General features: G+C 42.8%; 2 protein-coding genes across 4 annotated transcripts; both read right to left on the reverse strand.

Moving 5' to 3' along the window:
* Positions 1-13576: 13576 nt before the first annotated feature.
* Positions 13577-79424, reverse strand: GRHL1 (grainyhead like transcription factor 1). 3 transcript variants are annotated; one of them, XM_056856321.1, is made up of 16 exons: positions 79319-79424; positions 65961-66147; positions 64328-64398; positions 62450-62840; positions 60769-60845; positions 58735-58891; positions 55805-55916; positions 54058-54152; positions 34203-34361; positions 30436-30523; positions 29418-29557; positions 26753-26790; positions 24842-24930; positions 23091-23176; positions 18626-18690; positions 13577-13950 (listed from the first exon to the last, which is right to left on the reverse strand). In XM_056856321.1, the coding sequence occupies exons 1-16, from the start codon at positions 79336-79338 to the stop codon at positions 13836-13838; spliced, it is 1890 nt and encodes a 629-aa protein (XP_056712299.1). In that variant the 5' UTR covers positions 79339-79424; the 3' UTR covers positions 13577-13835. The 3 variants fall into 3 exon arrangements, with proteins under 3 accessions (XP_056712299.1, XP_056712298.1, XP_056712297.1); XM_056856320.1 differs by lacking the exon at positions 79319-79424 and adding an exon at positions 76950-77014 and having other exon boundaries at positions 62450-62834; XM_056856319.1 differs by lacking the exon at positions 79319-79424 and adding an exon at positions 76950-77014.
* A 10711-nt stretch (positions 79425-90135) lies between these two features.
* On the reverse strand, positions 90136-133660 carry TAF1B (TATA-box binding protein associated factor, RNA polymerase I subunit B). Its single transcript, XM_056856159.1, has 15 exons — positions 133643-133660; positions 131886-131984; positions 131171-131258; positions 128013-128110; positions 125102-125200; positions 122892-123021; positions 116020-116173; positions 114056-114155; positions 101205-101352; positions 97355-97532; positions 96669-96715; positions 95043-95133; positions 93258-93328; positions 92294-92510; positions 90136-90355 (listed from the first exon to the last, which is right to left on the reverse strand). The coding sequence occupies exons 1-15, from the start codon at positions 133658-133660 to the stop codon at positions 90136-90138; spliced, it is 1758 nt and encodes a 585-aa protein (XP_056712137.1).
* Between the last annotated feature and the right edge of the window lie 10519 nt (positions 133661-144179).

The raw sequence follows: 144179 nt of genomic DNA on the forward strand, positions 1-144179 counted from the left end.
GAAATTGGAGCTTCTTTTAAAAGAAAGAAGGAAATGTATTAGGCAATGTGAGTGTAAGTGGATCTAAGTAAGACTTTGTGAAGAAAATCTTACTTCAGTCTTTTATGGCCTGGTCTATTCTAGGAACTATCTGAGGTGGCCAGGATCACAAAGCCTTCTGCAGACGGAAATCAGCTTTAGCGTATACCCGCACTGCTGTTCTTTTCTCTGATGAACAAACTAACGACTGGTTTACAAATAACCATCAGCTCATGAAGACCGCTTTAAACCACTCTGTGAAACAGCTGTTTCCATCTGCTATGGAGCTTCTGAACAACCTTTGCCCTTTGATAGGATTGTGAATTAGGCTGCTTGTTGGTAGCAGCAATTTTTCAAAGATTGGGGCAATTTACATAGAAATAAAATGTTTCTTCAAACAGGTTTCTCCCAGTTCGACAGATATCTTGGATTATTGCTTGTTTTTATTTAGGTCACGCTTTCCCCCCTAAGCAGAACTCTTCCTCCTCTCCCCCATTCTAGCCTCACAGCCACCACTTTGGGAGACAGGTGAGGCTGAGAGATTGTGTGCAAGGAGCCAAACCCAGTTGTCCTAGTCCAACACTCTCCTATACCGTGCTAAGCTCATTTTGGGTTTTTAATGTTTTTGTGCATAAGATGCAGGCAGAGCTGAAATGAAACTCTTTTTAAAAACTCTGAATGTAACAGGCTTTCACACTTGCCAGATGCTCAGCATTGCCCTTAGCCTTACTAGAGGGTCATTATAAAAAAATCCCCAGGGCTCAAAGATTTTGTCTGTGTGACAGTGGGCAAGTTGATACCATGGAACACACTTTACTATTCTGCTCTCTTCATGAAAATGCTCATGCTGAAATTATTTCTCCATTGTTGGTAAGATTCCCAGGCAGGGACTCAGCGGATAGGGTCACGAAATTGTTAAGCGGCGAGAACCCTCAGGTTACAACTCAGGTTGCCAAATTTTGTGCTGTCTCTATGAAGCTTCGTAGACTTCTGCTAGAATGATGTTATTGGTACTTATTGCATTTTTCTCTACTCCATCCACTTTTATGTAAAGTGTTCTTAAAATGTATATAAATATGTCTCATTTTTAAAAACTTTTTTTATATTGTTCATGCGAGGTTTATTGTATAGTTTTTACTGGTATGATTGACTGTACCAATAAATATTATTATTATGTAACAGGCTTCCAGTTTTCTCGTTAATATTTCAAATGCAATCTCTGAATGTGAATTTTTTTACCTTACAATGCCAGTGTTTTCAATGTAGCACCTCAGAATGCTTTGAGGAGGTATGAGATGTGAAATCTAAGAAGCTGCGCTGACTAATATTGTCAAACACTGAAGTACAATGCCTAAGTGCTGTTAAATTAGGGTTGCAAACTCCAGATTGGGAAATTCCGAGAGATTTGGGGATACAGCCTAGGAAGGGTGGGGTTTGGAAAGGGACCCAGCAGGGAATAATGCCATACAATCCACCCTCTGAAGCAGCAATTTTCTCCAGGGGAACTGATCTCTGTGGTTTGGAGATCAGTTGTAATTCTGAAAGATTTCCAGTCCACACCTGGAGGTTGGCAGTGTTATAAAATAGCAACTGTGGAAATTAAATATTTGGTGAATATTCAACAAGTAGTCAAACATTCAGAGACTAGATCAGTAGACATCAACATTTACAGAAGAGAGCTTTTGGGAACAAATTCATTTCAGCTCTACTTGCTTCTAAAGGTCATACTAAACTGACTGGAAGCCAACCAAAATCAGAAGCTCCCTTATCTAACCTAGTATCATTTAACATTTGCTTTCATTTGGCCAGGTTCAGGGCCCTTCTGGGTTGAACTCTGTACAAATACACAGTTTTCTAACTCCCAAATGCGTGCATAAATAAAAAATAATTTATTTTAATAAAACATTGAAATAATTATTGTGCTCCCTCCCTTTGCAACACCATAGGCTTTTATTATCCTTTGGCAAGTCCCTGAAAAAAAATGATGCTGGGGATGTAAAGACCCACCTGAAACAATGAGTTACAATTTCCACAGGTGACCAACCAAGATCATCTCACAGTTAAGCCCCTTTCCTCCAGCTGTTCTTCCCCCACTCCAGCTGGAACAGTAATTTTGTTGTTCCTGGCAGAACTATTCAGATGAAACCAGTTCCTCAGGATCACACTAGCTTAGGGTTGCCAGGTCCCCCCTCGCCACCAGCAGGAGGTTTTTGGGGCGGAGCCTGAGGGCAGGGTTTGGAGGAGGGGAGGGACTTCAGCGTGGTCTAGTGGTTAAGAGCAGTGGTTTGGAGCAGTGGACTCTGATCTGGAGAACCGGGTTTGATTCCCCACTCCTCCACATGAGCGGCGGAGGCTAATCTGGTGAACTGGATTTGTTTCCCCACTCCTACACACAAAGCCAGCTGGGTGACCTTGGGCAAGTTACAGCTCTCTCAGCCCCACCTACCTCACAAGGTGTCTGTTGTGGGGAAGGGAAGGTGATTGTAAGCTGGTTTGAGTCTCCCTTAAGTGGTAGAGAAAGTCGGCATATAAAAAACCGACTCTTCTTCTTCTTCAATGCCATAGAATCCAATTACCAAAGCGGCCATTTTCTCCAGGTGAACTGATCTCAAACCGCTGGAGATCAGTTGTAATAGCAGGAGATCTCCAGCTACTACCTGGAAGTTCTAACACAAACAATCACCTATGCTGAGATAGTATAAGCTAGAAATAAACAGCAGCACGGGGGCTCTTAAATTAGTAGTACCATATATTGTGAAAGAAATATATATGACTAATATAATAACAACCAAGACTGAATGTCCAAGGTAGGTATATTACAAGCATACACCAGGTAAGATTCCCAAATCACAAATGTTACAAATTATACATAAATGAAGAAGGTTACTTCACCTGAGAGATTGAAATAAACAATACAGGTTGCTTCACCAAAGAAAAAATGACAATACAGGTTGCTTCACCAAGGGAGAACAATAGTAATATGGGGTTAAAAAACCTTACAACAGATCAATGAATACAAACAAAGTATAACCCAGAAAATTTCAGTTTCTTCAAAGTAACAGCGAAGAAAATCTCTCAGGCAGCACCCGAGAAAGGTCTCTCAAGAAAATAGCCCATGCGAGCATAAACAGCCCCAAGGCCACAGCGGGGTCCTCCTCGTCGCAAACCTCAGCTGCGCCAACAAACCTGATCATCAACTTATCCTCTAGGAATTTTTCTACTGATGAGGAACGCATTCTTAATTTGGGGCTGGGCTTCGTTCCCACACCCCGCTACTCGGCGTTTCAGACTAGAGTAGACCTTTTTAAATTTTTCCGGAACATTAAGTTAAAAGAATTCTTTGGGGAACAAGCCAGTTCCATCAGAAATTTTCGGCCCAAATCATTTTTCACACCCAAGAATCCCAGTCACTTTATTAACACCTTCCAGTCTTTGGTACTTAGGGACATTAACAAACTGGAAAAACGTAAGGCATGGCGCAAAGACAATTCCTCTAATTTTTCTTCTGAAGATTATTCTATTCTCCAGAATCTTTCTAATGATTCTTCCATAGTTATCAGACCGGCAGATAAGGGCGGGGCCATCGTCATCCAGGACGCAGTACGTTATCATTCTGAAAATCTTAGACAGTTACAGGATAGCCGTTTTTATGAAACTATTTCTTCGGACCCTACTCAAAAAATTCTGAATGTAATTAAAACAGTTATTTTTGAAGGGCTTGCTCTAAATTATATTGACAAACCCACTGCTGATTATTTAATGACTCAAAGTTTTAGAGTCCCTATTTTTTATAGTTTACCCAAGGTCCATAAAACACTTATTGACCCTCCAGGCCGTCCTATTATCTCTGCCATCGGCAGCATATTAGAACCGCTTTCTAAGTTTTTAGATTCTTTTTTGCAGCCATTCAGCAAAATGACTCCTTCGTATATTAAAGACACACGTGAATTTATTAACCACATTGAAAACTTGCCCTTATCTCCTGAAGCAGTTTTTGTTTCTCTGGACGTATCTGCCCTTTACACCAACGTACCTTTGGAAGATGCACGTAATATTATCCAGGATAAATTAGATTCCCGCTCCGTTCTTCAGCCTCCCACACATTTTCTGTTATCTTTGGTGGATATTATTTTTGAGAATAATTTTTTTTAGGTATGCAGACCAATTTTATGTCCAAAAACAAGGGGTAGCTATGGGGGCAGCCTTTGCTCCCTCTATAGCTAACCTCTATATGATTTCATTTGAGGAAAAGCATCTGTTTGGCAGTGAATTGTTCCAACATCATATCACTTCTTATCTTAGATATTGATGATTTATTTTTCATTATGGATTCTGTTTCCAGCTTTGAGCTTTTACTTACTTGGATCAATTCATTGGATCCGCATTTAAAATTCACCGGCAATTATAGCACTACTTCTCTTGCTTATCTTGATGTGACGGTCTTTAGGACCGCGCAGAACACAGCAGCTGTCAAGCCTTTTCACAAACCCACGGACTTGGGGGCCGGATTACATTTTCAGTCACATCACCCTCTGCATTTAAAACGCAATCTTCCTTTTAGTCACTTGTTAAGACTAAAAAGAAATTCTACTCTGGAAAATGACTATCACCTAGCTGCGGAACGCCTTATTAATAGATTAAGAACGAGAGGATACGATGATCATATTACCTCCCAAGCCAGAATAAAAGTGGCAAACAAAACCCGACAAGAATTGTTATCCAGTAAGGAACCTCGGGAGCTTACACCTAGAGTGTTTGCCTCTCTGCAGTTCACCCACCTGTCAGGAGAAATTAAGAAAATAATTTTACGACATTGGCACATTCTACAGAGTGTGCCAGGATGCCAGGAAACACCACTGTTAGGTCTCAGGAGAACACAATCTCTGAGAAATTGTCTAGTCCATACGGACTGTCTTTCTAAGAAAGTGAAATCCAAACCGCATGGCCACTTCAAATGTGGCACATGCGCAATGTGTAAATTTTGTTTACCTGTTAAGGAAGTCAGTTCCACCGCTTTCAGATTCAGTTATAAAATTAAACAATTCAGCAATTGTCTATCTCAAAATGTTATTTACGCGGTCAAATGTCCCTGTTCTCTTTTATATATAGGTTCCACATCTAGACAGATAAAAGTGCGCATTGCTGAACACAGAACGCGAATTCGCGCACGCGTGATGGAGGCTCCACTAACGGAGCATTTTCTTAAGAAAGGCCACACAGAGGACGATCTATTATTTTTTGTTTTATGGAAGTATTCTCCCAAACCATACCAGACGGAAGACATCTCCACTGTATTACACAGGCAGGAGATGAAAATGATATTTTTATTTAAAACTTTGGCTCTAGCAGGTCTTAATAATGACTTTGATCTAGGCTGTTTCCTTTAAGTGTTCTGTAAGTTCTTATTTTTTTGCTCCCATACTACATAGGGATGAGGCTTGGAGATAATGTTATTCAGCTGGGATCTAGCTTTCTCCTCCCTTTCTCCTTCCTTAAAATAGTGCTGGGTTTCTAGCAGATTCAAGCACTTCATTGCTAGGGAACCCGCTGGGTCGTTCTCTTCTGTACTCGGGTAAGCTGCTTTCCTGCTACTCTGCCTGCTTGCTTCTTTAATATTGCCAATTGATTTTTGCTTAGATTTTCTATTTATTTATTGTAGAGGCTTATATGCCCATCTCTAGAATGATATTCATATAAAGCCAAACTTCACACCGGTAAGATGGTATTTTATTAACACTTTTGTTAATAAGAAATCTTTTACAGAACGAGACAGCTTGCAATTATTTAATTATATTGTTTACAGAGGCATTGCCCTGAACACAACTGAAGAAGCTGCTCCGAAGCGAAACGTTCACCAATCCGGAGGTGTCGTCTTTTGTTCTTGATGCTGTTTATGCTCGCATGGGCTATTTTCTTGAGAGACCTTTCTCGGGTGCTGCCTGAGAGATTTTCTTCGCTGTTACTTTGAAGAAACTGAAATTTTCTGGGTTATACTTTGTTTGTATTCATTGATCTGTTGTAAGGTTTTTTAACCCCATATTACTATTGTTCTCCCTTGGTGAAGCAACCTGATTGTCATTTTTTCTTTGGTGAAGCAACCTGTATTGTTTATTTCAATCTCTCAGGTGAAGTAACCTTCTTCATTTATGTATAATTTGTAACATTTGTGATTTGGGAATCTTACCTGGTGTATGCTTGTAATATACCTACCTTGGACATTCAGTCTTGGTTGTTATTATATTAGTCATATATATTTCTTTCACAATATATGGTACTACTAATTTAAGAGCCCCCGTGCTGCTGTTTATTTCTAACTACCTGGAAGTTGGCAACCCTACAATCAAGCCTTGTTAGGCTTCATGGGGAGTCTTCAAGGACATCCCAGTGAAGGCCTACAACTCCGCCTTGTGACTTCCAGCCACTTTGCAGGTGTTTCAAGTACAAAGTTCAATCACCAGCGTTAAACCAACAGCTAGCACGCAGCCAGACCATTCATGTTCCTTCCAGTAATCACAGTAGAACGAAGGACTGGGCTGGCAGCCAGCATGGATCAGAGCCTCACTGAAAAAAAGAAACAAGCTAACCAGCAGCCACTGAGATATGAACAAGCAGGAAAGGAAGCAATGCTCAGGCTCACAGTACACAAGTGCGCTTCTCTCAACCTAAGCATTGAAGACAAGCCAAGAATTAAGACTGCTTTTCCATCTGTCTGGAGAAAAGATCACACATGAACACATGAAACTGCCTTCTACTGAATCAGACCCTTGGTCCATCACAGTCAGTATTGTCTGCTCTGACTGGCAGCGGCTCTCCAGGGTCTCAGGCAGGGGTCTTTCACATCACCTACCTGCCTAGTCCCTTTAACTGGAGATGCCAGGGATTGAACCTGGGACCTTCTGCATGCCAAGCAGATGCTCTACCACTGACCCATGGCCCCTCCCCACCTGTACTTTATAGTGCTTCTGTGTAACAGTTAGAGATGCCAGCCTCCAGGTGGGACCTGGGGATGCCCCGGAATTACAGCTCATTTCCAGACTGCAGAGATCAGTTCCCCTGGAGAAAATGGATGCTTTGGAGGGTGGACTCTATGGCATTGTATCTCACTGAGGTCCCTGTGCACCCCAGGCTCCATCCCCTATTCTCCAGGAGTTTCCCAACCTGGATCTGGCGACTCTACCGGTGGCCAGGGGGGAATTTCCTAAGCCAGGAATGACTACCTTAATTTAAACTCTGGTTTGTTTGTTTAAAACAAATTAATGCTGATTTTTAAAAATGCTGTGTAATTTCCCCCCAAAAAAACTTATGCAATAAGCTATCAAGATGCCTGCCAATAGAAATGCATCTAGAAATAAGGCCACTAAGATGGGGCTGGCCTAGTTGGCTATAACTTCCTTCCCCATCTTGCTTTAGCTACCTTTTCTCTCTCCCTATCTTGTTCTGGTTTTTTTCTATCTGGAATGCCTCAGAACCCACTCACTGCACCCTTAACTTTGGCCCCCTCTTAAGATCTTGAGCTAGGGATGCCAGTTCCAATTCCCAGCCTGCTTCGCATCCCCACCGTCACTTAGTGGAGCAGCTGAGAAGAAGACACTAGGAATTTCCTCAATCTCTATGGTATTTACCATAGAGATTAGAACATTCCTGGTACGTTGCTTGACACAGTGAAGGCACTTCTGTATCTTCATACAGAAGTGATAGCACCACGTCTCCCTTCATGCCTCACCTCCAAAAGTACCCCAACAATTCCAGGCATGCTCCTGGTCATCCCAGGAATTGTTTCAAGTGTGCCAGGACAATTTAACAGTAAGAGAGTTGGACAAATGCTCCAGATTGAACATTTCTGTACCCAGGACCCATCTTTAACCCCAAGACTGCAATACAGAACCCACTCAACTGCAACATGTGACATCAGTCAGATGACAAGACGGGGACAGAATTATGACATGACCAGTGTCAAGGCCAAGAGAATGGGCATCAGTTCCAAGAGAGGTGAGGGCGAGAACACAATACTAAGTGTGTATCACAAGTTAGAGCCATGAAGGAAAATACTGTGCTACTGAATATCATTTTGGTGGCCTACTGCTCCATTCAGATTGCATGAAAAGAGGTAGGAAATAGGAGACCTTCTCTCTCTACACATGTACACTAGCAGCAGGTCTTTCCAAACACTGTTCTAGAATCAAGAATTTCCTATTCACACAAGAAAAATGGAACCCTGCATACTATATATTCACTAGCCATGTTCACATTTCAGTAAATGCCAGAACATCCCACATGTATGTGCATATATATTTGTAAGAAAGAGCCAATGTGTGTTCACTGGACACAGAAGAAGAGTTAGTTTTTATATGCCCATTTTCTCTACCTTTTAAGGAGAATCAAACCGATCTACAATCTCCTTCCCTTCCCCAAAACAGACACCTTGTGAGGTAGGTGAGGCTGAGAGAGTTTGAAGAGAACTGTGACTAGCCCAAGGTCACCCAGCTGGCTTCATGTGTAGCGGGGAAACCAACCTGGTTCACCAGATTAGAGTCTGCTGCTCATGTGGAGGAGTGGGGAAGCAAACCCGGTTCTCCAGAGTCCTCTGCTCCTAACCACTACACCATGCTGGCTCTCCAGGGTCTGATACTTGGATAAAGTGGGGTTTAAATAACATGCTGAGTTGTACACGCATTGCATGTAATGTGAAAATTACTTAATGCATCTATAAAGAAAATTCAAGTGTACACTCTAGGCAAATTGTATATGCGTTCACTGTAACGTGGGAATATGGCTACTTCTAAGACAAGTAAGTTCTTGTAAAAGGCCCAAAGAATTAGCCCAGTATTCGTGGGAGGGGCCACTGATCAAAGTCTGGCTTGCCTAAGGTGGCCATCTCATCAGTTCATGGCTACGAAGAGTTTTGCAGCCAAGCCTGATTCATCCACTTACTCAGTAAGCTACATCAGGCTATTGTTAAGAGAAGGGAGGCACCTCTGACGACTGGTTTCTCTTTGCTTTGGAGTTTGCTCATTCAACACAAAGCCCTGTGCACTGCCCCGCAGGTTGGAGGACAGCTTGGGTATTTATTCAGGCAACTGCCCAAGCAGGCTGATGGTAGAGCATCGAGGTCAATCTAGTTGACACCACTCATCTCCTTGTTTTCTCTGGGTGTATTTGTACATGAGCCCAGAGCCTCTGCAGTAGGCATATTTTATACCCAAACAGCACAAGCTGACAGTAGTATGCCAAACATGTCATTAATTGCAACCTATGATTACAGAGTAAGGTTGTATATTCCTTTGGGATTAATGAACTATAACTTGCTCATTCAAATCCATTTCTGCCTTGTGCATTAAAAAAAGAAAGAATTTACGGTAATACAAACAAAAAGCATATAACCGGGGCGCTAACAGAAATTCTACAGCAAGAGAACAAAGAGCATGGTAAATTTGGGGTAGAGATGTGTGTAATTCTGTGAGTACATCCACACGTGAAAACGTGGTACAGGAATATATAATGTAGGATTTTAATGGATAAAAACTGGGTTCAAATCCCTACTTAGTCATGGAATTCATTACGTGCCCTTGGACAAATTGCTGACTAACCTATCTCAGAGAGGTGTTATGAGGATAAAATAGGGAGGGAAAGCCAATATTTGCCACTATGCATTTCTTGGAGAAGAAAGCATTATAAATGTGACAAATAACGTTATGCCAGGCTTAATTAAGTTTGCAAAGCCAGCAACAATACAGAGCTTTTACCAAAAACATTCATAAGATGATGTAGAACAAGGAAAGATGTAAAGATTATGTAAGGATACAGCTATTAAAGGACAGAGCTCAGGAAAGTGAATGCTTGCTGCAGTCTATTTACTTATTTATAGCTGAGAAACGGCCTTCAGATAAGGACAATGTAGTCAAATACTTTCCAGCAGCAACACAATCCATTGAGCCAGATAGCAGCAGCACTTAAAAGACAGCCTTAAAAAACAAAACACTACTTGATTCCACCAAGGAGAGGGCCTTTAAGATCTCCAGTGGAAGCATGCCGAATTTACATTGAAAAGAAAGGGAAAAATGACACATAAGTAGTTCTTCCAAGTGTTCTAAAGCCAACATCTGCAGAAAGTGATTTCCAAACTGTAAGTGACAACGATCTAACAGCATTTCAAGGAACCAAATTTTTAAGAGAGGCATCAGAAGTATACAAACCAGTAGGATGCTTTTCACCTTGATTCAAAGGCTTTGAATGTAGGATGGAAGTGTGTTGACCATAATGAAATCATACCAATTGAATTGAATCATACCAATTGAAGAGCTATTCTTTTGTTATCACCAGCATTCGATAAAGACCTACTTGCAAGAAGCAAATAATTTTGGGGGTGGGGAGATTTGGATGTGGAAATCAATGTTACATTGCAAGACTCTATGCTGTGAAACATTAACCTATTCTGCAAGAATGTGACGTAACAAAAGAGTTCATAAATTTTGTTTTCACTTTGTAAGTGATCTGTTACTCCCTGGCTTCTCCCAATCCTAATAATTGAAATAATGGCTTGGAGCCAAAGAATTTCCACGTGTAAGGGGGGCAATTTTTGGCAACCCTGCTCCCTATTGCAGATTCCCCCCTTCATTCTGTTTCTGGGGTCCCCTGTCCCCCAGAAGCAGCATGGGGGACTATTTCGGAATGGAGTGGGAGGGTGGGGGAGTCATGCCCTGTGGATGAAAGTCCCTTCAGTCCATACAAACCTTTCAGTGGATCTAAGCTAGTAGCATGTCAAGTTCTATTAAGATGTTTCTGAGAATGTGCATGCATGCTCAGGGAACATTTCTTGGGCTTCGCTACCTCTTACTTGTCACATCACTCTACCATAAAAATGTCACCTGTGACAAGCTGGAACGGAAACCCATGGAGGTGGACATATTACATATCCGTGGGCACAGAAGGGAAGTGGTGACTTTCCTTCTCCCAAATGCAAACACCCCCTCCGAATGTATAAAAAAGGCTGGGCAAGGTTAACTGAATGGTTCCAAATGTACATATAAAATTTAATAGCTCTTGGTTTTACAGTAACATTTCAATTACACAGACACAAAAAAAGGTGACCAAAATTAGGTCCATAAAAACATGGCTACAGTTAGAAGTCCAGAATAATCAGTTTAGTTCAGACATTTTTATAAATATTTATTATATATATATAAAATTCATCCTTTACATAGCATCTCATTTCCCCCCTTACCAACTTTCACTGTCCATAGTAAAACTTCAAATTTTCCTACAGAAATAAGTGTACACTTAACTTCTATGTGCATGTATAAAAATTCCCTTGCCTAAGAAACTCTCTCCAACAAAATCTATTCTTGGCAGCCCTAAATGCAGCAGAGCCAAAAACTGTTAGTTTTGGGTAACAAGATTTGCTTTCCACCTTTTAAAACACCATCAAAATTTCTTAGGAAATCTCTTTTGTTGTTGTTGTCAATCCCATCCATACAGCCTATTTTATACATTTCATTCTTCAGAGTTAGGTTGCTACACAATTAGAATAAAAAAAAAGATCAGGCGATCAGTGATTCGAGTGGTTTTTAGCCAGTGTAGTTACATAACGCCAGTTTAGAGGTTTGCGTGAGAAAGCAAGCATTACACAAACATAACATGTAACACTTAGATACATGCATACTGCAGAGGGCTATGTGCTAAACTTTTTCTGTTGCACCACTGTTAGCATCCAGATGTTTGGCTCACAGTCTCATGTGGGAAGGTTCCACGCCTGCATTATAATCACATTTCTGGTTGGAAATGTTCCAGGCAATATGGACAGGGCATATGATAAGCCACCTTCCAACATGCAGAAGATGCTCTCTGCAGAGCCTGTTTTCAGCGGCATCTACATGAAAAACACGTTGATTGGCTGGCAGCCAGAGAAAAGCAGCCTGCATGCCCATGATATTTCCGGGGAAACATACTTAAGTTTTGATTATGTGTACATAAAGGCCTTTTAGCAGTTAATACATTAAAATCCCCATATGGAATAGCAAACCTTTGAAGCTTTCATCACTTCTCTGACACATACATACTTGAGACTGGGAAACAGCAATTTTAACGTTGCATGCATATGTATGGCTAGGTGGGCCAAAAGCCACTCATCAGAGGGATATGTCTGCCTCCAAAACTCAGAACACCATGGGTAGCTATAAACATATAGGAATGTACGAAGCTGCAGTACTCAGCGCCAAACTATTGGTCCATTTGTATTGCCTACTCTGATTCTCAGTGGCTTTCCAGGGTCTCAGGCGGAGAAGAGCTTTCCCCGACCTCTGGTACCCAAGGTTCTTCAGCTAGAGATGCCCGGGAGTTTAAATTTGGATACAGAACATAGTCATGTGGTAACCTGTTGGGATTAAAGGAAGCCCCTGTAATTAAACCTTGAACCCATGATTTCCAGTTTTGGTGCCAACCATGTTACTCCTAATAAGCATCTGGAGTGGCTGAAGTCTACTACATATAGTCTGCAATTTTGGATTTCTCTTCAAATCTGAGTAAGCATACAATTCCACTAGTAACCAAGACCTCATGTTGATCCATATTATGGTTACGACACATGGTTTTATATTGTTCAGCATCAAAGCAGGACTGAAATTATTTCTGTTCATTATTGCTGCAATCAGAAATGAGACAGATTCATAACAGGGAACCAAAGCAGAACCATACACTATTACTAATGTCACAGGAGAGGTCAAGGAATAATGGTGTTTCTATTGAAATGACGACATTGTGGCTCGCCTGCATAACAGCATATCAGAGACAAGCCCACGCCATTGTGAACTTCAGAGGAAAAAGTGAACCCAGCTTCTTCCCTGAGATGCAAGAGCTCAGATCTCAACACCCAGAAGGCTGTAGTATTTCTCAAAAAATTTCACCATATAAGATACCAGGCTTCTTGTCGTTATGCAGTAATGATACATTACTAGTGGTGAACATCAATACTGTACAAGGAGCCAGACCCAGCTCAAGATAATAAGACAGTGGTTACTGCATAAAGTATCTACTTACTTGTTTTGGCAATTATGCCTTACAAGAAATCAGACAGACACCAGATAATTTAGAACTGAGGCAGCTTTTCTCAACATTATATTCCAGGATACATGCAATCCTTTAGGGAGGGCTTAATTGCAAAGATCACTTTATACACACACACACATAGACATACATATGTATCAAGATATACGGTACTTTATATATTATATATATATATATTTATGACTCCTATGTACACATTTACAACCCTTCAAAATATACTGCACATATACAAATAGAGCTTGTCCGATAGGATTCAGTACAGTAACTTAAAAAGGAAGTTCTTCATAAAGCAAGGCAGTTTGGCATTCCTACTATGGGGCTGGAAAATTATTGATAGCTAATATGCCCTGTTCTGCAGTAAACATTGTAAAAATCCATCCCACACCTGCCTGGAAACCTCCCTATAAATATCAGTGGGAATTTGGTAGCTGTACAGCCCTGGCAAAGATCATTTGATGAAACAAACCCATACATTTAAGAGCTAAGAGAATAGGCAGGTGATCTCACCAGACGGTCATTTTATAGTGCTTTGCTAAGATCTGCCATCTTGGAAAAATCAGTTCAGTAACTTTCATTCACTAAGAGGTGCTGCCAGAAGGACTGAAATGTATCAGCCTTGCTTTAACAACAGAAGGTATTCTTCCCTGGAAGAATAATGGCTTTTCCCCTGGAGGCAAATTTAATCCTGAGAACACAGTAATGAGAGGTTTGTGTTCACAATCTTCATATAAAATCCACACAGAAGGCCCCAAATAAGCTTAGATCTCGGTGAGAGTGAGTTTGTAAGATCCATCAGTCTCTTCAATCTGTAACTGGAAGGTATCTTCATTGGAGTAGTGCTTTACAATGTTGTCATCCATATTCACTAGGATGCTAAAACAGTTGAGATAAAAAAGTATTAGAACATAACAATCAAACTTAACAAATACACCAAAGGCAACTCCACAGAGCAAATCAGATTCTATGGGCTTCATCATCTACAAGTCCAACCTAATAAGATATGGCCAACAAATCAAGAGCTGGGTCTCGAGGGAGGGAATTAAAAGAAGCCTGGAGTTTATTTGTTCCCTTGCCAACAGACTAGGGAAAGAGATACAGAGGTCATTTATGCATGGGAGTTTTACCTGAGGTTTGTTGCTTGCTGGACCCACACTTTCCTGTTGGGAAACTGTGCACCAGCAGCCTACAAGCTCAAATCAAGCCCCACCCCTTTCAATACTGCTTACTTGCAGTGTTTACTGTGAGAGAAACCCCCCCCAAACCCAATTGCCACATAAAAAAGCATTTTAAGAACAATAACATAAAAATGGAGCAATCTGAAAGGGGGGGGGAGAAATCCAAGCTTCGGTTTTAAAAAGATTTTCTTCTGCTCAGAACGAGCTTGGAGGAAGCAGGAAGCATTTCAATCCCCACCTCTGGACATGCTGCTTTGTAACTGGCTGTGAGCAAAACTAAGCTTGCATGCTCCACACTTTACCTTATGGCAAGCACTACCACACTTAGGGGACTGGATGGACGGTACACATCTATTCTGAACAGAAGGAGGGGACACGAACAAATTCTAAGTAAATATTCTCATGATGATATCTTGAAGTCCTTGCTTCCTCCAGCTCTCAGCGTGCAAGCCAGGGGTCCTAGTCTTGTTGCACCTATAGGTACGCCTGGGATTTTGAGAATACGCAATCCCATAAGGAAAAGCCTGCCATGGGGGAAGTGGATCTAACCAGAAAATGGCTACCATGGGCTCAATCACAAAATGTCAGGAGGTTCCACAAAGCATAAAAGAAGCCCCAAGCAAAGCATCCTCCTATGATGGAGGCAGCTGTTTCCAAATGGATGTTCCTGCTCCCCTAGTGCCTTTTAGGATCTGGACTAGGAGACCCTGGCGGGCTGGCCTTTGGTCTCTATGTACTGGATGAGCACCATCTGGATTTTAAAAACTTAAATCTGTTGGTTTTAACTTAATTTATACGTTGCTTTGTTTTATATTGTTTTTATTGTTGTGAGCTGCCCTGAGACGGGCTTTGGCCAAGAGAAGGGCGGGATTTATGGTTAAAGATAACAACAACAATAATAGTGATGCTCGCTGGGCTCTTCTGAAACCCCTCGGGACTGGCTATTTGCTTTGGAGAAGAAGCAAGGGGAGGGGAGGGGCTGTGGCTCAGTGGTAGAGCCTCTGCCTGGCATGCAGAAGGTCCCAGGTTCAATCCCCAGCATCTCCAGTTAAAGGGGACTAGGCAAGTAGGTGATGTGAAAGACCTTTGCCTGAGCCGCTGCTAGACGGGGAAGACAATACTGACTTTGATGGACCAAGGGCCTGATTCAGTATAAGGCAGCTTCATGTGTTCATGTGGATTCCAAGAAGCACACTGGCAGGAGATATGGAAGCCATAGGCACCTCCTTGATATCACCACTGTAGGCCCTTATTGGCTTTTACCTCACTCTAGATGCTGAAGTCATGTGCACACTATATCAACACTGGTTTATGGTATCAGAGCCACCCAAAGAACTTTGGGGGTTTTAATTCTATGAGGGACCTAAGGAGGATATCTATCTGAAAAATCTCAGTAACTCCCTCCCACAAAGCAATAATTCCCTACAATTCTATGGAGGAGACCAAGTGAGTAACAGAGGAGCCCAAAAAGGTAATCCTTTTGGACTGGCACTGAGCCACCCTGAGCCCTACATAATAGCACAAGTGTTCGTGCCACAACACTAACTAGTAGGAGCTGATTTAAGCCAGCTTTAGAATTTATAGCGGCAAGTACGCTTTCTTGCTTGCCTTTCCAACCGTGCATTGAAGGAGCCAAACTGTAAAGGAGAGGAAACATTGTGAACCTGACTGCACTGAAGTATACTGACAGCTCAAAAGACTAAACTTTTGCTGCGCTCATTCTTATTTATATATTCTTATTTAATGGGGCGCATTACAAGTGTACGTAAAATCCAGGGGCTAAGTCCTCTACAGCAGTGGTTCTCAACCTTTTTCTGACCGTGGCCCCCTTCCGACCTTGTTTCCTTCCTGTGGCCCCCCTGTCCTACCGGTAGAAAGGTAGCTATTTAAATGTTTTGTTTGTAAATAGCCAAGGAACAAATAAGAAGCATAAACAGCCACACAAAATGCACACATGCAGTTCTTATTGGGAAACTGAAATTTACAAAAAATACCCCACGAAAAGAGAATACAACATGCTAATAAACAACGATGTTCACATACAAGGGAGAACAAAGCCTCTACCACCGTTGCACAAGATTACAGCGATACAAAAATCCACAGTTGCAAAAGATGCATAGAAGCGCAATGAAGAAAGTAATGTGTTAGGTTTTCAGTCCACTGAAGGTACAAATTGTATTTATTTTCTCGGTCACTTCTCTGTTTTCTTCCTTCTCACTTCCCTCTGTGGCCCCCCATTTACGCAATTTTCACCTGTGGCCCCATATGGCCCCAGGTTGAGAACCACTGCTCTACAGCAATGTGTCCACATGAAACTACCTCATACCGAGTCAGAATTTTAGTCTATCAACTGGCTCTCATGCAGCACTCAAGAGTCTTGCTCAAAGGCTGCCTTTCACACCCACCGCCTGATCCTTTCCACTGGCAATGCTGGGGATTGAACTCGGGACCTTCTGTATGCAAACCAGACACTCTGCCACTGAAGCCTTGTCCTTCCCCAAAGGTGTACTATGAAATCAGGCCTTTCATAGACTTTATTTCATGAAAGGGATGCCTCCGGTCTTGTATTCTTGATACAGGTTGAATATCCCTTATCCGGAATTCTTGAGACCAGAAGTGTTCCATATTTCGGATCTTTCTGTATTTTGGAATATTTGCATATACATAATGAGATATCTTGGGGATGGGACCCAAGTCTAAACACTAAATTCATTTATCTTTTATATATGTTTTATATACACTTTTATATATGTTTTATATACACTGCAGCCAAGAAATCAGGAGATTGAGACTGGGAAGGGCAGCCATGAAGGAGCTAGAAAAGATTTTGAAGTGTAAGGATGTGTCACTGGCCACCAAGACTAGATTAATTCATGCCATCGTATTCCCTATTACTATGTATGGGTGTGAAAGCTGGACAGTGAAGAAAGCTGATAGGAAGAAAATAGATTCCTTTGAAATGTGGTGTTGGAGAAGAGTGTTACGGATTCCGTGGACTGCCAAAAAAACAAATCAGTGGGTTATAGATCAAATGAAGCCTGAACTGCCCCGAGAAGCTAAAATGACTAAACTGAGGCTATCGTATTTTGGTCACGTCATGAGACGACAAGAGTCACTGGAAAAGACAGTCATGCTAGGAAAAGTTGAGGGCAGCAGGAAAAGAAGAAGACCCAACAGGAGATGGATTGACTCTATAAAGGAAGCCACAGCCTTCAATTTGCAAGATCTGAGCAAGGCTGTCAAGGATAGGACATTTTGGAGGACTTTCATTCATAGGGTCGCCATGAGTCGGAGGCGACTTGACGGCACTTAACACACACACACATATATATACACTTTAAACACATAGCCTGAATGTAATTTTAAACAATATTTTAAAAATAATTTTGTGTACATTGAACCATTAGAAATCAGCTTTGTGCACTGCTGAGGGCCTGAGAGTAATGCCTGCATATTGGCTCAAAATGTCCGTATTTCAGATCTTTCTGTATTTTGGATATCCGGATAAGGGATACTCAACCTGTATTCCAAAAGAAGCCATGCTGAGGGGGCTTGTTCAGCAAGAGCACACTCACACTTTGCATGCAGGTCCCAGGTTCAATCTCCGGCTTCTGCAGCTAAAGGACCTCAGGCAGCCAGTTCTGGGAAGGCCCTTGCTTAGTCTGAGTCCCTGAAGAGCCGCTGCTAGGCACAGACCAGACAATGCTGCACTAGATATACCAACTGACTCAGTACAAGGCTGCTTCCTATTAAAATATTGTCGAAGGCTTTCACGGTCAGAGTTCATTGGTTCTTGTAGGTTATCCGGGCTGTGTGCCCATGGTATTGGTATTTTCTTTCCTGACGTTTCGCCAGCAACTGTGGCAGGCATCTTCAGAGTAGTAACACTGAAGGACAGTGTTACTACTCTGAAGATGCCTGCCACAGTTGCTGGCGAAACGTCAGGAAAGAAAATTCCAAGACCACGGTTACACAGCCCGGATAACCTTCAAGAACTGCTGCTTCCTATGTTTACCACTTCATTTTCCTCAGCTGCTATGTATTCTGATGGTGCGTTAACTGAGATGCTCCTTTCCTTCCAGTGCAATGAAAGGGGAGAGGAGGGAAACAGGTTGTTCCTGCCTAGATAATTAAGTTGGGGATTTAACTTTCCATGGCCAAAGTCCAGGGTTCTCTTTCTCTTCACCAACTTGGGAAGGATCAACTGAAGTGAGGGAGCTACATTATTGGGACCAGCTCCATTCTCCCTATTTAAAACAGATTTGGTGTGGGGGGAAAGGAAGATTTGTGTATGGGAAAAGGTCAAACCATTTGTAAAATGTCCAGTTTTGTCCACAAAACTGCAGAGTGGGTGATATTTTAGATCTACTTACCCTTTTTTACATTTCTTGAAGACTTTCCCAATTTTATCCAAAGGAATATCATATTTGTCAGAGATCTAAAAAATAAAAATGGAAAATGGCAAAAATGGAAGCATCACCTGAACGAATGAAAAGTTCACGTTAAAAAGAATTATTTATGTTTTCTCTGAAACATATTTGCACAGAGGCCTGCTTATAATTATTCACTTATAAATGTGAATCTGGGTGAATTAGTAACTCACACTCAAAATTAAAACCACCACCACAACATGGATCAAAGTTTAGGTGTTTCTTCCCACACTAAAATCAGCAACTAGTCACATTAAAATGTCTTGGAACTTTTTGATCCAACACCATTTATTTTTATAGTGTTTAAGCCTTCTTTCCTAGATGGTAAATTTTATGCAAGTCATAATTTTCATTTGGCAGCACTTTCGAACATGTGGAGCTTCATGCGAAAGTCATGGTGGCTCTCCACGCACCTCTCCAGTGACAGCTGAAGCCAGTGTGGGTTAATGGTCAACATATTGGACTAGGATCCATCTAGGAGACCTGGGTTCAAATCCCCACTATGAGTTACTTTGGGTCAGTTTCTTTCAGCCTAAGCTACCTTACATAATTTTTGCAGGAATAAAATGTTGATGGAATAAAACAGGGACACTACCCTGAACTCCTTGGAGGAAGGACAAGATAAAAACATGCTGGACAGACTGTGAAAACTTGTCAGCTGTATGTAGCCAGCTTGATAAATGGAGCGAACAGTGGTAGAGCCTCTGCTTGGCATGCAGAAGGTCCCAGGTTCAGTCCCCAGCATCTCCAGTTAAAACAATCAGGCAGTAGGTGATGTGAAAGACCTCTCTTTGCTGGAGACCCTGGAGAGCAGCTGCCAGTCTGAGTAGACAATACTGAACTTGATGGACTAATGGTCTGATTCAGTAGAAGGCAGCTTCATGTGTTCATGTGGAGTTCAGCTTTCCTCTAGGGGAGGGTCTGTGCATCTGCTTGACATGCAGAAGGTCCCAGGTTCAATCCCCGGCATCTCCAGTTAAAGGGACTAGACAGGTAGGTGATATGAAAGACCCCTGCCTGAGACCCTAGAGAGCTGCTGCCAGTCTGAGTAGACAATACTGACTTTGATGGACCAAGGGTCTGGTTCAGTATAAGGCAGCTTCATGTGTTCATGTGTTCATGACTGAAGTCACAGACACTGGTTTTGTTCTTGTTAACACTTCAAAACAAAAGTAAAAAAACACAGTAAATCTGTCCAGGTGACTTAGAAAGGTTGAAGAAGTAAAAAACAGCTGACTGATGGAAAGCACGCCTGAAACCTCTCAGCCCACCCAACTTCCCAAGAATGACAGGTGAACGCATTTGACTACTTTCAGAACGGGAGAAATACATGAGGGTGACCAACCCCAAAGCAGCAACTAAGTCATTCTGATTTTTTTTAAACTGTAGAAAGCGCCATATACAGTGTTTGCTAGCCTTCTGGGTACCATTTGTTTTATTTAAAGTATTTTTTCTACAATTTTCTAATCTTATCAAGTTAGCAAACACTAACGTCCATCAGATGAGAGCAGCCAAAAGGATTCCTTGACTCTAGTACAGAGTAACCAGTAACCATGCAGATGGCCCTTGATTTCAAGTGGAAGAATATATGATACAGCCATCTAAGCAATGTGTATCTACTCCTCCTTTTCCTCATTTAAGCACAAAGCTCACAGCAGGCACAAGTTTGCAGCACATTACAGAGGCAAGACACTGCAAGAAGTCATGAAGGAATTCCTGATCAGGGAACACAATTTGGATCCCAAGTACAGAGTTAGCAAGCTTTGCTATGTATACAAACTTAACACTTCTATTCTTTTTAACTCCATCATCAGAAGAGGGGAAAAGCAGAACACATAACAGCTGAAGTTCTAATGGCTGATTTTGAAGTTTCTCCAACTTCTGCACTATTCCCTCTATGTTAGCAGGCAACTGAACATTCTATTTGTATTCCACATCTATCATCTTACAGAGTTAAAGCAACGAAGACACTATCCAATAAAGCTGTGGACGGAGTCTGGGAAAGAAGAAACTCTGAAAGCAAGTCCCCGATTAGAGAATGGAAGGAGCCCAATTAAGACACAGAACACAACTACATATTTCACAGCAACGCTTCCCGAAATTATTCTTTTTAAGCCCAAGATTTCCTAGAACAGGCTTGACCTTAAAGTAAAATTTGCATATACCTAGTAGCATGAAGATGCTTGTGCAAAATATATCTTCATCCATTTTGCAGCATGGGGGGGAGGAGAAAGAGAAAGACACTTTACCCTTTACCAAAAACATTTCTTTAAATACTGTTTTGATTTCCTTGTTTGGGAGAGAGGCAATTCATGTTAGCACACCACCAATGCATACCTCTTTACAACAGATTTCATGCTAAGGGCACTATTATATTGCAGGAATTTGCACTCAGCCAGAAAACAGGGATCCGTTCAAACTCCAATAGAAAATTAAGGCAGAAAGTGATCTCTGAAGAGAATCTGTCAGGATGATCTCCTATGGGGGGACTGAACGCAAGTGTCTTCTGCAAGCTAGAAAAGTACTCTGGTGTCTGTACACAAAGCCATAAGCCATCTTGTGCCCAACAGCTTTACTAGTCTTTTGACTTGCCCCACTCCTCCCCACCGTGGATTGGCCACTGCTCTTACTCAGAGCCATCCCTTGGACAGACAGAATTGAGGTGGCCACCCTGGCCCTACACTGGGAGGGGGCTTCACGCTTCCCTGAGGAAGGCACTGACCATCTGGACAGCAAAGGACTGTGTAGCCTTGCTGCTCAGGTGACTGACAGGGACTTGGGAAGAGAGGTTTTGCAAGATCCAGAAGTCTTGCACAGGCTGAGGGAGGGGAGCAGCTTGTCCCAAGCCCCACACACCCCTATGGGTTGCCCTGCCTTGCCTTGGGCCTATATAAACTTGCCTTCCTCACTGGAAAGGTATGTAAGTGGCATACACAGAGGACATGCTACAGCAGGGGTGTTAAACATAAGGCCCATGGGCTGGATCTAGCCCCATGAGAGCTCTTATCCAGCCCGAGAGCCAGCTGAGGCAGCCACCCCACTACTCTCAAACTAGACTGGCGAGGCATGGCCCGACCCCGCCTGACCAACTGACATTTGTCATATCCGGCCCTCATAACAATTGAGATTGACACCCCTCTGCTATCGTCAGTAGCTTTTGTCTACTCAATTCATGCATTCTGTCAGTGGGTGGGTATACAAAATTACCCCACCGTTTTAAAAAAATGATAATTTAGAACCTTAGAATCATAGAGTTGGAAGGGACCACCAGGGCCATCAAGTCCAACCCCCTGCACAATGCAGGAAATTCACAACTACCTCTCCCCCCCCACACCCCTAGTGACCAGAAGATGGCCAAGATGCCCTCCCTCTCATCATCTGCCTAAGGTCACAGAATCAGCATTGCTGACAGATGGCCATCTAACCTCTTCTTAAAAGCCTCCAGGGAAGGAGAGCTTACCACCTCCCGAGGAAGCCTGTTCCACTGAGGAACCGCTCTAACTGTTAGAAAATTCTTCCTAATGTCTAGACGGAAACTCTTTTGATTTAATTTCAACCCGTTGGTTCTGGTCTGACCTTCTTGGGCAACAGAAAACAACTCGGCACCCTCCTCTATATGACAGCCCTTCAAGTACTTGAACTTGGTTATCATATCCCCTCTCAGTCTTCTTCTCTTCAGGCTAAACATACCCAGCTCCTTCAACCTTTCCTCATAGGACTTGGTCTCAAGACCCCTCACCATTTTTGTTGCTCTCCTCGTTCCAGCTTGTCTACATCTTTCTTAAATTGTGGTGCCCAAAACTGAACACAGTACTCTAGTTGAGGTCTAACCAGAGCGGAGTAAAGCGATACCATCACTTCGCGTGATCTGGACACTACACTTCTGTTGATGCAGCCCAAGACTGCATTTGTCTTTTTAGTTACCGCATCACACTGCTGACTCATGTTCAGTGTTTGGTCTACTAAGACCCCAAGATCCTTTTCACACACACTACTGCTCAAACAAGTCTCCCCCATCCTATAATTATGCATTTGATTTTTCCTACCTAAATGCAGAACTTTACATTTGTCTTTGTTGAAGTGTATTTTATTAGATCTAGCCCATTTCTCCAGCCTGTCAAGATCATCCTGCATCTTGGCTCTGTCTTCTACTGTATTTGCTACTCCTCCCAATTTAGTATCATCTGCAAATTTGGGAGGGGTAGCAAATACAGTAGAAGACAGAGCCAAGATGCAGGATGATCTTGACAGGCTGGAGAAGTGGGCTAGATCTAATAAAATTCCTTCATCTCTGTTCCTTCATCCAAATCATTTATAAAGATGTTGAACAACACAGGGCCCAGTACAGATCCCTGAGGAACTACACTAGTCACTTCTCTCCAAGTGGATGAGGAACCTTGCAACTTACAGCTTCCATTAGACCTTTCAGAGATGGAATTTTGAGCATGAGGGCATCAAAGACTTCTTCAGATTCCTTCCGGACATACAGCAACACTGAAACAAACAAAGGTGATGGACGGATCAGATTAAACTGATGTGAGACAACAAGGATGCCAATGTTGGAGGCACAACACATTTATCTGAGTCCAGAGTGATCTAGAAACAGCATTTTGAGCCACACTTTCCAGGCTATTGCGAGCATTTGATACTCTACAGGTCTGCCCAGGAGGAACATTATTCAAACAAATGCTAGCCAGGGCATCTCAGAGGATGTGCCTCTTCAGTAATGCTTTTCAAACCTCATGAATTAAGTTACAGGGACCAGGTAACCTGAAGGAGTTCAACATGTGACCGACTTGGCAATTCAGCCTGCATGGATTTGTATTCTCCTACCATACATTTCAGTAAATATTGTTAGTGGTTCTATTCCCAGTTCCTGAAAGTTTGCATATTCAAATAAGCTAAAAAGATATCAAACTCCGTACACATTTCAAGAACCACATTCGCGTGCATGGGGTATAGCACCACACAGGATCAGCTACACTATTTACATAAAACAAGCCAGCACGATAGATTGGCTGGCTGGCCTTGATTTACCCCTCTGAATAACTGGTATCAAAGTTCTGTTTGCTATATGTGATAGCAGTATCAAACCTTTGATTAAGATTATACTACACTACAACAGGCCAGTCAGCAAGGGTAAAATCAGGACAACACTGCCAGAATAAAATATTTCCTGGAAATCGATGCCTCAGAATAAGGGCAGAAGTTGAGATAAGGAGGTACGTTTTATTCATTAAATTCTTATGCTATGTTACCTCCAAAGAGCTCGATATGACTCACATGGTTTCCCTTCCTTCATTTGACCTTTACAACAATCCTGTGAAGTACTTTAGCCTGACAAACAGTGACCTGGCTCCAGGTCACCCTGTTAGCTTTGGGCAGGGATGCAGTCCTAGGTCTCCCTGGCCTGAGTCCTGCACTCTACACTACATTGTGCCAGACGATGTCCTCCATTTTGTGACTCACTGTAATTTTTTTTTAATCAAGTCAACTTATCTTTTTCACTTTGGTTGGAAAACACCACCACCAAGGAAAGTTTGTTTTTCATTGAAGTGAACATTCCTCCCTCTCAAGGATGTTTCCATGTGTTGCATTCTGTGATCTAGATTTAGTGTTCTAGTACACAGTGTGTACAACACCATGAGGTATCCACATACAGAGACTCCAATACTTTCCTGCACAACCATCTTAAACGAAGGCCTGAACCTTTTTTCTCGGTCTGTTTTGCAGGCAAAAGCTGTTGGTTGTGCACGCAGATACCTTTCAAGCAAGATACCGTGAACATGTGTCTTGTAACTTAGGTATTCATTCCGGAGCACAAACATGTAAATACAAAGTGGGCCTCCGTTTGTTTCTAGGCAACCTTGTGTACCCCAGACACTGTAAGCTGAGGGAAAACTTTAGGGAAAACTGAACTAGTTTCTTAAAGTATTAGTTTTCTGTTCCACCGAAGCATACATTTCAAGTCACCGCCTCATCTGAGGATTTCAGACCAAACATGAACTATACGGTAACTAGCCCATTAAGGCTCCAGCACCTGCATAGCTCACTACTTCCTTCCCTTTCTGCAGGCGTTCTTCTAGGAACCATCTAGGTCCATCACCTAGTAAAATCCAAAACAGGACTCTTACTCCCCCTCCTGATGAAAGGCATTACCTCTTTTGGGTTCTTCTATTCTGGTCAGTTTAATTGGGGTGGCAGCAAAATCATCTTCATTGATGTAAGACCCCCTCTTCATGGCAGAGCTGAGAGAAGAAACCAAACAAATCCAACAGTGCTATAGCAACAATTTCAATTCATAGGAAACAGAGAACACAGGACTTTGGCCATTCCAAGCTTGTTTTATTGCAAAGCCAATTGTAAACTTCAAATAAGCCAACAATTAGTTTAGCACACCCCTTGTTAAATTGTGAGGAGCTCCTGCCTAATCCTGTGCACAGTCTGGTCCTTGAATGTATACTGTCAGATAGTTAACTGAAGTATTTTAAGTCTGATACAGGGGCTTGAGTTCTAAATCTTACATCCAAAGCATCCTACTGCATGGCAAAAGCTGTCCTTCACTGCAGAGCATATTCCTCCAGCTCTGAGCCACTTGCATTTTGGCTTCCACAGACAATGGGGGGGAAAACAACCTGATCTGGGTGTATTTGGTACTTATTATCTGAGGAAATTACAATATGTTCTAATAATATCCATGCCAGGACAGGTTAGCAGAAAGTTAGACATTTGCCCATTACAGCTGTGGGAGTCCAGTTTCGCTTTAAAGGTAAAGGTCCCCTGTGCAAGCACCAGGTCATTCCTGACCCATGGGGTGACATCACATCCCGACATTTCCTAGGCAGACTTTGTTTATGGGGTGGTTTGCTAGTGCCTTCCCCAGTCATCTTCCCTTTACCCCCAGCAAGCTGGGTCCTCATTTTACCGACCTCAGAAGGATGGAAGGCTGAGTCAACCTTGATCTGGCTACCTGAACCCGACTTCCGTCTGGATCGAATTCAGGTCGTGAGCAGAGCTTTCGACTGCAGTACTGCAGCTTACCACTCTGCGCCACGGGGCTCGAGTCTGGCCTTGCCACGTTTAAAACCAGCACTCTGTCCACTGCCGTGCTGACCGAAGAGGAAAAGCATTATCATGCCAAATTATGTCTGTGAAGCTTCATCACAGAGGTTTCTGATGCTCCCATGAACACGTGGAATTGTTTTATGCAGACTCAGAGCACTGATCCATCTTGTCCTGTATTGTCTGCTCTGATAGATGGTCGGTGGCTCTTCAGGGTCTCAGGCACAGAAAAGTCTCCTCCAATACCTGCTGCTTGACATATCTTTAACTGGAGATAACAGGGACTGAAGCTGGAGCCTTCTGTCTGCGAAGGAGGTGATCAGTTACTGAGCCAGGGGCTGTCCTTATTGGGCAATGAGTGGCTATCCAAAAAATGTTTTGCATATATTCCTGCTGTATTTTTATTCCAGGTCAAGGGTTTTTCCCCACATTAATTATGTCAGTAGGGTAAGCTAGCAAAAGAAAGGCAGGAGCCAAGGTTGCTCTCGAATCTTCAAACATAAGTGGGATTTTCCTGTAGCTTCCATCCTAAAATACCTACAGACTTGCCTTGGTAAAAAGCCGCTATGGGGGACAGTTTGCTGCTCTCCCTTTAATGCTGATTTAGTTAGAAAATGAATAATTTGCTTCTCCACAGAGAATTTGCTCATCATGGTTCACAAACTGGGCACTTTCACACTCACCGAATAATGCACTTTCAATCCACTTTCAATGCACTTTGCAGCTGGATTTGACTGTGTGAAATGACAAAATCCACTTGCAAACGATTGTTAAAGTGGATTGAAAGTGGATTGAAAGTGCATTATTCAGCAAGTGCGAAAGCGCCCAAAAGTAAAGCAAATCCAATAAAAGCTTAAAATAACCACCACCAAAAATTATTGGGAATGACTTTCTATGGTAAACCATAGTTCATTTTATGCCCAACAGGTCACCATGCAACCAGAATAAAATAGAGGACACCCTTCCAAGGATTGGCACCACAGGAGAAAAGTCAAAAGTGCATCTTACCTTTCACCTTCCAGTTCATCAGATGCAACAGGAAAAACCTAGCAGGGAAGAAAAATTCCAAGTTATTTTTGACCAGTGTTCTTGAGCCAAGTAGCAAGTTGACCAGCAACATAACATCACATTGTTCTCTTTGTATCAGGGCCAAACTACATGCAACACAAAAGCTTCCTAACCAGAACTCAAGATGAATCGTTCAGCCCTTAGATAAAAGTGCCTGCCTGGGGGAGGGAGAGAACTTGAGCGTTAACTCCCAAGCATCATAGCCCCAGTCCCTTTTCCAAAAGATTTCTAGTCAGAAATGCCCCCTCTCTCTATTTTAAGCCCTGATTGGGGAGGGAGGGACAGAGATAGGCACAACACCGGGGGGGGGGGGGCAATATACATACCTGTATTGAGCTCCATTTCCTGACCTCAATTTGAGCTTACAAACAGCTCAGAGAGGGCATTTAAAATAATGGAGGTTGTGGGGTGGGGGGAGACTGAATCCTTCCTTCCCAGGCACCATAGCCCAGATTGATATCCTATTTAAAACCCCATAGTAACAGATCTTTAGAACCAAACAGCACATCTGAACTTCCAGTCACAGAACATCATTTGGCCCTCAGTGAATCCAGCACCTGATGAAAATCTATTTAAAGCTGATTCACAACTGGAAATCATTCACTCTGTCATTTCCTCTCACCTTGCCCTCAGTGGTTCTGTCATTCCACCTCTTTGGCTGAACATTCCACCACCATCATCACCCTGCTGCCTTTATCTTCAAGTCCCATGAAACCCAGTTAAAGCGTCTGACATATACTATTTCTGCTTTCTCTGCCACAACTGAAACTTTCCTCCTTCCAAGTCCTTGCTGTGCGACTCCAGCCTTTCTTTTCTGCCCTTTGCCTCAGGTTTGTCTTTCTTACTTGGACCAACATGGGCCAGGACTGTGTAACATCTCCATTCCCAGCACCACTCTCAGCCCCACCTACCTCACAGGATGTCTGTTGGGGAGAGCCTTAAACACCACAGTCTTCAAAGCTCTGAAAACAGGGGTTCTGTGTGCCATTTTTGGTACAAAAAACAGATACAAGTTCTGTACACCCAAGTCAGCAACTTGCACAAATTAGCCTCAAACTTGGATGTATTGTGGCCCACTTTTACATTTTATTGGTTGATTTCCACCATATTGCCTTTTGTTACAGCCAGCATCTACAAGGCCACGTAGGGAGAGTATGCTGCTTCGACCTTGACAGACCTCAACTGGGCTGCCCCTCTGTCTCCACAGAGCCTTTATAAGCAATCAGCTTCAATACCTGCTACCTGCCCTTGACTGCCAGATTCCAAAGAGAATCCTTATAATTTGGCAGCTGATTGTCTCAATGGTGGCATGGCGTGCCAGCCAGGGACTTTTGACAACTAATTAGATGGCAAATATGCAGGGAAGCGAGATGCCTGCTGTCCACATTAATGAACTCAACCACCAACACCAGCCTATTTAGGAAACTGCCTACTACATGTGGTTCAGCTACAGGTTACATTTTCCATGTGTCCTCCCTGTCAACTTTCAGTCAAACAGTAACTGAAAGTTCCCTGCTGGGAACTCAATTCCCAAACATGCCAGGGTCAGATTTGCATCAGGACCACAGAGTTCAGGGAGAAGGGGCTTAAGCCTCCTTCTCATGGAGGAGGAGGAAGAGGAAGAAGAGTTGGTTTTTATATGCCAACTTTCTCTACCACTTAAGGGAGAATAAAACTGGCTTACAATCACCTTCCCTTCCCCTCCCCACAACAGACACCCTGTGAGGAAGGTGAGGCTGAGAGAGCTGTGACTAGCCCAAGGTCACCCAGCTGGCTTTACGTGTATGAGTGGGGAAACCAACCCGGTTCACCAGATTAGAGTCCGCTGCTTATATGGAGGAGTGGGGAATCAAACCCGGTTCTCTAGATTAGAGTCCACCGCTCCAAACCACTGCTCTTAACCACTACAACATGCTGGCTTTCAGCATGCAGCAGACCCAGGGGGTAATATTTGCCCAGCTGGGGACTACACGGCTTTTGATGGTGTAGACCCAGTGGGGCAAAAAGCACCCCTCCCCCCGGATCCTTTAAATTCAGGAAAAAGACTCTCAGAGGAGACCCCTTCTTTCCGTGAACTGCAGTCCCAATCCAAATCACACCCCCATACACTTGGGGACCGATGTCCAACTAAAAGTCCTTAATTTATATAAAATTAAGCCATTTTAGGTTTGGCCCTCTATAAGGCATTTGGTTTCTCCATTCATTTGGCATCTGGTGGGGTTTTAAAGGCAACTGCTCTTGCCCATAATGATTACCACAACACTGACTAAGGAGGTCATGGTGAACAATTCATATTTTAAAATCAAATAGGAGTCTGCTTGGAGGCCTGCTGAATTAGAACACACCTCTTATACTCCACAGCATGATCAGTAGCATCTTCACCACATCAAAACATTTGAAATGGTGGATTTAGTGCTGGGAAAAGGAGGCTCAACAGCCATCTCCGTCTTTAGGAAAACCGGTCTTCTGAACCCAACCAGCACCAAAATGACTGCATACCTCTGCCTAGAAAGGGCTGTATTAGCAGCTCAGTTACTACGGGTTAAGGAGGAGGAATTTCTTCCCCATTTCCCTCCCCCCAAAATAAGCAAAGAAAATATCGTACATGAGCTCCGCGTTGCAGATTAGAATAGTGAACATCAGGTATGAAAAGAACCGGTTGAGTTTCAAGATCCATAAACGGCTTGAAGACAGTGATATCTGTCCGCTTGTGAGAGGGAAGCATGGGTACTTTAACATCGGGAACTGACAAAGAGAAAAGAAAAAGGAGGCTATGAGCAAAGGCAAATCGTACACACACATACACAAAATTTTCCTTAACACCAGCAATCTGAAGTGTAGCCGGTCTTAAAGACACTGTTTGCAGAATCACTATTGCGCAATATTGCGGAATCACGACATTACAGTGATAATTCACAAATGGATATTCCTGCATGGATGAGAGAGTCCAGGAAGTGAATAACCACCACAGCGGGCAATATCCAGCAATGCATGGGCACAGCCTAAACTGACGAAGTGAGTACAGAAATTCTGGTGCTCTTCTGAATTGCTTCCTCAATGTCCATCATATTAGGAGTTCAAAAGACGGCAGCCCATTGACTTGGTCCTCTGGGATTCCCACTTCTATCTGCATAGCCTTGCACAGAGTTTTACTTCTGGGTCGCACTGGAATATTTTGCACATAGAATTTCATTTTGAAAGCCACCCTGAGGGTCATAAGCATGATGGAAAGGTAATATTGCAACGCACCCAGGAGCGTTCAAGAGTTTCGCCAGCTCATCGTTTCCAGAAATGAATTGAAACACTGCTAATTCAAATGCCTCCGCCACCATCAACACCTTAGGGAAAATAGACATTTGATGGCAGGTGGCATTTGCTCTCCTTGATGCCATTAGATCAAAGCAATCCCCCCATCCCCCCAAGCTGAATTCATTCACCTTACCCTGGGACTAAATAAAGGCATGGTTTTAAAGAGGAAACCCTTTGGAATTATGCCAGCAGTGTTATAGATATTTAAGTCCCTTTTAAAATAAAGGTTGGTTTATGTCACCAATTGCACTTCAAAGTAAGGTTTAGTGGCAACTGTCCTCTAAATTTGACGGTGCTTAATATTTTCTACTTACAGGCGTTCAGCTGAGAGCTGGGGTCAGTGCACTTGCCTTTTCTTTTGCTTTGTTTTCGTTCCTCATCCCTGATCTTCCTCTCTGCCCCCTGTCAAATAAGCAGAGAAAAGAAGGGGTTTTTTTTCTATCATGCCCACTGAGGTCAGTAACCCTGGACCTTGCCAAGTCAATTGATGCAGCAGCTACTCCTGCCAAGGCAACCAGAACTTTTTGCATTGGAAATGAGGCCTACTTGCCATTCAAGTCAACTAAGATAGAGAGATGGGAGCGCTGCCATGCACTACAGTTTACAACTTTTGCCGCCATTTGCTGAAGTAGCACGCAGCAGCATTTCTGGGCCAACAAAATGTGCAGTCTCTAGGGCTTACAATAACACACTTCCAATGTCGAAACAAGGCTTCAGGACTTCGGACAAGATACTGGAAAGATATGCCACAGAGAATACAAATCAGCCATGATTGTACCTGCTTTGATGGGATGTAAGCAAGAAGTTGATGTCTCTCTCACCACTACTAAGGTGGAAGGGATCAAAATGATTGGATAGGATTCAAAGATTTTTTTCCATGGTTGGAAGAACAAAACTGGAGTCCAGAAGCACCTTAAAGAGCAACAACATTTTCCAGAACTTTAAAGTACACTACTGGACTGGAATTTTGTTCTACTGCAGACTAACAGGGCTACCCACCTGAAACTATCTTCATGGATGGAAAGACTCCTTCTGTGAGAGGAAAGACACCTTTGGATCCATCCCAATGCCTTTAGGTAGTTGCATACACAATCAATCGCACAGTTTCAAGAGCCAAAATTCAAAAAGGAATAAAACTGCCTTGTCTTGGAAGGCTTGTGATGGTGGACATGTTCATGGGAGTTCGTGGAGGAGAGGAGTATTTATGGCTACTAGTAAAAATGGATACTAGTCATGATGCATACCTATTCTCTTCAGGATCAGATGAGCATGCCTATTATATTAGGTGCTGTGAAACACAGGCAGGATAATGCTGCTGCAGTTGTCTTGTTTGTGGGATTCCTATAGGTACCTGGTTGGGCCACTATGTGAACAGGCTGCTGGACTTGATGGACCCTGGTCTCATCCAGCATGGCCTTTCTTATGTTCTTATGTTGTATGTTTAAATTTGGTAAGCCATGTCACTTTTAAATGCCCAATTAATTTTTGACAGTTTGCAACCTGGATCTACTTGCTGCCTAGGATATTTGCTGTTGGCTGTGGCTACTGCCCTAAACAAGTACCTTCAGCAGCATAGATACCCAGGCACTTCTCATCCACTTGACCCTCATTTCTTTCATTCCTCCCACAAGCAGGGTGCTCACCCACAGTAATTCCCACATTGCTATTTGAATATGTGAATTGTGCATGTGGAAAGGACACGGCAGGGGAAAGTGTTCTTCTCGTGCTTCAGGGATAAAGTTGGCTGACATGCACACAGCCCACGTAATTTTTTTTTACTTGCCCTTCCAAATTCTTGGCGATAGTGGGACATGAAGCCAATAAGCATGTATAATTTTTGTTTAAATTACCTGGCTATTTTATTTAGACATTTATACCCTGCTTTTCTCCCTAATGGGGACCCAAACAGGATTCCAATATTATTCTCCCTCCTCCATTTTATCCTCATAACAGCCAACCTATGAAGCAGGTTAGGCCAAGAGAGTGACTGGCCCAACGTCAGCCAACGAGCTTCCATGAAAGAGTGGAGATTTGACCTGGGTTCTCTCAGATCCTGGTGTAATACTCTAACCACAGCATCATGCTGTGGCCTTAAAGGAAGACAGCAACACGTTGGCTGCAGAAACCCCAAACAGAAGAGAAGGAAGCCTGCATCTCGCAATCAGATCTGGAGATCTGATTCGTACTATGCTTGAAACAGAAATCATTTGTCCTGGACTGGCTTTCTCTAAAGCAAGCGGCCTTGATTAATACAACTGAGATAACACAGATGACTGTTCTCTAATGTTTTACTAATTGCATTTAGCATGAAGGGATTTTGTTGTTGTTAATTGGGACAGAAGCAGTGAGGCAGAATGACCACTCCAAGCAGATGGTTGGAGCTTCAAGAGTCATGAGGAAAAAAATCGGGCAGACCAGAAGGTTGGCAAAACAGATGTACCCTTTTATCTTCTTGAGAACTAAGCATCATCACTATTTAGGCTCTCTCACACAGGTAAGAAGTATTGGGATTTGATTCACAGCAATGAGAACTTATTTCCCCACGCTATTGATAATCAAACCAGCCAAAACTAACATACAGCAGGACACAGTGCATATTTGCTCAGTCCATGTGTTTGCAACATAAATGATACTACCTTGGAGCCTTTTTGCACAGCATCTTTTCACAAGCATTCTCTTTCCTCAACAGGTCTAGAAATATTGCTTTATCTAAACAAATCTGAACGATCCAAAGAGGGGCAAGTCATTTCAACACTGTCTGGGCTGAACTAATTAACTGAGGGAACCCCAAAGACCTGGGAGAGGAGAGTCTTCCTAAAGATGTAGCTTTGAGTATTTTACCCAAAAAAATTCAAAAAACTTTGGAAGAACTGTTCAGATATATGATTATGGCTGCCAGAGTAACATTGGCAGCAAAATGGAAAGCAGAGAAATGCCCGTGCAGAGAGGACTGGCAGAGCAAACCAGGTGAATATGCGGTAATGGCAAAATTGACAAATTATGTGAATAAAGGACCAATTAAAGATTTGGAATTGGTATTTTAAGGTATTTTTTAAATTTAATTTACTTCATAATCCATTTTAAAACATTGTTTAATACCAATACTGTGTTTATCAAGTATCAAACAAATCTTATGATCCAGGCTAAAAATATTACGATAATTATTATCAAATGGTCATTAAAAGGTAAAGGTCCCCTGTGCATGCACTGGGTCATTCCTGACCCATGGGGTGACGTCACATCCCGACATTTTCTAGGCAGACTGTTTACGGGGTGATTTGCCATTGCCTTCCCCGGTCATCTTCCCTTTACCCCCAGCAAGCTGGGTACTCATTTCACCGACCTCAGAAGGATGGAAGGCTGAGTCAACATTGAGCCGGCTACCTGAAACCAACTTCCGTTGGGATCGAACTCAGGTCGTGAGCAGAGCTTGGGACTGCAGTACTGCAGCTTTACCACTCTGCGCCATGGGGCTCTTAAACGGTCATTATTACTGTATTATGTATTGTTGTTATCTTGTATTATACATTCTGCATTATATTATCATTGTAATATATTATCATTTTTGTTTCTCTTTGGTGTAATTGATTTAATTGTAACTGTGGTCATTTTGTTCTTTTTCATATTCTTTAAAACGTCTCTTGCCTTGAAAATCCTATGGGGTAGCCAGAAGTCAGCTGTGACTTGACAGCTATATATATGCACACACACACACACACACATATACATATATACATGTATGTGTGTGTAAAGTGCCGTCAAGTCACAGCCGACTTATGGCGACCCCTTTTTTGGGTTTTCATGGCAAGAGACATATATATGTCAAGTCACAGCTGACTTCTGGCGACCCTGTAGGATTTTCAAGGCAAGAGACGTTCTGGGGCGGTTTGCCATTGCCTTCCTCCATCACGACCCTGGTATTCCTTGGAGTACTCCCATCCAAATACTTGCCAGGGTCAAGACTGAGTGTATAACTGGCCCCAGGTCACCCACCAAATTTCCATGGCCAAGTGGGGATTCAAACCTGGGTTTCCAAGATCAGAGTCCAACACTTTTAACCACTACACTATGCTAGCCTTACCTTGTCGCAAAAGACTTTGATCTGGCAGTAAGCTCTGTGGACAGGTTTGTTGCTCCTGTTGTTGTAGCTGTAGGTGTCAATTTGAAGATTCAGGGGAAGGCCTTTGACACCCTTCTGAGAAGAGAAGTCTGTACTGAGGCAGTTCACAGCAATGAAGACCTGAAAACAAACCGAAGTCCCCATCAGAAACAGAACTGAATAACATTTTTTTAAATTGTCCTGTTAAGGGAGAAATCATGTATTGCTGCTGTATTCCTTCATAAACCTAATGCGATATTTTACAGTTGGCTGAATTCCACCAGACAGAGACAACTTTGGACCTGTTATTTGCCCACTGCAGACCAAAGGTGTGTCCTCATGGCCCTTTGAGTGCCTAGGGGATTTCATAAAATATGACATATGGGCCCCAATACTGGAAAGGAACACCTCATGTAAGTGTGAAACTCCACACATGTAGCCAATTCACCTACACCTTTCACAATGTTCAAGTGGAACTCCTTAAACTGAATGGACTACTTTCGACACAGAAGTGTACCTCCTTTCTGGGTTCTCTGGCTGTTGCACATATCTACAGCTGGATCATAGCCTATTTGTGGGGTTGCCAACCTCCAGGTACTAGCTGGAGATCTCCTGCTGTTACAACTGATCTCCAGCTGATAAGAGATCAGTTCACCTGGAGTAAATGGCTGCTTTTGCAATTGGACTCCATGGCATCGAAATCCCTCCCCTCCCCAAACCCCACCCTCCTCATACTCTGCCCCAAAATCTCCAGATATTTCCCAACCTGGAGCTGGCAACCCTACCCATTTGTAAGAAACATTCAAATTTATGCAGGTTTCCTATGCTTTCTACTTTTTCAAAACTACATTTTTTAGAAAGTTCGTTGAGATATGATAGGGAAGGGAAAAGAAAGCTCATATGAGCTATAAGTGTAAGCCCTTCAAATATTCACCCCAAAAAGCACCCTCTTAACCTTACCAGTATAAGAACCACCATTTGGAAGTCACCGTTTTCACTCTCTATACATAAAGACAGACACATTCACACACCTAAAGTTGGCCTGGAGAAAAAAATTGTTTTGTCCCTTAATAGAGGCTTAATAGTATGTTATTTACCTCCATGCCAGGAAAAGCTTCTCAGCTGACCACTTCCATATATTAAGCCTCTATTAAACAGAAAGGACTTTTTTTTTCTCCAGGCCTACTGGCAACCTGACACACACCTCTGCTGATACACTTTCTAGGTCAGGGCATTTGTCCAACAAATAGAAAATAGTGATATTAGTTTTCCACATTCCATATACTTTGCATCTCACCTGAACAAAATGCTGCTTTTCTTCAAAGCTGTTAAAACTTTAATATCAGCAGTGGATGAGAGACCCCTAGTGGAATGCAGCAGCTATTACACTTCTAAATACTGCCCCCTTCCCAGGGAGCTAACAAGGCTTTTTTTTTTAAAACATAAAACAGCAAGGAAATTGAGGAATTTTGACAAGAAACAAACAGCTCCAGATTTAAAGAAAGCAGTTCTCTTTCTCAATGGGAAGAGCTGCAAAAATGCAAGGCAAGGTTTTTAACATATGACATACTTCCATTTAAGAATCACTATAATCCCTGACCCAAAATTGGAGATGCCTAGGACTGAACCTGGGGCCTTCTGCCTGCAAATCATGTGCTCTTCCAGTGAGCTACCATGCCTTAAATACCTCTTTGTAGCTTCCCACCATCTGCTAATTAATAGAGAAGTAATAGTTACCTGACCTGGATGGCCCAGGCTAGCCTGATCTTGTCAGATCTCAGAAGCTAAGCAGGGTCAGCCCTGGTTAGTATTTGGATGGGAGACCACCAAGGAATACCAGGGTTGCTGTGCAGGGGAAGGCACTGGCAAAACCACCTCTGTTAGTCTCTTGCCATGAAATCCCCAAAAGTGGTCACCATAAGTCGGCTGCGACTTGAAGGCACTTTACACACACACAATATTTACCTCGGCAATGGCTAAGGGAAGCTTTGGTAACCAGCACTTAAGGTGCCTTGATGGTGTTGTTGTTTTTTTTAATTAATGAGTAAGCAAGATGGCAGTAACATTACTAACAGTGCCATCCTAAGCAGAATCACACTTTTGACTTCCATGCACTTAGAAGGGTGTCACTTGGCTTAGGATGTCACTTGTCAGTCACCCAGTGACATAGATTGACAGTCATTTCAGGACATAGGGGAAAAGGTTCTCCCATGCAGTGCTAAAGTAAGTTATGGGATCTGTGGCCACAAGATGTGGTGATAGAATGGAGTGGAACCTGGATGGCCACTGTGTGAACAGACTGCTGGACTTGATGGACCTTGGTCTGATCCAGCATGGCCTTTCTTATGTTCTTATGAGATTAGGCATCTCCATGGGAAGACAGAGCTATTCAGCCATGATGACTAAATAGAAGCTCCAAATTCAATGGTGCTCATAAAAGAAATGCAATATAATACATCATAAAAACAACAGTATAGGAATCAGCATTATTAATACTAGCCATATTAAAACTAGCCATAAACATAAACCAGGACATAAAAACAGCATAAAATAACATTCAGCAGCCTGAAATATGCATAAACCAGTCCTCAGACTAGAAGTAGACCATAAAAGCAAAAGGATTCTTACACGAGGTTTTATTCTACTGACCTACAGCCCTGGCTCTACTTTTTCTCTATGTTCACTTTTCCTCCTGCAGTTCTGCCTTCCTGCTAGCCAAACTAGATGTTATGGTGGCCCTGTGTTTGACTCGTGGCCGCTGCGTATATCTTAGGGAAGAATTAAACCATTTTTTAAAAGCACAAGGGCTTGATTGTGGGAGAACCAGGCAATCTTTTCATTGTCCCTTCTCCCAAGGGTTGTCAGGTCCCCCCTCTCCTCCGGCAGGAGGTTTTTTGGCCGGGGCCAGGGCGACAATCCCACACGTGCAGCCGCGTGCAATGCAATTACATCACTTCTGGGTTTACCCCGGGAGCGCAGCATTGCGCCAGGACACATTAGCACTCAAACCACAAAAACACTAGTGTTTGGGGGAGGGTTTGAGTGCTAAAGTGTCCCGTCTCGATGCAGCCTTCTGAGGGTGAACCCAGAAGTGACATAATCGCATCATGTGTGGCTGTGCGTGTGATCCTCACTCCAAGCCAGCTGAAGGACTGGCCGGCAATCGCCCACCAGTCCAAGCTACCTGTCAACCGTACCTCTCCCAGTGCCTTTTCAAGTACTGAAAGAGTACCAAAAGGTCTAGAGTGCTCAGCAACAGACTACCGTCTCCTTAATGGGAAAAACCTCTAAGCATCAACAGTGAACAAGCTACGGCTATTAAACACACAACACAAAATTAGACAGACCCCTTGGACTTAGGGTTGCCAAGTCCCTCTTTGCCACCGGTGGAAGGTTTTTGGGGCGGTGCCTGAGGAGGACAGGGTTTGGGGAGGGAGGGACTTTAATGCCAAGGAGTCCAATTGCCAAAGCAGCCATTTTCTCCAGGTGAACTGATCTCTATCGGCTGGAGATCAGTTGTAATAGCAGGAGATCTCCAGCTAGTATCTGGAGGTTGGCACCTCTAATTGGACTTCTATGCATAATAGCAGACGAACTGACATCAAGGCATTGGCTACATTTAACAAAAGCTCAAAGGGGCATTCAAAAGGTCTTTGGATCATGTTATGCTGATTATGCATCTGATTATCTAATTATACATCTTTCTGTGCCAAATATTTACGGCAGCTTAGACTGATATCAGCCAAGGTGTACTGAAAATTGCTTTACACCAATTAAGTCAGTATTTTCTTCATGCTACCAGGAAGATAATACACAAACAGAAGCTAAACTGAGACATATTTCTCTACTCCAATGATTTGAACCCTTTTCCAAAGAAACTTTCAAAGCCCATTTGGCTTGGACCATTCCTTACCAAAATGCAGGACTGGTCTTCAATCTTTCAAAAGATGAGTGACAGAATCTGCTACATCCCCACCCAAAAATTGCCAGAGGAGAGAAAAATGTAACCACAAAAGTTGCTGATCGACTTTGGCCTGTAGAGCAAGATTCCTCTTCTGTGTCCATTCTACTTTTAGAAGGCACTTCCGCATTCTTAAAATCTTTTTTTGTGTGTGTTTATTTTTGAGAAGTATTGTCTGCTTCCCTTTTAAAATGCAAATTTCAAAAGGTGGTGCCAGAATATTTGCACACACTGTAACTTTTACTAAAATCACACACAGCCCTTTCAAGAGTCCCGTCTCTACGGAAAATTCTTCAGCAGTTGCTCTGACATATTGAAAGCAGCTTCCTTCTTCTACTCTGTGAGCAAAGAAAACGTCAGTGCCTCACCCCAAAGGCCCTTAACATGCAGGGCTTTGGACTACATCCTAGACACATAATTTTGACAAGCATACACCAACACATGGGCGTGTAATTTTGACTTTAAGCACTGCAGATCATATTCCTTCTGTGATTCCATGAACACCTTCTTCTAAGCAATCACTGTGTGTGTGTGAAGTGCCATCAAGTCGCAGCCGACTTATGGCGACCCCTTTTTGGGGTTTTCATGGCAAAAGACTAACAGAGGTGGTTTGCCAGTGCCTTCCTCTGCACAGCAACCCTGGACTTCCTTGGTGGTCTCCCATCCAAATACTAACCAGGGCTGACCCTGCTTAGCTTCTGAGATCTGACGAGATCAGGCTAGCCTGGGCCATCCAGGTCAGAAGCAATCACTATACAGCACGTAACTATCTTGAAAGCAAGCCTGTCCTATAGAATTACTGAAGTAAGGGTTTCAAGAATGAATAGTCACTGTCTCATAACTATGATGAAGTTCAAAATGCCCTTACAGGACCTTGCATCAGCCTCCAAATATTTAGCTTTTGCTACTGGATTGACCTCCATAGCAGTAGGAGGTATCTGCTGTATGAGATACAATCCCATTGGCTAAAATCATACGAAAAGTTTAAAGCTTTGATTTCAAAATCATTTTCAAATGTTTTGGCTTTAGAACTGTTCAACATCACAACAATCTACATGAATTTAAGAATCCACAATTAACTTAATATAATGTGTGCGTGTGTGTTAAGTGCCGTCAAGTCGCTTCCGACTCCTGGCGACCCTATGAATCAATGTCCTCCAAAATGTCCTATCTTTGACAGCCTTACTCAGCTCTTGCAAACTGAGGGCTGTGGCTTTCTTTATTGAGTCAGTCCATCTCTTGTTGGGTCTTCCTCTTTTCCTGCTGCCCTCAACTTTTCCTAGCATGACTGTCTTCCAGTGACTCTTGCCGTCTCATAATGTGATCAAAATACGATAGCCTCAGTTTAGTCATTTTAGCTTCTAGGGTCAGTTCAGGCTTGATTTGACTTTAATATAATACTGTATCCCCATTGAAGTCCCCCAAAGCCTCATCCACATACAAACATATAATTATTAACAGAGAAAGCACAACAGAGCAAGAACCCTGATGCCCAAGAGTGAGGTGGAAGTGATTTCCTGCTCCTTATTGCAGCACCTCCTTACGTCTCATAGTTTATCGTCCACCAGTATCCTATGAATCCCCACCACCTATAACAGAAGGGTCACAAATATCTGCTGTGAGAAACATTCGGGGTGGCGAGGGGAGGGAGAACAGTTGCAACCCAACCCCTGGCAATGACTGTTTTTGTCTTTAAAAGTGTTCTCCAACGATTCTTGGTATTGTGCACTTTCAAGTTTACAGATTTCCTATCCAAGTTTTCCCTCAGACCTCCCTTTAGTAATGAATAAGACACTCATGGACTTAGAACGAAGGGACCATCTTGAACTAAGTGGTGATGCCAGAAGGAAATGCGCACCCTCCTTCTGGGGACAGAGCACCCCATCTTTTCCAGTGCTCCCGGATTATCTTGAATTCTTAACCATTCCAACCTTTCGAACACTTTTCTTCTTGGCCAGACATAATGCCTTACCCCTCAACGAATTGACTGGCAGATTTTCGAAAACCCCAGTCGAACAGAGAGTCTACCCATGGGGAAAGGCAAAGACAGAAACACTTATCCATTTTTTATTCAGTTGTTGTGATTTATATTCTTCTATAAGATCTTCTTTGATTACTCCATTGATTTTACACTTTCCCATATGCTCTCACGGCTACCACTTTATCTGCTGTTTGGTAATGTTACTCTATCCGTAGTTTACTACCTAACAGCCACTTGAAGATATGCCGAAAGTTATAATCAAGTTATGCCTAAAGGCTCATTTGCATACAGGCGCTCTTTTTGCACTGGAACTGGTATTGTTCACCTGATTCTGAATGAAGCTGAGGGGAGTTTGCTCACCACCAAGTGCAATTAGACTAACTCAAGATCAGAAAGGGTAGGAGAAAGAGAGCGAACTAGTTTTATGACTTTTCTTCTTACATCAAGCCAATTCTCCCTTGCAAGTCTATCATTATGCCTACTGAAAGGCTAATAGAAAAAGAGGCTCATATCCTTTGTGTAATCCAAAGGAATGAATATAGAAAGGCTCATTTGATGCCCTCAAGGAACGGCAGAAGGAGGAGACAGACTAGTGACTTTCACACAGCAGTTTTCCTCATCTCACATCAGGAAGCAAATTCAATTTAATTAAAAACCGAAGCCAAAACTTCGCCATCAGCTGGATGAAGCTATTTAAGTTTCATAAGTTTACTGTTTTGACACTTCCAAGGTACCCTCATGATTTAAACTGGGTTAAAAGGTCCAACAGCTGAGAGTAGCTCCATCTTTTATGAAGCAAAAATAACCGCTGCATGTGATCAAGTGTAGAAAAATACACACCCATGTACACGTCAAGAAATCCTGATTGGCCAGAGTTCCCACATATATGCCCAGGAATGCATTATGCCTACACTTGATATGGAAACACAGATACACACACTAAAATCATGTTTCTAAAGTAAAATGGGCATTACTCCAAATTTGAATATACTGAATGTTTTCAATCAATTATTTAATGTTGTTCTTTACCATTTGTGCATTTTTTTATCTAACTAATCAACTCATGTTACAAATAACAGAAGGCTTTTAAAATGAGAGCAGTTTAACCTCCTGCCTAAAAATGGAAGTCATCCATATAATTTATCACATACCAAATTAACCTGCTGGCTGCATTGAGACATCAAGATCAAATCCAGTTTAAAAATCATTGTTAACTCTAGTTAGTGTGATATCTGAATGCAGGCTGCGCAACAAACCTGTTTGTTGGTAGGGGTTAAACTGGCATTCCAAACCACCGTTTGCACTTTGCTTGATAACCATGGTTTGCAGTAATGCCTGAAAGCAGATATCCCAGTATGTTGGGTAGCACCACTCCTCTCAGCTTCCTGCATACAGACACACAAATCTAGTACAGAAACTCTTGCCAGTCCAGATGCATTAAGTTATGATGCTTTCTCAGCAGAGTCCTTCCTGCCCTCTGCCTTCTTTCCATGCCTCTCCACCCCTTTTCCCTGCTAGCAGTGACTCACCAAGTTGAGAAAATTCTAAAGGAAGAGGGACAAAAGATTTTGCTCAACCACAATTATTCATTTTCCCAACACACACAACAGAAATTTTTCCAGCTCTACACAAAGCTGTGAACTCGTTCATTTGTGTAGCGCTGGAACGATTTCTGCTCTGTATGTTGGGAAAAACGAATAAAAGTTAGTGGTTAAGTAAAATCTTTTGTCCCTCTACCTTTAAATTTCCCCCAGCTTGGTGAGTAGTGAACCCATGGTGTGAACTCCCATAAAGAGAGCTCACATTTCAACCCCTTCTTAATATCCCAGTGAATAAACAATGTACATGTTTCTTCCCAAGGTTTTATTTTATATTCAGGCTAGGAAATGCAGTGCAATTGCGAGAGGAGATGGAGAGAAAGTAAGTGCTGTAGAGATCTATTTTGCTTAAAGAAAAAGGCATAGGGAATCCAGTGAAGCCACAAGACCAGGAGTGTCAAACATATGGCCCATGGGCTGACTCCAGCCCCTTGAGAGCTTTTATTCACCCCATGAGCCAGTCCCAATCTGGGCAGGTGAGCTCACTGCGGGCTCTCCAGCAGAGGCAGCCCCCCCCCCTCAATCTGGGCTGGCGAGGCATGGCCTGGTCAATTGACATTTATGTTATATCCAGCCCTCATAACAAATAAGTTCGACACCCCTTCACTAGACAGAAAGGGAGAGGGAAGGAAGTTAAGAGAAAGATTAAAGAGCTTGGCTTGCCCTAGGCTCCCTTACCCAATTTCCCACCCATTTATTGCCACTCACCAATAGTGACCAGACTGCATACATCTTGAGGCTCTGCCAAGAAGCCTGGAACAGCACCAGTGATTCTGCTTGGAGATGGCAAAGGAAGCAAGCAGCAAAACAACTTGGATGTACAAACACTCTGAGTTTTGGTCTGTGTGTCTGGAAGACTGAACAGGGCATTCTATGCATATAGAAACGTAGCTGGAAAAATCCTAGCTAACCCTGTGATCAGCTACATTAGTTTTGTTGGTACATAGAGGTTGGTACATACATTTTTTTAAGCCATTGTCTACCAATAGTCCCAGGGTATGGTTTGAACAGAGCAACCTTACTGAAGATAACTAAGTCTGTATCTAGTCAGTGCTTAACTAGGTGACTTCCTCAGAATTCTATGTATTCACAGCCTTAAGTTTCACACAAAAAAGAAAGGTGGGATATAAATGTAAAAATCTGGGGCAAAGTGGTGTAGTCCATTCTATCACTTAATTGTGCTGCTTGTGTAGATTGTTGATTAATTATGACCAAAGCCCTTTGTTATTGGCCAATCGAGGCTTTAGCATCTCACCAAACTCTTCTTTTTAATTTATTTAGAAAATGTATACGCTACCACTGCAGAAACCGGCTTAAGGCAGCTCACAAGTAAAAACAGTAAAAGCCGACAAACATAAAATGATCAGTATATACCAACAAGCTATGAAGTCAGAAGCTAGCAGATGGCCCTCAGGCTAGAGGCAAATAATTAAAAATAGCTTAGAAAAATGGAACTCTTCATTTAAAAGCCTGACTCTTCCATCTTCTTGGAGTCTCATCTCGTAAAGCTCTGTAGAAGCTAGCTAACAAAGTTTAGTCACGTAAAATAGAGCAGGGGTCAATGGGGGAAAGGCGGGGAGGTAAGTTGTGAATTTCCTGTGTAGTGCAAGGGGTTGGACTAGATGACCCTTGAGGTCCCTTCCAGGTCTATGCCTCTAAAATATGATCTTAATTTGAGTCAACATAGTTGCTGCCTATAAGAACACTGCACTGAGTACATAGCCAAGTCAGTAAATTAGCCATATTATTAAGCCATAAACTGGACTATATAAATGGGTGTGGCCACTTCATAATGTTCTTCCACACATGACATGGATGATTACTCCAGGAGTTTTAACAAATTGTGCAAAAGTTGCCTGAACACCAATCCAGTTGAATAGGAACACTATGATATCATATAAGGTTGAGAAATGCTGTATTTGTTGAATCCATGCTACATAATGCTACAGCATGTCTGCCAAGTTATGAAAGACGCAGGATCAGGTGACCGTTCTCTGGGGTGATGCAAACCAGATTACTGGAATGACTAGAAGCAACAGCAACAAAGATGGCGAACTGAATTTCCAGTAAGGAATAAGAAGGAGCATTGAAGAGGGCATCTTAAGTAGACACAATGCTCAGAAGCAGGCAGTGTTTATGGCAACTAAAAACTCTCAGTTTCCACAAACATTTTAATACATTAAAATCCTTTTATGCAAATCAGAGTCAGAGTAAATAATCTATGTGGTTTATCTAAATTGACTGACAGGTTTAATATTCCCGTTTCTGTCAGGGCTGTAAACTATCCCGTAGACTGCTCATTTAAACTTTTAGTTAATTGGTTGAGAACCAGCTGTAATTAGTGATACTGAAAGTTAATCAAATACTTGCTCATTTTTAAGGCTACTTTGCTTTTAGCAAGTTCTTGCAAGGGACAGAAGGAGGAACCATTAAAATGGGCTTTTCTCCTTGCAACAACTAGTATTTTGGCTGTTAAAAATGTCACATCGCCTACGCTGAGGCTCTATCCGTATAGTTTCAGTTGGCTAATGAATGTAAAGAATTTTCTTAGTTAACCAACATTTTGCCTTTTACCAGTTGACAGTTGTAGCATAAACAGTGCCCTTTCCTCTCTCCAGCAACTGGCATTCATAAAAACAGCTAAGTAAAAAAAAAATCCATTTAAAGGAACATTTTTAAATGGAGGCTGGGAAATAAAGAACAGTAAAACTAGAAGAGCCATCAGTAATTCTAGTAAAACTAAAGACAAGGGATTCAAGCTGTTTTTCTACACAGAGAGGGAGAAACAATACAAACAGCACATCCAAACACAAGCTTGGTTTTGGTAAGAGAGCGGCTTTGACAGCATGCATGACCCAAAGAGTGAAATACACTCAGTTTTACCACTTACTGGTATAAGGGCTGCATCCACACATAGTTGGATATTACACTATCGTTCTGCTATAGCAATCCTTCCCAACCAGATGTGAATAGGGTTGCAAGGTCCCTCTTGGCCACCGGCGAGAGGTTTTCGGGGCGGAGCCTGAGGAGGGCGGGGTTTGGGGAGGGGAGGGACTGCAATGCCATAGAATCCAATTGCCAAACCGGCCATTTTCTCCAGGTGAACTGATCTTTATCAGCTACAGATCAGTTGTAATAGCAGGAGATCTCCAGCTACTACGTGGAGGTTGGCAACCCTAGATTTGAATGACCACTACTGAGCAATGATCACGCAATATCCTACAACACGTGGACGCAGCCTACCTTCTAACACAAGGCACAAAGTCATTTGGGTCTCAAAAGCTGTACATTTTATCTTTCCGGAAGCTTTTTCTGCAGTGCTTTCTATAGGTGACGTCACTTGCTTCTCTCGTTTCCATACGCAGATACTTGACATTCCACCTGCCCAAGTCTCAGCGGGAAACTCCCTTTTATGGCACATGTACATAAAACCTTCATTGACTCATCTGTACGGTTCTCAGTTCTAGTCAAACAGGAATCTCCAGACTCCCAAAGGGCGGCAGTGCCTTATTTTAATGAGCTTCACAACTGATGCTTCATCAGGGATTGCATCCTCGATGATAAAGGTGTTGCTACCGAAGATAATTGAAACTCTCATGGTCAAGGGCAAAAGGGAAGACTAAACTAGAAGTCTCTTATTCACCTACTACAATTAACATAATGAGGCGGGGAGGCCTTGTGGTTAAAGTACAAGCAGTAGAGCATTTTCTTTTAAAAAAAAACAAAAAACAAGTTTATGCAAGCCAGGAAAGCCCAAATCAAGAGCAATTTGTTTTGATTTCACTGTAGGGAAGGGTTATATTTCTGATCCTTTGAAATAAGTTGAGCTTTACTTTGGGAATAGGCCTACACTTGTTCACTGAGCTAAAGCTAAACACATGAAGCTATTCAAGACATAGGGCTGGCTGCTCCAGGTTGCAAATACTTGGAGATTTTGGGGGTGGAGCCTGAGGAGGGCAGGGTTTGGGGAAGGGAGGGAGTTCAATAGGTATAACACCATAGAGTACACCTTCCAAAGCAGCCATTGTCTCCAGGTGAACTGTCGCCTGGTGAGCAGTTGTAATCCCAGGTCTCCAGTCACCACCTGGAGGCTGGCAACCCTACCAATACAGAGTCAGACAACTGGTCCACCTAAGGTTACCAACCTCCAGGTGGGGCCTGGAGCTCTCTTGGATTTACAGTAGATCTCCAGACTACACAGATCAATTCCCCGGGAAGAAACAGCAGCTTTGGAGGGCTGACTCCAGGCCAAACTAGACATTCAGGTTTTTAAAGAACCGAGTTCAGGTTCCTTGGATCAACTTGGGTTCCCCAAATGGCTTAAAAAAAATTAAGGAGAGCTTGTTTGGGCTCCGAATGCCTCTGTGGGGAGGAAGAGGTCCTTCCTTTCCCCAAGCTGCTTTCCTATGCTGAAATCACTTGAAGCGGTTATTTCCCAATTTTGGCTGCTCCATGTGGAGTATTATATGCACAAGAAGCAGAAAAAACAGGGAAATATCCCCCCAAGCTGTTTTCCATGCTCAAACAGCTCTGGGGGGAGTTGGCAGGAGCCCTTCTTTCCCCCAAGACAGCATTCGGAACCCAAACAGGCTCTCCTTTATTTTTAAAAAGCCATTTCCCACAGCTGCTGTGTGACTGTGAGAAACCTGAGTTGGGCCCAGATCCCCTGGACCCAACTCTTTAAAAACCCCACAATGTCTATTTTGGCGCTCTATGCCATCACACTGCTGTTGAACTCCCTTCCCCTCCCCAAACCCTGCCCTCTCCAGACACCACACCCAATCTCAAGTAGCTTCCTACCTAAGCCAGAGTTGGAAACCCTATGTCCATTGAGCCTAGGGTTGCCAACATCCAGGTACTAGCTGGAGATCTCATAAGAACATAAGAAAGGCCCTGCTGGATCAAACCAAGGCCCATCAAGTCCAGCAGTCTGTTCACACAGCGGCCAACCAGGTGCCTCTAGGAAGCCACAAACAAGACGACTGCAGCAGCACCATCCTGCCTGTGTTCCACTGCACCCAAAATAATAGGCATTCTCCTCTGATACTAGAGAGAATAGGTATGCAGCATGACCAGTATCCATTCTAACTAATAACCATGAATACCCCTCTCCTCCATGAATATGTCCACTCCCTTCTTAAAGCCCTCCAAGCTGGCAGCCATCACCACATCCTGGGGCAGGGAGTTCCACAATTTAACTATGCGTTGTGTGAAAAAATATTTCCTTTTATCTGTTTTGAATTTCTCGCTCTCCAGCTTTAGCAGATGACCCCGTGTTCTAGTATTATGGGAGAAAAACTTCTCCCTGTCCACTCTCTCCAAACCATGCATAATTTTATAGATCTCTATCATGTCTCCCCTTAGCCGCCTTCTTTCCAAGCTAAACAGCCCTAAGCGTCCTAACCGCTCCCCATAGAACAGTTGCTCTAGTCCCTTAATCATTTTGGTTGCTCTTTTCTGCACCTTCTCAAGCTCTGTAATATCCTTTTTTAGGTGTGGTGACCAGAACTGTACACAGTATTCCAAGTGTGGTCTCACCATAGATTTGTACAAGGGCAAATCTCCTGCTATTACAACTGATCTCCAGCCGATAGAGATCAGTTCCCCTGTAGAAAATGGCTGCTTTGGCAATTGGACTCTATGGCATTGCAGACCCTCCCCTCCCCAAACACTGCCCTCTTCAGGTTTCGCCCCAAAAACCTCCCGCTGGTGGCAAAGAGAGCCCTGGCAACCCTAACTGAGCCCAGCGGCGCTGCTTTCCAAAGACCATGCTCTTCTAAATCCTTCTGCTTGCAATCCTTTAAGCTGAAGTTGCCAACAACTGAACGTGGAAGCTTCCACATACAACACATGCGCCCCAATGCTGACCCCACAGCCCTTTCACTTTCTTCCTCGTTAACACTTGACAGGGTGTTCAAAATAAAAGGTTTCTCATGCACATGCACTGAAGTTTTATAACAACTGGCATCATTGTTCCAAGTGGGAGGGTGGGACAAAGGTGAGAAAAGAAAGGACTGCTAGGCAGCAATTTCATGGACGAAGTGAAATGGGAATCCAGGCTATAGGGATTCAGAGTGGCTTTCATTGAAGCCATGAGCTCCAGAACACTTCAGATCCCAAGAGTGTCTGTGTCTATAATAAGAGATCTGTGTCTTTAAGGAGACAGGGTAACAGGTGCCCATTCTTCCAAATGTTCTACCCTGTGCCATCACCTGACAGGTGAAGAGGAGAGTTCTTACCACTCGGTGGGAGGATACAGAGTCACAGAGGTCACTTGGTCAACTGCACAGGCCCAACGCCAGCATTGTGGTCAGACCAGGATGTGGGAAACCAAGGTTCAAATCCCACTAGGCCGTGGAAGCTCTCTGGGCAACCACAGGCAAACTGCACTCTCAGCCTGAGCTGAGTTGTTGCTGTGGGGATAAAATGGGAGGAGGGGTGAATGATGTTGTAAGCTGCTTTGAGTCCCCATCGGGGAGAAAAGCAAGGTATAAATATAAGCAAAACAGCTTGAGAAACTTGAAACGCCGAGCAACTCTCAACATCCTGGCAGTTTGCCTTCTCATCTTTCAAGCTACGCTAAAAGAGGGAGGGAGGGAGATATTTGCACACTTTGTAAAACAGTTTCTTTACTGTTTTCAAGTGGGACTGTTTAAATGTGCTCTTGGCAAGTAAGAGACAGGCTTGTTATCAGACAATAGAGTGGCTGAGTTTGAAGTTCTATGTAATGTGGTTTTTAAGTCTGAATGTTGATTTTTATGTAAGCTTGCTTTGAGTTTCATAAAGGGGTGCCAGCTCCGGGTTGGGAAATACCTGGAGATTTTGGGGGTTGGGCCTGAGGAAGGCGGGGTTTGGAGAGGGGAGGGACTTCAATGCCATAGAGTTCAATTGCCAAAGCAGCCATTTTCTCCAAGGGAACTGATCTCTGTCACCCGGAGATCAGTTGTAAAAACGGGCGATCTCCAGCCACCTCCTGGAGGTTGGCAACCCTAGTCCCACAGCACAGGAGAAAAGTGCGGTATTTCTCTAGATAAATGTAAAGATAAAATGGAGAGGGGAATGATGCCACTTGGGGTCCCATTGAGGAGAAAGATGGGGTATAAATGAAATAAACAAACAAACCTCTTTCACACCTACATATAATTCTGTCGGCTGAAGCAGCTAACAAACTGATTCTGTCAACAGGTTTGGGAATTTGGGTCAAGCCATCCACAATAGCTCTAGCTTTCAGGCCAACAACTGTTCACCTGTCACCTTTTATACATTCCTAGGGCAATATAGTAGCTGCCATTCCCAACGTTCCTCCGATGTCCTTCCCAAAACAATATAAATCATTCCATCCATGTGGTTTGGCCTCCTTGTATGTTTACATCACCAAGTGATGCTGGTCCTCTTAGGAGAGCCATCATTTGCATGGAAAATCATCACATGAGTGGAAGTATTGATATTAGGGTTGCCAGCTCCAGGTTGGGAAATAGCTGGAGATTTTGGGGATGGAGCCTGAGGAGGGTGGGGATTGAGAAGGGGAAGGAATTCAATGGGGTATAATGCCATAGAGTTCACCTTCCAAATCTGCCATTTTCTCAAGGTGAACTGATCTCTATCACCTGAAGATCAGTTATAATAGTGGGAGATCTCCAGCCTCCACCTGAAGGTTGGCAACCCTACTTGATATATCCTTGGGTGGGATGCATCAGACGATGTGGAGGTAGAAACCCCAAGTATTTGTCAAGGGGAGGGGTCTAAAATTTCCGTGCGTCCTCCTAATTCAGCAAACAGGTCATACACTTACAGTCAGCAACTGCATCCCAGAACTAACTGTCTGCTTTCAAAACCATATTGAGCCATCTCCTTACATAGGGTCTAGAGCTCAGTGTAGGTCTTGAGATTAGCAATGCTCATTGCCTTTGAACAAATTTCCTGTGGCTCTAGGTCAACTGAGGCGTAGCTTTCACTGAGGTGGTAAACCTATATTTAGGCTGTAACACTGCAGACTACAGGTGGAAACCTACATTTTCATATAAGTAATCCCCTCTATATTAAAAAAACTAAAATGCCAAAAGAAAAGTTCTAGTCTAACCTTCTGCCTGAGATTTATTCTCCCACGTGCAGTTTTTTTAAATATGGAGAAGGATTCAGTCATGAAGGCCTCCACCTACAGACCATTTATGCATGGGTAGTTAGCTTTGAGATCACCACTGGACTACTTCGGGGCTTTGCTGGAATTATGCATGATTTTTCTGACCTTCAGAAGTCACTTCGCTGCCACTTCACACTTATCCTGCAGTTTCAGGATGCTGTTTTGCTATGAATGTAAAGTCTGCTTCGATCCCAAATCGAAAGGTGGTCCTGCATAGTTTTGCTTTGGGTTTGTCTCCCCACACCCATTCTCTGATTTTCCACCCTCCCCTCACATGCCTCCCCTGGTCAGTTTCACAGAGAGTGCTTTCAGGCTTCAGTGATCCAATGGAGCCAGGCTGATTTTCCCATCCTCTTGGTCAGTTTCACAGGGAGTGTTTTCAGACCTTGGAGATTGATCCCCCTGATGTGCTTGCCTCTACATCCAGTGGTCCAGGTCAGCAGGGAGAATGACCTTTCCTCCTGGCTCCGCAGCTCCTGCACTGCAAGGATTGTGCAGCCTTCCTCTATTCCCCCCCCCCCACACACACACACATTTCTTCCTGGCTCTGTGGCTCCTGTACTGCAAGGATCGGGCAGCCTTCCACTCCCCGCCCCCCCGCGTTTCCTCCTGGCCCCGACTCATGCGCTGGAAATACTGTGCAGTTATAAAGCAGCAGATCCAGAGCAAACAGACTATGCATAGTCTAATGTGGTATAGCCTAGCCACGTTTACCTTCTCAGTGAGAATTAGACTAGAATGAAGTTTGTAATCCTTTTGAAGCTCAATTATGTGCTATGCTTGCTTATGATGGACGTTCATTAATGCAAACACTTCAGTCAATATTAACAAAATTGGAACTATATTCAGCTGTTTAAGAATGTCTCTTTAAGCACTGGATTTGCAGTTATAGCTTCTTTCCTTTACCCATTCCACGAGGCATTTCACACAAGGCCTTTGTCACAAAATACACACACACACACGTCAAATGAACCATGCAATAAAATTGTTGAAATTGGCTCAGCTTTTATCCGATAAGATCAGAGTACTGGGAAAGAATTGCTGCTCTGTCTACAAGTAATCTGATCAAGAACCACTGTCAAATATATTCCCTCAAAAAAAGGAAGAAAGGGGATTAAACAGGACCCTTACAGTGCAATCCTATGCAGAGTTATTGACCATGTGCGCACTTTGCGTTTGCAGCTCCAATTTCTACGGGGTTTCAGTGCATATTTGCACTTCATCTCTTCCGAAGGATTTCGGAGATGTCTCCAGAGCACAATTTCTCCATGTTAAGAGCATTCGCTTATACGGCAAATTAATAGAAATTAAACGTTTTCCTCACCCGGAGCATGAAGTGCGAACATAAAATCTGTCTTCACTTCCTGCTGCCAGCCCACCATCCACTCCCCCCGCCTAACTGCCCACGCTGGACCAATCGCCGTCCTTGTTTCAAGCACCGAGTGGGCATGCGCAGCAGGCTACCACCTCAGCCAATCACAATGCTCCTTTGAGCTGGTGCGTGAATGCTGCCGCGAGGGGAAAACATACGGATTTTATCTAATACAGCGAAGGAAGGCGACGCGGTGGGAACAGAAATTTTAAGTCGTGTTGGATGCTTGAGTAGTGGACACGTTTAAATTGCGAGGTAAGTTGCTTGTGCATTCACGGGCATTGTTGTCTAAGCCCACTGAAATCAGCAGGTTTAGACTGGAGTAACTCTGCAAAGGATTGCATTTTCAGTATTCCAGAACATTTGCTTACGAGAACGCATTTTAACATCTTTCTCATTGGTGGGTGTTTCCAGACCACAATAAATAAAAAAGATTTTAAAAAATCAGGATCTAAGAAAGAGAAAAGGATGTGTTCTGGGACAATGATGTCCAGAATAAGAAACAAGCCATTAAAAACAGAGGATCTCCAGAAACTGTATTTATCTGAATCCTCTAGAAGTCAGGCCTACAATACTCCCATGCAACTATTTAAAGACGCGTGACAGGCATCTTAAGTCACTTCCTCCTTCCCCGCCATTTTTTAAACTGATTTTCTTAAGAGCATTCCACCATCTTTCAGAAGCCTCTGAATGCCGTGTAGCTACCTGGTCCTTGATCCTAATCACATTTTACCAGTACCACTTCTATTATTTTGTAAAACCTCCAGTGTCTATGCAAAATGTGCAAACTGAACAATCTCGTAAAAAATATTTGTACACTTTCTATTAATGAAGTAATTTTGCACCTGTGCATATTACTTTTTGCGCAGGGTTTCCATGCCACAGATTTCGTTCACTCAGAACAAAGGGCAGCTTTCTTCTTGAATCGGCCACTGCTAGTTGGATGATCTCAAGACAAAGTGCTTGGCTGCTTTGCCCCAAACTGCTCATCTCCTCTGGGACTGATGTTAGCCCAATCCATCTAGGTCAGCATGGACCCTTCACCCTAGGAGTCGGCATTTTGCAATAAGACGGCACATACGAATGCCCAATTTTAAGAGTACCCAAGGCGAGCTAGACTGACTCAAGAAGTCATTTCCAGAATCAACACGATGCATTAGACCCTCAAGTGGCTAATGCTGGTGATGGATACCAGCTTCAAAGTAACGCCATGTCAGGCATCAGATGCTAACGTAGTGCCATTCAGTCTGAAAGGATAAGCACATCATGGACATAGCTGAGACCGGGATATTTATTTAGCAATAAAGGCTTGGAACACTTTCCTCTACCCATCCCTAATCGCCTCCTCCTCTGCCCACAAATCCTTCCTTAAAGAGTCCACTGCCAAATTCAACTGTGAAAGCCTTCCATTTCCTCCCTCCTGAGCTATTGCCTGGATCATCTGTCAGGTACGCTAGCAAAGAAAGTACAACGGCCTTGTCTTTCTCACATCCCCTGAAGCACCGAAAGGAATCATTCAAGCCGAAAGGTGGGGGGGAGGGGGGAGAGAAATAAGGTGAACTCAAAACACACTTCAAGCAGGGGTTCCAAACACCCCTCATAACAACGTTTTCAGCCTTCGTAGTATGAAACGGCAGCTAGACGAAACAGAAGTAATGCTAGGGAGAAAGATGGCTCCGAAATTGTCTTTGTGCTTCAGATAACATTTTTTGGGGGGAAGTCCCAACGATATTAAATCTGTTGCTCGGCCCATTGACCTCGGCATTGCAAACAGACACTCAAAAGGTGACTCAGTGAGTCTAAAAAGCAAGGACACTTTGGTAGAGGAGATGGACCATTTGCAGAAGGTTACAAGTTCTAGCCTGCAAACACACCTCTGTTTAAACTTAGAGGGCTGTAAGCTGGGTGTTTCTATAGGCGCTCAGACTTTGACACAGCTACAACCTGCCAGACAGTCTCCTCAATTGGAATAGTACTACAGGCACCTAGTCACTTGTAGGTTTCTAAATATTCATTTGCTACCACATAGAATCCCATTTCAGGACGTTGGCTGTGTTCTTTTTTCCAGCAAGGTCCTACTGTGATTTCCTACTAGGGTTGCCAGGTCCCTCTTCACCACCGGCAGGAGGTTTTGGGGCAGAGTCTGAGGAGGGTGGGGTCTGGGGACAGGAGGGACTTCAATGCCATAGAGTCCAATTGCCAAAGCGGCCGTTTTCTCCAGGGGAACTGATCTCTATCACCTGGAGATCAGTTGTAATAGCAGGAGATCTCTAGCTAGTACCTGGGGGTTGGCAACCCTATTTCCTACTCCCTACCACACTTGGGTCAAACTCAACAAAGGCAGAAAGAGGGAGTGAAAAGGTCACCCTCTTGCCTCTCTCATCAACCAAGCACTGACAGTACCGACTCAAGGCTGTACCTCCCCTTCTGCCAAGGAGTTTAAGAGAAATGGTTCCCCTCTTTGGAACTGCTCCACCAACGCCTTCAGAAAACACACCAGAGGTCTCAGCTATTCTCATTTACCTAGTGCATTTCAGTCACCTGAAGAACTTCCTGATGTGGAATACACGTGTACAAAACCTTAACAGCCATGACCAACTACAGTCATAGCTTCAGATGTTGAAAAACAATTTTATGCACAAGGCTTTTTTGGCAGCCTCTACAGTGGCTATTTCCGAATTCAAAAGCAAAAACAATCTCATTATATGATCACTGCCACCTTAACTCACTCCATTCTTGCTTCACTTCCCAAAAGAAGCCAGGAAAGAAAAGTTCTGGCACCTACCTTAGCTTCATCGTTGATGTCCCAAGTGAAGGAGATGGCATTGTACGCTATCTCCTCTATGTTACTGATGGTGTTGAAGCTTTCCTTGTAATCAGCTGGCCATAAGATAAGGGAGAGAAAGGGGGGGAAAGCATCATGTTAATCAGTTGATCACCGTAACAGCCGAAGTAAAGAGCCTCTGGTTTTAATCCACAATGAAAGCTGCTAAAGTGTCCTTGTGAGATCTCTTTAATAAAGAACTAAAAACAGTGCATTTACTTTAAAAAAAAATCAAGAAATGAAACAAAAAGCTACAAGCAAGAATGGTGACACAACAACTACTTTTGCCATGCCCTGTGGGGTTTTGTTTGAGAAATGTCACCCAGCATAACAAGGATATATGCCCTCCATAAAAACCCTTCAATGATAAACAAAGATTTGAATGTGTGTTTGCCTTTAAGTGCCAAGCAATTAATCCCCCCTTTTATTCACAGGCGGAAAGGACAGGGAGTGCAACCCAGCCTTCAAACTCTGGAATCCATCCAGTCACAGCATGGCTATGGACAAGTGGCTATCTGCAAAGCTGACTTTCACCTCCCTGCCCCAGCCATGCTTGGCGTATGACTTACGCCAGGGCCTCCCCACACTTCCAGAACCTGTTTCGCAACACCAAAGCTCACCTTTAAGCATCCGAGTACAAAGCAGGAATCGCTTTGCACATGTGCAGAGGGCCAAGCCTTCACAGCGCTGGCTAACCACAACTATTTCCCACATATATTTTGGATTAAGAGTTAAAAAGGACCTCAAGGCAAGCTGGGGGCCCAACACCTGCCATGGCAGGAATTAAGAATCATGTGAACGAAAACAACACCAGGCTAAAGAATGGAACAATATATAATACTACAATGTATAGCAATCTATATAGTGTCTATGCATACATGTAGACAAAGTTTAGACACTATATAGATTGCTATACATTGTAGTATTTTGTGTATGGTTCTTGTCTCTTTCATTATATATTATTCTATTCTTTAGCCTGGTGTTGTTGTTTTCATTCACAAGTTGCTTTTTACAACACTATTTTTCATTTAGGAATTAAGAATCAGGCATGCCAAGTGGCCATACACCGATATCTGAGGGAAATAAACCAAAGCTCAGCTGTTCAGAAAGTCCGCAAGGCCCACAGGAGACAAGGGCTCCTCTAAACTGATGGCAGAAGGCCCAAACACGGCTCTAGATTCAAGGCAGTGATGCTCAATTTCTACTCAACACACATGTGGGTAGCATGAGGGCTGTAACCAACTGTGGGTCCTAACCTTCCAGTTCTGAGTAATTAGCACCTTAATCGAAGAAGCATCCTGTTAGTTTCAGAGGTTCCCAAACTGTGCTCCAAGGAGCACTTGGGTGCTCCGCGAAGCATCTCCTAGTGCTCCGTGAAGAGATTGGAAAGAAAAATACTACTGTTGTTCAGTTTAGTATATAGGCGCTAGGCAAAAATTAGTGCTCCGTGACTAATTTATCTCCAGAAAAGTGCTCCATGACTCAGAAAGTTTAGGAAACTCTGGTTTAGATCAACAGCCCACCCTAACCCACAGATTTTGGGACGGGCAACAATATTTCTTGTTCAGCCAAAATAATGTCAAACAAGAACCAAAACCATGAGGAGACCTGACCGAAGGCAGCCATGGACTCCCCCGGGGTTGGCCAACCCGGAGAAACACAGCCCGCCAAGTGGAACTTCGGCTTCTGCAACTGGATCACTTCTTACCTATGTCAATGCACCTTTGTTTGGCTGTGTGCTGCCTGGAGTGCCAGTACTTCCAGTGCCTGAGCTGATCCTCTCTTGTTTTGTCTTCGGCAAATACAACCATGATAACACTCTTGGCAAAAGGAAGGGCATGGAGGGAGAGAGAGAGAGAGAGAGAAGCTTAATGGACAGAAAGGCCAGAGGGTCTTTGGCAAAGGCAGTGTGGCAGAGGGAGGGGCTGTGGTTCAAAGGTAGAACATCCTGCTTGGCTTGCAGAATGTCCCAGGTTCAATCCCTGGCCTCTCCAGCTAAAGGGATCAGGTGGTGAAAGATTTCTGCCTGAAACACTGGAGAGCTGCTGCCAGTCTGTGTAGACAATACTGACCTTGATGGACCGACAGTCTGATTCAGTATAAGGCAGCTTCATGAATGTTCATGTGAGGGAGGAGGGATTGTCAAGGTGATTACACGTGCGGCTTAACTACCAACCATTTTGAGATGAAGTGTGATACTGAGGGCCAACAGGCACAATCCCTAGTGGCTTGCACCTCATTAGTAAACTGCCATTTACCCTTGCAGCTTGCACCCCTCCACAGCAAGAGGAGAGCCTTGCAAGATCAGAAGGACCACTTGAATCAGCTGCAGCTCCTTACTAACTAATGCCGTGGACATCAGAGCCAGAAAAGCTCCCCTTTGATACAGTGGCATTCAAACCAACACCCAAAATCATTTCCAGAGATTAGGGGCAGCCTTTGGCCCCCAACACGAAAGCACCAATTGCATTAAGCAAAAGCTGCTCTCTTTTACAGAGAGACTATGCGACTCTCCCTGCTCCTGTCCCATGAAAGTAAAATTAGTAAGTAATGGTTAACATGCTGCTCTTTAACAGAATCTTTAAACTCTACCACCCCAAGGCAGGGTGCCACCTTGCTGCAGCATATTTATTTATATCCTCTTATCTCCCACTTATGAGAGCCAGCGTGGTGTAGTGGTTAAGAGCAGTGGGCTCTGATCTGGTGAACTGGGTTGGTTTTCCCACTCCTCCACATGAGCGGCAGACGCTAATCTGGAGAACTGGCTTTGATTCCCCACTCCTGTACATGATGCCAGCTGGGTGACCTTGGGCTAGTCACAGTTCCCTTAGAGCTCTCTCAGCCCCACCTATCTCATAAGGTGTCTGTTGTGGGGAGAGGAAAGGAAGGAGATTGTAAGGCAGTTTGAGACTCCTTAAAAGGTAGAGAATGTCGGCATATAAAAACCAGCTCTTTTTCTTCTTCTTCCTTCACAATGGGGACTCAAAAGCAGCTCACAACATTGTTCTCTTCTCCATTTTATCCTCCTCACCAACCTGTGGGGTAGGTCAAGCTGAGAGACCCAGCAAGCTTGCAAAGCAGAATGGGACGTTGAACCAGCACCACCCCCACCCCCCCAAGATCCTGGACCAACGCTCTAACCACTAAAAAATGCTGGCTTTCTGAGTGTAATCAACTGTAGTAGTGCAGAAGTAACAATGTCTTTCTTTCTTTTTTGTAGCTGACAGGGGCAAGGATACTTCTGAAAGAGAAGTCTGTTTTAAGGGAAGGCTGTCAACCAGGTGTTTTTTCTTCTCTAGCCAGTTGTCTATTGCCCTTTTAAAAAAAAACAGACAAGGGAGCCAAGCAACACAATCATTGTTTATGATACCATCTATTAATCTCTGCCATGAACACATGAAGCTGCCTTATACTGAATCAGACCCGTGGTCCATCAAAGTCAGCACTGTCTACTCAGACTGGCAGCGGCTCTCCGGGGTCTCAGACAGAGGACTTTCAACTTCATGAAGTTTGCATGAAGTTGCTTGAGACTGTTATGAGTCTATTCGGTCACCTAATGGAGTACTATCTAGTCTGACTAGCAGGCACTCTCTAAGATCTGTCTTCTGCATTTAACTGGAAATGCCATGGACTGATCCTGGGACCTTTGGCATGCAAACAGCATGTTCTCTGTCACTGGACTAATTGCATATGTGTACCAAGCATCCACCTATGTGTGCACATCAGTCGAAAGAAGGAGGAATGTGCCAAGTGTCTGTTTCTCAGCCTACATAAGAGGGCTACTGTGACCGTCACAAGAAGAAAATTGTAAAAGTTCTGTACAGGAGAAAAAAACACTATATAACGGATGCAATACCAAACCTGTTAATCATCCAAGTCAATAGTTTAAAAACGTTCCCAATGACAGAAAAGCCATTATTCCGCTCTCCATCTTTGCCCCATTTTGAAAAGCTTTTTTTATTCCTAGAAGCACTGAGTCCAGTTTATCCTGCAGCACATCCTATATGCTATTTTAAGACAACAGTTGCAGACTTGGGGTTCTGCCGCCATACCCTGAAACATTTTCTCTCTTCTTCTCCCCACTTAATTATGCCTGAACTATTCACGCTTACTTGAAAACACCAGGATGTGGTAATGGCTGCCAACCTGGAAGGCTTTAAGAAGGGAGTGGACATGTTCATGGAAGAGAGGGCTATTCATGGCTACTAGTCAAAATGGATACTAGTCAAGATGCATACCTATTCTCTCCAGGATCAGAGAAGCATGCCTGTTATATTAGGTGCCGTGAAACACAGGCAAGATAATGCTGCTGCACTTGTCTTGCTTGGGAATTCCTAGAGGCACCTGGTTGGCCACTGTGCGAACAGACTGCTGGATTTGATGGGCTTTGGTTTGATCCAGCACGGCTTTTCTTATGTTCTTATGTAACACAGGAAGTGTGTTGCTGGATCAGACCAAAATTCATCAGCTCCTGCTTTTTTCTTTTCTTTTCTTTGCACAATAATCCCAGCAATTGACAGGCACTAAGTAGGCCACCAGAAATTAGCAAGTGGTTCAACAGTTGTCTATCTTCTGATCACCTCAGGAACACACGACACCCATCTTTCCTCGAACAAACTTTCTTGAGTTACAACTCACTCGAACTTTGCTAATGGGTTGATGGATTCCTTCACCACCGCTAATTTCCTTCAGCGTTATTGGATAAAACTGGCCCTTGTTTAGGTAAGTCATTGTATTATCCCCTGGCTTTTGCCGAAGCGATTTGGAAGCTTCCAGAGTGTATTCAAAGTTGTTCCTGAAAATAAAAAGGGGGAAATCTATAATTAAATTATTTCTAGATTCATCCGAAATCAATGTGGCAGATGAGGAATGGGACTGCGCACCCCCTACCTCCTCTTTCTCTTTTGGCAGACTTCTTCATGCATTTTTAATTATTGGTATCTCCTTATTTAAGGCTAGGAAATCCAACCAACTGGATGAGTAAGAAAGTTTTTTTTTTCTTGTAATGACCATTTTATATCATGTTTTTCCTGTTTGGAACACACTTATTCTTTTCTTGTTTGGAAAAACTCAGAACTTGCAAAGTGGACTTTAGAAAGAGATGTTTCCCTTTCTTACCGATCCAGTGTGTTATACCACAGCTTGCAATATACTCTTTACATATGATAAGGAGTTAGCTGTTAATTACATTTGATTTTATCTTTCCAATATGGGGCACATGAAGGTGCACATGGGATATATGCCTTTCTCTCTTCATATGGAGTCTGTGAGATGGGTTATACCAAGACAGTAACTTGCCTAAAAATACCTGGCCAAGAAGGGATCTGAATCCAGGTTTTCCTGGTCCAAGGCCAGTACTCTGTCCATGACACCATGCACAGATAGATACAGTGATGACTCGAAGAGGGACACAAAGTGTTCTAAAAATCACATCTGCCCAGAGATCTAGGAAGGGGCTTCAATGCAATGCCAAATTCTTATGTGCACAAGCAAAAAAAGTGTTACTGTACTGTCCCTTGTGTTTTCTGGCTAGTCCATACCACAGGTATCCACACCTTCTATGTATTCTGCACAACTATATTTGAAATTTCAAAGAAGAGGGGAAAGCAGCTTATTTTATCAAGGGATTCCAGTGCACTTACAATGCTTTGGATTTTGTACTCCTGTGCATAAGATGAAAGCTCAGAAAGATGTCATATTCACTTGTTCCAAACTCCAGTTGCCAACTACTTAATTGAATAGAGTTCACCCATGGACTTGCTCCCATCTTTGCTGATGGGTCTCTTTAACCCCTACCTTACCAGTTAAGTGAGAAGACTTTTAGCACAGGCATCTTATTATGCACCCCAGTTCATTCCCATTTACCACATCTTGACTTCACATGGGAGAAAGGTATGCTAGGCCTCTGTGGGCATCCATACTGGGGAAGAGCGTATTAAAGAGCTCCTTTTCTACATCTCTGCTTCGGAAGTGGGAGGCTGAAGCACTTAATAAGATGGCAAGCCCTTGGAATCAAGATCTGTGTGGGGTTCAGATGGCGAACTGTAGGAGGTGGCTTGGGTGACACATTGCCTATTGTTAACTTTTGCTAGGGCTGGCAACCTCTAGGCAGGGGTTGACACTCTCCTGGAGTTACCATTGATCACCAAAATACAGTTCCCCTGGATGAAATGGCAGCTTTGGAGGGTATGCTCTGTGGCATCACATTCCTGCTGAGCTCCTTCCCATTCACAAACTCTGCCCACCCCAAGCACCACTCTCAAATGTCCAGGGATTTCCCAACCTGGAGTTGGCAACCCTAACCCTTACCCTGACAGGCAGAACTGAGCAATTACAACTCAATATCTAGCTCCCCTATGAGCCTTGTATATGTACCACACACCTCTGTAACAATTAATAGGCTGGTTTTGGATGCCAGACCAACAATAAGAAGCCTGAAAAAGAAGTCCCATTAGGTTTCATCCAGCCAATTCAACTGAATCTCTTGGCAAACCCAGATGATCAACAGAATGTTTCCAAGTTGAATCGAACTCAAATGACCATCATTCACACATTTTACTTGGAAAATCTCAGTCCTCTGGAAAGAGCAGGCCTACATTCAAGTGAACTAGAGTTGTACATCGATTGTTTCGGGAGAGCTGGATTTGAAGGATAGGATTGGTCAAAAATTACCCAGCAATGCTTTCAAACACATAGTCTTCAGAATTTATGCTGGCCATCCGGAGATTCAGCTCGGCAGGAAAGAAAACCTGGGAAGTATCAATAATTGTTTCAGCCACAGAAAAACAAAGATCCAAAAAAAAAAGGCAAAGTAATGCTTTAATCTGGAATTTATCATGACTAAACTATTTGCAATCCCCACGCACCAAGACTGGCATTAAAACAGGCCTACCTAAACAGATTGGGAGTGAGCCGAGAACTAGGTAGCCCACGTACGGCACTCTTTCACATAAACGTCACCAACATCCGTTAACAGACAACCTAAAGCCCACTGCTAATATCAAAGAAGCAGGTTCTTAGCCAGGGCTTTCTCTCTTAATGCCAGTCCATTTGTTTTAAAAACAAATAAGACAGCACATTCTGCCAAGACTCAAATAGCAGGTCCAGAATGCAGGAAGCGATCTTACGCAAAACCATACGCAAAAGAACTCGCATTTCAGTTTTATGCGGTGATAATTACTGATAATAGTGTGGTATTTGAATTTTTTTCAGGAAAATAAGAGTCTATAAAAGGGGGAGGGGAAATCTTAACTTCCCATGTTGACATCTGAATAAAATGCCCAGAAATCTACGTTTTGTTTTGCATTTAAACGCTGCCACTTCATTCTCTGTGGAGAGAATAGAGACTTATTATGAGCAAAAGCAAAACAAAAATACTTTCAAGGTCTCTTATTACGACACACTGGAAGCTGAAGAAGCCGTCTCCTGAAAGATTACCCCTCCACTTTGGGTGGTGATCTTGTATTGTCCGGGAACAGCTTTTGTTTTAAATTTAGTACTTTACACCCTTAGGCCTTTCTGAGAAAATCTTCTATTTCTAATCCATTGGATTGGGATTTCAGGTTTATATAAGAATTAAATAGGAACTTGATATCCATGTGGCAGACTGCATGCATAAAAATCAGTGTGGGAGATGTGAAAGGTATTTGTATGCAAAGCTGCGGGTGCTTTGCATTTAACAAAAAGAGAGAGCCAAAATAAAGGTAACTCCAATTCTGTACCAAGCAATGAAATTAACCAAATTTATGGAACTTTTATTCTGCAGATTATACTATTTTACATAAAATCTGCCTGTCATGGTAAAATCTTATTCGGCAAATCCACTGTCTTTGAAATATATAAGAAAAAGAAGAGTTGGTTTTTATATGCTGACTTCCTCTACCACTTAAGGGAGACTCAAACCGGCTTACAATTGCCTTCCCTTCCCCTCCCCACAACAGACACCCTGTGAGGTGGGTGAGGCTGAGAGAGCTCTAAGAGAGCTGTGACTTGCCCAAAGTCACCCAGCTGGCTTTGTGTGTAGGAGTGGGGAAACAAATCCAGTTCACCAGATTATCATCCGCCGCTCATGTGGAGGAGTGGGGAATCAAACCCGGTTCTCCAGATCAGAATCCACCGCTCCAAACCACCACCTGTAACCACTATACCACGCTGGCTCTCCACTATTGACACACTTTGAGGCATCTGTGAAAGTTGCTGTTAAAAAATAAAACTACCACATGAAAGGAAACCCAGTTCTGTGCCTGATACCATGTCTCATAGCTTTCCTTTGGTCCCACTGAGTTACGGAAAGTGCACAGTGCCATCAATCTACCCAGAGATGATAAGCAAATGGTTCTGGCTGTTGCTGTACCTCTTGCACTCCTTCTTTAAAAGGCTCTGGGAAAGTGGAATCTGGAGTACGCCGCTGGGAATTCTGAGGCTGGGAGCTGGAACTGAACTGGTCAGGGTTGAGGCTCCTGTCTAAAACCACCACCCGTTCAGGCACCTCAGGGTGATAGACAGCCGGAGGAATGCCGACAGTGAAGCTGTGTGACTGTGTTTCCGTCTTGATCGAATGGGTCGGCATGGATGCCACCGATACTGTGACAGTTGTGTCTGGAGTTGTCAGGTGACCCCTCTTGTCAACAGCCATTTGGGAAGTGTGCGGAAGGACAATATTCAAAGGCATGTTTTTCAAGACTTGAACTCGGTTTTCGCCAGTAGATATGAGCGACTGTTCCGTCATGCTTGGCATGCTGTTCCTTGTGGAAACATAGAAACAATTTGATCAGATTGCGCCTTGAGCTAGAAGTCATTACCTGAAGTAATACCCAGAGTTTCCCTGTCATCTTCTGTGTGCAAGAGACTCGTTCTGGTTACTCCAAATGGTAATCAAAAGAGAACAGCAATAGGAGAACCCCCCTGTCTGCAGACAAAGCTTAAAGTTAAAAAGGGGCTTTGGGGAATTCAAGAAAAAAGAATTCAAGTGCCAAGATCTCACAAGACTACAATGGGTACGATATCTTGAGTACCATTTTGTATTGCCTAGACAACGAAAGCCAACAGAAGTCTCATGAGACCCTTTTGAAATCTTAGGCAACTTAAAAACTGTCACTGAGCCCTTCCCGCTAGAAGAGGAAAAGCAGAGGTGATGGCAGCGAAAAAGGGGAGGGATCAGGGTTCAAGGGCGGGGTAAAATAGAAAGGGTGGATCTAGACACAGCATAAGAAGGGGAGCAAGCCGAGAGTGTTCGCTCTCAGAATTCTATTATGTAGAACATAGCCTAGCCTGAAATGCACTCTGCCCCTTCGTGATGCCTCCAATATATTATTTCTTATGCTGAGACTGCCTGGAGTTCCTCTTCCTGAGGACACAAAGGCCTTCCTCTAAGGCAGGGGTGGGGAACCTTTTTTCCGCCAAGGGCCATTTGGATATTTATAACATCATTCACGGGCCATACAAAATTATCAACTTAAAAATTTGCGTATCTCCACGGCCCGGGTGGGAAAGGGTTAACATGGTTTCTTGGGCGGTCCTAGCAGCTCCATAGCTAACGACTCTTCTGCAAGTGGGGGGAAGGTTCCTTTTCTCGGTAAAACAAACACACATCTGCCTTGAATAGAGGCTATTCCTGTCCACGGGAGGGTGCGGATCGCCAGTCTTAGATCCTTCTGAGCTAGAGATCTGCCAGGACCCACGAAGGGCCAGACCAAATGATTTCGCAGGCCTTAAACGGCCCCCGGGCCTGACGTTCCCCACCCCTGCTCTAAGGGTATACTCCCACCCATTTATTATGATCTGCCTGCCATGAACACTAGGAGAAGAACAAGTAACACTAGCCAAAATATGTACAAGTTATATCTACAGGCTTGGATTCTACCTCCCCCTCCCTTACACATGTGCTAGGAATGTCTGCTTGTGGAAGACGGGGAGGGCCATCTTTTGCCGATTATCCCCCATTCACGTAGCCTTCCACTCTGACCCTTATCGTGTTCCTGGGGGTCCACTGATTCCCAAGAGCACAAATTTGGGGGTCACAGAAGACTGCAGCAGGAAGTGGGAAAGTTGCTGTTTATGAAACACAGCTCTGCTCACGCTGCCACAGATGCAAGCCATGGAGGCACCAGGGACTATAGCAATCTGGGGGCAATTTAATGAGATCATGACTTAATTACACTCGTTCCCCTTGTATAAGAAAATGCAAAGTAGGGTAGGGTTTTTTTAAGTGCTGCAAATGTGAATATCGAACCTTTTGCCATGATCCTGCTCAGAGTGATCTGCGTCTGGTTTCACTGCCGGTGTTCTCCTTTCACGGGGAACCTGAACATAGGAGACACAAGAACAGTAAATTGAATCCCATTTAGAAGAAATTATATTAGAAGAAAATTATTTTTCTTTACATATCTCCAATGGAGCAGCAGGCAAGACAGAGACAAGTTAGGGAACACTGAAAAAATATGCCACAGAATTTGATTTTGGGGGAGGCAAAAGGACTCTTTAACCTCCTCCTGGCTAAACTGAGCAAGAGAAGTTTTAACAGGGCATCCGTGCACTCCTATTTATAGGGCCGCCAACCTCCAGGTACTAGCTGGAGATCTCCTGCTATTACAACTGATCTCCAGCCGACAGAGATCAGTTCCCCTGGAGAAAATGGCCACTTTGTCAATTGGACTCTATGGCATTGAAGTCCCTCCCCTCCCCAAACTCCGCCCTCCTCAGGCTCCGCCCAAAAAACCTCCCACCAGTGGCAAAGAGGGGCCTGGAAACCCTACCTAGCTACCTAGCTGTGGCTTGCACATAGGGGTGAGCCTCTGAGATGGACAGGGACAAATCGTCCAAATTCTGTAACAATAGTTGCTAAATGCTTCCCGAGTCCAAACATCCTGTTAAATAGAGCTTCTACCTGGAATGCTGAAGAGCTACAGAATTCTGCATAATCCCACGCTCTGTCGTTTTATGGCTGGCATCACCTGGTTGCGCCCACCACACTCTGCCAGAATTCCAAAGGTGCCCACAGGCTCAAAAAGGTTGGGGACCACTGCCTCAGAATGAGGAAAAATTCCAAAACTAACCCGTGAGTGGTGGGTGAAGGAAACCTAAGAAGTTAGGTGCTCAGCACCCAGGTGACCACCTCCTAGGGAAAGGCACTGGAGTTCAGGCACAGAAAAGTTTATGTGACAAGCATATCCCCTACTGACTATTACCTTGAAGACTGAAACCCAATACTTAAGGTTTCCAGCTCCAAGTTGGGAAATACCTGGAGATTTTGGGGATGGAGCCTGAGGAGGGCAGGATTTGGAGAGGGACTTTAATTGGGTATAATGCCATACAGTCCACCTTCCAAAGCAGCCATTTTCTCCAGGTGAACTGATCTCTGTCACCTGGAGATCAGCTGTAATAGCGGGAGATCTCCAGCCACCAACTGGAGGTTGGCAACCCTACCAATACTAGGACAGTGCCTGGTGTCACCAGAGATAACGCTTCTGGGTTATCAGATGATAAGCTGCAAATACTTCGTAAAGGTACCACAGGACTTCATCCCAAGCCCATGAGGTTCTACTAGGGCAATGGAAATATTTCCATAATTTCACACACACACACTGTTCTCACTGCAACACATTAAAAAGCAGCACCTTGACCTGTTGCACATTATTCCAGAACAGTTTGCTTAATCATAACCTGCAAAACAATTATCTGATACAATTTTGTTTTTACTTTGAGCTGGTAACCAGAAGTTCCCATTACACTATTTATAGCCACTACAAAAAAGCAGCTGGGTCAAGTTCTCCAGTGGAGCAGAAAAAGCCTGGTCTTTTCCTTTCTTAGAGGACACAGGCAAACCAAAGTGTGCTCCAGCTTCTTCAAACGTGCCTAGGAGCTACCTTATAGTAGTCGTACAGCAGTCCAAGAGCAGCAGCACTGTCTTCATCCCCGTTGATGCTCATCATGGCTTTAGTGGCCGCTGTAAGAGGGTTTTCAAGAAAGGATTTCCAGGCTTCATCCTCACTGGTATAGGGTCGCCTCTGGGAGTAGAGGGCATCATTCTGAAGAACCAAGACTGGCCTTTTGCTTTAGAGAGAGATTTAAAAAACATAACAATGTTCAAAGCACGTAACAACTGGGATCCAAAGAAGTCATAAGAACATTAGAAAAGCACGCTGGATCAGACCAAGTTGCATCACCAATCCATTACCCTCTTTTGATCTATTTAATACTGTGTAGTATTCATACTCTCATATGTATGAGAGATTTATCTTAAAGTGACTTGTTTGTACTCATGTTACACCTTACGTGAACATGTTGGTGCCTAAAGGTATCCCTGGGAGGGTAAACATCTGGGAAATTCTACCCATTTATAGAGTAATAGCATAAGACTGCTGAGGTTCAGAACTCAACTAGTAGGTTTTTGTCTCTTCAATTGATGTGCAATGACATAAGATCATAAGAAAAGCCCTACCTTCCATGAACATGTCCACTCCCCTCTTAAAGCCTTCCAAGTTGGCAGCCATCACCACATCCTGGGGCAGGGAGTTCCACTATTTAACTATGTGTTGTGTGAAGAAATACTTCTTTTTATCTGTTTTGAATTTCTCCTCCTCCTCCAGCTTCAGCAGATGACTCCGCGTTCTGGTATTATGAGAGAGGGAGAAAAGCTTCTCCCTGTCCACTCTCTCCATGCCATGCATAATTTTACAGACCTCTATCATATCTCCCCTTAACCGCCTTCTTTCTAAGGTAAACAGCCCTAAGCGTTTCAACTGCTCCGCTTAGGGCAGTTGCTCTAGCCCCCTGATCATTTTGGATGCTTTTTTCTGCACCTTTTCAAGTCCATGTGAATGCCTAAAGAACTTTTACAGATGGGACTCTACTTGTTTCCCCTTCTGCTTACAGCTACATGCAGAAGTTTGGATACCATTTGGGAAGATTCCCTGGCTTTCAGTAGCAACTTTTCAGAACACACAGCAATAGGACAGGGTGGAGGCCTCAAAAGTCCACATGTGTATATACATGTGCACAACAGCCCCTTAGAAACCAGGCACACTGAATTGGTTGGCTGGCATATGAAGAATTACATTCTAGTCTCACTCAGTTTAGAAAGGAAGCAGCAACTCCAAATCAAGTGGGAATAACTCATCTGTCTAAGATAATATATCAGAGATGCTGGCAGTCGCATAAGGTTGCCTATACAGCACCTCAACCAAATCTAAGCTTCCAGAATTTAATTTTTAATATTGACAATATCAATTTTTAATATTTAATATTTAGAAAAGCCCAGCCATTGGTAAACCTCACAATTCATGGTCATTAAAATGAACACTGATATCAAAGGGAACTTGAGCTGAATTTTAATTTTCTACCATGATATTCTTCTTGGAGTTATACTTTAAAGTTACAAGTACATAAAGCAGCCGAAGCCCTGCCCAGATACATAAAAAGGGGGCTTGTTTCATGTCAGACTACTGGTCTGTTCAACCCAATACCTGCTCTGAATAGCTCCCAAGATTTCTGGCAGACAAGCAATCCAACCTGACACCTTCAAGGCACGGGCTTTACCCCTGACCTCCCCAGTTATGTTCACCTCTGCATTCAAACAAAAGATAATACATTTTCTGAACTGTGCATATTAGAAGGAAAACCTAAACAAAAACAAACATAGGATACCATCCATCACGAAAGCAAATACACACAAACACACCTACAGAAAATAAAATTTCAGTTGTACCATCACACTTTGGTCAGACACACTTAACACATTAGCTCTTTTCTGATTGGGTACCTGGACAGCATTAACGCATATTAGGGACACAGGGGAGAAGTAGTTCTACAGATAGAAAAAGTAACCATCAGGCATTCACTGGAATTTATGAATGGACATAATCCTTTCCACACAATTGGGAACTGACCATTTTAGAATTTCTCATTGTATACAGAGAACCATAATATGTGTTAATCTTATATGCTAGTTGTAGGGTTGCCACCCTCCAGGTACCACCTGTAGATCTCCCACTATTACGACTGATCTCCAGATAGCCAAGATCAGTTCCCTTGGAGAAAAGTGGTTGCCTTGGAGGGTGAACTCTATGGCATTATACCCTGCTGAGGTCCCTTCCCTCCACAACCCTGCCCTCCCCAGGCTCCATCCCCAAAATCTCCAGGTATTTCTCAGCCAAGAGCTGGCAACTCTAGCTAGTAGGCTGGCTCTCTCAGTTCACTTCATACATTTGATGGAGCTTGAGGTTGTCTATGAAAACACTTCTTTCCCAGCATTTTTGTTTCTCTGCTCATTAGCAGAAAGCTTTCTGTGGACCTTGGAACCATCAGGCCGAGTCACAAACAAGTGCTTCATTTCTATTCCAAGTAGGGTTGCCAAGTGCCCGGTGGTGGCAGGCAAAATCCCGCCAATCCACCGAACTGCCCGCCGACCAGCTGAGGGTCAGCGGGCAATACGTGCACGCTGCACCCACATCACTTCCGGGTTAACCTGGAAGCGACATGGATGCTCTAGCAACCTCAGCCGAAACTCTATGAAAACCATAGAGTTTTGGCAGAGATGCCGAGCCCGGGAAAAGCTCCCGCCGGTGGAGATAAGGTACCTGGGCAACCCTAATTCCAAGTCATGCAAAAGCAGGACCAAGCCAACAAGAATTCTAACTAACAAATAGGCCCTAAAAAGAGACAAAATCCTATTGTTGAGGCCCTCTAATAATACATATAGAAAGCACAAAGAATTGTTCTAAGACTGAATAAAATTGAGAACATTAATTCCACTGTACATGGATGCCACAGTTCTGTACTGGAGACCTCTTTGGCCTCCTCTGGCCAACATTTTGTCTCCTATGTTGCTAAATGCTTATGTGAACCTATGGGCGCAGTCATTCAGAGATGTGGAGTAAGGAGTTATCAAAACATTGACAACACCTACCTCTATGTGTCCTTTTCAACAGATTCAGGTGAAGCAATGGATTTCTTACACAAGTGCCCAAAATCAGCGATGAAGCAGATAAGGAAAACAACTGAAGTCCTGTTGGAGATTTTTAGCAGACTTCCTACCATCAACCAGGAAGTAGGTGTTTTGCCTGTTGCAGATAGGGACGCACACCCTCTTAGGGATCAGATACACTCTCCCAGACTATCCCCGAATCTGGCACTGCTCCAGGATATCTAAGTAGAGGTTGTCGTCATCCCCCTTAGAGTTGCCAGCTTCGGGTTGGGAATTACCTGGAGATTTTGGGAGATCAGTTGTAATAGTGGGAGATCTCCAGCCACCACCTGGAGATTGGCAACCCTACCTCCCAGCTTTGGCTGATTAAGCAGTTATGCTCTGTCCTGGAAAAGAAGGATCTTGCCAATGCCATATATACCCATAACTTTAAGACTAGACAGCAATAATATATTTTGTACAGGGCCACACTTGAAGGTAATTTGGAACATTCCCTTGATTGTACAAGTTACTTTCGCCTGCTGGATCATACTGCACTGGTGCAGAGACCACTAGCCATACAAGTTGCAAATTTCCTTCTGGACTACATTAAAAGTTACCACACTGTCCTTTCAAGTCTTATTTACTTTGGGACTAGTAGAAAAGGGCAAGAGTCCAGTAGCACCTTAAAGACTAACAAAAATATTTTCTGGTAGGGTATGAGCTTTCGTGAGCCACAGCTCACTTCTTCAGATACAGCTAGAATGTGAATCCATCTGTCTTTAAGTAGAGGAAAGTGAATTCAGACAAGCATTAGTATGTAAATGTTAACAGTATGTAAATGTGAATAGCAGGCATGACAGGATTAGGTGTGGTATGCAGAAGTCTGTGATGTCCAGGGGAGAGATGGGTGGGGAGAAATCAGCATTGGTAATGAGCCATGAATGCAAGGTCTTTATTCAGCCCTCCCACCATCTGGACCTCACCACACCTATCGTAACAAAATTACATTTATTTATTAAAATTATTTATATCCCACCTTTTCTCAAGGCTCAAGCTAACTTGACTTGCTGGGCTCCATGCCCCCCCGCCATTTTATTCCCTAGTTCACTCTCCTCTGCCTTCTGCCCTTCAGAAAGAGGAAAACTTGCTTTACTAGGCTTTTAGATACAACATTCTTTTTAGTTTTCTATTGTTTTGAGTGTGTGCTGGAAACGGTTTTACATTGTAGTTATTTTGATACCCCTTTGTACAAAATTGTATGATCGTTCATCCCAAAATTGGGTGGAAAGGTACAAGCAGAGTATCCCTTATCCGGACATCCCATATCTGGCCCGATCCGAAAACCAGACCCTTTGAGCCGGCATGCAGGCAGATCCGTGCTGCCTGATTTCAATGTTTCCTCTCACCTAAAAAAAATAAAATACAATGTACACTGCAGCGTAGGTGGAGACTGAAAGCCTGCCGTTGTTAGTTTTGTTGTTTGTTGTTGCTCTTGTTTAAACAGCTGATACAGGTATTCTGGTGAGATAGTTACTCCTTTGCTTTCTGATGGTTCAATGTACACAAAATTATTTTAAAAAATCGTTTAAAATTTCATTCAGGCTATGCGTATAATGTGTATATAAAACATAAATGAATTTGGGTCCCATCCCCAAGATACCTCATTATGTATATGCAAAAATGTCAAAATATTCTAATACATGGAAAGATCCAAAATACGGATGATTTCTAGTCCCAAGTAGTTTAGATAAGGGATACTCAACCTGTATGATGGAAACGAAGTAAATAATGGGGCTGCAATCCAATTCACATTTACATCTACTGAAAAGGGCAGGAATTACGTAAAGTTAACTTCTATAGAACTCAGCTGAAGGACTGTAATCCTAAATATAAACTCCATTTAGCCTGTTTTAAAGTCATAATATAAACTTTTTCCACTCGTGACCCTTCTTCGCCCGAGAAATTCTGGCGCGACCCCGGGTATATAGGTTTATAAAACAGGTATACAAATCAAACATTTACTGATAAAAGGTTCAGAACCCTTTTACTGTTGCCAAATTTTTCGCAACCCCCACATTCAGTTACCTCATATGGAGTCGTGACCCACAGTTTAAGACGCTTTGATATAAAGCATAATTCAATCAAAAAGGTAATCTATAAGATGTAATGCAACTGACCAGCAAATGTACATATCAGGTATTAAATTAATATAAAGTAAATCTGAGAACTAAACAGTTATGACTCTTTCACCACCATGGTTTTGTCATTCCAAAAAGTAAGTCACTGTCCTAAAAAGTTAACATGCTGCTCTTAGACCAGGGTAATGTCCTGATTTTACAAATATATACTTTGATCCAGCAGTTAAGCAGCAGACGTAGCACTGCCATTCGTAGAGCTCAATTTGAGGTATGTGATGTAAAAATGGTGATTGATAGGATTCATCCTGACAGATAACCAAGCTATTTCAGGGGGAACTATCTCGTGGGACAGCTTGGTCATCCACACTGTGCTCTAACAAGCACCAAGGAAGACTTTGCCACACATCAGGTGCCAATATGTGGTAAAACTGTGTGACAGCTATCGGCATCCACTCAAGTTTCCCTGTCCCAGCCTGGATCCCAACCTGCCTGTACTAAAAGATGTCAGGATTTAATACTTCCTCCTTGCCTGCTATGTGTTAACTAATAGTTACACACAGCAAACAAGCTACAGCTCTACCCTCACCGGCAGTTTCACAACTAGGGTTGCCAACTTCCAGGTACTAGCTGGAGATCTTCTGCTATTACAACTGATCTCCAGCTGACAGAGATCAGTTCCCCTGGAGAAAATGGCTGCTTTGGCAGTTGGACTCTACGGCACTGAAGTCCCTCCCCTCCCCAAACCCCACCCTCCTCAGGCTCCGCCCCAAAAACCTCCCGCCGGTGGCAAAGAGGGACCTGGCAACCCTACTCAGAACTTTTAAAAGTACTGGCAAAATCCAGGAAGTGCAATCCAACAACCTTAATTTGAAACCTGACAACCATGGATTCTCTCACCATGTGCAATGCTGTACACTCAGCTTCCAGGAAACCTCTACTTAATAAAACAAAGGAAAAGCCACTGTCCATGCTGATCTGCATGAACGCAGTTATCTCACTTTGCTCTTATTTTGTGAGGCCGTTGCAAAAAACATATTCCCCTTTGGTTATCTAGAATCCCAAATGTAAATTATCTTTGTATCTGCTTACTGACAATATCATCATCATTTCCCAAGCACGCTTCGTTCACATCACAACAGCCACCCAGTTAGTAGATCAGGCCAAGAGATTTCCCTTGCACAAGACTAGAAATTTGAACCCAAATCACCACACTAGTCAACCTACACACAAGGGTATTTCAGATTAGTTCAGCCAAAACAATTCCAAACAGCTTTACTGATCTACAACAAATTCATCCAAGAGCAGCTATGTAGAAGTCAACAACAGACACAATATTTTGTTTATATCTCTACATTTACATACAGGCTTTCCTCCACAATGGAATTTGAGGTGATGTACACAGGGATTTCCAAGGTCTCCAGACCTTAGTTTCAGCAATATTACTCTCTTACATGCCCCTAGAGACCATATCCTGGCCCCAAACAGATACATAACCATTATATATAAACTACATTTTAGTTGCTAAATTTAGTATATTATATATATTATAAGCACAGAACACATGCTCAGGTATGCCCAACGTACTGTACTTCAGAAAAATACTTCACAATGTCTTACACAGTCAACCCCTATGTAATTAATAAATAGCCTTTTACTTACACTGGGCCATTTCACATATTAGACAGCAGCAAGATCGGATTTCGCTACATGTATACATGCAAACAGCTGCAGCTACAATCATGTACCCACAAATTCATCACCATTGAAGGCCCACTGAAGCTCATACTCAGTATTCAGTGGGAGTTTCAGGGGTGGGAAGATGGGGGGGGGCACTCAGTACTCAGACTGGCAGCGGCTCTCAGGTGAAATCTTGCACATCACCTGCTACTTGATCCTTTTAACTGGAGATGCTGGTGTTTGAACCTGGTACCTTCTGAATGCCAAGCAAATACTCTACCACTGAGCCATGGTCCCTCCAGATATCTGACTTGTGTAAAGAGGCCCTAAGTAGCTCCCAGCAACAAGTGGCCAGAAGGAAAAAGATGGGGGCTATAGAGAATGGATCAAGTGGAAAGCATAAAAGAAAAAACCACGGCCATTCAGCTCTCCAGATGAAAAGGCAGTACTAGGAAAACCTGGCAAATTCCAAATGCACGTTCTTGTCCTTTCTCACGGCAACACCCAAATAAAATGCACAAATGCCTTAAAGGTAACCTATCTTGGTTTAAAAGGAGTGTAGAGAGAATTATCTTTCAAGCTATCAAAGCATGAGGTTTGGCAGTAACTCAATCCCTCAACAGAACTGCAGGTTCTGTTAAGAAAACAAGACCATATTTTCTAAAAAGACTGCAAAATGTGTACATTTGACAGCCGTCTTATGTCAAGATTGAGCTTCTGAAGGGTCTATTGGCACAGCGAACTGTGCATACAATACTAAATGGTATTTAGCAAGATCTGGAAATAAGTCTTCTATTGTGTGCTTAATTACTTCATAACTACTGGTTTGTTTTTCTGCTTGAATAATTTTCAAAAAAATGGATAGGAAAACATTACACCAGTTAGGTTCTGTGCTTTGCAGGGATACTCTGGTCATAATGCCAAGGTAGTGTCATGTAGCAAGAGCGCTGGTCTTTTGCTTTTAATTTTGTTCACAGTAGACTTAGTCAACGTTCACCTCAATTAACAAGTACTAGATTTAGGTCTGCCAGCCAGCTAACAAACTGATCAATCTTCTCCTTCAAGGAACTTATGGCTGCAATCCTAAGAACTCTTTCCTGGGAGTAAGCACCACTGCATAAAACTGAACTTACTTCTGAGAAGACCTGCTTAGGCCTGCTCCCTGCTTGATTGGTGCAGCTTTACAGATAAAGACAGACCTGGAGCCAACAAACTTTTCCAACCAGTGAAAAGGGAAGGAGGGGTCCCCCTGTGATCACCCAAAAAGGCTAGGCTGGAGATCATGGGACCTTCTTGGACCTTAGGTAGGGGAGTGAAAGACTGAGTGGAAAAGTGGCTGGCTCCAACCCACAGTGTTTCATCATGTTTTCTAATTTACAGGGCTACACCCTTCCGAGTCAATTGACTTTCATGGATATAGAGAGGTGTAAATCTGCTTAGGATGGCACTGCCATGACTCAAAGGGCCTCACGGTAATTTATTCAGTTTTTATCTTTCAAGCATGATCCCCCCCTAAGACATGATGGCCTCCTCTATTTCAAGAGAAAATACAAACGTTAACAAGCAGTCTGTGTCTTAAAAGTATTCTAGTCTTGGAAGCGAAGAGCATCTCCATTTATGAGAACAGCAATTATACTCTTGTTGACTGCAATAAAGGATAATGATTCAGCAAGAGTAAATATAAACCCTACCGAATTCTAAAAGTTATTAGAAAATAACTTATCAATTCTTATGTAACATCTCAAATATATCTTTTACTAAAATGCAACTAATATCAATCAGTATGTATGGGGTGGAGGGAAGAACTCAACCACAATTGGTGAAAGAACCAAGAAGATGAATCTGTGCTAGAACGTCATAGGTTCTTAAATGTTGATTAACACTCTGAGGGTCTTCATGACTTTTGGGTACAACGTTTTTCCCAACAGTAGTTAAATCTCACGTAATGTTTCAGTTTTGGTCATATCAGATATTAATTAAAGTTGCTCAAACAGAACCTTCTTATATCACTCTTCTAAAAATTGGGAGGCCATGAACCATGGTTAGGATTGCCAAGTCCCTCATCGCTACTGGCGAAGAGCCTGAGGAGGGGAGGGACTTCAATGCCACAGAGTCCAATTGCCAAAGTAGCCATTTTCTCCAGGTGAACTAATCTCTATTGGCTGGAGATCAGTTGTAATAGCAGGAGATCTCCAGCTACCACCTGGAGGTTGGCAACCCTATCCATGGGTTGAAATCAAAGGCCATACGATAACAGATACTTTCAACTCAACAATATTTTTGCCATATTGGAAGTTTTAAAAATATGGTAGACAACAGAAAAAGATTAAGATCTGATAGTCTTCAGTGGTATAACATGCACGAAAATTCTGAATGATTCCAGCAGTAGTTTTGCTTTCCAAGACAGGCTAGCCTGATTTCGTCAGATCTCAGTAGCTAAGCAGGGTCAGCCCTGGTTAGTATTTGGATGGAAGACCACCAAGTAAGTCCAGGGTTGCTATACAGAGGAAGGCACTGGCAAACCACCTCTGTGAATCTCTTGCCTTGAAAACCCCATAAAGGGGTCGCCATAAGTCAGCTGCGACTTGACGGCACTTTACACACACACACAAAACAAAAATAGTTGGACACAGAAAGGCATTTCTTTCTTCATTATGAACTTACATGAAAGCAGGAAGCAAAATCAAGCTTTACTATGAGAGTTCAATTCCACTTGCTTCTCCAAAAACGATACATGAAAGAATGTGACTGGTACACTTATACTGCAATCCTAAACACAATAAAAGTCTATGGGTTCAGAAGGTGTGTTTCTGCTTGAGACGGCACTGTTAGGCTGCAATCCTTAACATACTTACTAAGAAGTAAGTCCCACTAAACTAAATGGGATATACTTCTGAGTACCCACGCTTAGGAGCTGCTCTGGAAACCCCATTAGGAAGAAAAGTTGAGTATAAATATCTGAATAATTCTATCCAGTGGGCAGGTCTTTCCACTAATAGCAATGATTCTTTTGTCCAAGGATGTGTCTTCAGAGCGCTTAATTATATCCTGATGCAAGCCCATTAACTAGATTTCAACAGGTCTTACTTGCGAACAAGAACAAACAGGATCACAACCTTAGCCACACTGCGCTGCATTTTAGCAAGTTGTAGTCATGATTCTCACATACAATCTGGTCTTAATTTTGTCAAAGGTAGAATTTCAGTCTGACTTTTATCCATAAATTACAGATTAACCCACAGAAAATTCCACGATGAAAAACCACATTTCAGCTCCAAGACGGAAGTCTACAATTCTTGTTTCCCAGTTTTATGCAAGTCATAGTGACAACAACCGTTCCCATATGTTTCAAGCAGAATATAATATAAAGACTCATGTACACCTGAGTGCAGCTTTATGCCTTCTTATGAACGACACTTTTTCTTCTCTGTTTGCAAATCATACTGGCAGCTAGACAGAATCTAAGCTGCCAAGCAGGAAGATGACCTGATGCCAGAGCCCATAAATATTCAAACAGCTGGCTGATCAGCGTCTCTGCCCTACAGTCCTTTCCATTCCATTAAGCTAAGCGGAGCAGCAAATTAGATGCTAGAGCTTCTAAGACGAAGACCAAGCACAGCAATGGCATATTCCCAGAAGGAGCATTGTAACCAAGGCTTCATCAGCCTGTATTTTAAAATGTAACAGGTATGATTCTTCTTAAAACACAGGTGGCTTTCTCTACCCAAACAAGAACAACAAACCAGTTTCTGGAAAAGCGGGCAAAAGTCAACGCAACACGAAGACGCTCGAAACAAAACCAAAGCACCATTCCAAACGGGTGCACATTTACCTTGCGCAAAACATTTGAAAGCCAATTCTGTGCTCTGTAAGCAGCATTACTTCCAAGAAGCACACTCTATTTAAAAGGTGAGGACTTGGCTACAGCTGATTCTGTCGAGCACGCAGCGCCAGGCCTACTCAGAGGAAATCAGGTGCCCTGAGAGCAGGAGGGCAATCCCGAAGACCAGCACTCTTGTTAAGTTAAACGTCTACCTCGACGCAGTAGGAGAAACCAGGCATCAATCACTTGCCTATGCTGTTAGAAGCGGGGCCTTTCGCCACACCACCCCCACAATGCTCTACTGGATTACCTGGAGAAGTCCACCTTGCCTGGTGGATGAGGTTCATAAAACTCCATCAGTTCTTTCTCCAAAAGGACATTAAGGAAGGGGCTTGTAAAGTCCAAGGGATAAATTTGCACATTGGGGTCCGGCTGCTCACAAATGCTCAACAACAGCTTATTAAAACTGGAGCAACAGCATACAAGCCATCAAGTACACAAGCTAAAAAAAATAATTAAGTGGGTTTAGGTGTGACTCAACTAAAGATGTCCCAGTTAAAATGACTCTCCCTGGCCCAGCCTGCGCCCTTGCGTCTTCCAAGGAGGCGGAGAGAAGCACACCCAGCTCTTCATTGGGCTCCCGCATTTGGGAGGCGCAACCGAGGCGAGGGCCCTGGGCAAGGCGAAGATCTGCGCTCCTCGGTGGAAAGGTGGGGACTCGAAGCACCTCCTGACAGGCAGCAATTATACTACTATTTGTCACACTCTGCGTTTAAAGAGGTGGAGGAGGAGATGGGGGTGACCAACGCCTCAGCATAGGTGTCGGGTTTCAAAGCCCAAACTGTTCTCCAAATGCGGCTTCCCAATGGAAAGAGGACAATCCCCTCACGCAGGCAGGGGGGGACTCCAGAAATCCCCACGGCACCCCCACAGTTTGCGAGCCAACAGGGCTAGCAGTATATAGGCTAACCTGGAGGAGGGCAACCATGGACTTAGGCTGGAGTGAATCAAACCGAAATGTTTTAAGTCCCATTTTCCAAATGGTGGGAGAATGAGGCGTCTGCTTAGCTTCCTCCCAGGATATCAGGGTAGAGTACAGGCCTAGGCTCTTTCCAGTGAGATAACTCTGTTACAGTCGAAACATAAACATGGGTCTAGCAGCACCTGATTTTGTTCTGAAATATATTTTCACAGACCAGCGAGTACCTTTGTTACTTTTACGGTGCCACTAGAGTTCTTTAATTGGGAGTATAGCCCAAGGAACTCCCTGGGACTTTCTTCCAAGTGGACCTCCACGGTTGAAGGCGATGCCAGCAAGAACGCACCACCCCGTGCCTCTCCTCCCCACCCGCGCTTCCCCCAAAAGGAAACCCCAAGAGTCAGCTTCGATTTCCATTAAGCGCATTACAAAGAGATTGGAAAACGCCTCCTTATCTCGCCCATCTAAGCCTCTCTCCAAAGAAACAGATAGGAACACGCACGATCGGTATCAGGTACAGAGAGGAACACCGCCCGTTGCAAACAGGTGGATGGGTTAATGGGGGTGGGGGGGGGGCGTAGGATCAAGCCCTGGTGGGGCCGAGCGAAAAGGAACCGGCGGCTGCGAAATGAACTCAACTCGCGCTGCGGGGCGGACGTTTGCAGCGACAGGTGCCACAAAGTCAGCTCGACACACGTACGCCTAAAGATCGCAAGGTCGGAAGAAAAAGCGAGGCTGGGGTCCTTTTTTCAAGAGTTCTCGTGCCATTTATGCCCGGGAGGTTTTGCCTTGGATTCGCCACTCTTTAGATGCACCCCCCCCAAAAAAATCCATATTCTCCAAACTCACCAATAAGCCCCCATGCAGAGTTTTGAGAATTCGGGTGGGAGAAATGTGCATCTATAGAGTGGCAAATCCAAGGCAAAACCTTCCTTGAATAAATGCCCCCCTCGTTATCAGATCAAAGGAAGCTGGGCTTGTAATCTCAAAAGCGCGGCTTCGAGATCGTTTCAAGTAAGACCCCCAGGCGTAGCCGAAGCGTGCTCTAAACTGGCGTGCTCATGACCAGGAATAGCGTCAGAGCTGAAATCGTATCGAAATCAATCTCGATTGATTGATTGAACCAGGGATAGCGGAAAGCGTAGGCTTATCCCATCTTAAGGTTTAACGTGGTTGAAATCGCCCGTCTGCGTTGGCGGCCGAGAGGAACCAGAGAGGGAGGACCGGTATTCCGGAGTCTTTATCCCGAATGCTCAATAAACTATTTTTTTTAAAGGATGCCGTTCTCTTTTTTAAAAAATTAGTCCCGAAATGTCTTCTAGCGACGACTCATACAGCACTAGAAACTATACTCTCCTGGAGGGTTTGTCCAGCCACCCACCTTCCGTGCCAGTCATTCTTCCCTGTTGGGAACTCAGCGCTGCCAGGGAAGCACCCCCAAATTCGCACATCGATCTTCTGCCCCCCCCCATCCCCCCACCCCCAAGCCCGGATCCCCATCCAGCATAGGAGGAACCGCTGCAGGAAGCGCAGCAGGGGATGAAATTCCCCGGGAAGCGGCGGGCAGGTGGGTGGGTGGGTGTGGGCTAGAGGGGCAGAAACACCGGTCGGACCTGCCCGGACTCTCTCTCTCTCTCTCTCTCTCTCACCCCCCCCTCCTTCCCTCCTCTCTTTCCAGTCTGCCCAGCTCGATCACTTACTTGTCGTATTCTTGTGTCATTGTCTGGCAATCAGTGGGTGGCAGAACTGGCCGGGCTGGTTCCGACGGGAATTGGCTGCGGCCCGGGCGGCTGGGGAGGGGAGCGCGGAGCCCGAGCGGGGAAGGAGCGGGAGAGAGAGCGAGAGCGCGCAGCCCGCCGCACAAACGGGTTTTGTCGGCTTTTCTCGCTCGCTCGGCTGGCTCCCGGGAGTCGCAAGTGGAAGGGGAGCAGCGGCCGGCTCCCCATTGGCTCCCGCCGGCAGGCCGGGGGTGGGCGGGACGGAACCCCGGCGGAGCGACGCCCTCGATTGGAGGGGGGCGAAGGGGGCGGGGCCGGGCGGTGTTGCAAAGTTCCAAATGGAACCCTGGGTGTTGCTGCGTTCGCTTGCCGCGAAGGCAGGAGAAGGAGCCGGCGGCCGGAGCCCCGGCCCTTGGCGTCGTTTGTGGCCATTCTCGCTCTGGTTGATGAGTTTCAGAAGGCAGCCGCGATCTGTAATAGGACAGTTAGAACAGGGGTGGGGAACCTTTTTTTTCCTGCCAAGGGCCATTTGGATATTTATAACGTCGTTCGTGGTCCGTACAAAATTATCAACTGAAGAATTAGCCTGCTACGTTTGGTCAAACGTTTAACCAAAAGGCACGACCGGAGACGGCTCCGAGTGTCTGCCACGTAGAGAGACTCGCTTTTGAGCTCTCCTGTCCCCAGCTGGGCCCAAGGGATTCAGGCAGGGCAGCATCCTTCTGAGCTAGAGATCTGCCAGGACCCATGAAGGGCCAGACCAAATAATTCCGTGGGCCTTACGCGGCCCCCGGGCCTGACGTTCCCCACCCCTGAGTTAGAACCACGAGGGGGTCTGACGAGAGCTTTGAATCTCTTACGTTTATACCCCGAAAACTGTGTGGATCTCTAAGGTGCTACTGGACTCGAATCTAGCAGTTCTGGTTGAAAAACCCCCGGGATGTGATGATTCCAGTTACACCGTTCATATCAAGATCTGGGTACAAATCACTCCTCTGCGTGGTGTAGTGGTTAAGAGCTGTGGTTTGGAGCGGTGAACTCTGATCTGGAGAACCGGGTGTGATTCCCCATGCCTCCACATGAGCGGCGGAGGCTAATCTGGTGAACTGGATTTGTTTCCCCACTCCATACGAAGCCAGCTGGGTGACCTTGGGACAGTCACACTCTCTGCCTCACCTACCTCACAGGGTGTCTGTTGTGAGGAAGGGAAGGTGATTTGAGTCTCCCTTAAGGGGTAGAGAAAGTCGGCATATAAAAACCAACTCTTCTTCTTCCTCTGCAATGAGGCTCGCTGGGTGACCTTTGGCATAATCTACACTACAGGGTTGGTGCCTGGAGAAAATAAAGCAGGATGGTACTGAATCATGTACCAAGTTGTTAGGACAGGATAAAATTTAGCTGAGAGAAAACCAGAGTTGGGAACTGGGCTTTGTCTTTTGCAGCGCCAAAGATGTTCCACAATTTCTTTAGTTGACAAATAAAAAATCCTGGTTTTCTGGTTCCATCATGAATAATATTTATCATTCCTATGGCAAGAGTCAGTATGCAGAGTGCTTGACAATCCCATTTTATCTCCAAAGCCACCCCTTGAGGCGAATTAGGCACAAACCAGTGAGTCTGCTGGTGCTGTAGCGGTTTCAACTTGGCTTTCCCCTGTTCACATTGCACCTTTCATAACAGGACATCGAAGACAGAAGCAGAATCATAGCTTAGGATTGTTCCTAAATGGATGACTCATTTTTAGTTATACTGTATTGGGGGTCCCATGAGTTTCAGCTGCGTATCTTCCCCCAATCCTAACCCATGCAAAGGTAGTTTTCCACTGCTAAGTCCAGGACAGGTGCGTTTGTTGGGAAATCAGCTGTACATGTTGGTTTACTCCCTCCTCCCAGAACTCCCATAATGTTATAGCATACTCTTAACTTTAGCAAGGAACTTGAATTGAATGCTTGGCTGTTCCATAGACAAACCAGATTTTCCCCCACTATTGGCCATATTAAAAGAAGTTTGTTGCACTGTGAAACTACAAAACTGTCATAATAAGCCACCCTTAAGTCTTGTTCTTACCAAATTCACATCACTAATAATCTGGCTGGCTCCTACATTTATGACATAAATGGCCCTACCAGGCCACCCAGAGACAAGGCCGGGGCCTCTACCTGCTCAGGGATTTGCCCCATCTAGACAGGAAACGATGTGACTTTGTAAATCAACCAGAGGTAAAACATCCTTATGAGGACCGAATATGCTTCAAGAGAGGAGGAATGTTGATAACAGTTGGACAAGAAAATGGTTGAGAGAGGAGTCGGCCTGCTCAAGCCACTGAGACACTCCTGAAGAGGGACATTTGGGAGAGCGGACTGAGATTTTCAAATCCCCCACCCCCTGCCGCCAATAATTCCTTGCACCTGTCCAAAAATATAAATTGTCTGTAACAACAGAAGCAGCAAATCCATGCCACTCACAGACACGGTAGGGGTTTCTACCACCTCATGGGACTTTGCAAGTATGCAGAAAAGCATGACTTCGTAAATCAACTGAAAGGACCTCCTGCCAAAGTCCTGCAGAGTACTGCAAATGCACCAAACAGGCAGAATGTTGAGAGCAGTTGAGTGTCGATTAAAGAAGAGTTGGTTTTTATATGCCGACTTTCTCTACCACTTAAGGGAGACTCAAACCGGCTTCCCTTCCCCTCCCCACAACAAACACCCTGTGAGGTAGGTGGGGTGAGAGAGCTCTAACAGAGCTGTGACTTGACCAAGGTCACCCAGCTGGCTTCGTGTGTAGGAGCGGGGAAACAAATCCAGTTCACCAGATTAGCCTCCGCCACTCATGTGGAGGAGTGGGGAATCAAACCCGGTTCTCCAGATCAGACTCCACCGCTCCAAACCACCGCTCTTAGGGGGCAGGGGAAATCATTCTGCTGAAGTCCCTGGGTACTTAGGGAATCTTGGAAGGGGAGATTTGAAGGGGTGAGCTGGGATTTGCAAATTGTCACCCCCCAAATGACCCCTGCTCGCTGAATTAACTGTGATCCTCTGCTTTCCACATGTATACAAATCAGCTTTGAAGGGGACTGCACTGCTATGTACACTTGGGAGGAGACCCCATTGAAATCAATGGGATGACTCCCACACAAACATAGCTAGGATGTGTCTGAAGGTCCCATAAAAGAGAAACACGACAGATCTTTTTGCAGTTTCCTTCCACTTTTTTTTTTAAAAAAAGATGAGCACCAGGCAGCTTCCCAAGCTCCATGTACACACAAGCATCTTGCTTCATAATCCTCCCCAGCAGGCACTGTATCAGTTGACACTCATATCTTGGAAGGGGATGCAAAAAAGCCTCCATTTATTGGTCTGCACAGATGAGCCACACCTGGGGCTATTTCTAGGGAAGAATCCAAGTGAACTCATGGGCAGTCGTGAAAATTATAGCTACTCTGTGTATTGTCTAGTAGAGAAATCTCCCTCAAAGGTAGGCACTAGTGACTGGGATATTTGAGCAGTTACTTCTTCCAGGAGCTGTCTCTATTTTCACAGCACCTGCACAGTTGGATTCTTTAGTAGGTAGCAAATAACTGCCTTTGACAAAAGTTTTTTTGGGGGGAATTAAACTTCAGGCTCAGTGGTGGACTGGCCATTATGGCCACTGGGAAAAGTCCTGGTGGGCTGATGGCCTGGAAGAGGCCATCCCTCCCCCTCGGGGCCACCTTGGCCCCAGGTAAGGCAAGACATGCCTCGTGCAGGGCGGCCCCCACAAGGCAGGTAAGAGCTGCCGCTACTGTGAGCTGGCAGCCCTCACCTGGAACAAGATGCCTGCTTACCCCCATCCAGTCGATGGGGCCTTTTCCAGAACAGTTTTTGCCTCCCTGTCCACCCGTTTAAGCTAATTGTCATCAAAAGGTTGGATGATGCTGTTAAGGCGCTGAGCTCCTGCTGTGAAGATTGCCTCACGTGTTTATGACACCTCTGTACAGAAGGCACCTACAAAAATGAATCCACGTGCTGCAAACTGCACATCTTTCATGCAGGGGTATTATTGAGTGTACTTGGCTATGGTTTTCCAGCTTCTGTGTATGTAACAATGTGTGTAAGCATGTGTATACAAGCTAGGGGCCCATAAGAAATTGTAGGGAGAGGTGATGAATAGGGTTGCCAGCTCCAGGTTGGGAAATACCTGGAGATTTTGGGGGTGGAGCCTGAGGAGGGCAGGGTTTGGAGAGGAAAGGGACTTCAATGCCATAGAGTCCAATTGCCAAAGCAGCCATTTTCACCAGGGGAATTGATCTCTGCTGCCTGGAGATCAGTTGTAATGGTGGGAGAGCTCCCGCCACCACCTGGAGGTTGGCAACCTTAGAGATAAACCACTGGGAATTTCTTCCATCTCCCCCTTCCAAGATACAAGGTGACTGAGTCTCTATTAAAGGGGCAGGGCATTTTTTCTCCAGGCCAATTTGTAACCCTACATCTAGCACGGTAATTTCTACAAGGACACCTATATTCCGTGTGGACATTTTGTCAACTGTGGCATCTCTCTAATTCAGACTCACATTGAAGTAAGCAAAATGGATGTAGTCAAACTAGATTCTGCCTACAAATACGGAGATATAGGACCACTCTAGGTCGTCTATCTTCAAAAAATACATTTGACAAATAATCATCACAATTAAGAAGCATAACTTCGACTTCCTGCCTTGGAGTACAATAGGACTGCACTGGAAACAGTTTTGGGAGAACAACAGTACTCAGAATATTTCCGGTTGCATTCTCCACAATAAGATAAATCATACAGAATTACCCATACACACTCAATTATAGACTTGAGTAATTGAATGAAGGACCCAATAGGTTTCTCAAATGGCCTGAGAGAGGTCGAGAACAACTGGATAATTAGAAACCCGATGAGCAGAAGTGCCATTTACAGCGATAAGCAAAGTTGTGAAGAATCAAAGTTAGCTAATTGAATTTCTGAAGAGTTGGATCAAAATACACTCCAGAGGGCTTAAGACATTTCACTGCCCTTTTAGTTTCTTGATGGTTTCAATGCAATTTGTTTCCATTAGCACATTTGCTATAGGTTACATGGGCCTGTTTCCAAGTTGGCCGTGAGTGGTTGGGCTACACCTCTAAAATAAATTAAAAAAAAAAACCTTCTTCGTGTTTCAGTGGCAGAAATGAAATCCACTGGCTCTTATCCTGTGATCTTCATAGGGGTGTTTTTAGATAACATACAGGCAGTGGGAGGAGGAAGAGCACCTTTCCCCCAGGGTTAGAGTGCCCTTGATGAGAGCAGTAAGACATCTGCCTGCTCCGCTGGAGTGCATTCACAGAAGGAAACCTGTCCCAAGCTTTGGAACAAACTTCACTTTGTGTTTGCTATCAATCAACACTAAAATTCCAAAATTCCACAAGGATTCCTCCTAATCAATTTAAATAAAAGAGTAAGAATGCAAGTTGCTGCTCCTTTTTTGCTGATACTGTGACTAGAGTGATTCCCTGCTGGCAAGGTTCATGTAGTTGCTTCCAAGGATGCAACATGTTCCGTTGAAAATACTGGGCGGCCAGTATCCTTGTCCGCTCTGGAGCAGTATGCCTGACACTTGGTGTTGCGGGGAAGCCACCTTTCCCTCCTCTTGCATGTGCTTGCTAGGCCCCTCGCTACCTATCACAGCCGGAGCCAACTTCCTCTGTCCTGACTTATTCGGCGGATTGCAGCCGACATCAACAGCTTTTGACGGCGAGGAGGCCGATGTCTCCCTTGATGGCGATCTTGGCGCCAACATGTTTTGATTTCTTCTTGGCCTTTTTGGTTGGGGTCTCAGACCCAAAGCAGCTTACATCATTGCCCTCTCCTCCATTTTATCCTCACAACTACCCTGTGAGGTAGGTTAGACTGAGAATACATAACTGGCCCAAGGCCACTCAGCAAGCTTCCATTGCAGAGTGGGGATTCAGACATCCCAGATTGTAGTCCAACACTAACCAGTATCAGAATGGAGCTAGGGCTCCATTAGATGCAGACCAATATAGAGTAATGCAAAGAAGCCAAAAGGAAGCACCAGGGAGAAGGAAGGCAGTTCCCTGATCACGAACGGTTGCTTTCTCAAATTCTTGCCTCTTTGCCTAGTCCCAGGCCTTTCTGCTTGGCACTGCCTCTCTAAAGGATCTGAGTAGTTCAGTCAATGGCAGGCAGAGTCTTGGGACTCCCGGACAAAGATTTCCTCTAGGTCCTTCCTTCACAGTGGAAATTTTGAACAGTGATAGATGGACTGACGTTCTACAATCATGTTACTGTTCACACTTGCCAACTACTGCTATATGGTGTGCTTGCGCTGAAACCATGTTCACATAGAGGAAATATTGTACCAAGCAGTACCTCTACATCAAAATTATGGATTTGTTTTATTTAAAATATATGTAAGAATACCTTTCTCCTGACCAAGTCAGGACCCAGGTGGGTAACAAGAGAATAAAATAAACCAATATATGAATAACTTAAAACATTAAGACAAAAAATCAATAAAATACATTGACACATTAAATACCACCACTTAAAATATTCCACACACATATTTTTAGTGGTGAAGCCCCATGTCGCTCCAAATGCTCTGCAGAATAGCTCTGCTCTAAAGCCTCCCAGAAGGGTAGAGGTGTCCCTGACCTCTTCTGGGAAGCTGTCCCATAGGCACGGAGCAGCCACTGAAAAAGCCCCGAGTGCTTACAGAACACACCCTAGAAAGTGGGGGGTTAGCTAATAACATGCAAGGAAGCACTTTTCAGAGTCGACTACCATGAGGCAAACTGCAGTGGCTGCATACGTGGCTCCCTCGTTTAAAAGGCACCTTTGTTGATTTAACTGCAAGCCCTGCAGCCCTCATGAGTGCACCTGCATAGCTTGTGGTGGGGGATCAGGGCCAGCAACAAGCGACAATTGGCCTTTGGCAATAGTTCACAGTGTCCCTTTCAAATGCAGCGTTCTCCCTTTGTGACTCAGGGTTCCTGAATCTAGTGTAAAGTGCTTTAGGATTCCGATCTCATTGATCTCCACAGCACCTCTGCAAGACCTCCTGTTACTGCGAGTTAAGACAGTTTGGTGGCACTTTTTAAATGTACCATTTCTGCAGTTCTCATGGGTCTTTTTAAAAACCGTATATTGGAATTTTACATAGTAGTTTATTGTTCTTTGGTTTGTGGGCTTCCTAGAGGCACCTGGTTGGCCACTGTGTGAACAGACTGCTGGGCTTGATGGACCTCGGTCTGATGCAGTATGGCCTTTCTTATGTTCTTATGGTTTAAGCTCTCGTGGGCGTGTAGTGGACAACATATAGCCATTCTGGGGGTAGAAGGCTCATCTGAGTTACCTAGTTTCACTGTATTTTTTTGTAATGGTTGAACAGTATTCACTCCTAGGAGTATATATACTGCATATTTTCAGATACTGAACTAAAATGTGATCAACTTGCCGTGGAAATACAGCGCTGGGGGGCGGGGGTAACTCACAAAACATCTGAAGTGGCCTTTCAATGTGCCTCATTATTGTTTAGGTTCCAGTTTGAAAATGGGTCTCACCTTGAAGAAGAGTTGGTTTTTATATGCCGACTTCCTCTACTACTTAAGGGTGAATCAATCCAGCTTACAATCACCTTCCCTTCCCCTCCCCACAACAGACACCCTGTGAGGTAGGTGGGGCTGAGAGAGTGTGACTAGCCCAAGGTCACCAAGCTGGCTTCATGTGTAGGAGTGGGGAAACAAATCCAGTTCACCAGATTAGCTTCCACCACTCATGTGGAGGAATGGGGAATCAAACCCGGTTCTCCAGTTCAGAGTGCACCGGTCTAAACCACTGCTCTTAACCACTACACCACGCAGGCTCTACACATCTACTGAACCACACTGAACATCATTGCAAGGGAGTATGGAACAGCTCCTGTTTTTCTCAGCATCAAGATACGTGGGGGTCCCATTAAAGGAGTTTAAAAGTATTGGAAGGCTGATGCCACTAGTATTTTACTAGAAGCAATTAATATTGAGGAATACAAATCAAGAATAGACTCAGAAGTGTCAAAAAGGCTCATTTATGTCCACAGGTGTAGGTGTTCTATACTTGCTGACCCCCCAATAAACGAGATGAGAATTTACAGCCACAGAGCATCTACAGTGTTCTGTAGCCTCGGTGTTGTTTGTTGTTGTATGAACCTTAAATCATAAAATGATCACCAGTATTTTCTACAGGGCTGAAATTCTCTTGGTGGAAAAAAAAGGGGGCAAAAAGAACTGAGATAAGAGTCCCTTCTTTTCTAAAAAGGAGAAACATCAACCCAGATAAAATGCTGATTTTTTTTTTTTTTTGCTGAAAGCTTTCTGTAAATGATCAAGGAGCTGCAACTTCAGTACAAAGGGAAGAGGTTGTTAAAGCTGTTGTTTAAGAGGTGCACACCCTGCCCTTGGGCTGTCCGGCCCCATGTGCTGCTTAAGAAATGCAACTCCACCTCAGCAGAATGTTGACTGGACGCAAATCATTTGTGTCTCGAGCTCAGCACAACCATCATTTCAGTAAAGATCATGTGTTTCCCACTCTGCACTCTACAAGCCCCATAGCTATCATTGCATCAACAAAATGTTGATTGATTCACCTGGAAGGTTCTGATATCAGTCCAATGAGAGGCAAACATATTTTACTCTTAAAGAAGTGCTCTGCTCAAGAGTCACAATGTACTACAAATTAAGCAAAAAAGATTTATTGCAGTATACTGAAATTCTACATTACAAGGATCCAGAATTGATTGCTGGGGTTAGAAAAGAAAGCTGTGCCTGTAGTTAAGTGTGTATCATTTTACAAAAGACGGTAAGCAATTAAAAAGGTAAAGGTCCCCTGTGCAAGCACCGGGTCATTCCTGACCCAAGGGGTGACGTCACATCACGACGTTTCCTAGGCAGACTTTGTTTACGGGGTGGTTTGCCAGTGCCTTCCCCAATCATCTTCCCTTTACCCCCAGCAAGCTGGGTACTCATTTTACCCACCTCGGAAGGATGGAAGGCTGAGTCAACCTTGAGGCAGCTACCTGAAACCAACTTCCATCGGGATTGAACTCAGGTCGTGAGCAGAGCTTGGACTGCAGTACTGCAGCTTACCACTCTGCGCCACAGGGCTCCTAAGCAATTAAACACAAGCCTTTAAAATAAGATTACTATTTCAGGCAGAATCTTCAGCATGGACAGTCAGAATAATATTTATGGGATTGGAAAACATCGCAATTAAAAATGCCTGTCCTAAAAATGCCAGTCTGAAATCAGGAAAACAAAACAAAATGCTATTCATTTTCATGCTAAAGCTAGTTTAACACACATCTGCATCCTTCCACCTGCAACATCTGAAATATTTTCTTTGGTTCAGTGGTGGTAGTGGTAGAGGGAAAGACCACAAGGCTGTGTAGGAGGAACTTTATTCTACTTCATAGCCACTGAAAACCTTGTATCCATTTCATTTTTGCCTTCCCAGTAGATAGTGCCCATAGCATCTATACACTACAAACAATTACTAGAAATAAGACTGGAACACTCAAGATTTTACATGATTCATATTGGACACAAATCCATTATTAACTTTTCTCAAAATCATGGCCATATTGGGTATACTCCATCAAAAGATGTATCAGGACTAGCTTTCCTGTCCTGGAAGTAAGAACATTATTGTTGATAGTAAATTTTAATACACGTTATGGAGCATAAAAGAAGAAAACAGGAGAATTCCAAAGCAGTCAATGCCTGATTATATTAGTAGAAGAAGTTACTGATCTCTGTAGAATAAGTTAATTTTATATAACAATATATAGTTATTTTAGTGGTTTAACAATTTAAGGAAACCAAAATCCACACTGGCCTAGTAGTTTAACCTTGCTTCTTGAAATGCATTAAGGACAAAGTATTGGCACGAGTCCCTCCTTCCTCTAGCCTCACGCTCCTTCCTGCAATTTAAGCAGCTCTTCCATTGGAGGAAGGCTGGTGAGGCTGGAGGAAGGATCCAAACTTTGCTCACTGGAGCGCTATTGCAGAGGTAAAGCATCCGTCTTTTCGTTTGATACGGGGAAGAAAAAAAGGAACCTGGGCCTTCAAAGGCTTTAACACTGGTCTACTTCCAAAAAGTTGTAAAGACAGAAAACGGTCGCTGTAATGGAAACGAAGATGTATGCAAGAATTTCTTTTCTTCAGGACTATTCTGTTACACTCCTACAACATTACAAAATTCAAACGACTTGAAAAATTCCATGTTGGACCAACCTGTCTGTTTAGCACCTGGGGCACACACAAAAAAGTCCATGTGGCAAACCCCCTTCCCAAGCCCTTCTGTGACAAATATAAATAAACAAAATAACTGGCAGCATACCTCTGCCTGATGGAAACCACCACCCTGCTTACAAAGCTCTAAGTTGCCATCAGAAAGCAGCTAAACTGTAGCTTAATAATTCTGTCTGGAAAAAAATATATTATTAAATCCCAGCATATTAAGGATTCATTTTTACAGTGGAAAAATAAGGCTACCTTTTAAATAAAAAAAAATCAGAATACATACAGATCTATGAAAACTTTACAAAGTCATTGTATGAAAAAAAAAATTTGGTAACAAGTAATATCAAGATCTCTCCTGTTATGCAATTTTCCTACGTATATTAATTACACGCACAGATTAGCTGCACGAAGAATGTCGCTGTCCAATGCTCTACTTTCAGTGGTGTTCAATGGAAGCACAAAATCAATATCCTGAGCTGTATCACTTACTGCAAGAAGGTTTTCACATTGTTATCCTAGACCAAGATCTTCAAGACTTTGTACTTCTTTATCTTGGGGAATTCTGGGTTTCTCATGTATCTCTGAATAGAAGAGTGCGTGTTCTATAGCACACACCTGTTCATGGATGAGAGAAGGCTGGACCCTTAGGATGAAGGAGAACAGGCTTAACACAAACTGGTAAGTATGAGGAAAGTCTGACTCTTTATAGTGTGCCAGGTGACCACATTTCCTGTAAAGAGAAAGAAAGAAAAAGGGCTATAATATTACACACACATCCTAAATTACAGCATCCAGATAGGCCCATTGTATCACTGCTAGATTTTCCACCCCATATATGTAAACGTAGTCTATCGATAATTGCCAGGACTGTCATTTTGCAAAACAATAATGTTAGATGGGCTAAATGTGGAATATGAAGCATGGGCAAACACCATTGCTTGTACATGGTCCAGGCGTGTATATGGTATTTTTGCCTTCTTTTCCTAACATTATTTATTTAAATTTGAATTGGAAATTATTCTGATTAAAATTGTCCTGGAAAACGCACATCGCTGCTGCTAACTAAAACTCTTCCTGTACTGCTCCTTCTAGTTACAGCTAAGCATTTATATGGCACTTGTAATCTGCCAAGGCCCTGATCTGGATGACCCAGGCTAGCCTGATCTCGTCAGATCTCAGAAGCTAGGTAGGGTTGGCCCTGGTTAGTACTTGGATGGGAGACCACCAAGGAAAACCAGGGTTGCTATACAGAGAAAGGCAATGTCAAACCATTTTTGTTTGTCTGTTGCCTTGAAAACCCTACTGGGTTGCCACAAGTCAGCTGCGACTTGACGGCACTTTACACACACAGTCTGCCAAGGGTTTTATAACCTTTGCTGTGAACTACTCTGTTATGTCTTATTACTCTGTTATCCCATTAAATAGGTAGCTAATGCTAAGTGACAGAAACTTACACAACAGTACACAAGTCCAAGAAAGCAGAAGACCGTCAACCCAACAATTAATCACATATTCTTATATAACAGTGACAATCCAAGCTGCATGGTGTTCAGTGGCTCCATGGACATTTCACTCTACTACAGCAAACAATCATGATATTTTGACAGTCAGCATCAGCATGGTAAGAATACTTCCAATTCCATACAGAAAATGTGGCGCATTGGTGCATGGAGCAGTTTCCCCAGCTGTTGAATTCCTAGTGGCTACCTTACCACTGTTTGTTTGCTTGAATTAGGCATCATTCCAGCTCTCTGGTGCCCAGGCCACACTGGATGCTGGGGTCTGGAGCAGGACTGGACTAAATTTATCACCACAGTCCTAGTCCAGAAATAAGCGCAACTGGATTTATAATGGCTATAATGGTTTGTTCCGCCATATGAAACACAGAACTCAGTTTGCACTAACACATGTTCAGCAAGCAGGTCAGGCAACTGCTAATAGCACAGTAGCAGCTTACAAGTGTTCTGGATAACAGCCCCAAGTGGAGAGGTAGGACTGTCACCTCTGTCCATAAGCAAAGTCCAGCGTTAACACCCCCATTTTCCCTCCATTTCCATGTACGGATGTTGACATCCTCTCCGCTGTCACAGAATACTGCTAATACTAGCCCTTACAGGTAACTGCACCTTAGACACAAACCCTGAACCAGATCCTTCACTCTTCCTACTCGGAATACAGGGACAATGAACATCACACACATGTAAGCAACGGAGAAGGACCTCTGCCTCAAACTCTGACTGGTGACAAGTCCCCCACACACACACACTACACTGTATCTCCTGTGTACTGGCTGTTGAACCACCTTTTACTCCTCAACAGATGTTGAAGTGGCCCCAACACACTGGGCAAGTAGGCACAGAACAGAAGGAGGGAGGGGTCCCCAAAGAGCTACTCCAGCATCACAGCACTGCAGTGTCGATGCACTGTCTGCACTCTCATCTCTCAACCTGTTACAGCTAAGCAACGCCACGCCTTCCTTTAAACTCACACTAAAAAGTCACAAAACCTGCAATTGTTTTGGACTAACCACAGTGCTGTAAAGCGCAACAAAGTCTAACGTAACCATTCTAACAATTCTGCCTTTCACAAAAATTTGCCCACAAGCTCCTTGATTTTAAAAAGATAAACCTCTGATCACAGACCCTTCACACAAGTGTCAAATCCTTACTTCTCTTTGCACAGTTTTGCCGCACCCAACCAATACTCTGTGTCCTGAGTGGCGAGGATGTGGCCCTCCTGCTGCAGGACTCCATCCAGACGGTGCCCATGAAAACAAGGCCTTTCTGCTGTCCAGTGAAACTGAAAACTTGAAGGCTTTTTCTTCTCGGTATGCTCCGCGGTGCCAGACAATGATCGAAACTGTCTCTGAAGGACGGTTACCATTTCTGAACAAAGCAAAAAAGCAACAACACAACCAGTCACAAGTATTTTTTTAAAGAATTTTAAGATTTTACACACACACATGCTTCATAACATGTACAAACTCGGTTTTTAAAGGGTATTCATAAAAGGCCTGGAAGTGGTATTAATTGTAAAATGTTAACAACAATTATAATCCTCCTGAAGGATGTGGGTGTCACATGACATGGAAGTTAACCGAAGCACAACACAGTCTTGTGCTGTTTTACTATTCACAAGTGAGAGAAAAAATAAACTGAGAAAGCAATAGGAGTTCAGGCTCCTTTTTAAAGGTTATCATCCTAACTCCTGTACTACCTCTGCGATGATAGCAGGACTATGGCATGGTCCTTCTGTCTAAAGTGTCACTCTTCACCTTCTTGCATTGTTAAAAAGAGAACCAGAAAGAGCCTTGGAATATTCCAAAAAAATTTCACCAAATGAGCCTGGTTGCTGGGGAAAGGCAGGGTACAAATTAAATTAAATAAACAAACAAACAAATAAATCCTGCTGGGGGAATCCAAAGTGTTGCATACTCCACTAGGGTAAAAATCAGGACACTTGGCAAAGGCAGTTCTACTCCTAGTTCCCAACCAATGCCTCCTGCCCCCTCTGCACAAGTTGTTACAGCAATTTGGTCTGAAACACTTTTTTTCTTGGGTTGATGGTGTGATATAAAAAGATTCACGGCCAGTTTTGTAGAAAATGAGTAAGCATAAAAAATGTACACATACGCCTGCTCTTGAGAACGACAGACTTTTTGGCGGGTAAGTGGATGAGTGGCTGTTCACATCTCCATAAAAACCTGCAGATGAAAAAGTAGAAATATTGGGGGAAGAAACTCTTTATGTATAAATACTCCAAAATACAGCCAGATCTTTGGCAAGAAACTAGAAAAATATTACAAATTAGGCTAGCAATGATACTTGCCAAATTTTATTATACCTTCGACAAATGCAAAAATTATTTACCTTCAATCAATACCCCTGTGGCCAATTAGTGAACTGTGAAGTAAGTGTAGGAACATTTTCCCTATTTTATCAATTTTAAAATAAATACAGATTGCTAACTCAATTTTAGAATTTTTTTGAATTAAGATTCATAATTTGCAAATAATAGAGAGCATGCCATAAATAAGTGTTTATGACACATACATGCAAACAGCAGACAAAATACATTACTTGAACCAACAGTGTCAGAACCAAGGAATAACTGAGAACTCTCTAAAATTTCATCACCAAATGAATAGGCTACCTGCTGATAGACCATTCTGACAGGGAACAAGGTGCAAAACTCAAAGAAACAGAAATGGGGAAGATTACTCCATAGCACCCTCAATATTCTCCCCCGTAACAATGAAAAAACCTGGTCTTCCAGGGTTTCAGGACAAAGTTGATCCAGAGTAACTTTTGGACTCTAGAATCAGAATCCCCTAATAACCATTATACTCAGCCCAGAGAATCGTCCGTCTGGCTCTCCCTTTCAAGTCGAGAACCAGGTTACAAAATGGAGTTAAAGAGTGGGAGGACTGAGGCATGAAGGCATCTGGACCTCAGGTTAAGCCTGCTAGGCCCATCCTCTATGTGAGTACTTAAGCAGTCCACCAGAAACTAGATGTCTCTAACATAACACCCCATGTTAGGTTATCTGTCAAAAATAAATTAGAAAACTGCTGACCCAGCTCACCAGTTTCTACAAAGCAACTTTCAGAAGTTGGTTCACCTGTCCCCCAACTTCTTTGCTGGGGGTATCCCCAGCTAGTTATATTTTACCCAAATCCTGTTCAATAAAAGATCTGCATGTGTCTTATCGTGGACCCACCAAAATTCCCAAAACAAAGAGGGCCCAGTTATACCCAGAACCCAAGAGCAGACACAATAATTTCTAGATGGAGGGTTGGATCCGAAATACACCTAGCACAAATCTAAGGTCCTTCAGCTCATGCAAGCGGGATCAATCATTTGTACTAATTGTAGTCTGACATACCTACGGATGTCACCACATCTAGAGACTAGTGAGCTGAACAGAAGGAATATGAAGCCACACAAGTAGTTAATTAATTAAAAGTATCTATATGCCTACACAGGAAATCCAAATCATGATTTGCTATCATGTCTGAACTGAGCCTTTAGCTATGTAATCTTATGAAAATCAATAGGACTTACAGGTATTGTTATAACTACGGCTTACATTTTTACTTCACCCCAAAACAATGTGGATTAAAGGGCAGTATATTTTAAAAGACATTACTGTCCTGTTATTAGAATTACAGCCAATGGTTATATCGTTAAAAATATCCCCTTTCCTTATTTTCCCTTTCTTTTTTCACAAGAGCAATGATAGCTGCATTTCGTTGAGGGGTTTTCTTTGTTATCCACAGGCTTTAGAAATTATGAAAATGATTTCAAAACAAAAACTTTGCTCAACACATTTCAATGCTTGTCCTCAAGTATTAGTCACTCAGCAAATGCTTCATTTCTGTAAACCAAACATATAGGCTGACGCTTTTTAACACCTACTTGATTCTTTCTTCATCCATTTTCTTTTGCTCCACATCCATAGCCTTCTTTACAACCTTGTACCATTTTCTGATATCAAAAACTGGAATGCCTGTGATACAAGTATCTGTTATTAATCTGAACCCATTATGCCTTCATGGAACTCAGGGTAGTATTGTAGGGAGAAATCCTAAACAGCTCTACTCAGACGTTAGTCCCACTGTATTCAGTTACTCCCAGGAAAGCATTCTTAGGATAGCAGCTGTAGTCTCATAATAGTCATGCAAAATCAATTTGATAGAGATAGTGACCAACCTAAGATGACACTCTCAGTTTACTTATTTATTATTTATTTATTGTTTCTACTTGTATCCCACCCTCTCCCTGACTAGCAGGGCTCAGGGCGGCTAACAGCATATTCTACCACAATACAATAAAACTTAACTACTAAAACCTCAACAAACAGGCACAAGTCATTACATCTTCAATAATATAAGGCGGCGTTAATTAAAATCAACAAACCCCAGATAAAATAGTAAAACGGGGGGGGGGGGAGGTGTAGCAGCTGGCAGGAGCCCAGATGACAATCGGGAGAGCTGGTAAAGTAGAGAGGCTGGGAGGCAAACTGCAGAGGGGGTTCCCTCAATCCAGGCCGGCATAAGATGTTAGCCATATAGACTGTTGCTGCCCCTAACTGTGGGCCTGGTGGAACATTTCCATCTTGCAGGCCCAGCAGAACTGGGCCAGATCTTTAATAGCCTGGGTCCCCTTCGACAGAGAGTTCCACCAGGCAAGGGCCACAGCCGAGAAGGCTCTGGCCCTTGTTGAGTACAGCTGGATGGCCTTTGGGCCAGGGACCACCAGTAAGTTGCCAGGAGATGACCAAAGGGCTCTCTGGGGAGTATATGGGAGAATTTAATTTTGAGCCCAAATACACAATATTCTAGATACTATGCTGTCTACACTGGGTTTCTTTAAATTGTGAACAAAGCAAAAGCTATATTTCTTGATATTTTATGAACACCTATTTAGAATTATAGGGCTTGTTTTTATTGACAGAAATTCCATGTGTCCAATTCATATTGGATTTCTCTAAGGGGTGATTCAGCCCATGTCATCTGCATTGTGCCCAAGGACAAGATGTTCTTCCCTACCCTAGGATACCTTGGATGGATAGGAACTACTGACCAAAACCTGGAAGGTATTAGAGGTGGTGGTCCAGTGGGAAATTTGTACAAATTCGTACAAGGGCAGGGGGAAAATGACTAAGGAGAGGAAGCAACCCATCCCCAATTCTTTTATTCAAACAGGGGATGGGCTATGTTTCATCAGCATTTGCCAATCATGGACGTCTCTTACATTCCTGAAAATTCAGGTTTTTTATTGTTACTTATTATGCTCCTTCTGTATCTGCCTGAAATATAAAGGTGATAATCAGTCTAATCACCTTGAAAACCATATTCAAACATCAAATGTCCAATTTCATGCCCAGATTTCCTCCATTTTGCCCATACATTTGATTGATTTGATAGTTTCTTTTTCAATTCCCAGTTTACTAAATAAACCTATAAAACTTTCTTTCAGATGCTGTAACATCATGTAAGTGCTGCAAAACTTATACTAGGCTTCCAATGAAATGTTTGGTACCTTCTCGTTTCTTTTTGTTTCTCTCTTCAGCGTACTTCGACAGATACCTGAAAATAATATATTCATCATATCCTCAGTTTATTGAAATCCTAAGCAGGTCTACTCCAAACAGAGGTTCCATTTTACTCAGTAGCCTTACTCCCATGGAAGTGTTCTTAGGATTGCAGCCCCAATCAGCACTTTCCAAACTGCTCAAATATATTAAATATTGGAACTGGTTTAAACAAGAAAGTCCAGGCATCATCATTTCTAGACTTAAAAATAAAATAAAACCCTGAGCTCTGATTGAAACATTACTTGCCCCTCTACGAGGCGGCCACCCAAAACCACTTCTATGGAACAATGCACTATTTGCTTAAGGCCTGAAGACTCCAAAGGGTTCAATTTTGTTGCTTAGGATGTAATATTTCTAATCAACCTTGAGCACAATAAAAATCAATCCCTTTTAGAGTTGTATTGAATAATGCTGTTCCATCTAAAAGAGAAGCAGAAGTATTCCAAGTGCTATTGTCATTTACTAAAAATGGAACACTACTACTAAAAGCATGGGTACCTTTTCTTTCACTTAGCTAAACAGATGAGGTTTGGTTAATTGGAGTTAAAAAGAACATTTGCTTAATGTGTTCATGATCCTGAGATGAACAAGTTAGTGCGCTTTCTTTGATTATATAGTAATTAATGCTTACCATTCATATTGATCATCCAGCAAGAAAAGCGTTTTCAGCACCACTATGACAACAGCTACTGCCATAATATCGTATTTCACTTTCCAGACTGATTTTTTCCCAGGGTGAAGTGTCAGAAAATCTGCTTTACCAATACCAATTTCTTTGACTATTGTACAAGTCCAATTGTGCATGTCATCTGAATGAGTCAAAAACAAACAAACCAAGGATGAATTAAAAATAAAAATTCCTACTCAGAAATGTATGTTCTGTGAAGGAATTTGCATATCTGATGCAGATCATCTGCACATTGGCTGTGTAATAATTGTGCAGTGTTTGAAGCAGCCTTACGTTTACAATCCCAAGCTCCCTTAAAGTTCCAGAAACAAGTGGAATTGTATTGCAAATCAAAAACACTTATAACCACAGAGCAAGTACTTCAGGTCAGACAGAGGACAATTACAGAACATCTCAAAGCACACAACAGTCTAGGTCAGCTAAAAAATTCCTTCAACAGTCTGCTCCTAGAGAAGCACCCTGACAATTCATTTTCCTATTAAATGGATGGTGTTTTCTCTGAAACTGGAGAGTTCCCAATGAATGCCTTAACTAGTATTACTTGAATGCCCTCAACCATACCTGAAATACAGCAAGTTTTATACTTTTGCAAAAAATCTTATATCAGGAATCTTAAAACGTGTTGCATTAAATAGCCAAACTTCAGTTTATGCTAATCGTGTTGGGCACAATTCAGCCAAAAATAAACCCTTTAATTGATTTCACTGTGAGACAGTTTAACGCCCCCTTTGATATCAACTAAATTTAAGTTCTGTTGAATCATTGTGCACTGTAGAAACAGTCTCTGAAGAACTGCTCAGTACTGGTGTTAACAGTCCATGGGCTGTTATTTTGTATTTTAACATTAATTTAATCATTTTAAAACTATTTCAATTCTTACTTTTACACTGTGGCTGTTACTGCACAAGGTATTCCCAGCGATGTATTAAGAGTTTGAAAATGTTATAAAAAATACTGTTCGCACTATGTATTCCCACCGATGTATTAAGAGTTTGAAACTGTTATAAAAAATACTGTTCGCACTTTGTTTGGCCCCTTTAGCTGTGGAGACGTCTTCCAGCCATTTTTTAGCCGTGGCATCCAAAAGCCCTTTTAAAGCGATGTTTTTTATAACATTTTCAAACTCTTAATACATTGCTGGGAATACTTAGTGTGGTAACAGTCGATGTTAAAAGTAGTTACAAGCTTCACATCACTGTATAGATATTTCCCAAGATTCAAAGAAACAACATTTCTCATTTCTCCAGGTTTGCAAGGATGTCATGAATCAACTACCTCAAACTACAAAGCAGTTTACAATATGACTTAGGAAGTGCATTTCTCGTAATGCTTTTGATACCAGAGGGAGAAAGTTAAGGCAGCTTATTTTTATTGGTTACATATTTTTTTCCACTTTCCTCCAAGGATCTCACAAAACTTGATGAGGCAGGATTTCCAGAAAGATAGTAGGTTGGATTCAATGCAGGCTTTCTGTGGACAGAAGGATTTCCACCCACAGAGCGTGACTGTCTCATCTCCCCTCTCCCACTGCAGCCCAAAATGCCCCATGAAATGCTGTTCATGGAAGTTCCCAAGAGCAACATTTCAGGAAGAATTTTGGGCTGCAGCACATTGGGGAGGGGGAAATCAAGAAAGTCAGAAATCCTTTTATCCATGAAAAGGCTCTGCTGGATCCAACCCAGCATTTAGAATGGTCTATCAGAAGCCATCATAGTTAAGTGGAAACTCCATGTTCAGGAAGCAGCTTACATCTGAACTACCAGACACTGGGGATAAACAACAGAGGGGCATTCCCTTCAACCTTGGTTATGAGCTTCCCAGAAGCATTAGGTTATACGCTGTGGAAACTGGATGCTGGACTAGACAGAGCTATTTCAAGCAGTTAACTTGTTTTTACAAAACTTGCAGCTTCGGTTTCAGTCAGGGGGTGTCAAAGCTCAAGGCCTTGGGGCCTCCAAAGCTACAAGGAAACCAATGTCCATAAGAAGGGGCAAAAGGTGTTGACTTGCCAGTGGCTGCTGTTGTGTACCATAACAAGAGCCCTTCCTCCCCTGTGCTTTTTAAACTCAGCAATGAAGAGTGAGTGGCAAATGTGCGCTTGGCTGTACGCTACAGCACACAGAGAGCTAGCGTGGTGTAGTGGTTAAGAGCGGTGGAGTCTGATCTGGACAACCAAGGTTGATTCCCCACTCCTCCACATGAGCGGCGGACGCTAATCTGGTGAACCGGATTTGTTTCCCCACTCCTACACATGAAGCCAGCTGGGTGACCTTGGGCCAGTCACAGCTCTCTCAGCCTCACATACCTCACAAGGTGTCTGTTGTGAGGAGGGGAAGGGAAGGTGATTGTAAGCCAGTTTGATTCTCCCTTAAGTGGTAGAGAAAGTCGGCATATAAAAACCAACTCTTCTTCGTTGTACCACAGTTCCTTCTTTCATTTGGACTTCTGCTTGGTTTTCTTTGCAGTTTGCTTTTCTTTGCCCTAGCAGATTTCTGTACTGTTTATTTGCAATCCATGTGATAAATGTGAGTGCATCGCCCGGGTATGGGGCAGGTGGGACATGAGTCCTCCTACTGTTAAGGGCATCAACTGGATTTTTGAATTAATAAACGTGTTAACAACAGTCTATATTTATTGTACGTTTTAAGTGAGTGTATTGCTTGATTGTTAGCAGCACTGAGCCTGACTGTAGTCAGGAAAGGGTGGGATATAATTCCAACAAACTAAACTAACTCAATTCTGTCTTTAACATTTCTAGGTTAAGACCATCTGAAGTCAACAACGTATTTAAAACAAAGAGTGTCCGGCTGGCCTCGACCAGGGCCTTTTCTGCTCTGGCCCGTCTGGTGAAATAACCTCTCCAATGAGACCAGGGCCCAGCGAGACCTTAAGGAGCTCCACAGGGCATGCAAGACAGTTATTCTGCCAGGCCTATCATTGAGGCCAGGTACGCTTCCTTTCTATAAATGCTGGCCTCCCTACCCTGCTCACCCCTATGCCATTCTTCTGGGGTCTTTTTCATTTGCTGGCCCGCCTGTAGCCATATGTCACAATTAGGGGCACCATCGGACACATGGTATCCTTCATCTACTAATTTTATAGGGCTGATTTTAATTATTGTTTTAAAATGTTTTTTATTCTGTTTTATTATATGGCATATTGTCATGTGAGCCGCTCTGAGCCTGGCTTTGCTGGGGAGGGCAGGGTAGAAACTTAATAAAATCATCATCATAGTAATAAAATAATTCCAGCCACATGCAAAGAAAATGGGACTGTGCCACCATCCATGCCATGGCCATATTTAAAAAGGAAAGAAGAGTGGATGGGGCTTCATGTGTTCTTGAGGAAGCATTTGAGAACAAAATCAATGAAAAATTTAACTAGACACTTCAAAGGTTTAGGATTGCTCCATCACACCTCACCCAGTCATCTCCCATTAACAGAGGCTCAATGCAATATTACTTACTAGATCAGTGGTTCCCAAAGTGGGCAATACCACTCCCTGGGGGCGGTGGGATTACCTAGGGGGGCACTAAGAGGCAAGGGGGCAGCAGGGGGAGCTAGAGGCGGGTCCCTTCAACTGTGTTGTTCGATAGGGTAGGGAGCGCTGGGGTTGAGTTTGTGGAACCAAGGGAGTGGTGGCCCGAAAAGTTTGGGAACCACTGTACTAGATGATACCCATTTACCTCGACATGAAAAGCTAGAGCGGCCCATTTCCACACATTAAGCCTCTATTAAAGGGACTGGACATTTTTTTCTCCAGGCTTTTGCCAATCCTACAAGGTTCCCTTACCAGGCAAGTTGGCTTCCATTAAATACTTCATACAGAGAATATTTGGATGAAAGTAGCTGTCCTCTGCTATATCTGGAAAACGAGGTAGCTCCAAGTATGTTGCAAGGGACTGCATTTTTTTATGAACGTCTTCATAAACAGGCCAAGACTGAAAAACAAAATATGGAAAGTAACTTTAGGTTGTACCGTAAGTTTCAACATTGTTGCTTCTCCAGCTCTTTTTCTTCAACACTGTGATAAATGCATTTTTAAGTCCCACTGGAGGAATTGAAATTATTATGCACACACATGCTTTATTGAAGCGGGCACAAAAAGGGAAGGGGGTCAGAATCACCAGCAGCAGGAAAACAAAGGCTATTTTATTTATGTTGTAACAAAACTATTTTTCTGTTTTAAAGCTCATCTATATCTCTGGCCATAACCGCCCCCCCCCCCAAAAAAAAACCCTCTCATTTTTGATCATTTCAATTAATCAGACATTCTCGGAGCCCACCCAGAGTTAAGGGCTTGAAAAGTTTACTCATGCATGTAAATTATCACAAACCATACTACGCTCACAATCTTTCAAAACAGCAAGATTTTTTTTAAAGTAACCTTTCTGCCTGAAGGACTTTTCTTGCAAAACAAGAAATACCTGCATTACAGGACTATTGCGCCTCGGGGTTTAGAGCGATCTTCAGACGTTTTAGGACAACAGTCTTACAGCAAAATCTGATGGTGAGGATGACACCATTCTGCTTTCATCGCTACCCCGCAAATAAACAGCATTTAAAAAAAAAAATTTTTTTTTAAGGAAAACGAGGGTGGGAAAAAATTTCTCCCTCAGGATGTTCAAGAAACATAATGCCCAGCTAACTGACCCAACTGAATGCAGGGGCATGTCACTGTTCCTAAGAAAGGGAAGCTGAAACAACATTATTTCCAAGCATATTAAAAATCAGAAGTGAAACTGTAACAGAGGGGGAAAGCAAGGTGACTAGAACAGCACATTTAGGCACGGTATCTGACCCCCCCTCCCCCAATTTAAGTCACTGCATGGAATATGTTGTTGAAAGAAGGCAGGTTATCTCCTTCTCTTGAGCTTTCAAAGGAGAGACTGAATGTATGGTTTCAGCTGAGAGGATTTTGACAGATCCTTTCCCAAGCTAAGATTCTAGGGCTAGAGAAAGACATAAGCCGAGCAAGCGCTGCACACGGCGTACACTTGTATGTGCAAAGGAGGTGGCTTTTGCTAGTGGCATCACAGTATATGCTGTGGGCCACGTTCACCACTAAATTATCTGGAGCACATGCTATAACTCAAACCCTGTACTTAAAATATATTAGGCCCTCTGGAAGGCCTACCCTCAGCAACAGTCTGACTCCACAAGCAACTCAATCTTTACAAGGCATAAGAGGGAAACAGAACTCAACCGGAGACGTGTGCCCTCCCCCACCCCCGGAGCCTTTTACTTCACCTGGTGCAACTACCTGGGCTGGATCTGCCTACCTGACTCCATTGTATAGTGTATTCTTTCTCCTGCTTCAGCTGGTCACCCACCCTCACCGTGACTCCAAAGCTTCTACCCCCATTATGTCAGAAGAATCTAATCTAGATTAACATGAAACGTTACAGCCTTATATTTCTTAAGAGAGCCAGTGTGGTGTAGTGGTGAAGAGTGTTGTACTAGTATCTGGGAGACCCGGGTTTGAATCCCCACTCGTGCCATGAAAGCTCGCTGGGTGAACTTGGGCCAGTCACACTCTCTCAGTCTAATCTACCTCACATGGCTGTTGTGAAGATAAAAGGGAAAGGAGGAGAATGATGTATGCCACCTTGGGTCCACATTGAGGAGAAAGAGGGGGTACAAATGCAGTAAATAATAATAAATAATAAATAACTTAATGCTAAATGAGTACTTTCCTAACATTACTGCACCCCTAGAACAATTTTAACTACTTCCAAGGAATAAATTATTTACCTATTTTCAGAACTGGTCAGGTTTAAATGCTGAAAAAATAACGTTAACCCTTCTACAAAGTTTAATTTTAGGATAATGATTTGGAGATGTAAGAATTCAAAGTTAATTTTCAAGGAATTGACAATTCTAGGATACAGAAGCATTATTTTTTAAAAGAATGGGTTTTAGTATACTTGTCTTCCTTCTAGAGGAATTTTAAAAAAACAACTCAAGTATGTAGTCAGTCATGTAATTTTAACAGAACTGGACCATGCAGGAACTTGGAAGGAGAACACTTAGGGCGCTTTCACATATGCCGAATAATACACTTTCAATCCAATTTCAATGCACTTTGCAGCTGGATTTTACTGTGTGAAATGGCAAAATCCACTTGCAAATGGTTGTTACAGTACATTGAAAATGGATTGAAAGTGTATTTCTCAGCATGTGTGAAAGCACCCTTACTCTACCCCAAGGCCACTCCAATAATTCCTGTGGAAAACCCAAAATACTGAGGTGCACAGTTCACCATATAGCAAACCCCTCACATGTTTGTAACTAGGCCAGCCGAAGGAAGGAAATTCAGCAAGGAAAGACAAGGGACTCTACCCCTGGGAAATTTTTCAACCTGTCTCAGCAAACCAGAGGTATTTTCCACAGACATGTGGCACGCTTTTATTATTATGGGTGACAATGTCTGGTTTTCAAACTCTCTTAGTAATCGGCACTGAGGATTGCACATCACACAAATGTCAACTTTTTAGCCAATGTAAAAGTAGCTTCATCCAGCTTCATCCAGCTTTTCAAAGTCTGAGAGTCATTTAGCAAGAATCTTAGATACCACATTTAGTAACTACTTCACTGTTCAACAAATTCTTAATGCAACGGATGGGCTTGGTGAAGTGATCCCAATTTTCCAGCATCTGGTTTAAGGTAACTCAGCAGGAGTCTTAATTCACTACTTTCAGTAATCTGGAGTCAATTTCTTTGCTTGAGAAGTTAGATGACGGCACTACCAAATACAATGTTGGAAATGCAACAAGGAGCAAGGAGCTTCTTAACTACTGTCCAAGGAGCTTCTTAACTACTGTCCATAGTGTGGGAAGCGATCAGAAATTTCCTTCTGTAACCTAAACTCTTGGTAAGATTTCTTTAAACTTTGGCTTCAGCTCAATATCATTTTGTAGCTCAATTAGGTTTTCCTCTACTACTCCAACTTCCGTCTGAAAATGGATTTATCACCCAATCTGGAGTTTCCATCAAAAGAAGATCCTCAAATCACTCAGATGTATCTTCATACAGCATATCCAAAGGGTCACCAAAAAACTTACAGATCATCATCTTGTATCTCACCTTTCTCTTCTAGCTCAGACAGGCTTGGAAATTGGTACAGCCTTGTGACGGCATTTGAACAGCGAGAGTTAACTTTGAAATAAACAGAGACAACAGATTTGGCCTTAAGTTACCCCTGCCTCTTGCAAAGATCTGTCTCCAATGCTAATTTCCCCAACTAAATCAGAGACAATCTAATTCAGGTAACATGGGTAGGAAGAATTTCCCAACTATTTATCCTCAATACAATTCTACACAGACCTACAACTTAATCCCTGTAATATCAAAGTTCACCATTGAATGCCTACCACCAAGTAAAAAGAAGAAGAAGGTTTTTATATGCTGACTTTCTCTACCACTTAAGGAAAAATCAAACTGGCTTACAATCACCTTCCCTTCCCCTCCCCACAACAGACACCCTGTGAGGTAGGTGAGGCTGAGAAAGTGTGACTAGCCCAAGGTCGCCCAGCTGGCTTCATTTGGAGGAGCGGGGAAACAAATCCAGTTCACCAGATTAGCCTCCACCATGCATGTGCAGTGGGGAATCAAACCCAATTCTCCAGATCTGACTCCACCGCTCCAAACCACCACTCTTAACCACTACACCATGCAGGAAATTATTAATCTGTCAATTAAACATACCCACCTATGTGCTTCCTACTCAAAATGATTCGGTGAGCACTGAGCATGCTCCATGAACTTCAGAATGCTGATGGTCACTGCACATCAGTTGAGGAGACAAAAACCGACTAGATGAGCTCTGGACCTCAGCAGTCTCACGCTATTGCTCTAAAAATGGGTAGAGTTTCCCAGACATTTAACCTGCCAGGTATACCTTTGGGGCCCCAACATGTTTATGTAAGATGTAACATGAGTACAGACAAGTCACTCTAAGATAAATCTCTCATGCATGTGAGAGTATGAATACTACACAGTATTAAAAAGATCAAAAGGGGTTAATGGATTGGTGATGCAATTGTGTCAGTGCAGCCAGTTATCAATTATGTAAGAACAGAAAATACTGCCAATGCCTACCTGATGCACAACTTACAGCCAACCTGGTACATGAAATACAAGTGACCTAGTGACTCAGTATCTTGTAGGCTGGCATTTTGTAGATCAATATATGAGATTAAAGTTCCTTTTAAAACTATCACTTAATTGGTTCTTGAAAGTTATCCGGGCTGTGTGACCGTGGTCTTGGTATTTTCTTTCCTGACGTTTCGCCAGCAGCTGTGGCAGGCATCTTCAGAGGAGTAACACTGAAGGACAGTGTCTCTCAGTGTCAAGTGTGTAGGAAGAGTAATATATAGTCAGAAAGGGGTTGGGTTTGAGCTGAATCATTGTCCTGCAAAAAGTATCAAAGGTAATGTGCTAATCATTGTCCTGTAAGTATCAAGATAATGTGCTAATGAGGGTGTGGTATGTTAATATGGAACTATTGTATCCTGAAGTGATCTGTTAATGTGTGAAATCCAAAGCTAATCCATATGGCTATTGTGGACTGTAGTCTTTGTTAGTCTGGAGGTTTTTCAGGACAGGAATAAGGCTTGGCTTATTCAAGCCAAGCCTTATTCCTGTCCTGAAAAACCTCCAGACTAACAAAGACTACAGTCCACAATAGCCATGCGGATTAGCTTTGGATTTCACACATTAACAGATCACTTCAGGATACAATAGTTCCATATTAACATACCACACCCTCATTAGCACATTATCTTGATACTTACAGGACAATGATTAGCACATTACCTTTGATACTTTTTGCAGGACAATGATTCAGCTCAAACCCAACCCCTTCTGACTATATATTACTCTTCCTACACACTTGACACTGAGAGACACTGTCCTTCAGTGTTACTCCTCTGAAGATGCCTGCCACAGCTGCTGGCGAAACATCAGGAAAGAAAATACCAAGACCACGGTCACACAGCCCGGATAACCTACAAGAACCAATGAACTCTGACCGTGAAAGCCTTCGACAATATCTATCACTTAATTGTTTTGCATTGTATTTCAGCATGCTAATGAGACGACAAGAGTCACTGGAAAATACAGTCATGCTAGGAAAAGTTGAGGGCAGCAGGAAAAGAGGAAGACCCAACAAGAGATGGATTGACTCAATAAAGGAAGCCACAGCCTTCAATTTGGAGGATCTGAGCAAGGCTGTCAAAGATAGGACATTTTGGAGGACTTTCATTCATAGGGTCGCCATAAGTCGGAAGCGACTTGACGGCACTTAACACACACACACACACACACACTTATATCCTTCTTTTTTAAAGATAAAGCAGGATGCAATTTGTGGGTGGGTGGGTGCGTTGGGTGGAGATTTAATGACACCAAAAATTAGGTCTGCCTAAAAGATTCGCAGCTTCTCCTCCCCCCTTTTCTTCCTTGATTCAAATACAGCTCTGCTTCTGAAAGTCAACCTGTTTCTCCTGCTAGCCTCTCAAATATAGCAATTTGGAGATTAAGATGATAATCACTCATACTAGCTTCATTAGTTTCCAGTAACATCCAATTCTCTCTCTCATCTATATCGACATTCTCTCTGAGAGTGCAAGTACTTTGTAAAGACATTCATTAACTTGGGCCAGAGTATCACTCCTCATTACAGTATAAAGACATAAACAGGGGTAGGTGCAAGACATAGCTTTTAAACAAGCTGCCAAAACTGAACGCAACTACTTACTTAGATTTTATATCAGCCTTGTCAGAAAGTACCACACACACCAATCATTCTGGTCATTTATTTTACATGGTGACCAAAGGGGGGGGGATCTGCCTGTTCAGAACAGGGGGGTAATATCAATACATCTAGAGGCAGATAAGGTTTCCCATTCAAAGGCATTATATATTTCCATTTTAAACTCTTTTGAAAAATTCATTTTGTCAATGGTATTGTAGAAAAGAGATTTGCATGGCAGTAATGAATCACATTAAGTGTAACTCCTCCTTATACTCTTTGACACTACAATCTTATGCAGAGTTACTCCGGTGTAAGTCCACTAAAAGCTTGAGCAACTCTGCCACACATTGGACTGAATAAAAGGTCATGGAAACAAATACACAATAAAATGGTACATCATCAAGAGAATGAATTATGCATCGTGGGACACAGAACAGTAGTGGGGTTCCCCCCCCGAGAATTAAAAGTGGCATGAAAGATCTACCATTGGTCAGGCTACATAACACTCATGTATTTCATCCCACTATCCCTTTGACAATTGTTTTTGGACTGCTACCCAACTCTGCCAAATCTGTTTGACCACAACCAAAAACAGAACAAGGAAAATATTATGTACACACCACAGGCAACAATGGCTCTATCACAGGTTTGTTTGCTTGTTTTTTAAATAAGAGTTGAAGATAGTATTATAGAACTACTGTTGCTCAGGGTGTGCACACATTTCCCCCTATCCCGCTATTGTCCCGGGCCAAACAGGTTCTGCAGACTTTCATGGTGATTCAAAAACCTGTAAGCAAGCAATGATCACTGGACAAAAGAAACGAGTGTGCCCACCTCGGTCAACGGTACCTCTATTGCACCACCGTGTACTCACCATCTCCAGTTGAGAAAACCAATAAGATGACTATTGACATGGACAGTCTCACCTCCATTGGTATTATTTGGCAGTGTCTACATATAGATATCTGGAGTTCATGTGTCCAACTCTAGTGCATGTATGTTAAAGTTTCTTTCTCTGAGTAGCACTGAGAATGCACACAAAAACAACTTGCTACAACCTTTAGCTCCTAGTAATAACTTGCCCCCACAAAATGTGCTTGTGGTCAAAGGAGAAAACAAAACCAAAAGTCACAGGGCAACAAGAGGCTGGAGTAATAAGGAGGAAACTGGGCAAAGTCTCCCCACCTCCCTCTTCTGGTGATGGAGGAAACATGGTAGGAGCAAGCTTTCTAGCTGTATAAGAGGGCGGAGAGTAAGACTGCCAACCTCCAGGTACTATCTGGAGATCTCCTGCTATTACAACTGATCTCCAGCCAACAGAGATCAGTTCCCCTGGAGAAAATGGCCGCTTTGGCAATTGGAGTCTATGGCATTGAAGTCCCTACCCTTCCCAAACCCCGTCCTCCTCAGGCTCCACCCCCAAAACCTCTTCAGAGGCAAAGAAGTACCTGGCAACCCTAGCAGAGAGATATTTTTGCCCCCTTTCTTCTTCACATTTATCCCTCCTGAGCTTTTAGTCATTTTATACAGGAGGGTCCCTCAACCCACAGCACTGGCCTCTTCTGGGTCTTGGGAGCTGATGCCTTCTGGTCACAAGATTTAGCACATCTGGGTTCCTCCCCCCTTCTAAGGTTTGTTTAAGCTTCTCAAAAATACTATCAGAATTACAGAGGAGGCAAGGATTGTATAGGAAACATACAGCAGTGATATAAAGGGTGGTCACGTATCTTCTAATCCTAAAACTCATGAAGAAGCACCTAGTGAGGTAACAATGGAGGGGTGTGCCTGGGATTAATAAAAGACAACAAATGGCAGGAAAGAACAAATATGTGGGTGAAACGCCTACAGCCGACGTTAGAGAGCTGCTTAACATCCTCAGTCACTCCAAGGAATAAACACTTCATGAAGCCTGTAACACCCAAAAACGGAGATAAGAGAATGACTACAGAAATCTTGCCAGATCCTTCACAGGACAGAGAGCTGCAACTTGCAATAGCCGTGGAACTAAAGCTCCCTTGGGAAAAGATGCCCAGGTTTGGCTAGGGAAGCAAAGATTCCCTCAAGGTTTTGATCCCAAGCCAACAGTGGTTAAAGCTGTTCTCTCCCCACTGCTTACCCAGCCGTGCTTTAGTTTGGAGTCATTGTTACACCCAGATTAGAAGGTGACATGAGCACAGAAAATCATCTAATTGGAAGATACTAAAAGGACATTAGGTGCAATTCCCATGCAGCATGCATCACACATACACACCCACTCCCTCTCTTACACAAAAACACCGTTTCCTACAGATAATCCAGTATAGGTCATGGAGTGTCATTATGTAGTGTGGTGAGATGAGGGCCATACATTATTACTAAAACCTGAATATTTCTTGGAAGAACAGCGCAAACCTCTGAACATAAATTGTGCTGTGTGACAGATCCAGGCGAACATCAAACTGGACATATAAACATAGGGGAGCACAGAAAGCCATAATTACAAAAGACACCCCAAAGTCAACTTCACCTGCACGCAAAATGTAAAAAACAAAAAACAAAATACCAGAAAATAAATTTCATTTCCATTTGACCAACATCTCAGCAGGCCTGTTTTTTCTCTCTGTTAAGCAATGCTTCAACAGGTAAGGACAAGCCAGAGTTTCTGTTACACAACAACAGATGCCTACGATAGACCTGATTATAATAAATGTCAGAAATGAACTTCCTCCTCAGCTCTTTTTAAAGAGCCTCACCCTTGCTTATTGTCATTTCTGGAGCTGCTTTCGGGAGATAAAATAAAACGCTGCATGTGCACCTGCTAATGGCATTATCTCTGGTAATTTTTAAAAAATGAGACAGAAGTTGTTTAAGCGCCCCTAAATATTACTCAGACAGACAAGGAAGCTATTTTTGGGATGAAAAGAAAAGGGGAGGGGTTGAGAACACAAGCATTTTGTCTTATGTATCGAATACAGGCCTGACAGCTAAATTCATACAGCCTTGAAAAAGCTATTCTGATTAAATGAAAGCAAGATGTAGCCTATCAGAAAGAAAATATAACCATGACATTTTAAAAAAACCTGAATCCAGAACATCCTGTTTTCTGACCCATGCCATGCACGATACAACAGCCTCACCCAGCCATTTCTGCCCCCAATACAAGGTGATAATTGACATGAAACTGGGTTGTGGCATGAATCCAATACAGGAAAGCCCGAGTTCTGCAAATCTGATTTTGAGGCCTGCTGAGTTTATGTTGATGCTACGGATGGCAGTTGAGAAACATCCCCTCTAGATTGAGGCCTGGGAAACAGGAATGGGATCATGCTAGGAGAAGGTGGAGAAAGTGACAGGACACTAAGTTGAAAAACAAACGATAGACAGAGCAGCAACCGAGTCGTGGAAGTGGCAGGTAGTCCTGTCTTGCAACCAGCCAAACTGGAAGGACGACCAGGAGATCATTAGTTCAGGAACTCAAAGGCCAGCATCAGAATAACAGCAGATTCACAAGTAAAGACCTACTTATAAGCACGGGCTTCCTTGCTGGCATGGGTGTAAAGACAGAACAGAAAACAAGGCACAGTTTGGAGAGCTGCCTGTAAGATCCAGGAGGAGATGAGGAAAAAAAATCTCTTGAAGCACAGGAAGCAGAGACATAAGAAGAGCCACAGGTGATAGCCAATCCTCTTCCAGCCTCCTGAGGCTGTTGAGCAACTGGTTGGAACTGTCTGGAAGGAGAACTGTAAAGGTCCCCAAGCAGGAATGGGAAAGGGGGTATATTACTACCTTACACAGCATACCCATGAAGCCACTATGCTTTGGAACAATCCCTTTGTCCAATTAAGATGTCTGTGGATCTTATTTCACTGGAATAAAAATTACTGTGCAAGTAGATCTACCTAAAGTTCTTTACTCCCGCATTAAATGACAGTCTTCAGGTTTTATAGTTCCTCCTCAAAGCAGAGGGAAGCTTGTCCTTTTGTTCATGAGATGGCCAAACCAAATACTACGGAGGAAGAACTTATAATCAAAAAGGGTGAGGCACACTGAAGAGATGACAGCACATGAACAAGCCGTCCCAATTTCTCCATTGTCCAAACAACAACAGCAGGAAAACATTAACAAATACTTTTTTAATCTTTCACGGTGCATCTTCACGGTGTCAGTAAAACAGCTTATGGAGAATACCTAGACAAGGAGAATTCCTTTCTGAGAGACAATGTTCGCCAGAAACCTTAAGATGCATATGCCATACAGAATCTGTTTTGTAGACAATATTAAATCATTTTTACACTTAAAAGTCAAATACAGGATTTAAAAAACAAAACAAAAAACTATGGGGCTGATACCCTTTCTGTGTTAATTTGGCGCACTGCCATGGGTAAAAAAATATTCCCCTTCAAATGCATTTTTCAAAAAGAATTGTATTAAATATAAGCAGAAATTTTAGTATTGTTTAGATTATGTCAAAAAGTATACTAAAGTAACATCAACATTGAGTGTGTACTAGAAGGCTATAAACTAACATAAGTTGCAGACAATTATCACACAGTAACAACCAAACAAACATTCATTGGATTCTTTGGCTGAATTTACAAAGAACTTGACAGAATTTTTCACCCAACAAAAAATACAAGAGGCCTGTAAGACTTAAGGATATTCAGCAATCAAAACTGTGCTGTAGTGGTCAGAGTGCTGGACTAGGATCTGGGAGAATCCCCACTCTGCCTTGGAAGCTTGCTGGGGGACCTTGGGCCTGTTGCACATTCTCAGCCTAACCTACCTTCAAGGGTTGTTTTGAGGATAAAATGGAGGAGAACAAGGTAAACCATTTTGGTCCTAACTGGGAAGAAAGGTGGGGTATAACTGAAGCAAATAAATAAACTAAACTAAGTTTTTAAAAAAACATTCCAGAAGTAAAATACCCAAATAAAAAAGGCAATGCCCTTATTATACCAATTTCTGTTGAGGGGAAGAGTATAAAATCTTCCAAGCACACACAGTAATTTTCTTTAGGCAGAACGTGTAGGTGGCCAATCCTCAGCTAAGTGCTGAGCAATCCTGCTAATTAATGCAACTTTTTTTGGCTTATTGTCAAAAGCCAAGGAATCAGAGGCTGCAGCAGGCAGTTCCTCTGGTTCTTATGGCCAATGATTCTGCAGTGGCAGCTGTGGTGGTCCCAGAACTTGCCAATATATGACTTGGTACAGGCAACAATAGGATACTATGGCATGAAGTATCTTGGTCTTGGTAGCTTACATTAAGAATCTTTTCTAGCTCTTTCATGGCTGCCCTTCCCAGTCGCAATCTCTTTGATTTCTTGATTGCAGTCTCCCTTTTGGTTGATGATGGAGCCAAGGAATAGAAAACAATTTCAATTTCTTCACGGTCAGCCTTAAAGCTGTGTAATCCCTCAGTAGTCATTACTTGTTTCTTCTTGATGTTTAACTCTAATCCTGCTTTGGCATTTTCTGCTTTAAGCTTCATCAGGAGCTGTTTCAAGTCCTCACTATTTTGTGTGTCATCTGCATATCTCAAAGTGTTAATGTTCCTTCCACCAATTTTCACTCCACCTTTATCTAAATCTAATCCAGCTTTCCTTATGATATGTTCTGCATATAGATTGAAGAGATAGGCAGATAAATTACATCCTTGTCTGACACCTTTGCCAACTGGAAACAATTCTGCTTCTCCATATTCTGTCCTAACTGTAGCATCTGTTAGGAGCACAGGTTGCGCATCAGAACAATCAGATGCAGTGGCACACTCAAAGCTCCTTCCAATTAAGGGGTGAGGTAATCAGAATTTGAGTCAGAGTCTTTTGAGCTGTGGTCCTATAGAATCAGCTACCACCTGAGACCACAGCTTGTAGGCAATGCAGAGTCAGTACAAACTCTTCAGTTAAACCTATTGTTAAACTATGGTCAATACGGTTCTCACTGTCTTGTTCTGAGAATACTAGAGGACATGGTCCATTACAGGGCATGCACACCTTGTTACATTCTTTGAAAGGGAGCTTTCTGGTGCACAGTAGGTGCCAGTGAGGGAAGAGGGGAGGTCTGGAGGACCTGCAACAATTCTGGTATCAAAACATGAGTCCCTGGGTTGCTAAGGTTTGAGAACTGCGGAGCCAGTGCGCTAGGAGGTGGGAATTCCCAGTGTTTAGACCCCTAATATCCTATGCATGATCCCTCATAGGTCTCCCATTTATGTCACCATTTTTTTGTGCTGGGAAATAATTTATATGAATAAAATACAGGATGCATCAAACACAGTAACTTTAGCATTTTACAATTTTTAAAAGAGAACTTTATAACAATGTGTGATTTTTAAGACCTCTGCATATTTAAATTAACTAGCTCTTCCAAGAACTGCTTAAATACACCTTTCTAATCAGCATCCCTATTAATGCACTCTGTTTGCATGTATAGTAATGTAACACAGCATAATGTAGGAAAACAAACATGCGACTGTAGCAAGTTAAGGGCTGGGAGAACTCTGGGAAGGCAGCAGTAAGAAATGGCATGTACTAATAGACAACACATGAAACACAATAGTGGACCTATAGGTCAGTGAACCCCTTTCAAAGCAAAGCTCTGTCTTCAATGCACAGACTAATAACCCATCTCTCCTTTATTCTTTCATACTTGAAACAGGACCCTATTCTCTGTGTCTGAGAGCTCTTCCTGAAAACACGATGACAAAAAAATGACTGTACTAAACCAATATCTAAAATCCTAACATGAACCGAGGGGGGGGGTGAGGGGAGAGACTCTTGAGCGACTACTACCACAGCAAAAAAAAAAAAAAAAAAAAGGCAAAATCAAGAATACCCACTTTAATCAGAGAACCTATACATGCATATAGTGGATAAACACTTGCGCATAAGATAAATGAATAAAAATCACCTCTACATGGAAGATCTTGAAGTCAACCCCATACACCTTCATCTCCTCCGGGAAATCTTTATACGCATTCACGTAAGGAATGTGACCATCCATTACCAGCCTGTGTTGAAGGAGGAAAAGTAAAATCAATAGGTATGGAATGATTTAAGTGAATGTACATGGTAAGTCTTAAAAAGCTAAAACAGCAAAGTAAGTGACTGACAGACAGTACCCTCCTAAGGAGAGTTACACCTTTCTAAGTTCACTGAAGTCAATCTCCTTAGAAGGGTATAACTCTACTCAGTATGGGCACTGCGAAATCTCCAGTTCTTGCCAAACATTACCTTTCTTGGGGGGGGGGGGGGGAATAAGAGACAACTAGTTGGAAATTGGCACTGTTCATACTCTGCCCAAAGTGCACTAGTATAAGCTGTTACATTATTGCGTCCTGTAATTTGGATCAGCTGTTAGAAGGGAGTACAGCAGTGCAGAAATGTCAATTTTGATCTAGACCCATTAACTTCCTGTCCACCCCGAACAATGAGATAATGCCAGGGCACCACTTGGAGAGGCTTCAACAGAAAATGAAGGCAGCTAGGCTATGGCCTCCGTAGCGTGGCCTCCTTGCTGATTGAGGGCAAGTTCCTTCGGTCCTTTATGAGGGGGAAACAAAAACAACATACCTCAGGACATAGACAGGGTCACAGCTGAACACAAGGGCACCCTTATTCAGTAATGAATATTAACACGTTATTTCAACAGCACAAATAAGCAGAGTACATTAATTTACTCAGAGAATACTGGAAAACAGAATCAGGTAACACATTTTTAAGTATACACACAACAGGAATGACTCAACAGTCCACAATGGAACAATTAATTAGTAACACAGCTGTCTGGCGACAAAGTAATGGGGCAGAAGAGTCCCAACTTTTTTTTCTCATTTCAAAAGTAACAAAGTTCTTAACAAAACCTTAGAAGGTTTACTGTAACATTTAAGGAGTAAGCTGAATCACCAAACTCAGAAAATATTTCTTGAATGTCATTATGGGACCTAAAACTCATAACAAGTGCCAACAAACTGGTGGGTTAGGAATGTAAAGTCACAAAATGCAGCCAGGACACAACTTTGAAAGCAGTGTTAGTAGTCATGCACAGAATGTCTTTAAGGTAATATCTTCCAGATACCATTTTGATTTACTTGTCCACAAGTGACCTAAGACATGGGGCTGCCCTTGAAAAGTGTACAGAAACTTCAAATGATACAGAACGTTGCAGGAGTGGGTCACAGGGATCATACCACTCCAGTCTCGGCCCACCTACACTGGCTTCCAATTTGTTTCTGGGCACAATTCAAGATGCTGGTCTTGACCATCAAAGCCCTATATTGTTTGGGATCAACACACCTGAAGGACTGCATAATCCCAACAGTTATAGTAACCTTTGGAGGCTCTGCTTTGGGTGCCCATGCCTCCTGAGGTTAGGAGGGTGGCATCTCAGGGGAGGGCCTTCTAGGTCATGGCATCAAAGCTCTGGAACTCTCTCCCTAGATCTGTCTGTCCACTTCTGTTACTGTCTTCTGCCAGCAGGTAAAGGCTTTTTTGTTTAATTTGGCATTCTCTCAATGATCCCTCCGGCCTAACCTATGTTGTTATGTTTTGTATGTATTTTAACACTGTTTTTAAACTCTTTTTAAAGTTGTTTTAATTATGTATGTTTGGGAGGGGGGCTGATTTTAATGGTTTTATAGTGTAATTTTATCATGTATGTTTTAAATTGTTAGTTGCCTTCGTGGCCTTTCTAAGGGCAGAAAGGCAGGATATAAATATTGTGAATAAATAAATAATAAAATAAGTATGAAATTCTTGATGTGTTTTTTTAAACTATGTAGCCAATTACATTTAACTCAGCCAAATACAAAGAGAAGTAATTAAAAACAGAAATTAAGGTAGTCCTTAAAGTGCTTCACTAAATATTGCTCTTACCTTAAGAGATCTGATAATGTAATCGATTCCCTCAACCATAGCAATGCCATATAGCAGAAAGCCAGGGTCATTGGCATTGACATTTTCAATTCCCCTTTCTTCTTCCTCCGAAAATATGAGCTCCCATCCACTGAACCAGACCAGTCAGACATTTCTGTGGAACAAGTGTCAGAAGCTTACAAAGTACACAGCCTACACTGAGTTTACAAACATACAATACAAAGAAACCAATAACTGAGGATGCTGTTATCCTGATACAGAAAAGAGAAGCAAAAAAATACAGAGACCACTACGTTAAACCATGCACTACAGGCCCACAGCTTGCATCCTCTTCAATCTCAGAAGACTTGCATAAAAGGAACAACTTAATGGCTGATATCCTAAGGCTGCATGAGCAGAAGGACTTTGTGGTATCGTGGTTAAGAGTGGTGGTTTGAGTGGTGGACTCTGATCTGGAGAACCAGGTTTGATTCCCCACTCCTCCACATGAGCGGCGGAGGCTAAGCTGGTGAACTGGATGTGTTTGCCCACTCCTAAACATGAAGTCAGCTGGGTGACCTTGGGTTAGTCACTGCTCTCTCAGCCCCACCTACCTCACAGGGTGTCTGTTGTGGGGAGGGGGAAGGTGACTGTAAACCGGTTTGATTCTGCCTTAAGTGGTAGAGAAAGTTGGCATATAAAAACCAACTCTTCTTCTTCGTGTGAAGAGATCTTCCCTACCTTCCCTTTTCCCAAGTAGCCTCCCCACCCCAATATCCTGAGGCTACATTGAATAGCAGGGAATCAGCCAAGGTGTCTTTTGAAGAGTACTGCTGCCCTTGCTTACAAATGAGGGAAGATGGTATTGGCTAGTTCTCCCTTCTCACTGAAGCCCCCAGTGCCATGTGACTTGTTGTTCATAAGGGTCTCCCAGCTCTCAACAGAAGATTTTTGGAGCATAGAGGGGGAAGCTGAAGAAAAGCAGAAGTCATGAAGATCCAATCCCCCAAGTGTTTGAGACAGGGATATTTGTTTTTAAATCACATTAGCTAATCTTCTTATTCCATTAAAGGTGTTATCCCCAGTAGACAGACAAGAAATTGAGGATGAAAGAATGAAGAAAGCTGCCAAAGCCTCAAATTAGAGCTGGCTCAAAAAAAGAAAAGAAAAAAAAATACGAGCATGTCAACAGATTACATCGCTACGAAAGATTTCATTTCTCGCCATAGCCAGGAGGATAGTAAGGGAAATGATGTAATCTTTAAAGATGAAAACAATTATAAAGTGCTTAAGTAGATCTGCTATTCTATACAAGTTAAGCTTGTTCCTGGATAAAAATAACGTCTATCAAAAACCACCGGACCAAGCTAGGTAGTGCATAATAAATATATTAAAGAACAGAAAGGAGGGGAACAATCCAAAAGATCACTTAACACATACATATGAAGTAACTTGGAAGACGTTTAATTAGTGAAGCAAAAATGTTAAGCCAAAAGAAAGGCAGCAGAAAAGCCAATAAATACTCTCTTCTGCAGCCAGAAAACTACAAAAAGAAGCACTGTAAATTACCACCTTTCATACCTCAGGGACTCAACTGTATGCTGTAAATGCTAGCCATAGATACCCCAACACATTTCAGTACAGCCTAAGAGTTCCTATCACATTATTATAGCTTCTAGAACAATAAAATAAAAATAATAGTCATTATGGCTGGAAAGCCACTTTTAAAAACATGATGGCAATAAGAACTGGAGAGGAAAGCCATAGGTATATATACAAAGGCAGCATTCACAGTTTTTACAATGCCCATTATTTCTAACCCCATTTTAAGAGCTTACTCAAGACCCAACTGGAGAAGAGTCAAGTTATAACTGTGGCCTGTTCACAAAAGTGACATGCAATTAATGGTGCAATCCTATGCAGCATTATCACAAATCATTCAAAATAGACTTTTGCATAAGTTATTACTCTGTAAATGTAACCTAAATTGTAAAGCAAAATTCTGAGGGCTGCCATTTTGTGATGTAACATTGTCTGCACAATACTGACGGGGGAGGAGGGGATAGGAGCTAGCGTGACCCATGCACCATGCATTAGTGCCACTTGCACTGGCGAAACTGGCACTAACGCTGGCACAGGGCCAGTAACGCCGGCTCCAGCACGGCAGCGCAAGCCACTGGCACAGGCACAGCCTCAGCAACAGCGTTATCCCAGCGCAAGGGCTTGCGCCAGTGTCAAAGGGGGTGTTCCCAGGGGTGGAACCCTTGCAAAGCCCTTGAAGCCCAGGAACACCCCTTTTGGCAGGCGCCGAGTTATGCCCGCAAAAAGGCAGGCGTAGCCCCGTGAAACTCTATGGAGGAGTTTCAGGGGGCTTCGGGGGATTTCATTTTAATTTAGCTTCTGAGCCGCTGCAAGGCGTTCAGGAGGCGGCACAGCTACGCCATCCCTGACCCCATCGTAAGTACCCCCCATTAGGATTGGGCTGCCCATGTTATGTGACATTCATATTACCTATAGAAAGACCCTGTACATACATACAGATCTGATGAGTTAAGTTTCATATAACACAATAAAATATTAATAGCAGCAGCTCCATCATATTTACTATTTAAAATGCAAAAAAAAAAAATACCCCAGTGAAATCTACTACCCCTTTGCTGTCTCTCAACAAAGCACCTGATTACAGTTGCTGTGAAAGCACTTTCTTGTGTATGACTTCTAAAAGCCCAGAAGGAAACACAAGAGGTGCTCTGAATAGCTCTTGTGTATCCGTGAGTCACAGAACAAAATACACGAACCTCAGGTAATCCTTTCAGTCATCAGTTTTGCCTTTTTCATGTATAGGCTGAGTCTCAAGAGCACTCGTGATTGAAACTCTATTGCTAACCCCATATTCTGCCCAATTTACAATAATCCTTGTGTTCTATTTGTAGCCATCGTGTTAACATAGCAGCTTTCACTTTATTTGTTTGAGATTATGCAGGGCATATTAGACAGTCAGCATTAAACCCAACACAACATACAATTTTAAGACATGTCATAACAACCTACAAATTTAATAGGCTTCCCAAGCAATGTTTGTATACTGCGACAAATAGAGGGGGTTCAGCCTACTAGCTCGGAGAACAATAATTCAACAGTCAATACCTCCAGATAAATCTCTAAAAAAAGACCCAAACATCACATAATGCCTAAGCGTTACAGACATGGGTGTTTACTTGGTCCTATTCATCAACCATTAGCAATGCTGCTATCTTGAGGCTTGTAGATTACCCTGCACAAAAACCAGTTTTAGGGCAGGGATGTTCTTTAAGCAACTCATTCAAAATATATAAAAAGAGAGATCACACACTGTCAAGCAGTATGCAGAGAACCTTGCTAGAACTTGCATAAAACAACAGTTTCCATACACCCTTCCTCAACAAGCAGTGTTTTTCAATCCTAACCTAATCTGACCAAACTCTTTTAAATACTGTAAACTGTCAGCCTGTTTATAAAAAAATGACACTTATTTTCAGGTACCACTGCCTAGCGTCTAGTAATCCACATCTCCAGATGAAATCATATACCAGAAAATGTTCTTATAAAGTTTACCCTACCCAGCAGCTGGTTCCCCCAGACTAACCACAAAACTGACAAACACATCTGAACTTTATGAAGCATTCAATCTCTCAAATAATTCCAGGGGTAGCAAAAACAAATAAGAGTCTAGTGGCTCCTTAAAGATTAATGAGTTTTTATGCTAGCATATGATGAAAAATGTGACCAGCAGGGTCAAAGGGCCATAAAACCCAGGAAATATAGGGTGAAATGTAATTATGTAAAATCTAATCAAGAAAAATACAGACACCATTTACAACTGTAATTGTCAAGCTTCCTAATTTTGCTAAGTTTGCAAACACCTGTAATGGCTGAGGAATTCCAGATTTTGCTTAACCGGCTAACACTTGTAGCACATGAGAAATTCCAATTTCTTCCTAACCCTCAGGAAACAAACAACAAACTAATTCAGCAGTTTCACATTGGAGTCTCCATCTGAAAGTCTTTTAGGTGGACAACAGTGACTTTTATTTCAGATTAATGATATAACTGTGGATACCCTCATAGTCCCACAGTATATAAACGTATTCATGACTGATTTGAATCATCCTAACCATTCCTGTACCTGAGATTCATTAATAATATTTTCATCAATTGGACCCATAAGAAGGAAGCTCTCAAGGGAACCCACCAGGACTTCAATCACTTTCACCCCACCATCAACCTAAGCCTGGACCAGTCCACATAACAAGTCTATTTTCAGTACACCACTGTTCAATTACATAATGGATACATAAGCACCACTCTGTAATGAAAACGCACCAACTACTACATATGTCCAAATGTTTCCAGCTATCACCTTGAGCACACCAAGCAATTGGTTGTCTAATGCTACTGTTGTGACGCTATGTTACAACACCATTTGTTCCATTTATTTCAACACAGTTGAATTCCTGGAAGGTTTACAACAGGAAGTCTTGGAATAGAAATATCCACCTAAAGTAGTAAAAAGTGGATTGACAAGCCAGACTGCAACCAAGAAACAGACCATTACCAGACAGGCCCAAAAGAGTTAACAGCGGCTGCTGTAAAAAAGGCAAATTCTATGCTGGCCATAATTAGACGAGGAATAGAAAATAAAACTGCTGATATCATACTGCCCTTGTACAAATCTATGGTGAGACCACACTTGGAATACTGTGTACAGTCCTGGTCACCACACCTAAAAAAGGATATTACAGAGCTTGAGAAGGTGCAGAAAAGAGCAACCAAAATGATTAGGGGACTAGAGCAACTGTCCTATGGGGAGTGGTTAGGACACTTAGGGCTGTTTAGCTTGGAAAGAAGGCGGCTAAGGGGAGACATGATAGAGGTCTATAAAATTATGCATGGTTTGGAGAGAGTGGACAGGGAGAAGTTTTTCTCCCTCTCCCATAATACTAGAACACGGGGTCATCTGCTAAAGCTGGAGGGTGAGAGATTCAAAACAGATAAAAGGAAATATTTTTTCACACAACGCATAGTTAAACTGTGGAACTCCCTGCCCCAGGATGTGGTGATGGCTGCCAGCTTGGAGGGCTTTAAGAGGGGAGTGGACATATTCATGGAGGAGAGGGGTATTCATGGCTGTTAGTTAGAAAAGATACTAGTATGCTGCATACCTATTCTCTCTAGTATCAGAGGAGCATGCCTATTATTTTGGGTGCGGTGGAACACAGGCAGGATGGTGCTGCTGCAGTCGTCTTGTTTGTGGCTTCCTAGAGGCACCTGGTTGGCCACTGTGTGAACAGACTGCTGGACTTGATGGGCCTTGGTCTGATCCAGAAGGGCCTTTCTTATGTTCTTACCAGCGGCAGTCACCTCCCAGCTCAAATTAGCCCAATGCACCAACTAAGAGCACAGCCAATCCTAGACATCCTCCTCTCTCATAGGGCTTATGTGGCCTTTTCTTATTGATACATATCCCCCACCCCACTAAAATAGCTTCTTACAAACAGTGGGCCACTGAATAGCAACAGAAACCCAGAGATCAGACACTACAGGAAACCCAGATGCCAACTCTGTCCCCCATAATCACTGGGCAATACTGTAACAACTGCCATACTATCTTGGACTTCCCCCTGCCCATCCTCCAATGTCATATCTGCTCTTTGCACAGGACAAATAGCGCAGTCTCTAAACAAAAGAATAAGTGAACACAAACATAACAAATTAAGCGGCATATTAAAAACAGCAATGTTCAGAAACCAGTAGGGGAATATTTCAATCTCTGTGGGGAATCTAAGTCACCATTCTCTAGCAAAAAAATTTCAAAGGGGGATTGAAGTGAGAAAGTGCTGAGTTAGAATTCAGAAGTTTGATACCTTCTCAAAAAGGTTTTAACATGGACTAGGGATTCTGCACCATTACAGGCTTAGCAAATGTGGAGAGATTGCCATTGTGAACAGTCTTTATACTTTTCTTAATTGTATTTGAATTTCACATAATTACGTCTCAACCTGTATTTCATGGCCCTTTGACCCTGCTGTCACAATTTCCCCAGGGATACATGCCACTTCCTCATTTGCACACAAGGACACGTTGCAAACAATGCAATAATACTTCTTTCCTGACGTTTCGCCAGCAGCTGTGGCAGGCATCTTCAGAGGAGTAACACTGTAACCTTCAGTGTTACTCCTCTGAAGATGCCTGCCACAGCTGCTGGCGAAACGTCAGGAAAGAAAATACCAAGACCACGGTCACACAGCCCGGATAACCTACAAGAACCAATGAACTCTGACCATGAAAGCCTTCGACAATGCAATAATATTTTAAGAATTTTCATGTCAACATTTTCTACAATGTTACATACATGGCTCATCCAGATATGACTTTTATAGTCAAAACGTATGCAGTTGCTTCAATCTAAGCCTGGTTTGTTTGTTTGTTTGTTTTGACCCAGATAGCCCAGGCTAGCCCAATCTCATCAGATCTTGGAAGCTAAGCCCTGGTTAGTATTTGGATAGGAGACCACCACAGAAGTCCAGGGTCACGATGCAGAGGCAGGCAATGGCAAACCACCTCTGAAATCTCTTGCCTTGAAAGCCCCACAGGGTCACCATAAGTCAGCTGTGACTTGATGTTAAAAAAAAGGCCTGATTTTAATTAATGGGTGTAGACTGCAGCAATACTTTTACAGTGCAATCCTAAACAGTGTTACACCATTCTAAACTCACTTAGAAGAGTCCTAAGCATGTCTACTCAGAACCCTACTCAGATCTATTTGACAGGACTTACTCCTGGGAAAGTTTTCTTAGGAATGCAATGTTAATCTTATGTACAAAATTAACTACCCAAGATCCATTGACTCTTACCTGATGTAACAGAAGAAGTCTCTCCAATGCTAGATTCAGTTGTTACTTCTGTATCACTTCCAGATGAAGACAAGCCAAGAAGTCTAATAACATCTAGTTCCCTGTTCACTTCACTATCGCTGTCCGATGACTGCTTTTAAAATAAATTTAACAACGGCATAAGAGTCCCAACACAGCTTGAATCCATAAAGTTACCTTTTCAAGATTTGTCCTCCCCGGTTGCATTCAGGCATTACAAACAAACCGCAAATGGTTTGTGACAAGAACTACCTGCAAAGCACAGAGCTTGTAGTGCTTCCCTTCTTCTTCCTCTTGCATACAGAACCACAACGGAATACTTCCTGCTCAGGGAAATCTTTAATTTAAACACAATTTGCTATGATGTCCGAAGGTGGGTGCCTTAATGAACTAAAGTTTGTTCCTTTACCGGTAACTAGGATTTTTAGCCATGGTGTGATCCTGGTTTAGCATCCCCAGTTACTGATAAAGACACAAACCCTTATTTGTTATGCCTGCCAGATACAGAGTTCAATCAAAAGGAAATTAGGAAATCTCTAATGAACAAGGAGAGTGGGTGGGGGGAAGAGGCCACAGGAATCAAACAAGCCCGAGGATTTGAGGCTTGTTTACATCATGAACAATTTGCGGTTGGGGACATCTGGATACAACCTCTTTCTTAAAAGAAGTTCTGCTTTAAAATATTCAGCGGCTACTGATTAAAATTTATTCTGCCAAGGCAGACACCCAATTTTCAACATACAGTTGAAACAGTTAACAGTGTTAACAGTTGTGACTTATGCCTAATGCCCGAAGTAGGGTTTGTGGGAAAAATAATTTCACTACATACAGAATACGAGATCACTAGATTAAGATTTGTCTTGATTTTTCATTGTGCCATCCCATAGCTAATAAGTGTTGACAAAATCTGCCATCTCCAAAGCTACAATTCTCTTTGGGTACTAAGTCAGTGCCAGAGTTCTCACACAGTTGCAAGAATAAGCTTCTGCAGATATTTTATAAACTTAAATCATTGGGTTACTTCACATGGTATTTTCTAACTAGTTACACAGTGGGGCAGCAGGTGGGAGTGGAGTGGAGTTTAATTTCCAAGCAGTCTCCCAAAGCTGGTAATATGAGGTGGGATCAGTACAGGAGATTCCTGAAGAGCAATATGATAATATGTATGCAATACAGCACCATTAGCATGCATCCACCAACATTACAAGCTGGCTGAGAAGCCTCAGAAAAAGTTTCTCTGAATGGCTACCAAGGAAGCTTGTAAATATTGCGCCAATGCTGAGTAACACTAAAGGAAGCATGCTCCCTTGATTACTGGTTTACTCTTTATTTTTAAAGATTTAATATCCTGCCTATCAATCGATCTTCAAGGCAGCCTACAATGGTAAAGAATCTACAACAGTAGTAGAAGGAAAGAAAGAATGCCCCCTTGATTACTGATTTATTCTTTATTTTTAAAGACTTATACACTGCCTTTCAATCAATCTTCAAGGCAGCCTACAATGGCAAAGAATCTACAAAGTAGTAGAGATTAAAGCAATACCAGAAAAAAGATTTCACACAAAGTGTGGCTCCTGGCCCATTTCAGGAGCCCTATTCACAAGTTACAGTGAATGTTATGTACAGTCCATCCACAGGGTACACTTGTTTATACATGCCTTGAGTAATTCTCATGTTACATTCAATGCATGAACAGCTGAAAGTGTTATTTAAACCCAACCTTTATCCAGGTACTAGTCCCTGGTTTCATTTGTAAAGTGGAAGCACGTTGACTCTTTCTTAAAAACAGGTTACATGCGTGCAGGTTGTTCGGGAATTCACTGTAATATGTGAACAGGTCTCAGGTGGTGCAGTGGAGCAGAGAGATGCCGGGAGGAAGGAGGTTAAAGCATCTTCCCACCTCTCTGGAGTTCCCAGTGCTATTGCTGCTGTTCTTCCGAGGCACAGTTTGCACAGAGGAAAACAGCCATTGCAGGAATGGGGTTGCCAAGAAGCACCTGTTTAAACTGCCTAGTGACCAGCACTTCTCTCCCAGGAGGAACTGGGCTTCTGGCTTGTCTCTTGGCAATGCAGAGGCGCCAGTGTTACATAACCTCTCTGCTGTTCCTGCTTCCATCATTATGGAGGCCACTGTGCTTTCAGACAACGTTAGATATAACTGCCCTTCTGTCAGTTCTGAATGCCACACTTACAGGTAAGGCGTCACTGGTAGCATCACTGAGATATTTGTCACAATATGGCTGCATGGTCTTCTGAAGGTAATTTTTCCATAAACTCCACAGAACGTCATCCTGTTAGGGATAGAACCTATTATTCATCCAAGTTCCTCAAGGTAACATGCTCTGGGAAGCACCCTGTGCTTACAGTTGGATATAAACATTTCCAGTCACTAACTAAGGACGTTGTCTATATGAAAACAATTACTGAATATTTCCATAGTGGTAAACCTCACCATTTTTTCTTTAAAAATAATAAAAGATGCTAGATAAAAAGGTATGCAAATGCAAAGATAAATTTCCATCTGATGAAGTGCTGGGACAGAAATAATACCATGAAGTAAAATACATTGGATTTGACCCAAAGGTGCTTATTCGACCCACTTGTGCTTATGCAAGCGTTTGGTGAGGTTTTACCAAGCTTCCCCTTTGAGATACAAACCCCTGCACAATAACCCATACTGCTCCCAGGGGGGTTCTCCCACCCATCCATCAGGAGCAGTTTTTATGGGAAGCACAAGCAAGTTTCAGAAAATGAAGAGGCAGGAAGTTCCCTGAACGGACCTCCCACTTGTGGTTCTTAGGGTCTGATTTACAGTCCACCTTATAAAATCAGTTTTGATATAAATCATGTGTGTGTGTGTGAAGTGCCGTCAAGTCGCAGCCGACTTATGGCGACCCCTTTTGGGGTTTTCATGGCAAGAGACTAACAGAGGTGGTTTGCCAGTGCCTTCCTCTGCACAGCAACCCTGGTATTCCTTGGTGGTCTCCCATCCAAATACTAACCAGGGCTGACCCTGCTTAGCTTCTGAGATCTGACGAGATCAGGCTAGCCTGGGCCATCCAGGTCAGGGCATAAATCATCTAGGAACATACAAAAATGGGTATCTGAATTTTTGCCTAGTCCTGGCCCCCCCAGCTTAGTTCAAGTCAGGCAGTTCCTTACTCTAGGCCAGTCTAACTCATATTGCTTTAGCACAGAATGGAGTAAGCACCTTTTGGGTGATGTCAAAAATGTCATCTCACCTTGGCATGTACAGAGACAGGCAACCCATACTACAACTTCAGGTAAAGAATTTTATAGCTCTCTCCATCCTCACAGCTGGCCGATGTCAAGAGGCATCATGCTTTTAAATATCATGCTCACACAGGCATGTCAACAAAGCCCATCCTAATCCTGATGTTAAGGTCAGGTAAATATCAGAAGCATGAGCCCCTGTCCTGACAAGATCACAATCGAAAAAAGAGATGTGGAGAAAGATGAGGACAAAGTAAAGAAGGCAAAAAAGAAAAATGTGGATGAGAGAATAAAAATTGCCTTCTGATTATCCTGGGTCCTTCACCTTTCTCCATAAAGAAAAAAGTCACAATTTCTTCCCTCACAATCTAATGCTTAAACATTTTTCCTCTTTATTAACTATTCCCCCTACTACAAACATTTTACTCAGAGACAGTGTCTTTCCATCTGTTCATGGGGAGGGAGATGTACAGGCCCTCTGTACTTTATGAACTAAAGAGAACGAGCAGCGCAATCCTCTACAGAGCTACACCCTTCTAAAGTCAACTGAAGTCTTAGAAGGCTGTAACTCTGCTCAGGATGAAGCTGTAAGTCATGATCAATACTCATGTACAGTCTGTGTAGGGAAGAGCACCATGAGGCCCAGCGTCTTTAGACTGCTGCCTAGAGACAGTTTAGAGGCAGGCAAGACACATTTTCTTTCCCCAGAGAAAACTTGAGAAAAAGGTGGGGAAACACTAAAAAAACTCCTATGAAAAAATTTCTCTTTGGGAATGAGTAACATTTTTGGCAACAATTAAAATGTTATAAAGGGTTTAATGACAATGCATTATTAGAAAGTTTAGTGTTTTCAATACTACAAATGTTAACTTCATGTCCAAATGTGCTGGCAGTCCTATTGTGACTGTAAGAAACTATTTCTGTCCAAATACGACATTTACTTTTGTTTACTACAATATTTGTTTTCTCATTTGAACCTTTACATGTGCTAAGGTTTATGCAGTGGCAGAATATGGCCTTGCTACTCTTTGCCACTTTTAAAATACAACCGACAGGCATTCAGACTGGAGCACACCTTACAAAGCAACGAAGACTGAGAACAGGGTAGATACGATAGCATCCGTATACCCACACTACACCCACACACATAAATTTGAAAACAGCAAATAAACTTCACAAGGCACTGAATACATTGCATTTGCGTGCTCACGTTCCATACTGCCATACAACAAAAGCACGAGGGGAGACACATTTTCTCAATGACAAAATTTTATGATCCGATTACTTGGAAAATGTAATAACCCTGTGTGGCAGGCCAGCCCAACCTGACCCCCATTACAGTGGGGAGGGTGTGGCCATGTATCAGCTGGCTAGGTTATGGGTGACTGGCCTGGGGCATGCCCCACAAGGTGGAGAGAGCCACCTTCAGATTACAGAGGAGTTTGCAAGTAGCTGAGGGGGAAAGAAGAGAATGCTCGCCACGCCCCAGCTGAGTGCACGTGCTTGGGCATGCTTTAAAGGAGGTGGTGAGGTGAAATCTGGGGTTGGACTCTACCTGGGGCGGCAAGTGATATCACTCATCTCACCCATCGGGGACAGCAATTTGATAACTGCAGAGCCAAAGGAAAGAAAAAGTAAAAAATATGGTTGGTGACTGTTACCCACATACCGTGTGTGTTCTTGGGTACTCAAAAGGTGAGAGAGCCCTGACCTTTCCCCAGCCTCCTCCACCCCCGGGTCTTACCCTCAAGAGAAGGCACATACATGCCTTTATTAATGTATAATCTGCGAGGTGCTCAAGTCCTTACTTTAACGCCCAATGAAATCTGCAATTCAGTGCTACCTATTTGCTGAGTTAGGGCAACATACCTTTATCTGTGAAGAAACGCCTAAAGACTGCAGAGCTTCAGCTTGCTTCTGGAGTATATACTGAAATCCTTCAACGATGTACCATTCCCAGCCTTTCTCTAAAATTTGAAAGGATAATGGAATATTATGATCCACAGCCTGAATTTGTCAATACCAAAAAACACACCAATTAGATTTTAACAAGTTATTATCTACCTGACCAAAAGTAAGTGACGTGCAAACTTATCCAAACAAGTTGCCATTACATAAGCTACTCCACCTGATTAGCTTTGGTACAGTCTTCAGATAATTGAAAGCGAGCTGTGGATCACAAAAGCTCATACCCTGTCAGAAATTTTGTTAGTCTTTAAGGTGCTACTGGACTCTTGCTCTTTTCTGCTGCTACTGACAAACTAACACGGCTACACATCCTGATCTATCTTTAGATAGATTTTTCTCAAAAAGCATTTCATTAAAAGAATCCGAGTTAAATAAAAACCCAATTAAAAATTAAATCATTGATTTTTATCCACCCTGCTGCTAAACCAGATCCCTGGAACTACTTACACAAACGAAAGGCCATGCAGGGGGAAAAGGATCTTGCCCTCTGCACTTTCTTATTTTCCCCCCATTCCTTACCACCAGGAAACCCTATCTTGCTGGTGATGGGGCGGGGGAGGAGGGCTTGAAATACTGAGTGATGCTTAAATTTATCAACGTAAGCATTGGTCTAATTCCTGTTTAGAACCAGAACAGAAATAAGATTCAACTCACACACACGCTCTCCTATCACGTCAATTTCAATGAACAGGGCTTCCATGAACATTTGTCAGCTATTTTGTTATTTATTTACTTCATTGTTGTCCCACTTTTCTCCCTAACAGGGACCAAAAAATGGCTTACAACATTTTCCCCTTCTCCATTTTATGCTCACAACAACCGTGAGGTAAGTTATGCTGAGAGAGTGTGATTAGCCCAAAGTCTCCCAGCAAGCTTCTATGGCAGAGAGAGGATTTGAACATGTTGTCTCCCAAGATTCTAATCTAAACACTCCAGCCACTACACCACACTGGTTCCATTCATTCCATTAGGGAACACTTGCTGAAATTAACACACAAGGCAAGTCAGCTGTATGTGTTATATGCACAAATTAATTCAGAACAGGACTACTTGTGCTGATGGCATAATCCTTCTTTCTTGTGTCCTTAAACATTACACAATATCATAGAATGATAGTGCTCTGTTTGGACATGGAAGATACAGGTTGCACAGCCATTAAACTCACATGATGAGTCTGGGCATGTCTCACCTCAACCTACTTACTGGATTGACACAAGGATAAATAAGAAGAAGAGTTGCTTTTTATATGCCGAATTTCTCTACCACTTAAGGAAGAATCCAACTGGCTTACAATTGCCTTCCCTTCCCCTCCTCACAACAGACACCTTGTGAGGTAAGTGGGACTGAGAGCTGTGACCAGCTCAAGGTCACCCAGCTGGCTTCATGCGTAGGAATGGGGAAACCAACCCGGCTCACCAGATTATCATCCGTCGCTCACGTGGAGGAGTGGGGAATCCAACCCGGTTTTCCAGATCAGAGTCCACCGCTCCAAACCACCATTCTTAACCACTACACCACGCTGAGAGAGAGAGAGACGGAGAACCACAAATCAACTTGCACACTAGAAGCTAGAAACTAAAAGGAGCTACATCTACTTTGCATATTTCAACAGAGTACAAGTACCATAATCTGCATGCTTAGACGTGACTTCATGTTAAGTTGTAAGTGACAAGTCATCCTGCTGCACTTATTTCAAAGTACTATAGTTCTGAAACCATTATTTTCAATTCTGAAAAACTGATAATTGCTTCAAAGGAAGAATTTGATTGGAAATAATGATTGCTGAAATGCATAATGAAGGCAGATTCCATTTTACAATTTTCTCCCCTTCCTATAACCCTTAAATATTTTTGCCATTATATTTTCAAGTGAATTGAATTCACTAGGGCTAGGAACCCTATTAAAATGAAGCTGGGATTCTCAGAACCAAACTAAAGAACGTGCTGGGAGATCTGGGCTAGCTTCTAGGTATGGAGTAGAGATCACTGGAGGTGTGGGGGAGAGGCAGTTGTGAATTTTCTGCATTGTGCGGGGGGTTGGTCTAGATGACCCTGGTGGTCCCTTCCAACTCTATGATTCTATCTCTTAGGAGGGCCATAATTTGGACCCGGGCTACAGCATGCATCTGGACTCAACCTACTGAAGCCATTTTCCCATTCTCAAAATCAAACCTTCAGACCTGATATTTCCCCACTGAGTCATGAGACAACAGAAATTTGCACATTTTCCCCAGTGGGGCAAAAGGTTCCTCCAAGGGGCCATCTAAGGTTGACAAAACAGTGAAGGGTGGAAAAAAGTTAAAAAGCCTAAATCAGTCTTAAGAATATTTAGTTCCCACGAGTTTCAGTATTCCTAGGTGTGTCCCTCATGAGCTGTGTCATGTACTCCTGTTGGAAGAACTCGGTACCCCTGGCACAGTTCTGATTGTAAAAACAAACTGTGGTGTTCCCCAACATGAATGAGTTTGGGTTTACATGATACCCAATCTCTCCCCTTCTATGACCAGATGCATCCAACCCACAAATTAAAGTCTGTACTTTTTCTTGCAAATCAGGATTCCAAACCAGGTTCAGGATTCCAAACCAGAGCCAGTGGGGTGTAGTGGTTAGCGTTAGACCAGGGTCTGGAAGATGCAAGTTTGAATCCCAGCTCTGCTATGGAAGCTTACTAAGTGATCTTGGGCCAGTCACACACTCTCAGTCTAACCTTACAGTGTTATTCTGAGAATAAAATAGAGGAGAGAATGAAGTAAGCCATTTTGGGTCCCTGCTGGGAAAAAAGGTAGGGTATAAATAAATACATATATACAATCCTGGTTTGTTGGAAAACCACATAAAATAGTTTGTTACTTTGACAGTGTGATCATTCCATATAGGAAAGTGCACAAGCTTGAGAATATCTGAGGCTCATTCTCATAGTATCAAACCATGGTTTCCACATCTGAACGATGCCAGTATATGCAGTTCACTTTGACCTTGTAAGACTGTACCGTTCTTGATGTATCATGTGGGAAAGAAATAGCCCACATTTTATAAAGCAGGTTGGGGGGAAAATCTTACCAAATTTGGTTTTCCTTTTTAATCCTCTAGAGATAGACTGTGCTCTGGCATGTGAAGGAGCGTCTCCAGTTAAAACTTCTCTAGTCCTCTGCAAAGACAGCAACCAAACCAAACATGTCTGAATCCCTTTAACCATTTTGTACATGCATGTCGATCAAGCAACCAAGATCTAAATGTGACAGTTGCACAAGAACCTCCATTTTCGGAAATATTGCAGCAGTATTTGGATTTCTACTGAACTACCCCAGTGCATTATTTGCTGGGTTCTGTGAAATCACCAGCTATACCTGTGGTGAATGCTCCCTCTGCTTTGTTGGTACATTTTTGAGTTTTGAACAGAAATATACTTCTTGTAATTCATGGCCTTTTCACAAACTCTTTACATTTCCCCCCTCTCCCATGCATAGTGTCAAATTACAGCAATTGCCAGTAAAAGAGTACGAATATACATTATAAATACAAAATAAGCAATTAATAAAATTATCCCATGCATATATTTCACCTCTAGCTCATGAACACTTATACCATAATACCTTTGTTAGCTTTAAAATACACACCTGATGGGGATATGTATTGGCCACCATAATTAGAACTACATCTGGGCCAAAAGTGTTCTTATATCACCTTTACGTCTTTAGCAGAAAAATTAAAGAGGGATACTTAAAATGGAGGACAGTTTGGGACTGAGAAAAATGAACATTCATTAATAACTTACTTCAATAACATTGTGACAGGATCTGCAGTAAAATCTGCCTTCATCTGTAAGGCCCCAGTTGACCTCTGAACACTGGGCACAGGGTTCATTGTAGTCTCTCTAGAAATAAAAAAATTTGTGTAGACACATATGAAACTGTTTAAAAAATAGGTGCACAATAAATAATATTTCATGGCAAAACAATGAGAAAAACACTGCAGTATGCTGCAGTGAAGTATCTTGCCTGGACAAAATAGTGTACTGTAAGGGGAAAATGCAATGGCATTTATAGTCTAAAGCAATGCATGTTTACACTCCACCTAGATTATATGATTTGCATGAATTTACCTCCAATTCAGTGTGCACACATTGCAGCCTTACAGTGTAACCATTTGTTTGTTTGTACCAAGTCTCACTGAGCTCAATACTGTGCATGGAACCACAGCCATAGAGAGCACTCCTAAACAGGCCTACTCAGAAATAAATATAGGTTGAGTCTCCTTGGTGTGTGTGGGGGAGGTAGTTGTGAAATTCCTGCATTGTGCAGGGGGTTGGACGAGATGACCCTGGTGGTCCCTTCCAACTCTATGATTCTATCCCTTATCCAGACATCCGATATCTCGACCGATCCTAAAAACAGGCATTACTCACAGGCGCTCAGCAGCTCCAACTTCATATACGGCGTACTTAGGGTTGCCAGGGCCCCCTTTACAACCGGCGGGAGGTTTTTGGGGCAGGGCCTGAGGTTTGGGGAGGGACTTAAATGCCATAGAGTCCAATGGCCAAAGCGGCCATTTTCTCCAGGTGAACTGATCTGTATCGGCTGGAGACCAGTTGTAATAGCAGGAGATCTCCAGCTACTACCTGGAGGTTGAGAAAACCAGTACAGGAGCAATGCTGATAACAATGCCAATATATTATAGCTACATATACACTTTACAGTATGTGGTAATGAAACCACCAACCACACATACATTCAGTACAACAGTGGATGTGCAAAAATTCCACAATTAATTTGAAATAAATTCTAACAGGTAAGTATCAAGTAAGTCCTTTGAAATAACTATCTTGGTCTTTTCTCAAAACAGATGCTGCAAGATGAACAGTCAAGGAGAATACGATCGTTTCGGAGCACAAGGGCTCAGTTCTTCATCAGTCTTTCAAAAGATGCAATGCATGCAAAAACACAGAAGCATGGCTACCTCTCTAAGAGTTAGAACCGGATACGGTAATACGCCTAGGGTTGCCAACCTCCAGGACTTGAGTCCTTACCAGGAGTGGAAGGAACTCAGCGTCTTACCCCTCTGGGGAAGCATTACGCACTTTATTCTGGAAAAGGTTATTCTTTGAAACCTGGTATCAAGGTTTCAAAGAATAACCTTTTCCAGAATAAAGTGCGTAATGCTTCCCCAGAGGGGTAAGACGCTGAGTTCCTTCCACTCCTGGTAAGGACTCAAGTCCTGGAGGTTGGCAACCCTAGGCGTATTACCGTATCCGGTTCTAACTCTTAGAGAGGTAGCCACGCTTCTGTGTGGCAGCAAAAATAAAACAGGAGGCCAGAAGCATCATAAAGACTAACAACGTTTTATTCCAGCATAAACTTTACCAGGCCGAAAAGGTGGGCTCAGCGAGTCCCCCGAAAGTTTAGTGCTGCAATGCTACTCCTGATAACTGTAGAACTAGGTCTATGCCTAACCAGACCTCCCTCTCTCTGCCTTCAGGCTCTCAAATTGGGGGAGGTGGGTTTACAGAAAGGCTACCGCTGCCCGCAATCTCACCGTGTCCTCCTCCTCCATGGCGTACCCACGCCAGGCCTGCCGTCAATCACCGCCGCAGCACCATGGCAACCGCTCAGCCAACGGAGCAAGGAGGAAAACCAGCCGACTAGGAAACAAGTCCTCCAGCACTTTGGTTCCTGCTGCGGTAGGTTCCTTTTACTCGTCATCGACGGCGGGAAGGGGAACCACCCGGAAATGGGAAAGAAGCCTTATAGCATCATAGGCTATTTATGCGCGGGAGGTTTTGCCTTGAATTTGGTGCTCTCGAGATGCACGTTTTCCTCATCCAAATTCTCAAAGCTCAAAAATAATCCCCTATGCAGTGTTTTTGAGAATTTGGATGGGGAAAATGTGCATCTCGAGAGCGGCAAATCCTCCTATGCATAAGTGGTCACTGTTGCAGGGAATGCAGCGCCAAGGATCTGCCCAAGCGGAGAGAGTTAGGCCATTGATGCCTGGGAGGTTTTGCCTTGGATTTGCCACTCTAGATGCACATTTTCCCCATCCAAATTCTCAAAACTCTGCACGGGGGCTTATTGTTGAGTTTTGAGAATAAGGATGGGGAAAATGTGCATCTAGAGTGGCAAATCCAAGGCAAAACCTCCCGTGCATAAATGGCCTATAAACACTAACCGATGTATTGAAGCAGTACCTTTAGAGGGCTAAAGGCCAGCTTTTCAGTTATATGAAATGTATCCTCAAATTGGGGAGGGATGGTTATCCTACGTTTCTTTTCTGTTCTTAAACTTTTTCTGGCAGGGTGTGAGTTGTGGCTCACGAAAGCTTTCGTGCGCCACAGCTCCTACCCTGCCAGAAAATATTTTTGTTAGTCTTTAAGGTGCTACTGGACTCTTGCCCTTTTCTACTACTGCAGACAGACTAACACGGCGACCCACTGGGAATTAAAGACAGATGGATTTACATTCTAGCTGTATCTGAAGAAGTGAGCTGTGGCTCACGAAAGCTCATACCCTGCCAGAAAATATTTTTGTTAGTCTTTAAGGTGCTACTGGACTCTTGCTCTTTTCTACTACTGCAAACAGACTAACACGCCTACCCACTGGGAATGTTCTTAAACATTTTTTTTTTTAAAAAATTCTGAATATTCTTCAGTGTAGTGTGATAAAAGGTCATTGCATCACTCACAGTAATGGATGTCTTGCATTTTAAAATCGTTTTCATACCACCACCTCCCCGTGGCCATATTTGTATTTGTGTGTGTAGGAGCGAAGGAGGTATGGTATAGCCCGATTGCATCGGATCTCGGAAGCTAAGCAGGGTCGGTACTTGGAATGGAGACCACCAAGGAAGACTGCAGAAGAAGGCAATGGCAAACCACCTCTGCTTCTCACTTGCCTTGAAACGCCTTGCTGGGGTCGCCATCAGTAGGCTGCGATTTGACGGTACTTTACACACATACATTTGTGTATGGTTGTGTGACTGAGAGAGAGAAAAAAGGGTGCCTTCACACATGCCGAATACTGCACTTTCAATCCAAATACTGCACTTTCAATCCACTCTAACGATAGTTTACAAGTGGATTTTGTCATTTCACTCAGTAAAATCCAGCAGCAAAGTGCATTGAAAGTGGATTGAAAGTGCATTATTTGGAATGTGTGAAAGCGCCCAAAGTTACTGAGGACTTTAGCATGCTCCCGAGGAAGCAGCCTCTTCTGCACCAAAACTTATACTACAACAAATTTATTTGCCTTTTAAGGTGCAACAGTACTTTTTTATTTAGGAAAGCAAGTACATCTGAGCTTGTGCAGAATGCCTTTCCCTTTGCAGCCACGGCCTGTTGTCTCATAAATGCAATCCTATTCTGAAGGCATATTTATTCAGAGATTACACTGATTTTTTATCATTTGCAAACTTCACTTACTTGTGAATGTTTTTTCTCTATTTTTATTTACAAAATTCTTGTGTTCTATTTGTTTCTTGTGCATTGAGCAACTTGAGAATTTTGCGACTTTCATTTTATAGGTTTTGTATTTGCTAAGATGTAATTTAATTTACCACATCAATAACAGATAGAACATAAAAAGTAAAATAGTCCAAAAGGTTATGTTTAAACATTGATTGTTAACATAATATGAACAACACCAACCAAAAATACCCGTTGCACCAGTTTTCACATACATAATCACTATAATCTGGGAAATGCTGTGACCTTATTACTGGTACATTAAAGTATTATTCAGGGAAGGAAGATGATCTAATTATTTGAATTCATTATGCCATTAGACTCAAAAGTGTTTAGATGCCATCAGCCACAATTCATTTGCTTATACTAATTCATTTAAATAAGTGAACCTTTACCTTGAGCAGAGACTAAACCAGACAATAGCAACAGCAAAATTGTTTACACTGTTTAAAAAGTAAATCTCCCAGCTCTCTGCCTAATCTAGGCAAGAGAATTCTGTAAATCATCATAATTGTAAGAGATCATTTTTGCTGATTTTTAATCTAATGGAGTGATCCCCAACATGGTACCCATCAGTGCCATGGTTCCCACAGATTTCCTTTGCATGGAGTGCTCATTTGGAAATCAGAAATAATGGCATCTGTCATAGGAGGATGTTTGGCATGGAACTTGACAATATTTCATAATTGGCCCCACCGCACTGCAGCCATTTTGTGATTTGTCCCACCTCCCATGTCCCGTTTTGAATCCCAGTAGTGCTGACACACTAAACTAGGCTCGGGACCTGTAATCTAATGTTTTACACAAGTTAACAGAGTACACAGGTAAAAAAGAGGACAGTGTGAATCTTCAGGTTTACAGCAGGGCATCAAAAGCCTCATATTGGGGATGGTAGAAGTTTAAATTAATCCCAGTCACTGCTACAGTTGCCAATCTCTAGATGGGATCTGGAGATCTTCCAGAATTACAACTGACCTCCAGACAACAGAAATCAGTTCCCGTGGAGAAAATGGCTGCTTTGGAAGGTAGACTCTATGGCATTATACCCTGCTGCGCTCCCTACCCAAGGCTGCACCCCCAAATCTTCAGGAATTTCCCAACCTGAAGCTGGCAACCCTAGACAGCTGGTTATTCTTCTCACTCTGTAGAAGACTGCTTGTTATTATATCATTATTAAGTGTCTAGGAAGCCAAGTTTTGAAAGGTAGCAAGCCTCAAAAGATCATTGCTTCATGACAGGTTAAGCTTCTTGTAACATTTGTGGCTGTTTTAATACATGGGAACAAGCAACTGATCTGGGGATGAGAGGAAAATAGACTCAAGATAAAGTGGCACTGTAACTCATACCTGTTATAATCTCTTTTCAATATGTGTGGGATGAATTCATGTAACACCCTTTAATCAGAACCATGTATATCAGTTCCTTATGGCTTATATGTATGAACAAATGTCTTGATAACTACTCTGGTTCAGTCAGTGGAAGGAACGTCTGTGTGCAGCAATACTATGATATTTAATAATAATATATAGGGTTGCCAGGTCCCTCTTCGCCACCAGCAGGAGGTTTTTCGGGCAGAGGCTGAGGAGGGCGGGGTTTGGGGAGGGGAGGGACTTCAATGCCATAGAGTCCAATTGCCAAGGCGGTCATTTTCTCCAGGTGAACTGATCTCTATCACCTGGAGATCAGTTGTAATAGCAGGAGATCTCCAGCTAGTACCTGGAGGTTGGCAACCCTAACAGAGGCACAATATCACTGTAATTACTGAATTATACTTGAAGAAGATTATTTGGAATGGGCCATTCAGTGATGTCCACATATACAATTGTCTGTTTGGTTGCCTGAAATGTGTTCACAATGAACAAATTGTTGTCGTCACAGAATTCTATGAGTCACTCTACTGCTTCCTTTTGTGCTCCTAGCCCAAATCTTCCAACATTATTTGATTCTGCTTTGTTTCCTACTTTTGCATTACAGTCAGCTATGATTATCAGCACATCTTGTTTAAGTGTGTGATCAATTTCTTCCTGGACACTTGCATAAAAGCTTTCAATTTCTTCCTCATCATCATCTGTACTTGGGGCATAAGAATGAAGGATGGTTATGTCAATAGGCTTTCCATGAAGTCTGATGGATATTATTCGGTCAGACTTTGCATTATTCTATTTCCCCCCAAAAAACATTTAATTATTATGTTTTAGACATTCTTCCTTTCAGACCCTTGGAACATTTTGCATGGTGTTCCTACACAGTTTGTTGTTTCAGCTCTCTTGAGCTGGGACACAAACAAAGAGATTTAAGCCATAGTACCTGCTAGAATCTCTAGCAAATTTTATAGGGAACTAGATAGTAAAGATTGTTATTTGTTTTCATCCCATGTAACCTACCCTGTTTAGGAAAGTAAAGGATTTTTGTTTGATTAAGAGAAAGTCTTTGACTCTGTTTTATTGTGTGCTCTGACCTGACCACAATCAGGTCCACAATCACGATTCCATGGGCCTAATATCCAACAGTTTGTCTCTGACAGTCAGCCTGACTAGCTTGAGAACCTGTTTAACTTTGAGAAAATAGCACTATCACATGCCACCCTATTCCTACAAGGATTCAGTGGGGCCATAGAAATCCATGTGGTAGGTAATGCTATATGTTAATGGCTAGGATGGGCATCCCTCACCATGAGGAGAAGGCTGTCAGTGATTTCCTTGTGGGAGGATTACTATATGGAGGAAATGAGTACGCTGTAATGTGGATTGAGGGAGGGGGGACAGCCCTGACTGGACACCCAATTTATGTTATTTCAGAAATAAAATAGAACTTTTTCTTTCATGTAAGGAGATTCTATGTATTGTATAGGAATGATCCCCAACATACTGTGGACAGTGTGATTCATGGTGCCCTCTTGTTTCTTCCCCAAAGCCCCTGTCCCCCAAAGCAAGGAGCCATTCTGTGCTTTCCTCCATTGCACTGGAGCAGGAGATGCTTTAGAAGACCCCAGGAGGCATTAACTTTGGGCCTGCAGGGACCACCAATTTAGAAACAGCTGGTCCCATCCTGGGAGGTTCCAAACCAAGCATTTTGTGATTGCCTCCACTGTGGCAACCATTTTGGGTTGGCATCCACTTTCCCATAATTTGAAAAGTGCCCATAGGCTCAGTAAGGTTGAGTATACTTGGGCCTGTTTTGTGGCAATTGTTATATATGCTTGTCCCTTTCCTCTATACATTGAACTTCAGGAAAAGGGATTCTGATGACGAACGAACAGAATTCAATTTGAAAATGAATTTTTAAAAAATGAAAATATATGCACAAGCAAATTTGTTCTGCGACAAGTAAGTAGTTGGCAAGAGATAATACTTGTATGTTCCCTTGGAAACTTTGTTTGTTCTGCAAAGGCTTGGGGTGTTCTGAAATCAAATGCCAAGACATTTAACAATATAACTCAAGAGTATAGTTTCATTATAGTGGAGATGAATGGTTTTATTATATAGCATTATATATGCTTATTCAGCTGAGCAGGTTGGGAAGATAGGAACCAAAACTGTAATACTGGCAGTGGAACCTTGTTCATTAGAAATTATGCCTGATGGGATCCAAATGTGCATTATGCTTATCTGAGTTGTGCATCAGCCCGAGTGCAGTGCATATAATGATCTTAATTAGAAAAGTGAACTGAAGTGAGAAGACAGTCTGTCTCCTAACTCCAAAATTATCATATCCCTATCAATGTCTCAGTATGCTTGGGTAACTTGTAATTAGGGACAAAGGTTACAACATATGACTATATGTTGAATAACCGGTTATGCACATTTCATTATTTCAAGGCAGAGCTTACTTTTCCCCAATCATATGTGTGCATGTGTGACTACGCAGCTGGGCCAAAGGAGTGAATAGATGATCGATAAACAGTTATATGATTGTACACCTCACACAATAAAACAATTGTTTCTGAAAAAAACAACAACACAGGCATTCATTTTGATCTACAATGTTTGTATTCCAAATCTCAACTTTTAGCTTTTCAGTATGGAAGAGAAATGCACTGAAATTATTGTAATGGTCCTTCTAATCTTACCATTATCTCAAATTTCATGTGAGGAATCTGATTCCACCCTTTTTCTCAAGGTGCTCAGGGCAGTGCACATGGCTTCCTTCTGACAACAACTCTGTGAGGTAGGTTAGGCTGAGAGTGTGAGAGACTGCCTCAAATGAGCTTCATGGCTATGTCACTCAACCTAGTGAATTTCATTGCTGAGAGGCTGATAACAATAGGATATTTTGGAGGATATTAATTCATATGGCCACCATATGTCAGAAGCAGCTTGACAGCACTTAACACATACAAATAAGTCCACAGAGAGCAGGCTTATTACAATAATTAGCTCTGATAGCCCAGATGGTTCTTTTTCCTTCTCTTATATAAAATATACGGGGCGAAGCCTTAATGTACCAATGTTCTCCTGCCTTTTTATTACAAAAAGTCAGCCTACAAAGAGATGAAACAGAAACCAATTCAGTGGTAAAAGTTGCACTGTTCATTCAGAATATGTGAGCAGATCAATAACAAAATATGATTTATTGAAAATATTTTTAGCCTGGCTTTTCTCTGACGGGGCAATTAAAAAAGTAAAATTAAAAAAGTTTTATCATGGAAAAGCTAATGGACTCCTTTAGAATAGCTCAGAGACACAAAAAATGTGACTTCCTATTAATATGGTCACTGTTCATTACTTTCAGCAAATGAAGAATTTGAGATCGGCTACTAAGTCAAGATTTCACACATTACTACACAATTAGCTGTCCTAATTCTGTGATGCAATTAGAAGCACCCTATTTTCTTTCCCCTTTTAAAGCACACCATTTTCTGTTCTCTTTTCATTTCTCTAGTGCCTTAACGCTTGAATTAGCTTTTGGTTGTTCTACCTTTGGTTTCAGTGTTTCGTTTTGCTTGTGGGGCGGTTATGGGAGGAGGCTGAGTAGGATGAAACTCTTGAGGCAACTATAACCTAGCCTCAGGGGTTTTATTACGTTTAGGATTATGTCGCATTGAAACACCTCAAGGTCCTCTGTAGTTGCCCAGAACCTTTCCGAAATAGCCTCTCCTTCACACTTGCTTCTCTTTGCCTTTGAATCACCAACCACCCTCGTTCATGAGAATGGGGGACAGGAGTTTGGGATGAAATGTTGGTAGTATGTAAACTGTGTGTCCTCAAAGGTCTCTTCTTCAGACACTTTTATAACAATATTGGATATAATTAGGAGGTGAATTTTAGTTCCCCTTGTGCTAAGTGTTATATGCGGGGAATGTCTCAGCTTAAATGGGAAAAGGACTCTCAACTGCGGCTGAGCAGTTACAACCTTTCCCCCAAGGCATTGAATACTTTGTAACTGGCCAAACTACAGTAAATAACAACTGAGATGAGATTCTTGCTTCCTTTCCCCAGAACATTTGTGTCAGGTTAGGATGTTTACTGGACCTGGTTACCAAAACACGGGTTCCCTCAAAGGCATAGGTTTCCCCTTTCACCTCACAGTTTCTACTTCTCAGAAACTGCCCAGGTAGATTTGGTGCTTTTGGTACCATGGTGCTTATTTATCACTTTAAAATAATGTTTTCTCTCCAAGGTCTACCCACCCTACCAAATAAATAAATTCAACAAAATAAAAATCCTGGTTGCTCTAACAATCTAATGTTTATTCTTTGCATGCTCCAACAATGGATCTTTTTTCTTTCTTTTTTTTAGCAAACGCGGCACAATTGGGGAAATGGTTCAGGGAGCAAAAGCAGGGATGGTTTTAAGGATTCTTTGGCCCCAGAATCACCGCCACCCCCTGCTGTGCTCAGCTGAGGCCAAGCAGAATTGGCCCATACCCCAAATGAAATGGGCAGAAGCCACCTCACCACCAGAAGCCAGCTTCCAAGCCCCAAATGAGGCAGGTGCAAGACGTTGCATGAGCCTGTTATTCTTTTCCCTGCTTCTTTGAGGGGGTAGGGCTGTGGGCACTTGCACACACACCCAAGCATTGGGCCTAGGGCAGCTACCCTTGCTGCCCATTAGATAAGACTGTTCTTGGGCAGTAGTGAACCCCATCCCCTTCTCCATGCTGCATCCTTGATCCAAGTTACTGCCCACCAACTGTTTTTTGCAGCCACAATTAAAAACAGCATCATGTCATGTATTGATTGGCCTTAGGCAATAAAAAAATAAGAATGAAATCCGTGTAATATTTGTGCATTAGGACCAACCAAATAGAGCCAGTCCATAGTAAGCAGCCCCATTCCTTGGGATGGTTTTTGCCCTGGTCTATCTAGCCATGCAGAAGACAGCAGTGTAACATGGGAGAGGCAGGCAGGAATTCTAGCCTAATTTTATGTCACAACTGGACTTTCTGTTCCTCTCTAAGAATTCCACAAGCTGCCTATATTCTGTGGCATTGAGACCCCAGGTTGATAGCACATAGTGAATATGATAAGTTCCTGTGCATCCTACTAGAGCCAGCAAGGTGTAGTAATTAGAATGTCACCTTAGATCTGGGAGATCCAGGTTCAGATCACCACTCTGCCATGGAAGTTCACTGGGTGACCTTGGGCCAATCGCACACTCTCACTCTAACCTACCTCACAGGTTAGTTGTGAGGATAAAATGGAGGAGGGGAGAATGATGTAAGCCACTTTGGGTCCCCATTAAGGAGTAGAGAAATGTCTATCAGAATAAATACATTTTGTATATTAATATTTAACTTTTCGAATCTGGGGGTAGTATGAATTTGTAGCCCAGGCTAGCCCAATCTCATCAGATCTCAGCTGCTAAGCAGGGTTAGCCCTGGTTAGTACTTGGATGAAAGACCACCAAGGAAGGCTTGGGTTGTAACACAGTGGCAGGCAATGGCAAATCACCTCATCTCTTGCCTTGAAACCCCTACAGGGTTGCCATAAATCAGCTGCAACTTGATGGCACTTTCCACCACCACCAGGAATTTGTAATAAAAAGAAAATCAACAACATCTTACATGGTACATGCACCACACAAGTTCCTGCGTACCTACTTTTTACTTCTTTGGAGTAATAACATATCACTTGTTTCCCGCATGCTGTAATCATTCCTGAATTAATTCAAATTCACCATTTGCATGAATTCTCCAGTCCTGCACATCTCCCTGAGAATGACTATCCCAAGCAGAGAAAATAAAGTTAAGTAGCTTTGCTTTCTGAGGTCTATCTGGAAGGCCTCCAGTCCTGACCTCAAATCTATGACCAATGTGTGCTACCGGTTCTTGTAGGCTATCCGGGCTGTGTGACCATGGTCTTGGTATTTTCTTTCCTGACGTTTCGCCAGCAGCTGTGGCAGGCATCTTCAGAGGAGTAACACTGAAGGACAGTGTCTCTCTTTGTGCTACCCTTTGAAAACCTTGGGAATTCTTGGAGCTTCTACCATTGGGAATACCTGGAGCTTCTACTGGCAGGTTGATAAATCAAACCTCAACTGGAAAATAAACCTTGTCTAGCTAAAAAGTGTGGAAAGCTGTAGAACATATGTCTACAATGTCATCTCCCTGCATTTTTTGTTACAGTTCTTTTTATGTATTGTAAAGGCATGGATTGCCACCTTGTGGAGCTGAGATGTTACCACAGTTTTAGCACTACCCTAACCAGAATTATACCTTTCGAAATCCATTGAAGCCAAGGTGTAACTCTGCTGAGGATGTCAACATATAACAAGGGCTTTTCCACATGTGTTTTTTCCCTCATTTCTGGCCCCATACTGCTTCGGTTTATCTCCATATTTCTGCATGCATTTTTGTGTCTACTTTTCCCTTCATTGTTTTCTTTTAGTTCCACCCCCTTTTTTCTGGTTCTTTTGAGACCACTTTTATCCCAATTTTTGTTTTCTGGAAGCCAATTCTGAATTACCTTTTTCCTTGTGCATAATATTTCTGTATATTCTCTTTGTCCCGCACACTCCCACCTGCTTCCAGTGCATTTTTTGATGATTGGACTGTCATCGCAATGATGATGACAGTTGCCGGAGGGAGAGGAGCGTCACAATGATTTGTAGGGTTGCCAGGTCCCTCTGTGTTGTGTGAAAAAATTACTTCCTTTTATCTGTTTTGAATCTGTCACCCTCCAGCTTCAACAGATTACCTTGTGTTCTAGTATTAAGGGAGAGGGAGAAAAACTTCTCCCTGTCCACTCTCTCCAAACCATGCATAATTTTATAGACCTCTATCATGTCACCCCTTAGCCACCTTCTTTCCAAGCTAAACAGCCCTACGCGTCTTAACCGCTCCCCATAGGACAGTTGCTCTAGTCCCCTAATCATTTCGGTTGCTCTTTTCTGCACCTTCTTAAGCTCTATAATATCCTTTTTTAGGTGCAGTGACCACAACTGTACACAGTATTCCAAGTGTGGTCTCACCATAGATTTGTACAAGGACAGCTCTTCCATTCAGTCTCTCTCTCTCTGTCTCTCCATCTTGAATATGTCTGCGTTTTCATTGGTGATTTATACGAGTGTAAAGGGTAATGACAGGGATAATTTAACCTCCCTTTTCAAAATTATCTGTTCCAGACGCTAAATTGTTTGGTGTCTTGCAAGTCCAACAATATTTTATTCTCCT

Source organism: Euleptes europaea, chromosome 10, assembly GCF_029931775.1.
Source record: "Euleptes europaea isolate rEulEur1 chromosome 10, rEulEur1.hap1, whole genome shotgun sequence".
NCBI lineage: Eukaryota > Metazoa > Chordata > Lepidosauria > Squamata > Sphaerodactylidae > Euleptes > Euleptes europaea.

Excerpts from the sequence above, each read along its gene's own strand:
- GRHL1 (XM_056856319.1), bottom strand. The coding sequence starts at position 76,996 with ATGGAGTTTTATGAACCTCATCCACCAGGCAAGGTGGACTTCTCCAG. Across the intron at positions 29,558-30,435 it reads CAGCTCTCAGCTGAACGCCT|TTCCCGATGTTAAAGTACCC; the intron begins GTAAGTAGAAAA and ends TCTCTTTGTCAG. Across the intron at positions 23,177-24,841 it reads AATAGAAGAACCCAAAAGAG|TGTTGCTGTATGTCCGGAAG; the intron begins GTAATGCCTTTC and ends TGTTTGTTTCAG.
- TAF1B (XM_056856159.1), bottom strand. Across the intron at positions 123,022-125,101 it reads CTACCAGTGACGCCTTACCT|TCATCGGACAGCGATAGTGA; the intron begins GTAAGTGTGGCA and ends TTTTAAAAGCAG. Across the intron at positions 90,356-92,293 it reads GCAAAACTGTGCAAAGAGAA|GAAATGTGGTCACCTGGCAC; the intron begins GTAAGGATTTGA and ends TTCTCTTTACAG.